The sequence below is a fragment of the Lactuca saligna genome, chromosome 5, assembly GCF_052625555.1.
Source record: "Lactuca saligna cultivar CGN05327 chromosome 5, ASM5262555v1, whole genome shotgun sequence".
Taxonomy (NCBI): Eukaryota; Viridiplantae; Streptophyta; class Magnoliopsida; order Asterales; family Asteraceae; genus Lactuca; species Lactuca saligna.
This window is the reverse complement of record NC_136421.1, coordinates 113,119,258-113,263,436: the sequence shown is the minus strand read 5'-3', so window position 1 is coordinate 113,263,436 and position 144,179 is coordinate 113,119,258. Positions and strand designations below refer to the sequence as shown.

Sequence of the window (144,179 nt, the reverse complement as noted above, 5' to 3'; positions counted from 1 at the left end):
TTGGGTCCCAAACAACCATAAAACCCCCAAATCTCATAACAAAAGTAGATCTAGATGCAAAGGAAGTAAGATAGCATCTTATTACCTCCAAGATGAACACCAACTGAAGTAGATCCCGGATCTTTACCTCCCCTTTGAAGCAACCTTGTTGATCTTCAAGTTCCTTTCCAAAGTTTCCTTCCTCCAAAGTTGTTTCTCTCAAATTATGGAAGCTCACATGAAATCTAGGGTTTACAGGTTCTCTAGGATGCTAAGGAGGCTGAGGGAGAGACATAACACCCATTATATAGGATATAATTCCTAGGATTAGGATTTTCGTTGTTCAGACCAGACTTGCCAAGTCCCTTTAGCCAACTCGCCGAGTCGGTCACTAATTCCTGAACCCGGATCCCGCTCGGACTCGCCAAGTTTCGCCTTGGACTCGGCAAGCTAACCCCTTTGACTTAGGGTTTTCTTTCCTTCTTGGCCTTCCTGACTTCGAGTGTTACGTTCACTATCGAGATGCGACTCTGATTCGTAGGTTTGACTTCCCAGTCCATGATTTCGATAGGTTCTTCCACAAAGTGCAGACCCTCGTCTAGATAAATCTCGTCGAGAGGGATCACAAGTGTCTCATCAGACAGCCACTTCTTTAGGTTTGACACGTGGAAGATAGAATGGATGTTGCTGAGTTCTAGTGGTAACTGGAGTTTGTATGCTACGGGACCGATCCTAGCAAGGATCTCAAATGGTCTAATGTACCTTAGGTTCAGCTTTCCACGTTTTCCAAAACATATCATGACTTTCCAGGGTGAGACCTTTAGGAGGATGTTGTCACCAACCTGGAATTCCAAGGGTTTTTGTCTCTTATCAGCGTAACTCTTTTATCTATCCCGCGAGGCTTTCAGTCGTTCTCGGATTTGTACGATCTTTTCGGCGGTTTCACGGATAATCTCTGGGCCTGTGAGATTACTACCGGGGACTTGACCCTTGGCTAGCTACACGTCCCCCACCTTAGCCCAGCACAGAGGGGATCTGCACTTGTGGCCATATAGGGCTTTAAACGGCGCAACCTTGATGCTGGTATGGTAGTTGTTATTGTAGGAAAATTCGACCAAAGGAAGATGAGTGTCCCATGGCGTGCCGAAGTCGATAACACAGGCTCTCAACATATCTTCCAATGTTTGAATTTTTCTCTCACTCTGTCCATCTGTCTGAGGATGATAAGTCAGGCTCATATCCAACTTAGTTCCAAGTTCCTTCTGTAGCGATTACCAAAATCTCGAGGTGAACCTGCTATCTCAGTCGGATATAATGGATACAGGTACCCCATGAAGGTGAACTATTTCTCAAATTTAGATCCGCGTGAGTCTCTCCATCTTAAAGTTTTCTTTGATTGGCAAGAAGTGGATGGATTTAGTCAACCGATCGACAATTACCCAGATGGCGTCGTGCCCACTCGGAGATCTGGGTAACTTGGTGATAAAATCCATGGTGATCATTTCCCACTTCCACTCAGGTATCTCTAGCTGTTGAAGCAAACTTGAGGGCTTCTTATATTCTACTTTCACCTTGGCACAAGTCAAGCACTTGCCCATGAAGGTAGCAATTTCTGCTTTCATGTTCGGCCACCAATAGATTTGTTTGAGATCCAGATACATTTTATTTGAACCTGGGTGTACGGAGTATCTTGTCTTGTGGGCTTCGTTCATGACAACTTCTCTGTAACCACCATACTTTGGGGTCCAAATACGGTCCATAAAATAGTAAAATATGTCTCCCTTGATTCTAAGTTCTTCTCCATTCCTCACAGGGCTTCATCTGACATGTTCTCTGGTTTTAAGGCTTCCAGTTGATCCTCTCATATTTGTGTGGATCATTGGGAATGGATGGTCATAGTCAATGCTTTCAACTTACGCCCTGAATACTCCTTTTGGCTGAGGGCATCTACTACCACATTGGCCTTGCCGGGATGGTAGCGTATTTCGCACTCGTAATCACTAAGTAGCTCTACCCATCATCGTTGTCTCATGTTTAACTCCTTCTGATCAAGTATATGTCGCAAGCTCTTATGATCGGTGAAAATGGTGCACTTGGTTCCATAGAGGCAGTGTCTCCAGTTTTTTAATGCGAAGACCACTGCTCCCAGCTCTAGATCGTGGGTTGTGTAGTTGACTTCGTGCGTTTTCAATTGTCTCGAAGCATAGGCGATAACCTTTCCTCGTTGCATGAGCACATAGCCTAAGCCCTGTTTGGATGCATCACAATAGATAACAAAGTCTTATGTCCCCTCGGGAAAGGACAAGACAGTTGTGCTGCATAGGGCCTGTTTCAATGTTTGAAATGCAGTGTCTTGCTTGACTCTGCAACTAAAGGTTACACCTTTCTGTGTCAGGGTGGTTAAAGGCTTGGCCATCCTGCAGAAATTCTGGATGAACCTGCGATAATAGCCAGCGAGAATTAATAGATTTATGTGGGTGTTTTCAGTGCTGACCAATTCTCAATCGCCTTTATTTTGGATGGGTCCACGTATATGCCTTCTTTACTAACAACGTGACCGAGGAACGTTACCTTCCTGATCCAAAATTCACTCTTGGAAAATTTTTCATATAGCTTCTCTGCCCTTAGTGTTTCCAGCACTAGTCTCAAGTGTTGTTTGTGATCTTCTTCACTCCATGAATAGACAAGTATGTCGTCAATGAACACAATCATGAACTTGTCTAGAAAAGGGCGGCACACCCAATTCATTGGGTCCATGAACACTATCAGCGCGTTGGTTAGACCAAAGGTCATTACTACAAACTCGTAGTGTCCGTAGCGAGTTCGGAATGTTGTTTTGGGCACATCATTCTCGTGAACCCGCAACTGATGGTACCCTGATCTTAAATCTATCTTTAAAAAGTTACTAGCTCCCTGAACTTGGTCGAAGAGATCATCGATTCTGGGTAAGGGATAACGGTTTTTGATGGTCAGCTTGTTCATCTCTCGGTAGTCAATGCACATCCGAAATGATCCATCTTTCTTCTTTACGAATAATATTGGAGCTCCCCAGGGTGAGGAACTCGGCCTTATGAATCCTTTGCTGATTAGCTCATTGAGCTGGCTAGATAACTCTTGCATTTCCGCCAGCGCTAAACAATAAGGGGATTTAGCTATAGGAGTAGCTCCAAAGATTAAGTCGATACGAAATTCGACTTGAAATTCGGGAGGGATTCATGGGAGGTCTTTGGGGAAAACATCAGGAAAATTGCAGACTTCGGGGAGATTCTCGAGGTTTTTAGCTTTTTGCATCTCATCAACAACGTGAGCTAGGAATGCATGGCATTCTGTCCGCATATAGTTCTGGGCCTTGATGCATGAAATGATACAAAGGTTTGAGCTAAGCTTATCTCCGTAAATCATGAGGGGTTCACCAGAGGGAAGATTGAGACAGATAGCTTTCTCATAGCAGAGGATATCTGCATGATTGGGGCTCAACCATTATGACATCATAGCTTTTTATGGAGACTGGCATAAGGTCGATGGGAAAGGAATGATTGTCTAGAGTAAGAGTGCAGCCGATAAATACGTCGTTAGTGCTCTCTTTCTTTCCATTATCCATCTCGATGGTGAATGTTTCGGTTAAAGGTTGAGATTTACATTTGATTAGGTGTTTGAATGCACGACTAACAAAACTTCTCTCCACATCCGAATTGAAAAGAATGCATGCATAAGATTTGTCAAGGAGGAACGTACCCGTAACAAAGGTAGGATCAGTGACCGCTTCCTCCTGGCTAATGACCAGCTCCCTTCCTGTATTTCCACCCATTTTTGCCTTGGGGCAGTTTATTTTGAAGTTCGCAACTTCCCCACATCCATAGCAGGCTTGGCCGGCACCCGCTGTAGGAGTCGTATTAGTTGGTTGGATTGGTGCCCTGCAGTATCGGGTCATGTATCCCTTCCTTCCACAGTTGTTGCAGTTCAAATCACGGTAGGGTCCGTGATGATGAAATGTACCCTTTTTGCACAGAGGTAGTTTCCCTGAATAACCACAAATAGGGGCTTGGGTGGTTGGAGCAACAGTAGGAGTAGTAGCAGCGTGGACTGCCACTGTTTGTTGCTTTTTTGAGGGATTTTGAGGAGACTGGCCCTTGTGTTTGTACCAAAATTTCTTCTTCTTCTCACCACTCTCCTTTTGTCGCTCGATGACCGTTGATGCCTCATCCAGATTGACTCCATGAGCGATCAGAGTCTACGCCAGATCCTTGGTGCTTTCAAATATAGCCAGTCTAGCAGCCAAGACATTTCCTTTGGTTGGTTGTGTCAGTCCCCAAATGTACCTATCGATTTTCTTGCTTTTCAGGGTGACCATTCCTGGACAGAGGAGAGCCAGATCACAATAATCTAGCGGTGTAGGCAGCGATGTCGGAACCATTCATCTTCAAATTCCAGAGTTCGTGCTCTAACTTTTGCACGTCGCCCCTCGGGCAGTATTCCGCAAACATGACTTCCTTCAGTCTTTCCCAACCCATGGCATTAGCCGCTGATAGGGTTAGGGTTTTTACTTGACCATTCCACCAGGTCAAAGCTCTATCGGTGAAGGTGCAGGCGGCAAACTTCACCTTGTTTGCTTCGGAACAGGCGCAAATTTTGAAGATGGATTCGATCTTCTCGAACCATCAACTTAGAGCAATAACGCCTCCATTTCCGTCGAAGGGCATGGGTTTTACGGTCATAAAGTCCTTGTACGAACACTCCTTTTGATGTCCCTGACTTTTGTCTTGCCGTTGCGGGTCAGTTCCACCTCCAGCCCTACCAGAGTTCACTTGTGCCATTGCAGTAGTCACGACGACAGTAACAACTGCTTGGAACATGATGGGATCGAATTGAGGAGGAGGTGGTGGTGGTAGCGGGATGTCGTTGTTCTTTCTGATGGGTCTTTTCGGGGAGGCATCTTGTTCTAGAAACAATCAGGAAGAAGAGGATGGTAAGTCCTCGAGATATACGAAACAAGATATATCTCATCCTGATAATAAAAATATTCTACCAAGCGATAAGCACAAAAAGGTTACTAACGCAAGTAAGTAATCTCTTAAGAAAGAAGAGGTAGAAACATTTGGAATGAATCTATATAATGAATTTGGCTCTAGCTAAAATAATCCTATAGTATTTTATGTTGGATGTTTTTGTCCTTGGAAAGTTTTAGGCTTGCTGTAACACCACAATCACTCCCAAGCACATGTTGGTCATGTCTCGAATGAATATAGTTGATCAGGCTATATTTACCCTAGACATGTTTACATAACTGCCTAGGTTTAACTGCAATGTCCCAACATCCAAACAATTTTGGTTTGTTCTTCCTATGACACAGACTCTGTTACGTATGCATACTAGTATACTCTTTACAAAATACTTTATATTTTGAAAATATACTTTTAGTTAAGAGCACTTAGTCCCCTTAGTGTTTATAGTTGCATACCATGTAAGGTTCGGTATACTTAGTTCGCTATAAACAAGCGCTCTGATACCAATCTGTCACACCCCGAAACCATGATAGCAGAAACGTTCCGAGGTGGAGGACGCCATGTTTAGCATCACATCACAACCATTGTACAATAGCAATCATAGTAACACAATGATTACAATGAATATATATATATATATATATATATATATATGAAAAGTGTTTACATCAGTCTGAAACTTGTTTTAATTACACCAATAGTATGTAGAATATAAAAAATGACTCTTATTGCTCTGGCTCCTCTAAATCCAAGGAGTACCTGTCTACCGATTCCCTGAGAATACAAGCGGTTTGAAAGAATATCAGCAAAAAGCTGGAGAGTTCATAAGCATTTAGTTTTAATGGAACAATGTTCTTTGATTCTTTTGAAATGAGTTCCTCCATAAAATCCTACATTTTCTTATGAAAAGTAGTGTTGAGAGAGTATCTATTAGTAGACGATACACCATTAGTTTTAGAAATGTTGGTGTTATCCTGGGAAAATCCCATATTTTCCCTAATAAAAACAGGTTAACCGTCCTAGAAGTAGAGATGCAAGTTTAGAAATCCCTGATGACTATCAGTGTATTTTTGAAAGTAGTTTTATTACTCAAAATACAACAAGAAGAGTTGAGTCTATAAACCAAAGTTAGTTTATACTTATTTGCGAGTTGTATAACCATACTTGATATGACCGAGAGACCTTTATAACGTTCTTCAGGCGTTAAGCTAAATGATATTTGTTAACCCCAAGCATGCCTGCCTAACTGTAGCTAGTAGTTTAGGTTTGGGATTGTCAGTCCTGAATATATCTATTCACAAATCTCACTCTCTCCCTCTAGGAGACTCTGGTTATACTAAAAGGATTTATCCTTGTACACCTAAGGGTACAGTATTGAATTAGCGCCTCGCCATTCGGTATAATCTAGTTCACTAGAGGGAAAGAGTATAAAACAGTAATTATTCTTGAATAATTGTACTTTATACTCCTGAGAAAGTATATAACATAAACAAAATCTGCCATAGTTTATACATATTCATTTATGAAGTTTGATTATGTAGAGACTGCCTAGAGTGTTATCCCAAACTATACCCATTATAGTTTACTAGAGTTGATATAGAAAATGCTTTGTAAAAACCTTTTTGAAAGCGATGAAGTTAGATTTCCAAATTAAGAGTTTCCCTTATGCCCAACATATTACAAAAATGGATAAAATATATGAATATGTTGTTAGACATGGAAATAATTAACTGTATTAATAAGTTTAAAACTTAATAAAATACTTTGAGTTTGGCTTGTATTCCCCCCTGAAAACATTAAAAACTTGGAAAAATGTAGGGGTATAAACTCACCTTGAGCGTGTGGTTTGTTTGAAGGATCGATACAGAAAGCTGGATGTTCAAGTGAAACCCTGAAGACAATTTGATCCTAAACAACACATAGTGACACATAAATGAGTCAAATGAGGGTATTTCACTACTAGATGTGATGGAGAACCACTCTAGGGGCTTGGAACTACTTGCATTAAGTGTTAGGACCTTGTAGGATTGCATGAGGGGAGTGTATGGCCATCTTGAAGGTGTGTGTGGACATGGGTGTGCAGCCCAATGGGTGTGCGGCCGCACACTCATGATGAGTGAGGCCTTTGTGGTGTTTTAAAGGTCCATACTGTTGGGTTATGGGCAATCTAACACTTCCTAAGTGTGCATGCAACCCTAATAAACCTTGGATCTATGTTTGTCTAAATACATGCAAAATAATAATTTTCCAAGGTTTATAACCTATCTAACATGGCATGGGGAACATTTCAACATAAAAGAGTTAGAAGAGATTACATACCTTTTGGTGAGTTTGGTTCTAAGGAGTTTGAGGGCCAAGCACCAATAGTGTGAATGCCTCAAATGGAATCACAAACACCACAAACTCTTAGAAAACTTTGAGAGAGTATACACCCTTGTATAAAATCGGCCACACACATGCACACACACACACACTAGTTCACTAGTTTTCTCTTAGGCTCCATTTCATGCTCCATAAGCATGCTTATATAGTGTGCATGGTTAGGGTGAAACCCTAATAACCCATGTCTTTTCCTTTCCAAGGATCCATGGGTTAAAAGCTCCATGGATCATCCATGGACTTCCACATAAGCCTAGCCCATTAACAAATGAGTATTAGCCCACACTATATAAAACAAATAGCCCATAATCTAATTAGTCTTCCTTTTAATCTCTAAATTAATTCATAATTAATTTAAGACTAAAACTAATTAAATAACGTAACCTCATATTAATATATTATAACTCATAATATATTAATAAACATATGTGTATAACTCTCATAAAATTATCCATAATAGTTTGGATGAGATGCAACCCAAATGGACCATGTCGGTCGGGTCAAGTATATACCAAATAAGTTATGGACTTAGACACCTTATCCAACAGACTGCCACTTAGATAAGTCTAATAACTGTATTTGCATATAACTTCAGGAACCAACCAGCAATCGTAGCTCTCGAAAACTCCCTCGAACTATGAAGCGCCATTTTAGATAAGTGATCACATAATCCTCAGTTCTCATGATATCAGCCGGACAAACACATGGAACTATGTATTGCTTATTGTCTAGCAGTTGTTTCTCATTTTTCCGATTTGTTTGACGAAGAACTTCACTGAACACATCGGTTTAGTTCTGAACAGGCCTGGTACATGGGTCAACACAAAATCATCGAGGGGCCCAGATATCGCTTCTATTTCTAGAAGGAACAGATAAACTTCGACTGATATGCTTGTTCTACTACTTATTGAATTGTACACAAAGGCACGTTTTATAACATCAAGTTACTGATGTGTTTACGTGCAATTAATGCACAACCAACTCATAGGTAACAACTCATATCTCTAGGTTTAAAGATTTATATGATGTTATCGTCTCACGATCACTCGAGATAAATTCCATGAAGTGATACAAGTGAGCGTGGGTTTATACCAATACTCATAACTTATGAGTACTCATGAATGTTGCAGCAACCATTGCCATGTCTAAACACCTTTAAGGCATCTACAAACCCAATTCATGACAATCTTGATTCATACCTACTTCCGACGTATGATCGATTGTGGAGGTTTGAATAAATTAATTATTCTGGAAGTCAAAACATGGAAAACTGAAACAATAGTAAATAATTGACAATGATAGTAACACTTTACTCATAAATAAATCACAAATTTTATTCATCATCAAACGTCGATTACATTTTACAAGTTTCAGGAAAACTATCTAATCTGTAAAACTAATATCATCCCTCAGCCCGATGCGTCTTGCATGCTGAAAATGCTTAACCCTTGTCAGTCCCTTCGTAAGGGGATTTGCAGGATTCTCATCCGACGATATCCTCCTTGTCACAAGGAGTCCTTCTTCAATCTTGTGTCTTATGAAGTGATATTTTCTATCAATATGTCGGGATCTGCCATGATCTCTTGGTTCCTTGGCTAAGATAACCGCACCATTGTTGTCACAGAAAATCTCTATAGGTTCCTTAATAGCTGGTACAACTCCAAGGTCTCTGATGAAGTTCTTTAGCCATATCGCCTCCTTCGCTGCTTCACTCGCTGCTATATACTCTGATTCACAAGTCGAATCAGCCACCATCTCCTGCTTGGAATTCTTCCAAGAAATTGCCCCTCCATTTAAGGTAAAGATCCAGCCCGACTGAGAGCGGAAATTATCCCTATCAGTCTGAAAACCAGCATCACTATACCCTAATACTTTCAAGTCATCACTGCCACCAAGGGTAAGGATCCAATCCTTAGTCCTCCGCGGGTACTTGAGAATGTTCTTTACCGCTGTCCAATGAGCCTTGCCAGGGTTCCCCTGATACCTGTTGACCATTCTCAAAGCAAATGCCACATCAGGACGGGTACAAGTCATAGCATACATGATCGAGCCAACTGCGGAAGCATACGGTAATTGGATCATCTCAGCTATCTTTGCCTCTGTACTCGGACTCTGAGTCTTACTTAGTTTGGTATTGCTTTGGATCGGTAAATCTCCTTTCTTGGAATTCTCCATGTTGAACCTTTTCAACACCTTATCCAAGTAGGTACCCTGACTAAGTCCAATTAGTCTTCTACTCCTTTCTCTTAATATCCTTATCCCTAGGATATAGGTAGCCTCCTCTAGGTCCTTCATAGCAAAGCACTTCCCAAGCCAGGACTTAACCTCCTGCAAGGTTGGGATGTCCTTTCCTATGAGTAGTATGCCATCCACATACAGTACCAAGAAGCTAATTATACTCCCACTAGCTCTGACATACACGCAAGACTCATCTTCGCTTCTCGAGAAGCCAAACTCTTTTACCTTCTCATCAAAACAAAGATTCCAGCTACGAGATGCTTGTTTTAATCCATAAATGGATTTCTCAAGCTTGCATACTCTATTAGGGTACTCTGCACTGACAAAACCCTCTGGTTGATTCATGTACACATCCTCAGCCAACTATCCATTAAGGAAAGCGGTTTTAACATCCATTTGCCATATTTCATAATCATGAAATGCTGCAATGGCTAACATAACCCTAATAGACTTAATCTTTGCTACCGGCGAGAAGGTTTCATCATAATCAATACCTTGAGTTTGAGTAAAACCCTTCGCAACCAGTCGAGCCTTATAAGTATGCACTTTTCCTTCCATGTCTGTCTTCTTCTTGAAGATCCATTTGCACCCGACTGTTTTACGGCCTGGTACATTGTTAACCAAGTTCCAAACTTGATTGTCATACATGGACTGTATCTCGCTGTCCATAGCCTCCTTCCATTTAGCAGACTCTGGGCCTATCATGGCTTCCTTAACACTGCTAGGTTCATCCAAATTTACCAGTGTACTATCACTGATGAACGTATCACCTTCCGTAGTAATATGAAAACCATAATAGAACGAAGGTGTGTTCCTAACCCGTGTGGAATGCCTCGGAGGTACAGACTCGTCAGCTGGATCAACAGGAGTTTCCTCCTCAGGTTGATTGCTAGTGTCTGAGGTTCCTTCACCAATTGATTCTTGAATTTTTTTCAAGATCAATCTGCCTCCCACTGTCTCCTTGGCTTATAAATTCTTTCTCGCGAAAGATCCCTCTTAGTGCTACAAAGACCACATTCTCACTGGGTCTGTATAAGAGGTAAACGAAGGATTTATGTGGGTAGCCGATGAAAATACACCTTTCACTTCGGGGTTCAAGCTTATCATGAGTTTCACGCCTCACGAAAGCTTCGCAACCCCAAATTTTGATGTGGTCCAAATTGGGAACCTTCCCAGTCCACATCTCATGAGGTGTTTTGGTAACCTTCTTTGTAGGGACTAGATTAAGGATATGGGCGGCAGTCTCTAAGGCATACCCCCAAAAAGAGATTGGTAACGAAACTCGACTCATCATAGAGCAAACCATGTCCAACAAGGTTTGATTACGCCTCTCAGCTACACCATTCAGCTGTGGTGTCCTGGGAGGAGTCAATTGTGAGACAATCCCACACTCCTTAAGATAGTCAAGGAACTCGGTGCTAAGATACTCACCACCTCGATCGGATCGAAGCATCTTAATGTTCCTGCCCAATTGATTTTCTACTTCCTGTTTGAATTCCTTAAACCTTTCAAAGGTTTCGGACTTATGTTTGATTAAGTAGACATACCCATATCTACTAAAATCATCAATAAAAGTCACATAATACCGATTAGCATCCCTTGTGGCAGTTTTGAATGGTCCACATACATCAGTATGTATTAGGTCCAACAAACCCTCACCCCTCTCACAAGTTCCAGTGAAGGGTGATTTTGTCATTTTTCCAAGTAGACAAGATTCACAACTATCATCCGATTTAAGGTCAAATGATTCCAAGACTCCCCTCTTTTGGAGTTGGCCTATGCGTTTCTTGTTTACATGTCCAAGACGACAATGCCACAATGATGCTTTATCTAGGCTAGTAGAAGAATCAATATACAACACATTATTTCCTAAGTTGTCTACAATCGACACAGTTTCATACACACCATCACAAGGTAATGTTTTAAAATAAAACACATTTTTAAAGAAAGCATTAATACCACCACATTCATTATCAAACGAAAAGGTAAAACCTTGTTTGTACAAAGCATGAAAAGAAATAATATTCCTCGCCATTTCAAACGAGTACACACATTTATTCAAATCTAATTTTAACCCATTATTAAGCAACAAAGTATAAACTCCAATCTTGGAAACAGGTGAAGCCTTCCTATTCCCCATGATTAAGTTTATCTTCCCATGCTCCACATCCTCACTTCTTCTTAGGCCCTGCAAATCAGAACATATGTGAATACCACATCCTGTATCAAGCACCCAAGAGTTAGAATATGTTGAGTAATTAGACAATATAGTGTAAATACCTGCATGGGTGGGTTTCACTTTCCCATCCTTTAGATCCTGCAAGTACTTAGGGCAGTTTCGCTTCCAGTGTGCCTTTTCATGGCAATAAAAGCATTCAGCATCCTTGGGAATGGCAGAAGGAGTGGCGGTTCTGCCACTCCTTCAAGAGACTTTCCCTTGGTACCCTTCGAAGGGTGCTTCCTCTTTTTCCCTTTGCCTTGCCCGATAGCTAAAACAGGGGTAAATGTTGGAGTAGGAGTAGTAGAGGTAACAACTGCCTTACCCTTAAGACCGGATTCCGCGGTCTTCAAGAGTCCTTGAAGCTTGTTGAGGGTAACTTCCTCCTTGTTCATATGATATGTCATTCGAAAATGATCATAACAAGAAGGCAAGGAGTGCAAAATGATGTCAATTGCCAACTCCTCGGGGATGTTAACATTCAGCTTCAGCAAACGGTCCACATACCTTTGCATCTTTTGCATGTGGCCCATGACGAATTCACCGTCCTTCATGCGGGTAGTTATTATGGAGGAGATTATTTCATACCGCTCCTGACGAGCACTCTGATGGTACCTTTCCATCAGGTCTTGGTGCATTTCAAAAGGGTAGAAATCTTCATACGACTTTTGGAGCTCGGCTGTCATCGTGACCATCATGATACATGCCACCTTAGTAGCATCTCTCTCATGAGTCCTGAATTCAGCGATCTCCTCAGGAGTAGCAGTAGACTCATCAAGTTCTTTTAACTCCTTATCGAGGACATATTCCTTGTCCTCGTAACGAGTAACCATCCTGATGTTCCTAATCCAATCCATGAAGTTGGAACCATCAAAGATGACCCTCCCACAAAGATTCATGAGAGAGAAAGAACCAGTTGGGTTAGAGCCTGAAGCATTAGTGTTGGAAGACATCTAAAAGAAGAGAGTAAGTTTAGGTTAGATATTTAGGATCCTTAATAAGACACCCAAATCTAATATTAAGGCTAGGATCCAATCACAATATATTACACTTAGAAGAGGGATGTCATAATCTAAGTAATAATATATTTGAAAGGTAGGTGAATGAAGATTCACCAATTTCCACCATGAAACGAAATGATTTATTAGGTTTAATTGGATTTGAAATTCCTAGATTCTTTTGAGATTCACTGAACTTTTCAATGGCATGTTTTAATCTCGATTGTGCCCTTCAAGTTTTGTGACTGGGATGCCGAGGATCACAAAACAAGGTGTGAATAACCATGCTAATTCACTTGGTACCCTTAATATTATCACCTAATCAATGTGTCGGTTAACCACACACGCTCCATTGATCTATGACAAACATTAAGTCACCCTTTGTGATCCTTACTAGTCCTAGTTAATGTGCCAGTTAACCACACACGCTCCACCAACGACTTGGTAAGGTACAAAGTGTGAATTCCATGGTCTAGCACCTTGTTCACATTTTCCTAAAATAACTAAGATTGGGAATTAAAAGAGTTTAGTTATTTTATAATATTCATTATACTTTTAATGAGGATTTAAAGTCATCGATCTACCCGTTCAGCTAATGACCCTCCACCAATCAAGCAAGCGGTGGGTGAGAGTATACACCCATTAAGTCACCATTTTATAGGCAACAACCTTATACCCATCTTATAGACCGACTTCGTGAATGAGGCCTACTAACGGTAAAACGACTTATTCTTATACATATATATATAATAATTAACCATTAATGTTATAAATAGTATAAGGGTTGAATTTTAACTATTAAAACTCTAAGGGTTGGAATTAAAGTTTATTAAAGTGTGTGAAACTTTACAAATTCCAAAACTTGAGGGCAAGTTTTGTAACTTTGCAAAACTCTTCATTTCATAACTTATGAATTAAAGGTTCATAAAAATGAAGACTCTTCATTTTCATGTAACTTATGTGTTTTAAGTGTGTGTTAAATAAGAGTGACCTTTGGAAATCCATAACTTGAGGAAAAATTATGGACTCCATTAAAACACATAAATGATCAAGAATTAATTCTAAACAATTCAGCAAATAATTCCTATCATTTTCTAAATTCATAAGAACATGAACATGATCATAAAAAATTCAAGAATTATATGAACACATAAAATCATGGAATTTTGATATATGTTATTGTAAATGGATTAGAACAACCATTACACCAACTAAAATAAGTTTTATAACACCAAAACAGTTTAGGGTAATATTTCTAGTCCATTTCCAGCAGCAAAAGTCGAAAAACTGCACTCTCTCAATACTACTCGTCGAGTGCATGAACTGACTCGTAGAGTAGGTTGAAGTTTGCCTTGGACTCGTCGAGTCCCCCCAATTGACTCGGCGAGTCCACCATGCAGATAGCAACGATTTCGACTTTTTTCACTATTTTGCATCAAGTATCAAACAAGCAAGCCTAGGCTCTGATACCACTGTTGGGTTATGGGCAATCTAACACTTCCTAAGTGTGCATGCAACCCTAATAAACCTTGGATCTATGTTTGTCTAAATACATGCAAAATAATAATTTTCCAAGGTTTATAACCTATCTAACATGGCATGGGGAACATTTCAACATAAAAGAGTTAGAAGAGATTACATACCTTTTGGTGAGTTTGGTTCTAAGGAGTTTGAGGGCCAAGCACCAATAGTGTGAATGCCTCAAATGGAATCACAAACACCACAAACTCTTGGAAAACTTTGAGAGAGTATACACCCTTGTATAAAATCGGCCACACACATGCACACACACACTAGTTCACTAGTTTTCTCTTAGGCTCCATTTCATGCTCCATAAGCATGCTTATATAGTGCGCATGGTTAGGGTGAAACCCTAATAACCCATGTCTTTTCCTTTCCAAGGATCCATGGGTTAAAAGCTCCATGGATCATCCATGGACTTCCACATAAGCCTAGCCCATTAACAAATGAGTATTAGCCCACACTATATAAAACAAATAGCCCATAATCTAATTAGTCTTCCTTTTAATCTCTAAATTAATTCATAATTAATTTAAGACTAAAACTAATTAAATAACGTAACTTCATATTAATATATTATAACTCATAATATATTAATAAACATATGTGTATAACTCTCATAAAATTATCCATAATAGTTTGGATGAGATGCAACCCAAATGGACCATGCCGGTCGGGTCAAGTATATACCAAATAAGTTATGGACTTAGACACCTTATCCAACACATACTTGCATCCATGATGTTTTCTAGGTCTATACTCGAATGTAGTGTAGGTTAAGGGCCCTAGAAGTGGGTTTGCGGCCCTAGGATGAGTGTGTGGTCGCACACAGGAGTGTGCTGCCGCACACTAGGAGTGGGAAGCTGCACAAGGGTGTGTGCAGCCATACACAGGTGTGTGCGGTCGTACACTCGACAAGATGATGTCCAAATTGTCCATTCCAAGGTGCAACAAGGATAGGGGCATGTCTATCTCAAGTATGGAATTCAAACTCTCACTTTGGACGATGTTTTAGGAGTGTGTGGTCATGCTAAAGAGGTGTGTGGCCGCACTTACTTGTAAACACAAAGAGCATGACGAATATTGCACACTTAAGGCTTAGATAGAGTGGTATTTCGTGGATATCAAGTTAGAGGATGAGTTACTCACGTTCTTGAAGCATTGGAAGGTTCGCAGTTGAAGAAACTTGAGAGATGTGTGTAGTGTGCGGCCAAGGAGTGAAAGGAATGAAAGGAAAGGGGTCTACCCTTTATATGGGGGAGAGAGTGTTGCCAAAAAGTGAGTGTGCGGCCAAGTGGTGAGTGTGCAGCCGCACACCCATGTGTACGGCCATACACTCCCCCTAAGGGTGTATATGGCCCTGTTTTCTCACTCTAAGGCTTGCTGACCCATTCCTAAACTCAACCTTGGTCATTCTCAAGCTTAGAACACTTGAATAAACTCTTAAACAGCGCTAGAAGTTAACAAAACAGGTTTAACATTGATTGGATTGACTAGGTGTACAAGATGAAAGTTTCGGGTTTTCACACCTACTTGCTATGAAGATATTCGAACGGTTAACGGGACCGTTTATGACTCTTATAAAGATGTTTGCTACGCTCTTTGTATATTAGACGATGATAGACAGTACATATCTTTTCTACAAGAAACACATCATTGGGCCACCTCTTCTTTTTGCAAGTCTTTATTCATTATGTTGATTACATCAGAGAGTCTATCAGAGCCTCATCATGTTTTTAAAGAGACATATAATTGTCTTTCTGTTGATGTCGTTCACATTCGTGAACAAGAAATATGCGTGAAAGGTACATTATTATATAAACTAATCATTTATATAAAAAAACGTTCCCACTTTAACTGATATTATAAATAAATTATTTCATAATTTTTTAATGTTTTCAGGCTTGAAGCTAAAACCGGAAGCAATTTACAACCTAACGTTGTCATACATTGAGAAATGTTTATTTAGTTGTGGACTGAGTCTTAAGCAAATACCCAATATGTCATTACCTAATCACAAATATATTCAAGATTCTTACAATATGTTAATTCAAGATGAGCTTAATTATGATCCGTCCAGTCTTGAATTTGAACATCAACAATTGCATTCAAAATTAAATGTCGAGCAAAAAAATGTTTTTGATATAATTATGAATGTAGTTAACAACAAAAAAAAAGGTGGTGTCTTTTTCCTCTGTGGTTACAGAGTAATAAGAAAAACATATGTTTGGAAGACATTGTTTGCTGCTATTAGATCTAAAGGTGAAGTAGTTATTAATGTTGCTTCAAGCAAAATTCTAGCACTCTTGCTTTCTGGTGGTAGGACTGCGCAATAAAGATTTCATATACCAAATAACTTGAATGAGAATTCATTTTGTTCTATTACACCAGGAAACAATGTAGCTGCCCTGTTGAACAAACCGAGCCTAATAATTTGGGAAGAAGCCCCAATGATGCATCATCATTGTTTTAAAGCAGTTGATAGGACACTTAGAGATATTATCCTTGCATCGGAAAATGATAAACCATTTGGAGGCAAGACCATTGTATTTGGAGGTGACTTTCGACAAATTCTTCCACTAATACAAGGAGGAAATCATTTAGATATTGTGCAGGCATCATTGCATTAATCAAGATTATGGCATGAATATACAGTTTTATGTTTGACTGTAAACATGAGGCTTCAGGTCGGTTGTCCAAAAAATGATTTCGAAGAGACAAAATCATTTGCTAATTGGATTCTTAAAATTGGTGAATATACATACTATTGGTGGTCCTAATGATAGTGAAGTTAAAGTTGAATTTCCAGAAGATGTGATCGCTCCCTCTACGGGTGACCATATTCATTCTTTCAGAACCATCTTGATGACCCATTATATTTTCAAGATAAAGCTATTTTGGTCCCAAGTAATGAAGAAGTTGATTCTATCAACGACTACATTTTTGAATTTATGAAAGATGAAGGGAAAACATATATGAGTTCAGATTCCTTATGTGAGACTGAGGCAGAAGATTCTTTTGAGCAATTAGTATACTCTTCAGATGTGTTGAATGCTTTTAAGGCCTCTAGAATTCCCTACCATAAACTTATACTAAAAAAAAAGTGTTCCGGTCATGTTGCTTCGTAATATCGACCAAACCAGATGCCTATGCAATGGTACTAGATTACAAATCGTAAGGCTTGGAAGACACCTCATTGAAGCACAAATCATATTTGGTAGATTTTTCAGTGAGACTACTTATATACCTCGCACGAAGTTGACCCCATCCGATAAAATATTTTCATTCCATTTTCAACGTAAGCAATTCCCCATAGCAGTTTGTTTCTCTATGACCATTAACAAAAGTTAAGGACATTCATTATCAAATGTTGGATTATACTTGTGTAAACTTGTATTTACCCACGGTCAGTTATATGTAGTTGTTTTTCGTGTACAAGCAAAAAAGGTTGGAAGGTGCTCATATCTGAAGAGGAAGGTCATTCAACTAATAAAAAAAACATTGTCTACAAAGAGGTCCTGCAACGTTTATAGATATTTATTGATTTCAGTGTTTCTTCTTCACATTTCAATAATAAAAATAGCCATAAACTTTCTTTTATAATTATTATGCAATATATAAATGTTTTTATATATTTTTTTAATATGTTCCCCCACATTGAATGTTGGTTATAATCTATTATAGAGACATTTTCGAGTATTTAAAGAGAAATTGGGTATTGATGTGGTTTAAAATGATAAGGGTTGTGGGTATTTATAGAATATAAAATTTAAAAAGATGAACATATGTAAGTAGCCATTTGAAAACAAAGGTGGACTAAATGAGGAGAAATACTCGGAAAAGATTAGCCAAGCTCGGCTCTACTACGATCGTAACTGCACACCAAGACTGGTGTGGGCCGTAGTCTAGCTGGCGAACCGTTGTTGTAAAAATGTTTCTAATTATAAAATGATTAAAGAGTTAATACCATAAAATAATTATAGTTACATCTTCATTTTAAATTAACCTAAAATTGTTTTTTTTTTTTGAAAGGGAACTTCCCTAATGAGGGTTTTCGGGCCCGCTTTCGCGCACCGACTAATCCCCCGCTGCAAACATAAAGCTTTGTCTTATGCCCTGGAGTCACTGCAGGCGAACCTCCATGGCCACAAGAGCTGAGTGGTGCTAGGATTTGAACATAGGTCATGACTTTGTTTTTTATTATGCAAAAATCATGACTTTTAAGAAGACCTTTTATTTTTGCATATTTAGTAGGTTAGGAGGTCAATAATGTCAATGTGGCGGTTTTTTCTTATATGTAATGCTCGCATGGATTAATTTCCTAATGTGGCATGGTGAATAGGCATGTCACATCAGCCACTAAATCCACATCATCATATTTTAATAAAAATAAAGACGGTGTGAAGTAAGTGGGTCTACTTGATTTGTCTCATGTCTTAATTGGTTGAGAGTTCGATTTGATTTTATTTATGTTACTAGGTGTAAGACTCGTGAGTAAACAATGGTTGTCAAAAAATTAATATTTTCAATCTGTCTCTACATTTAACTCTGGACAATGCAATATCCAACTGCTCATGAGTAAATAATGGTTGTTTAAAAAACAAACCAACATTTGATAACGATTGTCTTTAACTTTTTTTTTATTATACTACGTGGGATTATTTAAAAAAATATATAAGGTGTAACCTACATGGGTTCAAAATGTTTTTAAAACATATAAGTAAGATGCTATTATGAGATCACTTTCGTTTTTATAACATAATAGCATTATAAATTCATTTATGTTTGTTTATGAATATGTCAACATGACTAAGGGCTACATGTTGATATTTTTTATTGAAAGTATTTTTTAACATGCTAATTCATATGAACTTCCAGTAAATTAACAACAAAGAGATTAAACACAACAATTTTGTTTTATTAAAAATAAGGATACCAATAGGAAAGACGTATAAAAATGAAGGGAAAAAAAAAGACAAAAAAACCCTTTCTTTTATGTTTTTTTATGATAGAAAAATCAGGGATAATTTGAAAGTGTTAAGTATAGTCTCAAAGAACCAATTCATGTGCAAACTGGAAGTGTTAAAGCAATTCAACAGGCATATGAATTAAAAAACTAAAAAAAATTACATTGTTTCATAATAAAGGACCAAAATACCCCTTCCCATATTTCCCCTGTTCAATGTTCAACCCATATTTCCCCTGTTCAATGTTCAATATTACAGTTGCATGAAAGAGTGTACTCTAAATTGGGTTTCTTTGCTGGAGATTTTGTGCGAGTACTTAAACAATTGAAATAATTGTAGAAACTCTAGCACTAACATCCCATTTTTCAATTTCTTTTCTCGAAATAGCATTGTGCTTAGCAATGTACTTTTACACTTAATAAAAGGACCAAAATGCAATTTTCCTATATTTCCCATGTTCAAAATTATAATTGGCTGCCATTATTGGTTCAACATGTTTTTAAAACTTATAAGTACGATATCGGTACAATTTTAGCATCCTAATTTTATTTCTTTTAATACTTGTTTTAAATCATATAAGTAAGATGTGATGAGTACATAAATCTAAAAAAAATAAATAAAAATAAACAAAAAAGTTATAAAACATAAATGAGTTTTTTTCAATTTACCGATTTACCCTTGTGCATCCTGTGCCTACGCCCTACATATGAGGTGTACGCCCACCGTACTAGTGTCCGCCCTGATACGCTTCGTACGCTAAGGGCCAATCTTGCAATCTTTTCAACATCAGGGAGGTCGATACTCAATATTATTCAAATATAGGGTCAAAATTAGCAATACCTCATCATTGGGATGTTACAAATAACATGGTACTTATACTATCGGTATAAGTTCAATTTTAATAGAAAACCCTTTAACTCAATGGAAATGAAGGGTATTGTAGTTATTGCAGAGCCAATAATGAACCTCAATAACAACATTATGTCCAAAAAAAAAAAAAAACATGTCTGATATGTAATGATTCATGCTTTCAACATTGAATTATTGAGCAAACAAAATGATAAAATGTTAATATGATCGTAAAGCATAGAAAACGCTAAAATTCACTACCAAAACCCAAATTAAAAAATCTTCATATACATGGTTAAACACACCATTGAATGAAAAAGAAAACCTAATTATTGGATCGTTAGGTTGTAAATTGCCCTCTGACAGTTAATAATCAAATTTCTTTTTTACTTTCTACTTTACTCTTACATTCACTCTTCAGTCCACAAGCTCATCCTTCATTAACCAAAATTAGATATAATCAAACTTATAAAAATGTAAATGAAACACTATCTCATATAAAAATCTCAAATGCATGAGCATTTTAACACATGTCAATAAATAGCAATGTACTTTATATTCTTGTATTTTACAAAAATGACATAAATAACACTTTGGAAAAAATTGTGTTGAAAAATAACCTCAATTATAATAGGTTGACTAAGTTTGACCAAGACTCTTGAGTCAACTAACAGTAATGGTTTGTTGGCTCCCACAGACGGAGAATATGTAAAAATCTGCAAGAATTTATTAATAAGAAATGGTGAGTTTTATGCTTTATCACTACATTTTGAAGTTTTTTGAAGGAACAATGAACTTGCTTTTCTATTCCCAGAAATATATGTTGAATACTCTAATTCATTTAGCACCAAATTCATTTACCATCTAAATGAAATGAAGGTTATATAAGAAGAGAGTGTTACTGACAAAATTGTTGTAGGGCTCCAAGAATATAGATGGCGCTTATAAAAAGGCCATTTTGATCAAGAAACAAAATATGGTATGATCAAGATTTCAATTTTAGTATACCCAAATAAGAAAAAGAGTTTATATTGAATTCCTAATGTTTAATGGATCATTAAATGAAAGTTTTTGGATAATCACCTGGGATGGGTAGATGGTAAATCCAAGATTCGACTTTTTTCCATGGTCAACAAACAAGCTTCCATTAGGAATGATTCTGAGATAGAACCACTACCTCCACCAACAATATTTAGCAGACACAAGAAACCTCTAACTGAAACATCCCAAAATATGGTCCCAAAAAATTCATTTTTAAAATAGATAAAATAGTACTTCCAAACATCATTCATACATCTCAGAACAACCATTGTATCAAATGTCATAAAAATCAGAATAAAATATCATATGTGGAATCCCAATAGTGTGTGTGATGCACTTAACCCGAGCTCTTCCTTTTACAACCGGAATTATCTGAAACATAAACTGAAAACTGTAAGCACAAAGCTTAGTGAGTTCCCCAAACTATCCCATACCATACATAATAAATCACATAATGGGCCCCTGCCTAACATCGGGCCTCGCCCGTATCGAGCCCCACTTGGTTTACAGATCTGTTATTCTCAGGCCTCACCCGCTATACACATACAATCAATATCACATAATCATGTTAATATACATAATGATCATAAACACTGGCATATATTCCAATCCTCAGGCCTCGCCTGGCATCGAGCCACGCCCGGTATACATAACAGCACATAACACAGACAAGGGTCACGTAGACTCCTAACATCCTAACATAATCAATAAGGGCCATCATTGGTGCCTTAGACCCGCTAAAGCCCAATGTGGAAACCCACCTCAAATGCTAAATCTCACATAAATAAATCCCTAGCTACTGCCCCTAACGACTCCTCGAGCTATCAGTACAAAATAACACCCAATCAATACTTGGGTTTCAATTAATATCCAATAATCCATACTTGGGGTCAAATGACCATTTTACCACTAGCCTAATTTGATCCATGACTAAGGCCCAAATCCACCATATAAAAGGCCCAACACTGAATAATCTTCCAAGGCCCACTAGTGGGCCACTTATGGCCCAATTTTCCAAATTGGGCCTAAACCCCTCTAATGGGCCTTACCCTAAAGCCTAATCATATCCTTAGCCCAAAAAGTCTGATTTTAGATGGCCCACTAAGGCCAAAACAACCAAGATCCAAGAAATGGCCCAAACCGGGGGCAAACTATGTGAAGCCCACTTTGACTGGGTACGTAAGGCGTACTCAGTTGTACGCAGCGCGTGCTCGCTAGTTGGCTTGTGCGCCCAGCGTACTCCTCTATTAAGCCACTTTTTGACATTAAGCACTTAATGATTATCCCAAAGGTCCAAACCATAACTCTGAGTCCTAATCAACATCTAGATCCATAAAGTTACTGACTTAGTGACTTTGCATGCTCCAAATGAACCCAAACTCAAAATATAACATTCTACTTCGATGAAAATGGCCCTAACTCATGCATGGATGGATCTCAACCTCAAAAATGACAAATTTATGACTAAAGGACCTAAACAACACCAAGAGTGGCAACTCTAAGCTTCAAAAATGAAGTGGACTCATAAGATCTCATCAATGCGACCCAAAGGGTCCATAACCCCAAACCAAAAGAGATCTAAGCTAATAAGGATCAAGTTCAAGACTTTATACCTCAAATGAGTTCCATGAAATGATAAGGTTTTGGATCTATAAGCCTTCACTCCTTCAATGACGCTTCAAGAGTGGACACCTTCGATCAAAGCACCAAAATACTCTTCCAAATGGCATTTTAAGCTCCAAAATCATACAGATGGGATTAGGGTTCGAATGCAGGGTAAAGGGGAAAAAGAGGCTGGTGAAATGAGGGTATGAAGTCCATAAGGATGCTTATATAGTGGCCAACCCCTAAAATTAGGGTTTTCATTAATCATTGCGTATGCCCCGTGTATGAAGCTGCCCGCCCCGCGGATGTATCCGGGACCCCGATCACACCCTCGCATCAGTACGCTACGCATACCACTTAATACGCCCCATGTACTCGCTTCATCACTTGTACACTAAGCGTACTTCATTGTGCGCGTTGCATACAACTCAAGGGTCAAAATAGGGAAAATTAATAATGCAACGTTAAAGGAGGAACTTACTCAGATTCAAGCCTTACAATTCTTCCCCACTTGAATCAGACTTTGTCCTCGAAGTCCTCTGCCCCGAACAAATCTTGATAATGCTCTCTCATATTCTTCTCGGGCTCCCAAAATTTCGACCCCTTGCGGTGCTACCACTGCACCTTCACCAGTTCTACTACCTTATTCCTCAAGGTCTTCGTCTTCTGATCTAAAATTACCACCGGTCTCTCGATATAATTTAGGAGGTCATCCACCTAAAAATCTTCCAATGGAACAACTACATAATCATCCACTAAACACTTCCGTAGCTGAGAGACACGGAATGTACTGTGAATCTAACTAAGCTAGATTGGAAGATCAAGACAATAAGAAACTCAGCCCACCTAAGTTAAAACCCTGAAGGAACCAATATAACCAGGGCCGAGCTTGCCCCGCTTCCTGAACTGGATGACACCTTTACAAGGAGACACCTTCAGGAGAACCATAACTACCACCTAGAACTCCAAGTCTAACCGACACCTGTCAGCATAACTCATAACTCTTTTACTGACTCTGAGTTATCTAGAGCTTGCTTCGAACCTGCTAAATTAGCTCAGTGATCTTGAGCACCACCTCGATACTCCCCATGACTGGCTGACCGACCTCGCTCCAACAAATCGGGGTCCTGTACTTCCTCCCGTAGAGCATCTAGAAAGGAGGTCGATCGATGTTAGCGTGATAAATTTTGTTATATGAAAATTCCACTAACGGAAGATATGTATCCCAATTCCCACCAAAATCCAACTCGCAGGCACGTAGCATATCCTCAAGAGTCTGAATAGTCCGCTCACTCTGACCATCAGTTTGCGGATGAAATGTTGTATTGAAAAGGAGACGAGTGCCCATCTCGTCATGAAATCGCTTCCAAAATCTGGAAGTAAGACAAACATCCCTGTCCGAAACCACTGATACTGGTACCCTATGACGTGTCACTACCTCCCAAACATAAATTTCAGCCAATTTGTCTGCAGATGTGCTCTCTTGGATCGGAATGAAATGTGCGCACTTGGTCAAATAATCCATGATGACCCAAAGAAAATCCACTCCGCACGCGGTCCTGAGAAGCTTCGTGATGAAATCCATTGTGATGTCTTCCCACATCCATACAGTAATCTCCAACGTATGCATCTTACCGTGAGGTTGCTGATGTTTGGCCTTGACCTTCATGCAGGTGAAACACCGCTTCACATACCATGCCACATCCCACTGCATGTAGGGCCACCAATAATCAGGAAAAAAATCCCTATACATCTTTGTCGTCCTGGGATGGATGCAAAACCTCGACTTGTGGGCCTACTCCATCAGAATCGGGCATACACCGCCCCTATAAGGAACCCAGACCCGTCGATGCAGGGTCAACAATCCACGAATATCAAAATCGAAGGAATCCACCTGACCCACAATGCGCTGACTCTTCATGTGCTCTTCCTTCTTAGCCTCAACCTGAGTCTCGCGGATCCGATCCAATAATGGAGCAATAACTAACATCCTCAAGCATATATCTCTGATCAAAGCCACGACCACCTTGCGCCTAATAGCATCGGCTACCAAATTAGCCTTCTTTGGGTGATAATGGATCTCGCAATCATAATCCTTCACCACATCCAACCAACAACGTTGCCTCATATTCATGTTCGGCTGATCCATCAAATACCCTCTTGTGGTCCGTGTAGATAGTACAACGAACCCGATAGAGGTAATGCCGCTAAATCTCGAGGGAAAAAACAACGCCCCCAACTCCAAATTGTGTGGCGGGTAGTTCGCCTCATGAGACTTCAGCCACCTCGAAGCATAAGCGATCATGCAACCTCGCTGCATCAACATTACACCTAAACCTGTGATCGAGGCATCACAATAAACCACAAAATCATCAACACCCTCTGGGAGGGTCAGAATTGGCACCGCACACAACTGTTGTCTAAGAGTCTCAAAAGTTTCCTGCTGCTCAGGCCCCCGGAAAAATGTCACCGAATTCTTGGTTAGTCGCATCAATGGAACAACGATCATGGAAAAATCTTGGGTGAATCTCCAATAGTAACCCACCAGACCATGAATACTCCAAATGTCAGATGGAGACCTCGGAACCTCCCACTGCATCACGGCCTCAACCTTAGCCGGATCGAGTAGAATACCCTTCTGGTTGACAAGGTTCCCTGGAAACTGCACCTCGTGCAACCAGAACTCGCACTTGGATAACTTTGCAAACAACCTATCCCTCCTCAATGTCTCAAGCACTCCCCTCAAGCACTCTTCATGATGCTTCTGAGTCTTGGAATAGACTAAGATATCATCGAAAAAAACTATCACGAACCGATCTAACATCGATCTACACAAGTGGTTCATGAGATCCATGAACACGGAAAGAGCATTAGTGAGACCAAATGGCATCACCACGAACTCATAATGATCATATTGAGTCTAGAAAGCTGTCTTCTGCACATTCTCCTCCCGGACCCACATCTGATGATAACCCAATAGCAAATAAATCTTGGAGAACAAAGATGTACCCTAAATCTAGTCGAAAAGATCATCAATCCTCGAGAAGGGATAACAGATCTTCACCGTTACCTTATTCAACTCCCGATAGTCGATACACAAACGATGAGACCCGTCCTTCTTCTGCACAAATAGAATTGGGGCTCCCCAAGGCGAGCTACTCAGCCTAATGAATCCCTTTCCTAACAGCTCCTGTAGCTTTGTAGACAACTCCTGCATCTCGATAGGATCCAGCCGATACAGTACTTTGGCTATCGAAGTCGCACCCCGAACCAAATCAATCCTAAACTCCACCTACCACTCTGGAGGTACCTATGGAAAATCCTCCAGGAACACATCCGGATAATCCCATACGATCGGTACATCATCCACAGTCGCCTTACACTTATCCCGGGTATCCATGATATAGCCGACGAAACCCAAGAAACCCTGATGAAGATAGCGTTTGATCCTCGCTTCAGAACACATAACCGGCCCACGTAGCGGTCTCTCACCCTGAATCACCAACTCTCACCCACTTGGAGTCCGAACCCACACTAACTGTTGCTCACAGTCGATCACTACCCGATTAGGGCCTAACCAACCCATGCCCATGATGACCTTATTCCCATGCAAAAGAATGGGAACTAGATCAATCGGATAATGCTCGATGAACAACTGGAGAGTATAATCCCGATGAAATCTCGCACCCCTAACTGTCCTATCATCACCAATATCCACATCAAGAGGACGATCAAGCTCCCCCGGAGCTCCAGCAAAGCTCTTGCTAAGCGTAGGCGACACAAAAGATCGAGTAGCCCCGAATCAAACAATACCAGAGCAGAGATACCATTCACAAGGAACGATCCTAAAATAAAACACATAAACATAAGCAACAACTTAATATAAATAAAGAGAATATGAGAAGATACATACCCATCACAACATCGGGAGCTGCAGGCGCCTCCTCTGCTGTAAGTTGGAAAGCCTTGCTCTTTGCCGCAGGCTCATCTGCCCGGCCCTAACGGCCGTCAGTAATCCTCAAAGTTGCAAGAGCGGGTGCTGACACCAGTCTTGCTGCAGCCAAACTCGGATATTGGGCCTTCTTGTGGCCCCTCTAATTGCAATGAAAGCAAATCAGATCTGATCCCTAGGTAGTGGAAGCAGCACAATCCCTGCTGTAATGACCGGTCCGGCCGCACTCGAAGCAGCAAAAACCACCACCACTACCACTCCTACATGCACCCTCGTGCGTCTTGACGCACTTACCACAACGGCTACGGCCCTGATGGCCCCTCAATCTAGTATTCGATACCTTGGGCCTCTTGCCCGAATCCCTTGATGTTTAAACCTCATCTGGATTCCTCTTCCTCTCCATATCCATGTCAATCTCCTTTTCCCTGGCTCGAGCTATCTTATCCTCCAGTGTCTTGCAGCCGGATCGGCTCACAAACTGTCGGATGTTGCTCCTCAGCATCTCATGATATCGGACCTTCTTCATCTCCTCGTCCGCCACATACTGCAGAACCAGAAGTGCCCTCTTCATGAACATAGCGGTGATCTCAACCACCATCTCGGTAGTTTGGCAGAGATCCTGGAACTCTCGCACCAACTGCTGCACCTCAATAATCGATGCAAAATCAGCTCAAAACCTGGTTGAAAAATCATCCCGGGTCATCCCATCAACAACATCATCACCCACAACACTACCTACCTCCTCCTACCAGTCTCGAGCCCTATCCTTCAAAAGGTAGGAAGATGGTTTGACCTTGTACCCCTTGGGACAATGAATGGTGCCAAAAGCATTAGCAACATTTGCTAACCAACTTCTGCTCACAATGGGGACCTTCTCCCCATGATACTTTGGAGCTCTACAAGCCCAGAACTCCCTGGATGTCCAAAATTGAGCTCTTGTAATAGCCATCATCTAAGAAAGAAACAAGCTCAACCGCTCCTCCAAAACCTCCATGATACCCTCCTTAACCGAGCCGAAGATCATAGGAGTCTGATTGAGAATGAAACAAGTAATATTTGATGAGAGAAACTCCCTAGTCTACTCATCGAGCTGCCCGACTTTAGATCCTGAGCCTGAACCCTCCACGACACCAGAACTGCCGACTAGTTTGCCTCGCAATACCACCATACTGAAATAGACCACAGAAACTATCAGAATATGCATCAAGATATACCGGGACATCACAACCCTATAAGCTTCATGATTTTATTACGGACCTCCTTGAATCAAGTACGAATCCTCTGCTTCCAGTAGAATGTGCTCATACTACCTTCTACATCTATCTGTACTTTCCTCAAGAAGTGTTTTGACTCCACCAGGTCACTCTAAATCCATCTAACCATCCCTCACAGATAAGGCTCTCAACACTAGATCTTCTTCTAGGTTTTCATAGGGTAACTCCACACCAAACTCCATCATTAACTGTAGAAGGAATTTTTGCCATCTCCTTCTAACTAACTCGCGAATACTATCGCATATCACTAAAACTAGATAATTCCTCGAATGAGAGGTCTCACACTACAATTGTTAGACTCAAACAAGAGTTGCGCAATAGAGTTAAAACCTAAACTTCTAAAATTATTTATTTCCCATGATATGTAACTTAGAATATTTGTTTATTAGTTAGTTAAAGCTATTTGGAACTCCTAAAAGCACAAAGCAAGCAACATTAGAGCATCAAGTATCAGAATCAAGCATAACCTAATCAGGTCATCCTATCACTGACTGATCAGTATTAGCATACAAGTCTACAAGCTCATACAACAGGCATACAAAGGCATCTCTCCTAACGTCCTATCATGTAAAACTGAGTAGATCCTTAGCCCTAACTAGCATGCGATTCAAAGATTCACCCATTTAAGCATATCAAATAACATATATGGGTAATTTGGTAAAACTTACTTGAGCTCAGTCGATTGCATGCACCACACCCCTTCATCTCTTTTTAGAAATCCTTTTTATAAAATAAATTTCTTTTGAAAATTCTACCAAGTCCTTAGTTTGAGTTTAGGTACACCCGAGAGTGTTCCCGAAACCCTCAAACCAAGGCTCTTATACCAACTTGAAACATCCCAAAATATGGTCCCAAAACTTTCATTTTTAAAATAGATAAAATAGTATTTCCAAACATCATTCATACATCTCAAAATAACCAATATATCAAATGTCACAAAAATCGGAGTAAAATATCATATGTAGAATCCCAATGTTGTGTGTGATGCAGTCAACCCGAGCCCTTACCTTTTCAACTAAAAGTACCTGAAACATAAACTGAAAACTATAAGCACAAAGCCTAGTGAGTTCCTCAAACTACCCTATACCATACATAATAAATCACATATTGAGCCCCCACCCAACATTGGGCCTCGCCCGGCATTGAGACTCGTTCGGTTTACAAATCTGTTTATTCTTAGGCCTCACCTATCACTGGGCCTCGCCCGCTATACACATACACTCAATATCACATAATCATGCTAATACACATAATGATCATAAACACTAACATATGTTCTAGTCCTCAGACCTCGTCTGGCATCGAGTCACGCCCGATATACATAGTAGTACATAACACATGCAAGGGTCACGCAGACACCTATTATCCTAACATAATCAATAAGGGTCGGCGTTGGCGCCTTAGACCCGCTAAAGCCTAGTGAGGAAAGTCGCCTCAAATGCTGAATCTCACAGAAAGAAATCCCTAGCTGCTACCCTAACGACTCCTCGAGCTATCAGTATAAAATAATGCCCGATCAATACTTGGGTTTCAATTAATATCCAATAATCCATACTTGGGTCAAATGACCTTTTTACCCCTAGCCTAATTTGATCCATAACTAAGGCCCATGTCCACCATATAAAGGCCCAACACTAAATAATCTTCCAAGGCCAGCTAATGACCCACTTATGGCCCAATTTTCCAAATTGGGCCCAAACCCGTCTAATGGACCTCACCCTAAAGCTCAATCATTTCCTTAGCCCAAAAATTCTGATTTCTGATGGCCCGTTAAGGCCCAAACGAAGAAGATCCAAGAAATGGTCCAAATTAAGGCTCAACTATTCGAGACCCACTATGACTGGGTACGTAGGGCGTCCTTAGTTGTACGTAGCGCATACTTGCTTCCTGGCTTGTACGCCCAGCGTACTCTTCTATTAAGCCACTTTTTGACATTAAGCACTTAATGCTTATCCTAAAGGTCCAAACCAAATATTTTAGTCATAATCAATTTCTAGATCCATAAAGTCACTGACTTGGTGACTTTGCATGCCCGAAATGAACCCAAACTCAAAATATAACATTCTACTACGATGAAAATGGCCCTAAATCATGCATGGATAGATCTCAACCTCAAAAATGACAACTGAATGACTAAAGGACCCAATCAACACCAAGAGTGGCAACTCTAAGCTTCAACAATGATGTGGACTCATAAGATCTCATCAATGGGACCCAAAGGGTCCATGAACCCAAACCAAAAGAGATCTAAGCTAATAAGCATCAAGTTCAAGACTTTATACCTCAAATGAGTGCCAAGAGATGATAAGGTTTTGGATCTATAAGCCTTCACTCCTTCAATGATTCTTCAAGAGTGGACACCTTCCAAATGGCCTTTTAAGCTCCAAAATCACACAATATGGGATTAGTGTTCTAATGCAGGATATAATGGACAAGGAGGTTGGTGAAATGAGGGTATGAAGTCCATAAGGATGCTTATATATGGACAACCCCTAAAATTAGGGTTTTCATTAATCATTGCATATGCCCTGTGTACAAAACTGTTTGGCCCGTTAGGGATGGCAAAAGAAACCGAACCCGATGGTGAAAACCGAAAACCGACATATTAGGGTCGGGTTTGGGCTCGGTTAATTGGGGTCGGGATCGGGTTTGGTATACTTTTAGAAAATTTTCGTGGGTTTGGTTACGGAGACGGTAAACAAAATACCCGTCCCGATTGCCCGAACCCAAAACCAAAACCGAAATCCGTTACCTGAAACCGTTAATATGATTATATATATATATATATATATATATATATATATATATATATATATATATATATATATATATATATATATATATATTAATTTCTTTGAGTTATCTTCTTTGTTGTGAATGATTTAAAGATAATTTCTTGAGATAGCTTCGTGTTTATTTGTAATGCTAGTGTTTTGACATTTTTTTATTCATATTACTTAGAGTAATAGTGATATTATGGTTTATGAATGCTAGTGTCTTTATTGTTTTTGTTGTCACTAGTAACCACTTATGTATCAGAATAAATATGTATGCTCTTAGTAGTTTTGTAAATTATCAAAATTATTTTGGATATGAATTTATGTTTGCATCACTAAGTCTAATGGTTTGTATTCTCATTTCATCAAAATTATTTTTAATTTGAATGTTAAATGGGGATCCCCGTTACCCCGTTGGGATACCCGCAGACCCGATAGTGTTTGGTAAATGGATACCCGTTGGGAATTGAGCCGGTAATGGGATCGATTTTCATATTCGGGGATGGGGGCGGGATTACCAAAACCCGTCCCAAACCCGCCCCGTTGCCATCCCTAGGCCCGTATACGCATTCGTGACCCCGATCACACCCTCGCATGAGTATGATAAACGTACCACTTGGTACGCCCCGCGTACTCGCTTCATCACTTGTATGCTAAGCGTACTTCGTTGTATGCCTCGCGTACAACTCAATGGTTAAAATGGGACAAATTAATAATGCAAGGTTAAAAGAGGAACTTATCAAGATTCAAGTGTTACGCTAATCTACATGAGTTTATTACAAACATACACACCATGAACTTCATAATCAAATTGATTTTTAGAATTATCGTGCAAAATAAAATACTTTTTTTCAAAGAAAATCAAACATGAATGGAAAGTTGTAGTTTAAATTGTACTAACAAACGACATAGAGAGATGTCGACACAGAGAGATAGAATGGATTATAGGAATGATGTAGACGACAAAGTAGAATCGTATATGTTCGATGATTATAAACAGTAATAGATTTGTATTGTACATTTTCAATAGCAATTAAAACATCTAACCTTCATTAAGTGTTGCTATATGTGAGGAGGACTATCTCAAAATACGACATAGTAATCCCGATTATGAGAGGTAAAATGGATTGAACAGTTTAAAATATACATATCTTTGGAAATGATTACCATATATGAGAAAACTTGCTAAGATATCGAAATTATCATAGTTTTGGAAATAAATTATGAATGATTTGAAATTTGCATGTGATAGATTAAATTTAGTGCTTGATTCGCTATAGGAACCAAACTTATAGCTGACATTTATTAAGGTAATTATTCTAATTGATTTTAATATTTATTTTGAATAAAAAAAATTGGTGAGTTGTCAATTAAAATGAGCTGGAACCATTATGAAAAAACATATGGAAATACATTAAATAAAAAATAGTCAAATGGTTAGAAAATAACATGCATCCAAATCAATGAGAAGATGCTTAGAAAATAACGTGTATCCAAATCAATGAGAAGATGATGTGGCAATATTAGAAAATAACATGCATCCAAATCAATGAGAAGATGCTTAGAAAATAACGTGTATCCAAATCAATGAGAAGATGATGTGGCAATAAGTGCTTTATTTATTAGGGATAATAATATTATACTTAACCTCACCATAAACATGGAAACTAGGAAAAAATAAGTAAAGGGCAACACTCGAACACGAGGTGTCTATGACAAAAGACAAGCACTTAACTAAGTAGGCAAAGAACATAGTTGTTAATGGAATGCACTTTATTCTATCTAAATCTACGAACTTGTAGTTTTATGAATACATATGTATAAAAAATGTGTCAATATGTTAAAAAAAATTTAAGTATAAATATGTATAGATCGTAAAACAATGCGTCCAAATTATGTATTTATATGTATAAAAAATATAGAAAATTATGTTTTTTGTTTGTAAATAAATATTTCTATGTTATAAATATGTATTTTGTGTGTGTGTGTGATATATATATATATATATATATATATATATATATATATATATATATATATATATATATATATATATATATATACTAGGTTAAAACCCGTGGAAACCACGGGTAATAAAAAAAAAGTATTGATAATTAAAAATAATTATGAAACATTAAATTTTTATTAAAATTTTATTAAATTAAGTTAATGATTTTGATCGAAGGGATATAAATTTGAACAAAGTGTAAAAAAAGATAATCAATCATGCAAATGACATTGATATACGAAAATTTTAATATAATAAGCATGTAATAAAAATAGATTAACAAAAAACAATAAATTTAAAAAATTATGTACTGCTCTCATCTCATGTAAATGTAAACCCCTTATGTTTATTAATTTTAACTTTTATTGTTTTGAAATTATTTATTGCTCTCATGTAAATGTAAACCCCGTTTCTTTATCCATATTGGTCTTTCTTATATTTAACAAATATAATAAATTCTTACTAATTTAAATACAAAGCCTTTTACGCATACAAATTTTGTTAACCTTGTATCTTGTAATGTAGGGCCTCCAAAGTCAATTTTAAAACTTTCCCCTAAATTCCTATCAATTATCATATCCACACAACAAACCAAAAACAATATTGTGAAAATGTTCAATTTTGACATTGCAGTTTTAAACAAATACATTTCTTTCAAGAATAAACAACATAATTACTTTTATAATAAAAACTAAATAAGTTTTAAGAGTATTAATTATGAACCTTCACAGTCAAAACCAAATTTCCTAAAGCGATCTAAAAAATGCTATAATTTTCATACAAATGCTATAATCATCATATTAAGATGAAAGTAAATGTTATAACTGACACCAACTTGAAAGTTGAATGATATAATTGAAAAATATTGAAAGTCAAATGTTATAGTCGACATTACCATCACAGTTCAATGTGGTAATTGGAAAAATGAAAGTAAAGTGATATACATTAAAATAAATGTTTGAATTCTTGAATAGAAAAATAAAATTAAAATTTTGTAATTGACATTAGAATGAAAATAGTTTGTCGAAATTGAAGGATAAAATGTCAAAATCGAAATCGAAGGATAATAGGTTTATCCCTCATTAAACACGACCTTTTTTTTAATTACCTTGTCCATTCCAATCCTTCATAATTCCATTCCATCCAATCAAAGATTAACAAAAATTTCAATATGAAACCTCAAAGTGTAATAATTAATTATAGATTTGAAAATAAAGATTTATTTGTAAAATTAGATGTTTTGTCGGTAACGGGGAAGTGAATAATTTATTTTCGGTGAATGGATTATTTTATCGATTAGCTTCTTTTCGCAGACTATGAATAGTTTGCATTCGCTTATAAAGAAGATATAGGTAAAGTAAGATGCTAATTTGAGAAACAAACAAAAGTAGATTGCTATATTTTGCATTTACTCCTCTATTGGGATAAATGGAGTAAATAGGATCCAACTAAAATTAGGAATTAGTAGATAGTATAGTGGTAAATGTCAAATCGAGAAATAAGAAACCATTGTGGTTGGTGGTCATAAGGAAATTTCAATAAAAAATACATGGATTTCATTAATAAAATACATTCGTTAAACTATAAAATGTTAAAAATATGGTGAAATTTATGTATACTACTATAACTAAAAATATTTACATGTAGAGAAAACCCAAAAGTATTTAACTTTTATTATTAAATCTTTTTCCATCGCAAAAGCATTTTCAAAATGATACACCTGACTCATACAAAATTCATGTTAAATAACACTTCAGATTCCCATAAACAACTACCACAAACACCTTAACTTTTTAAAAAATCTGGACTTCATTGCAATGTCCTCTTCTCCGATAAAACCAAACAAACATACGAAGGTTTCTATCTACTTACCTATCCACTATATATTCTGTATTAGGATCAAAATTTTACAAATTTAATCTCACATGCATTTTTAACTTTATAGTAAAAAATATATCAAAATAATATTAAAATAGAAAAAGAAATGAAATATGTTGTATAAAAAATGAACCATAAGGGAATGTTTTAATACAATTCCATTTTGACTTCACGTACACAATTTCATAAACCATGTTCCAAGTATCATTATTAATGACCAAAATACCCTTCAAGTGTATTATGAGATAAAATCCAAGAAGTACCTTATGATCAATTTTCAATACATGTAAAACGCAGGTAGGGGCAATATGGCCAATTTTATAATATAATTGTTATTATGTATAAAAACTGCTAATCTAGTTTAAAATTAACAACACAATCGCTTATATAGAGATTTTAACATTGTTATGGCTGCAAAAAAAGGATCACAAACAAATTTAAACAAATGGTAACTCAAAATTCATTCCATAATGAAAAAATCCTACAAGAAATGTTAAATCAAACTCCATTTTCAATTTTGCATCAGTTTGGGAAAAAATATAGAATAGAAAAGTTGCAATCACTAAACATTGGTACAATTGCAAAAGATGAATCAAGGATGCACAATACTTTATCAACTCCTTACCATAAGGGCTGTAAAGCACATAAAACTCCATCAACAAATCCAAATTTACAATGATCGAGAATCTTAAAGTAGCTAATCATAATCACACTTTACAAAAGACATATACAAAGTTACACACAAATACACATAAAACCATATCTGCCAATTGATTACACATAGAACACAATGATTTCAAAAGAAAAATAAAAAAGCCTCGTATCTCATGGCGACTGTTTCCAAAAACAACATCTAAAAGCCACCTAATTCTAATTAATTTTACCCAAATAAAGAATCACAAACTTGCAGATATACCCACAAATCCATAAAACATATAGTCTAATATGAATTAAGAAACTTAATAAGAAGAATTCGCAAACCATAAATTCTCAAAGTGAATCCATCATCGTTAACATCCGTACCTGGTTAAACCGATTGATGAGACCAAAATCACACGAAGAAAATATAACCGAACCACCGCCAACCTCCTACAATAGAGGAACCTGGAGAAGAAATCGGAATTTGAGAATGAGGGAGATAGGGTTGCAATAAAGTAGCGAGAACGAAGGAAAAAATGTGACCGTGCAAATTGTTTGTTTTAACGACGATTCAAGGTAATCTGGACCAAAATTCTTCAGATTACTTAGACCTGCAACAATAAATCAAATCAAATTATGAGCAACAGAACACAGACAAGAACTCCCCATCCAGGTGTGAGAGAGAGAGAGAGAGAGAGAAAGGAAGAAGATATGTATGTGATTTCTTTCGATTTCGTCCCTGATTTTACAGGATCATGGTTTTGAAAAATTAAGAAGATATATTGGGATTAAGTTTCATCAGCAGAGAAAATTGATTTAAGCGTAAATAAAGGAGTTAATAGGTTAAACCGAGAATTAAATCGGGTATCTTCTTTATGCCGATGATAGTTAGTCAATCAATTTGTTGCAAATTCAACGGGATTGATTATGAACATTGTTGACTAATTTGAAGTTTAGAAGGGTAGTTTAGTAATTGCAGTCGAAGGGAAATGAGCGGGAAAATAAGTTCCGGAGGGGCTGAACAAATGCCACGTGGCGAAAATGCTTTTATTTATTAGATTAGGATATATATATATATATATATATATATATATATATATATATATATATATATATATATATATATATATATATATACACACACTAATCGTTTACCCATGCTAAGCGATGAGTGCGAATAGTTTTTTACGAAGATTATTTTCATTCGGAAACATGTTATATTTCAAGGAACATAAGTTACTGCTTTTGGTTACAGTTTCTGGTTTTAATTATAAGGTATGTTGCTTTAATGGGTTAAAAGTGAGAGTATGTTGTTATTTTGGTTGATATAAAGAAAGTTGTGAGTTAAAAACAATATTCAAAACTCTCTAACTACACAAATAAACATAATATGAACATAAGAACCCTTTTCTCACAATTTATAATAAAAAAATTATCTAATAAAGACATTCACATCTCTGTTTCAATAAGTCTTAAATAAATAAATAAAGATTTCGCACAAATAAAAAAAAAATCCAATTAACAGGCATCACGTTGGTCTTCCTATCCAATCCTATTACAACTCCATGCATCCAAAATCTATAAAATACAAAGTCTATTATAAATTATTTCATGTTTCTATAATCCATGAATTAAATGAAAAGAAAGAAGACACAAAATGATGGGGACTACATCCATATGGTTGTACAACAAATAAAGAAATAAGGAGACATACATCTTCGATTGTTCCATTAGAAGCTGAGAAATAAACAAAGTTTTTCAATCCATTTCCATTTATTTTTTAACTTTTTAAATTTGCATAAAAATAAAGATAGAAACCTTGTTTTTTCATTGTTTTCCTGTTTTGGCCGACACAATTTGCATATCATTTGTTTTATATATATATATATATATATATATATATATATATATATATATATATATATATATATATATATATATATATATATATAAAAGATTCTTGATTTTGCAAATCTTTAAACAATACCTAAAAGACACAATTACCATTATCTTTTCTATAGACCTCCAAATTAACCAATTCACTGGAAACATTGAGTATCAAAACTACCATCATTTTAAACCTAAGTGCAAAAGCATCATGCATTCTCAAGTTTCCTCATATCTACTATGACACCACACAATCCTACAGAAAAGATAATAATAACTTACGAATGGCAGAAAATAGCATAATAGCAACATACATACATTTCCTTAATAGCATCATACTTCCATTTCCTGACACATAATAGCAACATACTTTCCAACATACTTTTTTACTATGATATTCTATTTGTAACTGTTTCTTTTTTAATAAATTTGACAATAAACAGAAATAAATTGGCTCAATGGAATACCTAATTCCAACCGCTACTTTCAAAATCACATAATTTACTTTTGAATTTTGATTATAATAAATTTTATCCACAACATCACCATGTTTTCTAAGTACAGTGGTTTAATAAGAAAGAAATAAAGAATAAGAAATAAAAGTAAAATTATATATTACATTAGACACCACAATGAAAGAATATTGTTATTTCTTGTATTTGGCCCCTGATTGGGTTAAATGCAAGAAAACGCAATGTACTTTCATTTTGTTGTCTAATATAGCATATTAGTTTCATTTAATATGCTTTTTCAAATTTAGTTTAATGCTCTTTTTTCTTGAAATTTTTCATGGGGTAGAGTTGTAAAGCAAAATTTTGACCAAAAAATGAAAATAAAAAAAAAAAAAAAAAAAGTTATTTATTACAGTTACAAAGTGACTCGAGAAGCCTATTTCCATCAAACCCCATCTTAATCACTTTGTTAAGAATATCACCAAAAGGGTATATTTAGAATCGTTAGTGATTTTCATTATCAGTAAAGGGTATATTTGGAATTGTACCTTTTTTTTCATGGTGCGTAGAAAACCTCACTAAACCATATCTCTATTGAAACACTATATTTGAGTCTTGAGAAGGGTGCACAAATTAAGGTTATGCCAAATTGGGGTAGTTCATTGTCAACATATTTAATACATTTAATGATAGCTTTCATATTTTATTATAATTAACAAAGTATATCAAAATCATGTAGTGTATTTAAGCTAGTAACAATAAAATGATTATAAAGAATTCGATCAAAATCAAAAGCTAAAAGTCTAACAAAATTACTTGCATATCTTTCAATTTGTGCTAAAAATACAAATAATACCAAGAGTAAATTATACGAATCGTCACTCATACAGGTACCAAAATACACATTCAGTCTCTATTTTTAAAAATTAACTCATACCATCCCTTATTAGTTTAAGACTTACACGCTCCAGCCTTAGAGACATAAAAAGTCCCTTTTTCCCTTATTCATATATTTTTTAAAGATGCACCAAAGCACAAAACAAAAATTATGTCAAATTTCTTGAATTTATGGTAAAAATAATTAACTTTAATAAAGTTAATGACAACTTACACAAAACAATTTGCATTATGAGAAAACGACATAAATCAAATTCAAGTAATATATTAGAATAGTAAAACTTATCATCGTGCTAGGGATGCCATTGTTGTTGAGAATAAAAGTAGAATAATAAAACCTTCGGCATATAACAATTACTACAAACTGAAAAAAAAGTTTCATCTCAGTAACATATACAAATAGTTAAGGGATGGTGTAGATAACACAATTATTTTTTAAACCTTTGGCTTGTTTATGCATAGAAATGGAGAAATCAGTATTAAAATATCCAACTAGATGTCAAAAACAATGAAGAAAATAGAAGATTACCGAAAAAAAACTAACCTCTAGCCATGAATTCTCATCTGCCTTCATCTGATTGGTCCCTTATTTCACGGTTTCTTAGAGTGATGCAGGTAAAAAATTTGTGCCAAAGGGAATAAATGTTCATAAAATCATATAAGAACCTGTAAGAAGTTGGAGCTTTCTTTAGTGGTATATGCCAATGGATTTTGAGAAATCCAAATAAGCCACATCTACCTGAGAACAACAAATGTTGGACCAATTCCACAAAATCAAGATGCACATACCCACCTATTGAGATTCAAACCACACCTGCATGGGATTTAAAAATCAAACAAAAAATGGTCAAAACCCACAAAATGGTTCATTGGTGGCAACACTGCAATTGAACAAACACTAAATAAAGACAGCCATGAGTTAGAAAACAACTTTTCACACATACACAAAGGGTATACATAGATAAAGCATACATGATAAATTAGCATTTAGTATGTAAGATTTCCTTTCTGGATATACATGCAAAGTAATGAACCAAAATTTATTTAGAGACCTCGATGGTGTGACTATGGTGTAGAACCGGATCTACGACCAAAATCATTTAAAAAGAAATAAAAAAATCTTGATAAAAGATAGAGAGGGTTGAAGAGGAGAATGAGGTAGCAGCTTGAAAACAGATTATGAGGGCTTGAAAAGAAATAAAAAACTAACCGTTTAGTTTGAGATCGGATTGGCAAAATCAGAAGTAAAAAACCCTAGATTTGCTTCGTCTCGAGTTTTTTTAGCCATGTTCCTGTCCAGACAACATATGCAAACATCAAAAAGACCGTCGATTTGAGGGTCAGTGTTGGTGATGGAAAATGATGGTCATAGTGGGCAGATTAAGATGAGGGAAGAGAAGTCGATATAACATAAAGTGTTGAGGACGATGTAACGACTATTGCATCGAAGAGGTGCGATGGGTTGGAAAGGATGTATATATGGGGGAGATAAATGAGGGAAAACCACTAGTTAGAACCGACATAGTGGTGATGGATTTCAGGCCTATACAATTTTGAGAGATAGTGGCGACAATCGGCTTTAGGGTAGTGATGGCAGTGATAGAATGATTTATGGAGTGTAGATAATGGCAGTGGTTGAGGAAGTCTGTGAAAGTGGCTGTGAGTGGTGGCAGCAGAGTTTGATTTTTGGGTAGCATGTTCAAGGTTTCTTGGAGACCGGTGGTTTAGAGAGTGAGAGAGAAATAGAGTGGATATCCTCTATAAAATTAGTAGGTTATTAGACTGACCGATTCAATTGGCTATTTGGTTAAGAACACACCCTGGCTTGCTAGACCTCTTTAGACACCCAATTTAAAAATCAAATAACTTTTTGCATTGGAATTTCCGATTGCTTAACATTCAATAAAGATTTCAACAAAGTATATTTTAAAATTTTACAACATAGTCCCTTATAAAAAGCAAAATAACAATTTTAACTTTTAAATTAAACTCATTATACTTCAAATATTTTTCAAACTGCCACTTAAGATCCAATTTTTTTTTCTTTTAGAGTAATTTTTTTTTTTACAATCATAAATTTCAATTAAATAACCACTAACCATTTTTTTGAAGACTGTGTTTTTAATAAGAACTAAATTTGATTACATTGAAACTTGTTCAAAATCAACTACTAACCGATTGTTAAAAAAAAATTCTTAGTTTATAAGCTAATAACACAAATTAACAGTAAACAGATCAAAATCTAGGTAAATAATCTATTCTAAATCTTAAATATACTTTTGAAGTATTTATTGCAATGTTGTCATCTTCACCTTTACCGGTGGTCCGACAGTGGTATACCGAGTATACAGATGTGTATTGAGAAAGAGTGGAGAGTGGAGAGTTCTGTCAAAAATCGGATGCTACAATTGTCGCTCTGACGATGTCAATGCCATATGCGATGTCAGTAACCATGGTCGAATACCAGGATTCGGTATGAAGGAAGAATTGGAGAAGACGGCGGAGGTAAAGAGACGGCGACAATGGTCGACAGGAAAGAGACGACGACAATGGTGGTTCGTCGTTTCTGATGGTGGCGACGATCAATCCGATGAGAAAGGGTGGAGAGTAGTAGCTTTCAATGAGAGTGTAGAGCGTGGATTGACAAAGATACTATAGATTTTGGAGTGGAGGCTAACAAATTTTAGGGTTTTCTTTTGTATTTATGTGGACGGGTTAAACATTGGGCTAAAAAAAATGGGCTGAAAGTTACAACATGGGCTTCACGTTTTTTAGTTTACACTAATTTTTTTTTTTTTTTTTATAAAACATATTAGTTTTTAGATTAATAGTTTATATATAATTTTATTTTTTATAATTATTTTTTATTTTGCAGTGTTTAGCAAAAAATGTGGAGACCCAACGGAAATAATTTAAATGACGGCGTTGAGAACACGACGACGACATCATCGTTTTCTACCAAGCGGGTATAATTCAAATGTTGATTAACATTTTTTATCATTGTGTTACAATTTGTTAACAATTTTTTAAAAAAAAAAAAAAATAGGTGTTTACATCTCGTGATGAGTTGATGGAATGGGTGCAAAACATTGCATTCTCTCTTGGTTATGTCATCGTGATGAGAAGATCAAAGGCAAAAAATGGCGTGGTGTCTTATATAACCCTTATTTGTGACCGTGGCCGGGAATACGAAAGCAAAGCAACAATTAAAAATTCTAGAACCAAAACAATCAATTGTAACTTTCAATTGGTAGGTTCGTATATCAAACAATATGGCGGTTGGACCCTCAGGGTGATATGTGATCAATATAACCATTCACCTGCACAATATATGGAGAGACATGCTTTTGCTAGGCGGTTAAAAGAACACGAGAAACAAATGGTAGCTGACTTGACAAATCTGAATGTTACACCACATGACATACTCTCGATAATAAAGGAGCGCGACGAGAATAATGTTTCTACACTAAAAACCATATACAATGAGCGTCTCAAGCTTCGCTCGTCCCGGAATTACGGAAAAACTTCAATGCAGGTTAGTATATCCAACAAGTAGCATTTTAAAATTAATTTATATATTAAATTTTTTATTAATTAACAGTATATAAATGTAGGTTCTAATGGAAATTTTGAACGAGAAACATTTTGTTACGGATTTCTCGGTAAACAGTATATCAAATGAATTGGAGAATCTTTTCTTCATTCATCCACGATCGTTGAATATATGGAAGGCATTTCCACATGTTTTGATTATAGATGCAACATACAAGACCAACAAATATGGTATGCCTTTTGTTCAGATTGTTGGCACAACTTCAACCAACAAGACATTTAGCATAGCTTTTGCCTTTATCGTTAATGAAAAGGAGGATAACTATAATTGGGTGTTAACGTGTCTAAAGTCAACACTAGAGAAGTGCATGCACCCACGTGTTATAGTCACAGACAGGGAATTGGCACTGATGAACGCATGTCAACAAGTTTTCCCCGATGCCACTCGGTTACTTTGTAGATGGCACATTACTTAAAATATTAAAAAGCGTTGGAGGAGAACATTCAAGATAGACGATGAGTGGAAAGCCTTTCGTATAATGTGGACTGTACTTGTTGACTCTCCAACATGGATAGTGTACAATGAAAACTACAAAACACTCCAATCGATGTTGAGAAATTATCAAGGTACAAATCTTCTTATTTTCTAACTAGTTATTTATGATTTTAGATTATTTTTATAGATAAATAACATTTATATAATTGCAGATGTTTTAAATTATCTGGATGAAGTTTGGTTAAACAAATATAAGGAAATGTTTGTCTCAGTCTGGATCGATCAACATCTCAACTTTGGACAACGAACTACAAATAGAGTTGAGAGCGCACATTCAAATCTAAAGAAGTACTTGGATGGTACAAATTCTTCTCTTGATAAATTTATCGGTTGTCTTGATCAATTTGTGAGGTTTCAACTTCCATCGATACATGATAGTCTTGAAAATAGTAGAATTGTTCGTAAACGGGAGCACAACTTGCCATGTTTTACATTATTGGGGTTCAGTGTCACATGAAGCTCTCGATAAACTAGTTGGGGAACTTTATCGGTTGAATGAAAATCAAATTGACTCATCAAACTGTGGTTGTAAACTACAACATAGTTGTGGCTTACCATGTGCTTGCATGTTATTAGTTTACTTGAACTCGGGTGAGTATATTCAACAAGTGTTTTTTTTTTTAATTTAATTAATATATTGAATTTTTATATATTAATGGTATTTCAATACAGGTGAGTATATTCCATTAGAATCGATAGATATATTCTGGAGAAAGCTTGATTTATCAGAGTCAATTTATGTAGCTAATGAGGATATTCGTTGTGAGGATGATTTAGAAATGATTAAAGAAAACTTCTATCAACAGTCAAAAGCAGGAAAAAAAAGTATGATAAGGAGGCTAAGAGATCTTTTCCTACCAAGTAAAACACGCATTAAGGAACCCGCAATTCAAAAAAATACTCGTGGACGACCAAACTTGAAGAAACAACAACAAAAACGAGTTGATTCTACAAATCAAGCTCCCAGAAGACGTAGTTATTCAACCACATCAAAATATGATGGATTGAATTCAACATGGATGAACAAGGAACCGGCAAGACATAGTTCATATGTAACCGCAATTCCAGACATGAATGAAGCAATTCCAGACATGAATGAAGCAATTCCATACATGAATGAAGCAATTCCAGACTTGAATGAAGCAATTCCAGACTTAAATGAATTTATGGATTTGAACCAAGAGCCTGAGTCATGCTACATTCATCCATTAATGGATGACATTCCACCCGTGTTTCATCCATACGTCTCACATATACAAAATGTTGAGGGTGATGGACATTGTGGATTTCGAGCAATATCTGTTTGTCTCGGGTATGGCGAAGATCAATGGCTCTACGTTCGAAAACAACTAGTACACGAGTTAGAGAGTGCATTCGATGTATATGCTACGGTTTTCACAGATGGAATCCATGAATTGTGGAATTCATTGTATTTCTTCGGACCGAGTGCACCAACGGAACATTGGATGCTTATGCCTGAAACAGGTATCCTGATTGCTAACAGGTTTAGTGTGATCCTTACTTTCTTAACCAATCGTGGTTCCTTAACTTTCTTTCCTCTTTGGAAAGGCCCGGAAGAATTTTTGGACCATCGGATTATTACAATTTCACTCATACGTGGTCCTCATTATGTTATGGTACAATTAAAAGAAGATTGTCCGATGCCTACCATTTCGGCTTTATGGATCCGTCACAGAGCCCCGTGTGCAGTTGGATGGGAAAATATGTTTATGTCACGTCTACAAATTTATAGACAACTGAAACCTTGTAATCGTGATTTTATAACTATAGAGGATTGTTAAAGAATATTATTTATGTCTTGCAAATTTATAGACAACTGAAACCTTGTAATCGTGATTTTATAACTATAGAGGATTGTTAAAGAATATTATTTATTTCTTGTATTTGAAGAATTTTTAAATTAGCTGATTATTGAATGATTAAAGTTTGTCTCATAGTGTTTATTATTGTTTTAGTATAAAAAAAAGTAAAGCATACGTACATAAGTTAAAAAAATATGTTCGTTAGTATTTTGTTATAAAATATTATTTAAAATAAAAGTTAATAAAAATAGTTATTAGTGTTTATTATTGTTTTAGTATAAAAAAAACAAAAAGTAAAGCATACCATACATAAGTTAAAAAAAATATATATATGATAGTTAATATTTTGTTATAAAATATTATTATTGTTTTAGTATAAAAAAAATAAAAGTAAAGCATACGATACATAAGTTAAAAAAATATGTTAGTTAATATTTTGTTATAAAATATTATTTAAAATAAAAGTTAATAAAAATAATTATTTAGAAATAACAAATAATAATCATTGTTAAAAAGTCAAAAGTAGATAATTATTATATAATTATTATAGGTTGTCTATTTAGCCATATATGGTGTCTATTTAGCCAATCCCAACTTTTTCGGATGTTGATATTTTTTTGGATGTTGACCAAATTAAAATTTATGATTTAGTAATACATAAAATGATTGTAAACAATGCAATAAGGTTTGTACGATTTAAAATTCAGCATTTCATCAAATATGCTTTATATATATATACATATATATATATATATATATATATATATATATATATATATATATATATATATATATATATATATATATATAATAAACATTTTTCACATTTAAATACATGTTTTATACATATAAAACCTTGTTTTTATTTATATATACAAAAATGAATTTTGCGATGTTTTGAAGAAACAAACAATACATATTTTAGAATATTACAAATATATATACATTAAAATACGAATTTTTTACTATAAATCCTGGCACCACTCAGCCCTTGTGGCCATGGAGGTTCGCCTGCAGTGACTCCAGGGCATGAGGCAAAGCTTTATGTTTGCAGCGGGGGATTAGTCGGTGCGCGAAAGCTGGCCCGGAAACCCTCGTTAGGGAAGTTCCCTTTCCAAAAAAAAAAAAAAAAAAAAAAAAAAAAAAAAAATACGAATTTTTTTACTATAAATACATAAAATTACGATTTATATATTTTTCTATATATATATATATATATATATATATATATATATATATATATATATATATATATAACATATTTTATATAAAAAGAAAACATTATGAAAAACACTTAACAAATACATATAATACATATATTAATAATACTTAAAATATGTTTTTATACATATCAATAAGTAAATATACAATTTGTATATTTTAAATACATTAAAGGACAAGCATTATATGATAAATAGATGTAAAGTAGAAAATGTGGATGGATTTTTGAAGACCTTTATGGCACAAGTTCGATTCTTCCCTGCCTTCGAGCGTTAAAATCACTTTTTTATTTAAATAATTTGATATGGCAACTATTATCAGCATTCCTCATAAGCAACTAAGGGTTAGGCAATCCGATTGCTAAATCATAAATTTATTTTCATTTTATTTCATTCCAACCAAACGCTAAAGTACAATTTCTTGTTCCACTTTCATTACCTTTTTTTTCCCTAGGATGTGTTTTAGGTTAGGTATATTTCTTAGGTTTCAATTTGAGCATGGAATGATTTCACATTAAATATACTTCCTATTGTGTGTTTTAGTTAGTTAAAAATAAACTAAGTTTTATAAATTTAAAACTTAGATAAATATTTACTATAAAAATCACACATTATATATATATATATATATATATATATATATATATATATATATATATATATATATATATATATATATATATATATATATATATATATATAGGTTAAGATCAAATATGAATCATAAATTTTATATGAATATATGACAAATGAAATTCTGACCATTAAATTAAAAAGAATGAATGCATGTGATTTAGGGTACATATTATTAACATATACTATCATGTACTATATAATTACAATTGTTAATTATAATGGCATTTATTACATTTTATAAAGAGAAAGATATGATAAGTATCTAATATTTAGGCAATACCGTAAAATTAGTTGATAGAAATCAAGTCAAATCTCATATTTTATTAATTACATTTAGTTTAAATCGGATTTTTTGAGAATACGTCTTCATTGAACACATATTTTAATTCTTTCATTCTTGAAGAATATTATGTTATTTAATAGTTTTTTGATTCGTTCGATCTTACAGGATATAGTTTTTTGAGAAGTAATATTCTTAAAGAATACATCTCCTATATAAGACAATAACATATCATTCTTTGAGAAAAATATATTACAATACCATGGTTGCATAAATCGGGATTAATCAGCGATTAATCGTGGGTTAATCAGCGATTAATCGTGGATTAATCGCTTGGCGTTCTCCAACCGGCGAGGATTAGGGCATTAATCCGAAATTTACGATTAATCGGGTTGGGTGAGATTAATCGGTCAACAAAAGTCAACAAAAGTCAAAAAGGTCGAAAAAAGTCAAAAAAAGGTCAAAAAAAATTTGAAAAAAATTCAAAAAAAATTTAAAAAATTCAAAAAACCAACTTTTTTTTTTTACTCCAAAATTTTCAAAATTTCAAATATTATACTAAAATGTTAATATTTTCGTATTTCCAAATTTCCAAATTACAATTTTTCTTATTTTCTAGTTTTTAAGTACTAGTTTTTCTTAAGATATATTAATATTTAGTTTGTTTTAGTATTTTATTAATAATCTATGGTCTTCGATTAATCATCAATTAATCCCCACCAAGACCGATTAATCCTTTAACACCAGTCAGACCGTCGAGCTACCGTTAAACGATTTTTGCAACCTTGTACAATACAATAAAAGAATTTATAATAAGCAAATGAAAACCATTTTATAACATAAAATAAAATATATATACAACATTTTAAAAAATATCTACAAACTTTTTTACTATATTCTTTAAGAACATGTTCTCTTTTTTTTTAGAATATATAGAAAAGATTATAATATATAATACATTCTTTAAGAATATAATACATTATTGGTTATCGACAAAAACACTTGCACAAAAAATACACTGAGTTTGAATATTCTTTTAGAATGGACATATAATTAATTTATTTATAAAAAAACTTATAGAATGAATAAATATTAGAAAACGTCATCTCAAATTCATTAAAGGGATGAACAAATTATATTCTATAAGAATATGTATTTATGAGCAACATTCTAAAAAATAAATAGTTAAGTATACATTTTATTAATATAATTCTTGAAGAATAGTTGTTTCAAAAGTCTTACCTTTAAAAGAATGACAATAATTGATGAACAATTTAAAACTAATTATTTAAGAATAGTTAAACAAATATGTACATATTCAAAATTCTAAAAGAATTTCAATATGAAAAAAATGAGTTAAACAGTATAATATATGATTAATATATTCTTTAAGAATGAATAGGTAAAATTCACATATCATGAATAAATGATTTATCGCAATCATAACTTGAGTTCTGAAAATCGATTCTTATGAAGAATGAATATACTTCTTACCATGCAATTAAGATGTTAATCAAATAAGATGAATTGAAAAAAAAAACTGATTAAAAAATATAACGCATCTTTAGTTTCCTTATTGGTATTAGATACTTGTTAAATTGATTAAAAAAATTCTGAGTTTACCTTGGCAGATTGAATTTGATTGATGGCTCATATTAGATCATACATTCATACAGTATTTAAAGTTTTTATATGAACCTAATATATATATATATATATATATATATATATATATATATATATATATATATATATATATATATATATACGTTATAATGTGGATGGATAACTATTGTGTGGACGTGTGGATAATGCTATTTTTTGAAAATTAGTAAGAGAATATGTTGTTTAGTAATGTGAATACATTCAATCTCACATAACTATTGTTATTTTAATGGATTCTCACCAATTCTAATTCTAATTTGTTTTTATTCATCATTTTTTATTTATTTTAATTCTTACAGAATACGACTCAATAAACATCATGATAACATTCTGATAGAATGAGAATAATTAAAAAATATGTATAATAACCTTATAGACGATTTAATTAGTGAAAATGCTTAATAATTAAAATAATTATATAAGATTAAACGTATTCATATTATCAAACAACATATTTTCCTTGTAATTCTCACAAAATAGCATTATCCACATGTCCACACAATAGATGCCAATCCACATTTGAACCTATATATATATATATATATATATATATATATATATATATATATATATATATATATATATATATATATATATATATATATATATATATATATATATATATGAATAACTAAAATAGCATTAAACGTAGTCATTTGAGACCACCTATATTTTGTGAGACCGTGAGACGTATTTTTTTTTATTTTTTTTATTATTTTTATTATTTTTTTTAGTTAATTCATGTTCCAAAAATAATATTTAAAAAAAGAATTTTTTGATTTTTCCATTTATTTTGCATTTTAAAATTATTTTTAGAATATGTACAGTGTAATATTCTATTTAGAATATTTCACGTATTTTTCAAAAAAATAGAATTTTTTTTATTCTTTTTAGTTAATTCAAGTTTCGAAAATAATATTTAAAAAAAGAATTTTTAGATTTTTCCATTTATTTTACATTTTAAAATTATTTTTTAGAATATGTCAGTGTAATATTCTATTTAGAATATTTCACGTATTTTTCAAAAAAAAAAAACGGAATTTTTTTTATATATTTTTTTATATTTTTTTTATTTAATTCAAGTTCCGAAAATAATATTTAAAAAAAGAATTTTTGGATTTTTCCATTTATTTTGCATTTTAAAATTATTTTTAGATTTTGTCTCACAAAATTAGAATGGTTTCAAATGAACCTGAACATATATATATATATATATATATATATATATATATATATATATATATATATATATATATATATGTCTTATAAAAGAAATCATATTATTTTTAAAAATAGATTGAATATAATAATAATATTTTTTAAGACGTTCAAACCATTAAGCTATGAGTACAAGTAACCAATAATAAAATAATATTAAATTTTAAATTTAAACTTAGCCTTATGTAAATGAAATTGTACATAAACAAATGCAATATGTATAAGTATGCAATGCAATCCTAAAAGATTTTATATGATTTTAACCGGGTTTATCTTTCCATCTTATCTCTTGTTTACCTAGTCCTCCGCCTTCATTCGTGAAAATGAACCACAAATTCGATCTGATTCTCCCACATCCCTTCTGTCTTCATAACTGATAAATTCAAGGTATACATTTTCTTCACCATCTACTTTATTCACAGGCTTTCTTGATGTAAGGTTTCTACAAGGTACAAAAAACATCAATACCACCACTCATTGTCACACATAATCCTACGTGTATCACAATCATCTCTCCCTTTCTTTTGTATGAGACCCTTCATCCTAACTGATACTTGATTAACTCTCACTCTCCGATGCTTAGTTTTAATCCTAGTTCTCCGACTTTAATTTTAGCTAAAATCACAATCTTTTTCGGAGCTTATCCTTTTGTCGATCGGTTTCTCTTTAGTCTCCAGGTAAATTTTTCTCTTAGTATTGTTCAAATTTCAAACCTAAAATTTCTCATATCCCCTTTTTCATTCGATGATTTTTGGTTTGACTGCCTCTTGGTTATTTCATCACGTAGATCTGTTCGACATTTTGTAGATATAAATCACTTTAAGAACGATGAAGTTTTGGGAATGTGTGTCAAATTTCGAATAAAAACTCTATTATGAAGTTCACTGTAGCGGATTTGACATTTTGATATGATATTGGTTATTTGTACGTATTGATTCTTCCCCGACACGGAAAATCCTTGGAAAAAGATATGAAGTTTCCATTAAGAGCTTAAGGTATGTACTCTTATTTTTCTTAGTTTTCCCTAACATTATGATGTTGTTTTGTTTCTACTATAGTTGTACCTCAGGTCAGTGGTTTTATAGAAGCTTCTTACGTATTTATTCACTTTTATTTATGTCATATTTGTTTATTAAGTAATTTGTTCATCTCTTCCAGAGTTTTACTGTTAGTTTTAGTGAGACTAGACTTGGAGCTTGGGACTAAAGGTATGTAGGTTTGACTGACCATTTTCTAAATCAAATGTATTTATAGTTATGCAGTCTAAATATTGCATAACTAGAAAATGTAGTTTGAATACTTCTTGAAAGAATCAAAACCATAAGTAAAAAGTGTGATTGGTTGTTAATTTTGAATACCACCAAAACATAAATAATCCTATATTCCAAGGAGGGGTTGGCTAAAAAGATACCTCGTTTTACCATATAGACACCCTAATTTAATTTTGAAATGTTTTTATTGGTTGAAATTGCATTGTTTTCTGAAAAAGCTGATTAAAAGTAGTTAATTATAGGTTGAATTTAAAAAAAAAAAGTGGTCAATGGGGTGTCTTATTAGCAAACTCAAGAAGAAACACCCACCTTGTGAATTCTTGGTTTACGATCTCTTATACAAAAGATGAAAAGGGAATTTCTTTATGTCTGGAGAAAAAATGGTTAAAATCTTTACATGGAATGCTCTCTTACAATGGTAGTAGGCTTGTGTATGTGGAAAGATCGATAACCATAAAAGACATAAGATTATCATTTTGAATAATGGTTGTATTTTCTGTTTTTTAGTTGAATAATCTAAAGAATTATTTGAATTCAGGTAGCTTTTGTGATACTAAGCAATGTCACCAAGGAAGTATCGAAGAGGATGAACTTCAACATAGATAATGACTATGGATTTGTTTAATAATGGTGAGTTTTCATTACATTTGGTATTTTACTATTTTTATTTATTGGTACCAATTTATATGGTGTATCGATGAAATGAAGATGTAATCGTGTATTTGTCTTAAACAAACCCCAATCATATGTTGGTTTTAATGGTGGTTATTTTTTGCACATTTTAGAGGGAGAAAAGTCAAAGAATTAATGAGATATTCAATGGAATACGAGACAAATGGTGGTTACTCTTGAATAAATGGTAAGAATTAAGAAATATCAACTTAATCCTATTATAATGTTGTTTGTTGTTATGCCCGTTTTTCAGCAGTTCATGTGTTTTAAAACCAAAAACTGTGTTTCCACATGTATGATGTTTTCATTTGTTTGCTTAAAAACTGATAAATGTGCTTTATTTCCCTATAGCATGTCATTGGAGAGTGGTGTGGCTTTAAACTGTGGTGAGGTGAACGACTATGGGTTGAACAATCATATTAGCTTATAATGGGAACATTTTTATTTGTTACTGGAAAATTGTGTTAAAAGTTATCAAAACAGAGCAAGAATACTGAGAATTTGTTACTTCATTATTAACACATTAATTAAACTTGGGGTTAAAAGTTATCATTCTTATTTTTCGATGTAGGGACTAGGCCTTCAAAAGTTTTGTTTTAGTCTTGATTTGTAAATATTTGTTTTTATTTATATATAAATAATTTTAATATTCAAATACATTAAAACGGTAGATACCTTCCACTAACGTATTTCGACAAAGATAAATACAAACATTTAAACTTTATTAACTATTCATCAAAATAAAAATACTTCAATTTTTATATATTTCTTTGAACAACAGAAAAACACTTCAATTAATAGACAAAAAAAACCATGAATTTACCTCATCATAGTACATGCAAATTGCCACACACTCTATATCGCAGTAATTAAACTTGGGGTTAAATTTAATATATAACTTTTATGATGACATTTAAAGTCAAAATGTGGATTTTATTTAAACTTTCATTTTGGTGTTGAAGGTTATATATTATAAGCTTTTGAATTGAGTACTTTTTAAAATTATAGTTGCATTTTAAAGAATTTGTTATTTTAAAAAAGAGCAGGAAAGAAATGTCAAAATGATTTATACCAAAAAACGAAATTTGTTTTAGCATAAGATATATTTGAAAAAATTTTAAATAAAGATATACAAATTAAATAATATAAACAATTTAAAAATACAAATGATATACAATCAAATAATAAAGTGATAAGATAGATAATTTGCATTTCAAAAGAGACTTGCATGGATAGTATGATATATCCATGTAATTTGATTTTATTATTTATAATTAATGTTATTAATTTTAAAACCACTTGTTTTTATTAATAAGTGAAAGAAACTTTTAAAAAACATGTATTATTATAATTAAAATGTTAAACATATACTAAAATATAAAGTGATAAAACAGACAATTTGTAATTTTAAAAAAATTTACATGGATAATATGATATATCCATGATTTTTTGTTAATTATTGTTTTGAAGCAACATGAACATACAAACATGTATACAATAGTTAATTAAATATTATATATATCACATTCCATACATATGATCGATAACACGAATCTAATCTAATTTACATTAATATTTCAACCACAACATACAATGATATTCTTAAAAGAATACTTAAATCAAGAAAATACAAAAAATAATTAGTATATAACAAACTTAAAAATTAAAAACTTCAACATAATACCATGGCTCGAAAAATTGTTCAAAGCCCTCAAAACAAACACAAAAAACTTTAAACTTGTTTTCTTTGTGAATTTTGTAAGTCATTTGTATTTGTGTGTCTACTAAAAAAGGTTGACATTTTTATAGTAGAGTATTCATTAATTGTTTATTAAATATATTATATAAGTTATAAAACCTTTGAATTGTTAATCTTTATTAAGAGACTTTTGAGTGATATTCATTAAAATAGGAGGTTTCAAATACATAAGGTGTTTGCAAATCTTTATGGGGGTTTCAAATGCATGAGCTTCAAGGAAAAATGATAGCTTTATAATTATGTATGATAATTGATTCTCTATTTTAAATTTTAAATTTTAAATTTTCTCACTATAATTATATTAATTTAATAACATTAGATTAAAAAATAAAATAAAATTAATGCAGATTATAAGGTGAAATAACTTCACATATTATTTAAATCAACGATTATAATTTTATATAATTAAAAAACCTATCTCTTAAGTAATAATTTATTTAAAATAATTGATTAATAATTTTGATTTTTTAATATAAAATTTAATTAATTTTATAACTGTGGTTCTCACGTGTTATATATTCGATTTTAATTAAATATTACAATTTAATCAACTCAAAGCAGTTATCCTTATCCTTATCAGTAAGGAGGGTTACATAATCATTTTCGAAACCCCCCCCCCCCCTCCAAAACCGTCCACCATAGGGAGTTCCTAGAATTGCATTTGTTGCTCAGTAATTGAGAAATTGCGATTCAACCATTGCAATCAATAATTGAATAATTGCAATTTAACACTTCCGCAATAATTAAAAGTACGGTTCTATGGTTAGGCAAAATTTTCAATATACAAGGCCTTAATATATATATATATATATATATATATATATATATATATATATATATATATATATATATATATATATATATATATATATAAACCCTAAAACTAAGCTTAGAAAAAATGAAAGCACATGAATCGCAAATATAAAAAAAGTATATTTGTTAAGTTGCTACTTTTGGATTTAGCTTTATCTTTAAAGATTCCACATGTTTCAAACCAATTTGGTTTTCCATAAAAAAAGCCTAACACATTTATTAGATGTCACATGTCACTTAGTGGTTGGTGAGTTTGTTTATTTTCCAACAAAAGTTATGGATCCTAATATTTAGATCCTTATTTTCTCATAAAACTCTTTATTTATTAGCTTTTTTTTTGGTCAAAATCAGTTTTTTCAGATTTTATTTAATTACTTGGAAATTATACCACTTTTTTAAGTTCAGTCTTATTATCAAATATTATTGAATTACATGATTTTTTAAATTCAGTTTATTTTTCTTTTTTTAGTTCCACTTTTTTTAAAAAAATATATTATGTGATTGATAAATATATGGGCCCATCTTAATTTATATAAATTTATAAAGATGATTAATATCAAAATTTATTGTGAAATGTTTTCTCATAACTTGAAGTAAAATATAGTTTCTTGTGTTCTTATCCACCAACTCAACAATCCAACAGCTCGCCATCACAACACCTTCAATCTTGATATTTACAAATTCAGTTTAGCATTCTCTTGAAAAATGCATGCTCTTAATAGCTGATTAATTCTCAACTAATCCAACTATAACACATCTAATATAAAATCAAAACCATTTTAATGTAAACAAACAACAATAGCTTATGTTTTTAACTTAAGGTAAAAATCACCTCCACTAGCTTCTGTCATCTAATATAAAATCACCTCCGGCAACTTACCACCTCCACTAAACACCGTCGTCACCACCTCCGATCCGAACAGAAAATGAGATAGATAGATAGATAGATAGATAGAGAGAGAGAGAGAGAAAGAGAGGGGGGAGAGAAATTGATAGGTGGTGATTTGAATGTCAAAGTTTTTGAAAAAGAAAGAAACGAGGGAGACGGGTGTTGTTGCTGCCAACGTTTGGGTGCTGCCGACGATGTTGCTACCGACGATCGATGTTGCTGCCGGCGATGGATGTTGCTGGATGTTGCTCCTGTCGGCCGATGGAGCTCTTGTGCTTGGGTTGTGAGGAAGAGAGAATAGACGAGGGAGGGACATATGGGTGAAGGAATTGGATTAGGGTTTTAAATGAATTGGGTTGGGTTAAAAAAAATTGGGCTTTTTAAAAACGAAAATTTGATTTTTTTTTTCTTAAAAAACCAATCTTTTCTTATAAAATTTATTTAAATAAGTTTTTTAGTATTCAAATTTTATAAAATATTTTTTTATGTACTTTTCATTTTATATTTGTGTAATATTCTAATTATTTATCTGTTTTTTTAGAGATGTTTAAGTTTTTTGGAATCAACTTGTCCGCTAAAGATGAAGATTTTTCTAAAAAAGCTTCAGCATTTTCCACCGATCAGGTTATATAATTATATCAATTATAATGCTTTCAAATACAATATATATATATATATATATATATATATATATATATATATATATATATACACACACACACACTAAATCATTTGAAATTTGATTGCAGAAGTTCAAGTCTCGCGAGGAATTATTGGAATGGACACAAAATACCGCATGTTCTTTAGGATATGTCATTGTTACTAGAAGATCAAAGGCATATGGGAACGACTTCGTGCATACAATCATACTTATATGTGATCGTAGTAGAGAGTATAAACCTAAAGAGTATACAAGTAGAGCATCTGGAAGCAAAAGGTCTAATTGTCAATTTCAATTGGACGGAAAGTATTCAAAAGAACATGATAAATGGACACTAAGGGTAATATGTGATGAACATAATCATCCACCGGCACAACATATGTAGGGTCATCCATTTGCAAGACGGTTATCTGTCGATGAGACTCGTTTGGTGGCTAATTTAACAAGAAAGAACAAGGCGCCACGTGACATCCCGTCAACATTGAAGGTTAAAAACGAAAACCATGTGTCGACAATTAAAACAATATACAATGCACAACAAAAAATTCGATGCACGAGCAAGTAGAAGAACTCCAATGTAGGTTCTTATCTCCCTTTTACACACCAATGATTATGTCTATGAGTTTACTCCAGGTGATTGAAATGAGTTAGAAAATTTATTCTTCGTTCATCTAACATCTTGGAAGATATGCGTGCATTTCCACATGTGTTGATAATAGATACCACGTACAAAACCAACAAATATAATAAGTCGTTGGTTCAAATTGTTGGTGTTATATCAACTCAAAAGACATTCTCTGTAGGCTTTGCCTTTATACATAGAGAAAAGGAGACCAACTATACTTGGGTATTAAATTGTCTAAATTCGACACTTGATACGTGTATACACCCACGTGTAATAATCACAGACACAGAGTTGGCACTCATCAAGGCATATGAAACAATTTTTCCGGATGCTGCCCGATTACTTTGTAGATGGCATATTGAAGAAAACATTTTGAAGCATTGCAATAAAATTATCACGTTGGAAGATGATCGACGCTCTTTTAGATCATTATGGAACTTACTAATTGAGTCTCCAACATTGATGGATTACACGAAAAACTACATGCGGTTTCAAATAATGTTGATAAAATATCCATGTAAGATTGCTTTTTAGCTATATTTCTAAATCATAACCTTCATATTATTATTTATTTACGTATTTGTTAACTATATTTCTAAATCACAACCTTCAGGTGTTTTGAAATACATAGAAGATACTTGGTTGAACAAGTACAAAGAAATGTTTGTATCTGTTTGGATTGATCAACATCTTAATTTTGGAAACAACACAACCAATAGAGTCGAGAGTGCACATGCCAATTTAAATAGATTTTTAGACTCTGCAAGTTCTAATCTCGATAGATTTGTGCAACGAATTAATGAAATTGTGCAGTCACAACTCACTTCAATCAATGAAAGCTTTGAAAAAAGCTTAATTTTCCGATATAAGCATCACAATTTGTACTGCTTTGGGTTACTAAGAGGTTCTGTTTCGAACGAAGCTCTTGATATTGTAACACCCCCCTCTGGCACGTATCACAATATTGTCCGCTTTGGGCCACTCGACACGAGGACTTCCCAGGGGGTCACCCATCCCGGTACTACTCCCGCCCGAGCACGCTTAACTGCAGAGTTCTTATGGGATCTGCTGCCCTCACGGCTTTAAAACGCGTTGTGATAGGGAAGGTATCCACACCCCTTATAAGGAATGCTTAGTTCTCCTTCCCAGCCGATGTGGGATCAGATCTAACTCACTTTCACCCCCCATTATAGGGTTCGACGTCCCTGTCGAACACATCGACCCGTACCCTAGCTCTGATACCATTTGTAACACCCCCCTCTGGCACGTATCACAATATTGTCCGCTTTGGGCCACTCGGCACGAGGACTTCCCAAGGGGTCACCCATCCCGGTACTACTCCCGCCCGAGCACGCTTAACTGCAGAGTTCTTATGGGATCTGCTGCCCTCACGGCTTTAAAACGCGTTGTGATAGGGAAGGTATCCATACCCCTTATAAGGAATGCTTAGTTCTCCTTCCCAGCCGATGTGGGATCAGATCTAACCCACTTTACATCCCCCCTCTGGCACGTATCACAATATTGTCCGCTTTGGGCCACTCGGCACGAGGACTTCCCAAAGCGGACAATATTGTGATACGTGCCAGAGGGGGGATGTTAGAAATGGTATCAGAGCCCTGGTTTGAGGGATTCGGACACGCCTTCGGGAGTGTTTGGACTCAAATCGAGGGATTGAAAGATTTTTCCAAAAGAAATTGTTCTTTAAAACCCGGAGAAGAGTCACAAGAAAGAGTAAAGTGTGTGACGTGCGCGACCGGTCGAGCTCAAGTAAGTATTCCCCATAGTACCCATACAAGTTTATGTTATGTTTATCAGCTTTATGAATATTGCATGCTAGAATAGGCTAAGGATCTAGGAGTGATGCCTTATGCGCCTGTTTATTTGTTACAGCTTTATGAATATTGCATGCTAGAATTGAGTAGACAGCAGTAGGATAGCCTGTTTAGGTTATGCCTGATAGTATGAGCTTAGCATCCTATGTTAAGTGTCGTTTCTTGTTCTAAGAACAGTTTTGGCTTGAGTCTGTTTTTCGTTATCTGAATGCTGCTTGCTTCGTGCTTGGTGGGATTCTGAGTAATGGGAGTGAGCCACTAGGTAAACACGTCACACCACATGTAATCAGGGTTGAATAATTCCAAAGTGTTGGAACTAGCCCTATTGCGCAGCTCTTGTTTGAGTCCAACCGTTGTAGGGACGGATCTTTTACTTGAAGGATTATCTAATCCTCATTACATGTGATGGTGTTTAGGTGGTGGCTAACTGGCACTATGAGGAGACCTACAGCAGCTGAGGACTAGTCGTGTTGAACTTGGGTTTTCTCTAGGGCAAGCCTAGGATGAGAATAACAGAGAGTAGCAGTAGTAAAGGGGAGCTGGTGGAGTCGAGGAATTCCTCGGAGAAGGTACGGATAGATGTGGAAGGTAGTATGGGCCCGTACTACTGAAAGTAGAGGATCCGTACCCGAGCCGAGGAAGGCCAAGATGAGACCAAGGAACCTGTAAGTAGTTGAGATCCCTCAGAAGGTAGCAGTACCACTAATGATTATTATGATGTTTTGCAGAATGGTGGTACTTCGACCGAGACCGACAGATGGCGGGTCAGGAGAGGGGTCAGGTTCGGGATCTGGCACCGAGCCGATTGAGGAGAGGCTACGTGAGTTCATCACGTCGGAGATCACTAGGGGCATCCTTGAGTCGACCCCCATCATCTTTGGGTCGATCAAGGAAGGGATCGTGGAGTTGATGGAGGATCGCCTACGGGCATTCAGGAGCGACTTGGCCTCTAGCCAGTCAGGATCTCGCACACTGTCCTTCAAGGACTTCAGGGGCAGTGGTGCGCCGGATTTCCATGGGGTGAAGGACCCCATTGTCGCCAGGTGGTGGATTGCGGATATTGAGTCCGCCCAGTTGACCAGCTTCTGCCCCGAGGGGTCGAAGGTGAGGTACGCAGCAGGGTGTTTACGGGACCGGGCCCGAGATTGGTGGGAGTCAGTGGGTGACTCGTTGGGAGCCTCGGCTATCGAGGCAATGACCTGGTCGGACTTTGTGGCTAGGTTCAGGGCAGAGTTTGCGCCAGCGGTCGAGCTTCAGCAGCTGGCCAGGGAGTTTCTAGACATGAGGCAGACGACAGAGACCGTGGCGGAGATCACCGCCAAGTTTCGGAAGAGGGCTTTATTGGTGCCCCAGTATGCAGGTGACGAGGATATGAGGAGGACTCGTTACCATGATATGCTACGAGCTGACATTCGGGAGCATGTTAGCTTTTCGGCTTGCCCTACCCTGGACTCCATGATTGCCAGGGCTAGGGAGAGAGAGATAGATTTGGAGCACATCCGGAAACGGAAACTTGAGGATGGTCAGGCATCAGGGGCTTCGGGGAAGAAGCCCAAGGGATCAGATGGGAGGCCAAAAGGCCAGTCGGGACCGAGCCGCTGCAGGAGGTGCGGCAGGCCGCACGAGGGGGCGTGCAGGATGGGATCGTCAGGCTGCTACAAGTGCGGCAAGTTTGGGCATATCAGCAGGGATTGCACTGCTCCTGCGACAGTTATTCAGTCATCGGAGTTGCTGTGTTTCCACTGCAACCAGAGGGGCCACAAGAAGGCCAATTGCCCCATGTTGACAGTTTCAGCGCCAGTGAAGGCGCCAGCTCCAGCGACCCTGCGGATCACGGATGGCCGTCAGGGCAAGGCGGAGGCTCCAGTGGTGAGGAGTCGGGCATTTCAGTTGACTGCTGAGGAGGCACGCGCCGCGCCCGATGTGGTGACGGGTATGATTCCTTCCTTCTATCTTTTATTTTACGTTGTTATGATATTGATATGTGCTCCGTGTGTATACATGTGTATTAGGATCGTTCCATGTGAACGGCATCCCGGTTCAGGTATTGTTCGACTCGGGTGCATCCCGATCGTTCGTTTCTCTTGCTCTTAGCAAGAGATTTCATGAGACTTCAGGCGAGTTAGATTGCCCGTTAGAGGTAGAGATTGCTGACGATCGATCGGTGCGAGCGTCGATGGTGTTTCGAGATTGTGTCCTGCGACTGTTTGAGGAGCGTTACCTGGTAGACTTGGTTCCCATTCCATTGCGTGGGAACAAGGTGATTATTGGTATGGATTGGTTGAGCCCTAATGGGGCAGTGATAGATTGCGTACAGCAGCTAGTGCGAGTCAGGACCCCAAGCGGGGGAGAGTTAGTGATTCATGGAGAGCGGCCGCAGTGTGGACCCACTGTATGTTCAGCAGCGAGGGCTAGGCGCTACCTTCAGCAGGGATGCGCGGGTTATGTCGCGTATGTGATGGATACCCGGGAGGCGGGTAAGGCGACCGTGAGCGAGGTCCCGGTGGTTCGAGATTTTGCTGATGTTTTCCCGGAGGAACTACCTAGGATACCTCCGGAGCGACAGGTGGAGTTTAGGATTGACCTCATTCCCGGTGCGGCTCCGATAGCCAAAGCACCATATCGGTTGGCTCCTCCCGAGATGCAGGAGTTGTCTACGCAGCTGCAGGAGCTGCTGGACAAGGGATTTATTCGGCCGAGCAGTTCACCCTGGGGAGCCCCGATTTTGTTCGTAAGAAAGAAGGACGGGTCGCATCGGATGTGTATAGATTATCGGGAGCTGAACAAGGTAACGGTGAAGAACCGATACCCGCTTCCAAGGATTGACGACCTATTTGACCAGCTTCAGGGAGCATCTTGGTTCTCCAAGATTGACTTGCGTTCGGGGTATCATCAGATGAGGGTCAGGGAGGAGGATATGCAGAAGACTGCGTTTCGGACGCGCTATGGTCATTACGAGTTCGTGGTGATGCCGTTTGGGCTCACCAATGCTCCTGCCGCGTTCATGGACCTCATGAACCGCGTGTGTAGACCGATGCTGGATCGGTCTGTGATAGTCTTTATCGATGATATCTTGGTCTATTCCAAGACTCGGGAGGAACACGAGGAGCATCTGAGGGAGGTATTGGAGACCCTGAGGAGGGAGAGATTGTATGCCAAGTTCTCCAAGTGTGAGTTTTGGTTGCGCGAGGTGCAATTTCTTGGACACCTCGTCAACCAGAACGGGATTCTGGTTGATCCGGCCAAGGTCGAGGCCGTGATGAGATGGGAGGTCCCGAAGTCTCCATCCGAGATTCGGAGCTTCCTGGGATTGGCGGGCTACTATCGGAGATTTATCCAGGATTTCTCCAAGATAGCCGTACCCCTGACACGACTGACGAAGAAAGCCGTGGTCTTTCGGTGGGGACCCGAGCAGCAGGCTGCGTTTGAGATGCTGAGACGGAAATTGTGTGAGGCACCAATCCTAGCCCTGCCTGAGGGCGTTGAGGATTTTGTGGTTTACTGCGATGCGTCCATTTCGGGGTTGGGCGCAGTTCTGATGCAGAGGGGGCATGTCATTGCCTACGCTTCGCGGCAGCTCAAGCCTCACGAGGCAAATTACCCGACGCACGATTTGGAGTTGGGGGCGGTGGTCTTTGCCCTCAAGATTTGGCGGCATTACCTCTATGGGGTTCGGTGTACCATCTACACGGACCACAAGAGTTTGAGGTACCTCATGGACCAGCCGAATCTGAATATGAGGCAGCGGCGGTGGTTGGACGTGGTGAAGGATTATGATTGCGAGATCCTTTACCACTCGGGGAAGGCCAATGTGGTGGCCGATGCGCTTAGCCGCAAGACGGTGCCGATCAGGGACGTCTGTTTGAGGATAACTGTGGTGACTCCCCGTTGGAGCAGATTCGGGAGGCTCAACAGGAGGCTATCAAGGAAGAGCATCGGAAGAGCAAGCGTGTAGTGGGTCAGGTTTCCTCCTTTGATTATGATGGCAGAGGGCTTTTGACATTACACCGTAGGGTGTGGGTGCCATATCACGGTGGTGTGCGTCAGATTTTGATGGAGGAGGCGCACAAGTCCCGATTTTCTATTCATCCCGGGGCGACGAAGATGTATAGGGATCTTCGTCTGGATTATTGGTGGCCTTGCATGAAGCGGGATGTGGCATGGTACGTCGAGCGGTGCTTGACCTGCAGGAAGGTCAAGGCCGAACATCAGAGGCCGCATGGCAAGATGCAGCCGTTGGACATTCCACTGTGGAAATGGGAAGATATCACGATGAATTTTATCACAAAGCTTCCCAGGACCGCACGGGGAGTGGATTCGATTTGGGTCATCGTGGATAGATTGACCAAGAGTGCTCACTTTATTCCGATTCAGGAGAGCATATCGGCCGAAAAATTGGCCGGCATCTATATCAGGGAGATTGTGGCACGGCATGGGGTGCCAGTATCGGTAATCTCGGACAGGGATGTGCGTTTTACTTCCAGATTCTGGAAGAAATTTCATGACGAGTTGGGCACTCGTCTGCATTTCAGCACCGCCTTTCACCCGCAGACAGATGGTCAGAGTGAGCGGACCATCTAGACTTTGGAGGACATGTTGCGGGTGTGTGTTCTGGATTTCGGTGGTAGCTGGGATACCTATCTTCCTTTGGCTGAGTTCTCCTACAACAACAGCTATCACGCGAGTATTGACCGACCCCCGTTCGAGATGTTGTATGGGCGGAAGTGCAGAACCCCGATATGTTGGGGGGAGGTTGGCTAGAGAGTCATGGGAAGCACCGAGGTGGTGCTAGAGACGACCGAGAAAATCCAGCAGGTGCGGAGCAGACTTCAGACTGCACAGAGTCGGCAGAAAAGCTACGCCGATAGACGCCGATCCGACTTGGAGTTCCAAGTCGGGGATATGGTCCTCCTGAAAGTGTCGCCTTGGAAAGGTGTCATTCGATTCAGGAAGCGGGGCAAGTTGGGCCCAAGGTTCATCGGACCGTTCAGGGTTGCAGCCCGGGTGGGCAAGGTGGCGTATAGGCTGGATCTGCCAACCGAGCTCAGTCAGATCCACAACACCTTCCATGTTTCGCAGCTGCGGAAGTGTCTGGTGGACGATTCAGCAGTAGTACCGTTGGAGGATATTCAGGTTGATGACAGCTTGAATTACATTGAGCGCCCAGTCGCAATACTTGATAGAAAGACCAAGACGTTGAGAAACAAGTGGGTAGAGCTAGTAAAGGTGCAATGGCAGCACCGCAAGGGTTCGGAATGGACTTGGGAACCAATGGACGAGATGATGGAGCACTACCCCAAGCTGTTTCAGGACCAGGCAGCAGACTTCGAGGACGAAGTCTAAAATAAGTGGGGAAGATTTCTAGCACCTGGTTTCTGGTATGTGAATTTTATTTGAGCATTGCCCTAATTTAGCCTTGGACTCGGCGAGTCATGGGGTCCGACTCGCCGAGTAGGGACGAGACTCAAGACACGTTTTAAGTAGGCGACTCGACGAGTCCATATCCTGGACTCGGCGAGTCACCGCTGCTGGATGAAACCCTAAGTTTCAAGGGTTTGCACCCTATTTAAACTCTCATTCCGCCCCAACTCGTCCCCATTCACCCCCAGAACTCCCCCAACATCGTTTTCCCTTGTTTCCTTGAGAGTTTGAGGTGTTCTTGGTGTGTTCTTGAAGGTTTTGAGGAGTAAGAGGAGTAGATCAAGAAGAGGAGAAGGAGATCAACCATCTTTGTGTCATTTCAACATTTCCCTTGAGGTATATCTCGTTTTCCCCTGTTTCTATGCTTAGGATGTCATTTGGGACACTCTTGAGCAATTCTCCAAGCTTGTTTGTGCTTAAGGACTCGTAATAAGTGGATTAACCTTTAGATCTAGGCAATATTGAGCTCCAGGAGCTCAAATCTGTGAGCTTTATGGCCCCATGTGGCTTGTTCATCCTAGATTTACCCTTTTGAGGCATTTTGCACCCTAAAATCCACATTAGTGAATATCCACACGTAAAGTTGGAAACTTTACGTATGATTTGTGTCCTAGAAGTCCAGATCTATGAATGGCATGGACTGAAACCGAGTAAATCTGTGTATTTGGTGGATGCATGGCGACGACTCGGCGAGTCGCATAGGTGACTCGGCGAGTCTGGTCGCGAGTCACCGATTTGGTCCCTTCTTCATGTGTCGAGTTGAGCCATGAGTCACAGGGGGTGACTCGATGAGTTGGAAGCTGAACTCACCCATGTTAGGACTCGGCGAGTCAATGCCCTGACTCGGCGAGTCCAAGGCAATCTTCATAGATCAAGAACAGACTCGGCGAGTTGTTCATACAACTCGACGAGTCTTAGCATAAAGTGTGCATCGGATGAAGATGAACTCGACGAGTTGTTCATGCAACTCGGCGAGTGGGATGAAGGAGTTGAACGTCAGTTAGAAGGTGAACTCGTCGAGTCATAGCCCGACTCGACGAGTAGAACCAGGGACCCAGGACAATGGTTTGCTAGGGACTCGGCGAGTGGTGATCCACTCGGCGAGTCGGGTCAACTGAAAGTTGACTCTAGCTTTGGCTTAGAGCTAGACCGGGGGTAAAATGGTCATTTTACCTAAAGGTCAGTTAGCAGTGTTTGATTGAGTATGTTGTGGGAATTGCAGCCGGAGGACTCCCGGAGCAGCAGCAGTCAGTTAGTTCCCGATCAGTTCAGCAGCTACTTTGAGGTGAGTTACCTTCCAGTAGCAGTGGGTCTAAGGCCACAATGCCGACCCACCAGTAGGAGATGTATGATAGATGATTGTCTTTGTGATATCATCTAAGTTTGCTATTACCTGATATGTTATATGCTAGCATGATATGTTGTATGTGATAGTAGTAGAGTTTGGTTGTTAGGACCGAAGGGTAGTCAGACACCCCAGATACGTCTGACAGTATGTGATGATATGTTTGCATGCTGACTTGTTATGTTATATGTGATCGTAGTGGTAGGGGGTGAAATAGTCCCCGAGGATCGGTTGTTAGGACCGATGGGTAGTCAGCACCCCAGAATGGCTTGACATGGGTAGTCAGCACCCCAGAATGGCTTGACACGGGTCAGACGGCACCCCAGAATGGCCGTATGGGTAGGTCGGCACCCCAGAATGGCCGTACCGGGTAGTCAGGCACCCCAGAATAGCCTGGCAGTACGTATGTTATGTGTTTGTATGGTATGCGGTACGTTGGGGGAACTCACTAAGCTTTGTGCTTACGTTTACAGTTTTGTTTTCAGGTACCTCTGCATCGAAGGGGAAGGAGCCGGCGCGGTAGCGGCACGTCATACACACACTCTTCGGTTTCCGCATTTATGAGATTTACTGGGATTGTACTCTGATATTTTGATGGGATGTATGGTTTGACTTTTTAGGACATGGTTGCGATGTGTTATGGTGTGAACAAACAATGTTTTTATTTATTAATGTTTTCTAAAGTAATACCTTAAAAATGAAATTTTTCGGACGTAAAAATTGGGTCGTTACAGATATAATAGTAGGAGAGCTCCAAAGGTTAAATGCGTCAAAGTTAGACTCCTCAAATTGTGGTTGCAAACTCTGTACCAGTTGTGGGTTACCATGTGCTTGCATGCTTTCTGTTTACTTAAACTCAGGTTAGTATGTTCAGTTACAACATACATAAATTTTTAAATATTACAAAAATATTTATTTTTTATTTTAATACAGGCGAAGAAATACCCTTGGATTTAATAGATATCTTTTTGAGAAAGCTTAGTATTTCTGATACGAAGCCTGAAAAAAAGGCGATATTTGTTGCGACAATGAAGTTGAAAAGTATAAAGAAAATTTCAACAAGCAGACAGAAGCAGGAAAAAAATATATTTGAAAAAACTAAAAGAGATATACGATTTGCGCACAATTGATGTTGGAGAACCCACAGTTCAAAATAAGACCCGCGGACGACCGAGTATGAAGAAACAGCATAAAAAGAATGTCAACCCTCCAAATCAAGCTCCTCCTAGATGCAACGACTCTACCACATCAAAGTTGATTGGGTTGGATTTAAATAAAGAACCTGAAAGACATAATTATTCGTACGACATTAACTTAAATGAAGAACCACAGATGCATGATCCATTCCTAATGAAGAGTATTCCTAATGTATTTCATGATTACATCGACAAGATACAAGATGTACTCGGTGAAACTGTGGGTTTCGAGAGGTAGCTGTTAGTCTAGGGCACAGTGAAGACCAATGGCTATACATTAGGCAACAATTGCTTGAAGAGTTAGAAAGTCAATTTTATGCATACCAACACGTTTTTACTGATGGGTTCAATGCGGTATACGAGTCTTTGTGTTGGTTCGAATCACCTGCATATTGGCGACATTGGATGATTATGCCTTTGACTGGTTACTTGATTGCTAACAAGTTTGGTGTGATTGTTCATTGTCCAAGCCATGAATAATCTACAACCTGCTTCCCTCTTTGGAGAGGTCCTAAAGCGTTTCAATCTCACCAAACATTACAGTGGCACTTGTAGACAGACAATATATTTCGGTGTCTTTAAAAAGAAATTACTCAATGCCTCCGACCACAACATATTGGAATGCTCATAAAAGTTCGTCTCCATCTTTCTGGAAAACTATGTATTGGTCGCGTTTCGAATTATAAAATCAACATAGGCCTCGTAGTTCTGAAATACCTTGGATACATATCAAGGATTAAGTATGAATGTAATTGAACTCTTTTGATATGTATTGCTTTCAAAATTTTGTTTTATTATTAGTATGTCATATTTGTAGTCTTTTGTTATAATATTTTTAAATAAAACGATTTTAATAAATTACATACAAATAACCTAAAAAATATATAAAATATATATATATATATATATTTAACCTATTTTATTTTGCAAGTTTAATAACCTAAAAAATATATAAAAATTTATATTTTACCTATTTTATTTTGCAAGTTTAAAAAAAAAAAAAAAAAAAAATTATATTTAAGATCTTTTATTTTGCAAATTTAAAAAAGATTATTAAAATACTTTTACATAAAAAGGTATTATGATTAGTAAAAAATTCATCATTATTTATTAAGTATTTAATAATTATAAATAAAATACATAAAATTATTAGATAATGATGATTATTAAAAGGTAATTATTATTATAATGATTTGTTTATTTGAGGAAAAAAAGTAAGATAATAATGATGAGGGATCCTTTAAGACTATTAAAAGATATAATTAGATGAACTCAAAGTTATTTGGTTATAAACTAGATTTTACTTTTTATTAAAATACACAAACACACCAAATTTTTTTATAAATAGAGACCGATGTTTACATATTTTTGTATAAAACCTAAATTTATTTATGATTTCGATAAACATATGGTTGATGATGTTTACCTTATAATGATTCATAATATTTTTTTAGTGAATTACTATTGTAAGGCATGATTCTTTTAACTATTAGCATGATTTGACAACATAATGAATCATAACAAACCTTAATAAATTATGATATTCTTGGGAAAATATTATATGATATATTATGTTTTACAATATTTTCAGAATTAATGGTTCAATGACAATATTATATGATTCAACATGATTTTCATAGACAAAATTGTAAAAATGGTCCCTATAGTTTGTCAATTTCTTTAGGTAAAATCCAAATAAAGTTTATTAGCAAAAAAATGTTTCTATTTAATGGTTTTGTTGTGGTTTTGGTCTATAACTCTTTAAGTTTAACAACTATTAATTTTTAGCAAATAATGGATTTACCCCTAGGACCATTTATGTAGTTTTATCTTTTTCCCAAATTACAAGGACTAATTATGCAATTTTTATTTTTTCCTTTTATTGAATTATTATATATTAATTATTTTATAACTTTTTTCTTATTGTATTATTAAATATTAATAAATATTATTTTTAATATATTATATTTAAATATTAATAAATATTAATTTATTTGTTTATTAATTTTATTTAATTAATTTTCTTTATTTTATTTTTTATTGCGTTAATTGTTTTTTTATTATATTATGATATATTAATAAATATTATTTATAATATATAATATTTATGTATTAGTAAGTGTTACTTTATTGGATTATTAATTTCATTTAATTAATTTTTTTAATTTTTTTATTACGTTAATTCTTTAATTAGATTATTAATTTAAACTTATTATTTTTATTTATAGCAAATAATATTTTCTTAATTTTTTTTATTTTCTTTTAATTTCTTTCTTTATTGTTTTAAATAAAAATACCAAAAAATCTAACCAACCCTACCTTTCCTAATTTATTTTAAATATTTTGAAAATAGCATATTTTGGACAAAACTACCACTATCACTCAGTCACAACAAATCACTATCTAGCTATCTCCAAGAGATAAATATTATATGTATATAATTTCAGTAATTATTCACGAAGTGAGATCATCGTGTATATTTTAGTTTTTGTGTATTCACATGTATCAAAGTTTGTTATATATTTCAATAAACTTATTATTTGAACTTATAATTTTGACATATATAATTTCCCTAAAAATATTTTTACATGAATACCAAATCCGATTATATGCTACTCGGCGGTCGGCCGAACGAGTACCAAATAACGAGTTCTACAACCTTGTCAGCACTTGTAGTGGCTATGATGGTTTGAAAACCCTCGATCTAACATTGTCTTCATCGATGACAGTATCTGTAATGAATGGTCGGCTCAAGGATGTATGCTTTATGAGGTTTATTGCACATTGTGTGGGTAGTCGGCTGCTGTAGTTTTCGTCGAGAATGGTCGACTGTAGTCGATGATGGATGATTTCCAGCGAGATGATACGACGACTCAAGGTGGTAAAAAGCAACGAATGAGGAGCTGACCAGAAGTGTTTTAATTAATTAATTTTTATTTTATTTTTTTCTTTATTGGATTAATTCTTTTTCATTGGATTGTTATATATTAATAAATACTAATTTTATTATATTATATTTATATCTTAATAAATATTATTATATTATATTATATTATATCTGTCAAAATCCTCTATATCTGCCACTAAGCTGACCATATTCTGCTACAACCACCAGGAGGTCTGATCCAAACACTCATGCTCAGCTCCTCTATTCATTGCTTTTTACCACCTTGAGTCGTCGTATCATCTCGTTGGAAATCATCAATTATCGACTACAGTCAACCATTCTCGACGAAAACTATAACAGTCAACTACCCACACAATGTGCAATAAACAATAGAAAGCATACATCCTCCAACTGACCATTCAATACAGATACTGCCGTCGATGACGACAATGTTAGATCGAGGGTTTTCAAACCACCATAGCCACTACAGGTGGTGGCAAGGTTGTAGAACTCGTTATTCGATACTCATTCGGCCGACCGCTAAGTAGCGGATACTCAGTTTTGGTATTCATGTAGAAATATTTTTAGGGAAATTATATATGTCAAAATCATAAGTTAAAATAATAAGCTTATTGAAATATAAATTTGTATGTGCTGAGATGTCTTTTTATTATTTATTAAAATAAAAAGATTCTGCTCCGTTTGATTGTCCGCAGTCCTTTTTGAAAGATTATATGTATTCTCAAAAGATGATTGGATGCTCTTGCTCGTTGGCATGTAGACTTGACGTGGGGGAGCTTTTCCTCCTTGACCTTTTGAAGATTTTTTCCTATAGGCATTAGGGTTAGGAGTTGATGGCTGCTGGTTGTGCTTCTCTTTGTTGGCCGCATTAGTTGTACTTGACTTTTTCGAACGAAGTTTGAAGTTTTACCTTGAATAACCTTGTTTGGAACAAGACGTGCAATATCGTTCTGTGGGGTCTTTCTCATAGATGATTTTATGCCATCTTCCTTCGTTTTTCCCATGCCTAACCAGACCCTATTAGGTTAGGCTTTTTCTTCAGAAGATCCACCTTAATGTAAACCCTTGTGACACCGAGTCGAGATGGGGGTCGGACCATCCAATTAATAGCACTTTGCCTACTACGTTAGCAATAGTAGTAGTCTTGAAAAAAAAAGATCGGAAGATTCGGAAAACGGAATCCACATATTAACGAATCTGAAGAGCCAATCTTTGTGTACGTTGCATCTTTCAACCAAAGCTTAATGGTTTCTTTTAGAAATGTTGGAATAGATCTCAGAGTAAAAAAATTGTACATTCGAGTAATGCAAACAATCCTAACAAATTTTGATACATTTGAATACACAAAAACTAAAATACACACGATAATCTCACTTCGTGAATAATTACTGAAATTATATATATATATATATATATATATATATATATATATATATATATATATATATATATATATATATATATATATATATATATATATATATATATATATATATATATATATATATATATATATAATATTTATCTATTGGAGACAGCCCGATAGTGGTTTGTTGTGACTAAGTGATGGTAGTGGTGTTGTCTAAAATATGTTATCTTCAAAATATTTAAAATAAATTAGGAAAGGTGGGGTAGGTGAGACTTTTTGGTATTTTTATTTAAAACAATAAAGAAAGAAAATAAAAATAATTAAAAAAAATATTATTTATTATAAATAAAAATAATAAATTCAAATTAATAATCCAATCAAAAGAATTAAAGCAATAAAAAAATGTAAATAAATTAATTAAATGAAATTAAAAATCCAATAAAATAATAATTACTAATAAATAAATATTATATGTTAAAAATAATATTTATTAATATATAATAATCCAATAAAAAATAATGAATGCAATAAAAAAGAAATTCAAAAAAAATAATAATCAAATAAAGTTATATTTATTAATATATAAATATAATATATTAAAATAATATTTATCAATATATAATAATCCAAAAAAAAAATAATACAATAAGAAAAAAGTTTTAAAATAAAAGTAATTAAAAGAATTAAAATACAATAATTCATTAAAATGAAAATGAAAAATTACATAACTGGTCCTTGTAATTTGGAAAAAAAATATAACTGCAGAAATGGTCCCGGGGCTAAATCCATCATTTGCCAAAAGTTAACAGCCATTCTGTTAAACTTAGCGATGTTGGGACTAAAACCACAACAAAACCACCAAATAGGGACTTTTTTGCTAATAAACTTTTTCTTAGACCTTACCCAAAGAAATTGACAAACCACAAGGACCATTTTTGCAATTTTGTCATTTTCGTATAATGAGCCATAATAATACCTAATGAATCATATAAATTGTTTAATGACTCATAACACAACCAATGAATTATGAAAAACCTTCATGAATAATGCAATTTATAGTTATTTTATCTTATAAATCGCGATAAGATAAACATCTTCGAAGATAAGTGTTATTATATAAAAAATGAATCAAGAATTCTCATATAAATAACAATTCATCTTCTGCTTTAACCATAGCTATGTTATACATTATTGAAATTAAAACAAGAATGATAAACAAATTTTGATACTCTAAATGAAATGTCAATAGTGGTCTTTATTTGTAGAGAAAAAAAAAATCAACTTTTGTGCACTTTGTTTTTAATAGAAATAAAATCTAGTTTAAAACCACATAGTTTTTGATAGAAAAAAAAATATTAGCTCACCAACCACCATGTGACATACAAAAAACTGAAGGGTTTTGAGCATTCTAACACTCCTATGGTGTACATGCAACCCTAGATGCTTTGGATCTATGTTTTCTTTAATTATACATGCAATATTGTTTCCAAAGCATTAAGCCTACAACTAACATACAAACGACATAAACATCATAGAAATGAGTTACAAAATTACCTCTTAGTTGTAGCTTGTAGTTTTGGTGTTTAAGAACTTAGCACCAATAGTATGAATGCCTCAAATGGAATCAGAACACACCTTTGGACAGGATGACTTTTGAGAGAATATCCACACACCAAATCGGCTCAATGATCTTTCAAGAACTAGTACCCCATTTTGGAGGCTAAGGGGCTTCTTATATAGTGTGGCTTAATTAGGATTACACCATGCAAACCCTAATGTGCATGACTTTCCACATTCCTTAGACTCCATGGGTTTTAACCTCCATGGAGTATCCATGGTTCACCACATGGATTTAGCCCAACATAAAGAACTATAGATCATAAGCCCACCTTATAAGAATGAATGATTTACCAAATCAATCCCCCTTTATTTAATTAGTCTCTTTTGATCACAAAATTAATTCCAAACTAATTCTTGATTAATACTAATTAAATAATATGATTTCATATTAATACATTAGAACTTATAATATATTAACAAATCTTAAATAACCTCTTCTCAAAAGTCCATACTTTCAAATTTTCCTGGTGATATGCAACCCAAATGGACCATGCTACTCTCGGGTCAAGTATATACCAATTATAGTTATGGATTTAGAAACTAATCCAACAAAAACACCACCCCTACAAAATTAACAATCATGCACTTTCCTCTCAACAGATTTTCATTTCTCATTTGATCACATGTGTGTATCTATGTATGTATGTGTGCGACTAACTTACCTGCTGCAATTTGTCAAGAATTTTCTGGTGAATGTCTTTCAAATCAAGTAGATAGAGATCCTTCATATCTTCTATCTATAATAAGAATGAACATTATTTTAGGAGTTCAAGAAAACTATGTATCGGGAATTTCTACTGTTATTAAAAATAATTTAATTTCAGATACTATAGTATTTTAAAATTTTTAAACTCATCAACCAGGTGAACTATTCCAGTTTAATTACAAATTATTGTTGTTCATAGGCTTTAAATTTTAGAAATTAAGCATTGTATCTCAAGATTCTTACATTTTCAACTTCAAAATTGAAATGGAGTTAACAGGTCCAATAGAATTTGTTATATAAATTGTAAAATATATTAGTAACGATGTTGAATCTACAACAAGATCGTATCAATTTTGCAAACAAATAATACAATATTAGACATTAAAATAGAACTGCAAAGTACAATATATTCTTGGTTTGTTAGATTAACGTTATTGTATGATCGTGTAAAAGGACATTCAATAATCAAATAGGATACATACCAAACAGACGCCTAGTTATTATAGCTAGGGTTTTGGTACCAATCAATTGGACGTAGCAATTGGAGGTAATCTCTAAGCTCGGGTTTTAAAATACCTAAAATCCCATTTTAAGTACTCATGAGTATAGTAGCAATCTTCACACTATGTCCAATCACAATGGACAATCTACTAATACTCCATGACAGTCTTGTAACGCCTCAATTCTTAGGTATTGCTTAAATAAGATTTATTGGGTTAAGCTCTACTCGACGAGTTGGTTAACTTACTCGTTGAGTAGCAGTGAGATAGGATCGCGCGTTAAGTGACCTACTCGACGAGTCCATATTGGGACTCGACGAGTAGGAGCTGGCAGAGGAAACCCTAAATCCCAGGTTTGCACCCCTATTTAAAGGCACCTCGGCCTCCCTTGGGTCTCTTTATAGATCTAGAGAGTCCTTATACGTGTGTGAGTGCATTTATATGGCGTTTGAAGCTTAGAAAGAGAATCTTAGAGGAAGAAAGCTAGGAGTGCAAAGGAATTGAAGCAAGGAAGGCGTGGAAAGCAGGTTTTACCTCAGCTAGCATCCTTTGGAGGTATCAAAGTGCCCTACTTACTTCTTTTTTCCCTTTTGTTGAGTTTCTAGGGCTTTTTATGGATTTTCAAGTTGGTATGATGAGCTATGGGCTAGATCTGAAGTTGTAACTTTAGATCTGGACCCTCATTGGATTCTAGAGGCATAAAGTTACAGTTTTGGTCATGATTGAGGTCCCTCTTGGGCATGAAGCCCCATTAAGAGCTTAGATTTGGCATTAAGCGCCTTTAAAGCCATGTATGCACGTAAAGTTTGCAACTTTACCTGATAACCATGCCCTAGAAGCTTGGATATGTGATTTGGAGCCGCTGCATGGCTCAAAACAAGTCTGTATGGAAAGAGAACTGAATAGACTCGGCGAGTCGCAAGGTTGACTCGACGAGTCACATGAAGATGGCCGTGAACTCGATGAGTTGGATGAACAACTTGGCGAGTTCGATGAAGATTACCATAATACTTGACGAGTTGAAGAACAACTCGGCGAGTCGGATGAGTTTTCTCTTAGATATGTATGTGTGGGTATCCGTCGAGCTGCAAGGAGGGAACTCAACGGGTGGCCTTAAAGTTTAAACGAGAATCAAACGAACTCGACGAGTCACCGCGATGACTCGGCGAGTGGGATTGTACTTCAAGGAACTCGGCGAGTAGCCGAGGGTACTTGGCGAGTTGGGGTCAACATGGACTGTTGACCTTTACTGAGGATTTTGACTTTGACCAGGGGTTGACTAGTGGGTTATGGAGTACCTTATAAGGCTAAAGACTTATGAGTATATTGTACTATGATCATAGGTGGTGGAGCCTGTGTCGGGTGATCCGAGAGTTGGAGTGTATCTTTCGAGTCGACATTTGCAAGGTGAGTTATCCTTACTATATCGATAGGGTCTACGGCACCAAGGCCGACCTTTTAGTTGTTACTGTTATGGTATGCGATATGTGGTTATGATTTGTTAGATCGGAATCATGGTAGACTATATTCTATGCTATTATGATCCATAGGGATTGGTATGTTAGTGACCTGCTAGGTCGGTACTCTAGTTACGAGAGAATTCTATGATTGATGACTAGTGGTAAATATGCTTGATGTTTATATATGCCAATATATGATACTTATGTGCACATAGTATTTACTTGTTGGTTGGGTTGAGGCAGTCCTACTTTGTGCTGTAGGCAAACACACCCTATGAGCGGTCCGAGAAGACTGTAGGCCCACGTGGCAGACCAGTCATGTCGAAGGCTCGGGATAGATCCAGACAGACTGTAGGCCCAGTAGGGCGGTCCAGTCAGGCCGACGACCCAGTATGTGTAACACCCCGTTCTTCAAGTGTTTAATTATGAGTCCCTGAGGTTTTAGAGAAAGGTAATTCTGGTCCTTTTCGAGAAATGAGTTTCATCCGAGAAGGTTTCGGGCGAGTGTATGTGTTAGAAGTATTGGGCTTCTCGTCACCCTCATATGAATGTACGTTATTTGAGAGTGGGTTTAGATTAGATGAGTTGCGGTGCCTCGAAGTTGATCATTGTTTATAGTTCTATGTGGAATAAGAAGGAGATGGTCCCATGCATGCATGGCATGCATGCATGCTTTTGATTTTTGAAAGGTGGCTGGGTACGCCCAGTGTAAGCTGGACTTACGCCCAACGTAATGGGACGAAAGGTTGCGGGTGGCCGGGTGAGTACGCCCATCGTACCAGGGAGGTATGCCCAGCGTACTCTCAGAAACCCAAACCCTATTTTTAGGGTCAGCCACTATATAAGGAACATGTTGGTTCACCCCTCAGCCCCCTTATGCTCATCTTCAACCTCAGAGAAACCCTAGATCTCGTATTCTCTCATTTTTGGGTGTGTTTGGCCTTGGAAAGCTCTTGTTGGCAAAAGAAGGGCTTGAAGGAGAAAAGGGAAGTTGTCAAAGAAGAAGAAGAACGTGTGGAACTTGTGGATCTGAAGAAATACCACCCTTTGGAGCTGGTTTAAGGTATAAAGCTTCTTGCTTGACCTTCATATTGCTTAGATCTATGTATTTTGAAGCTTTGTTATCATTCTTGTCCCAAAAGTCCTCATCTTGTTGCATAGTTCGATTTGGTCAAGATTATCTGTCCTTTCAGACCTTTGGAGAGGTCTTGAGTGATAAAAATGAGGTCCCAAGGGCTGTAGTTTTTCCATGTATGAGTTATATAGGTCTTAATGGATTAAGACCTTGGATTTAGAGCTTAAGGACGTCCCAAGTGATAAAGTCAGAGACTTTATGATTTCTAATCATATTTGGCCTATGGATCTGAAGTTTGGGCTTAAGAGCTTAAGCCATTAAGATGTTAAAAGGACTTAATGGATCTCGCAGTTACGCCCCGCGTAACCTTCGAGTATGCCCCGCATAGCGGGCCAGTGTCCACTTTTCTTTTGAAGATCATTGAAGTACGCCCAGCGTACTCCTCCTGTGGACTTTCTTTTGGGCTTTTATGTTGGGCCATTTGTGGGTTGGTGGTGTTTGGGCCAAGTCTGGAAAGTATGAATAGAGTATTTTGGGCCCAATTAATATTATGGATATTGGATCTATGCCCATTTGGTGAGGTGGGCCCAATTTGGTAAATTGGGCCAATGTTGGACTTTGTGTGAGATTGGGACTTTGGTCTTGGCCCGATAAGTGGAAGTATGTTGACCTAATGCTTATGCTTGTTATGTTGGGTAGTTCGGGATTTGCGGTGAGTTGGTGGTTCGAGAGTCTGCTTCTTCCATTCAGAGTATCGGCATTCGCGAGGTGAGTTATCCTCACTATATCGACAGGGTCTAAGGCACCAAGGCCGACCCTTTATTGGATTGTGATTCGGATATGATTGTTATGTTATTGCTTAATATGTCTGCATCCTGGTAGCTAGGATGGTATGCTAGAGACCTTATTAAGGTCGGTTTCCCGATATGTAGAGTAATGCTATGCTAGTGACCGGTTAGGTTGGTAACCTGGTTAGGGTAATGATATGTTATGTGATCTGCTTGATCGGTTTGTTGACTATGACTGTTATATGATTGTATGCTATGTGCACATTGTTGTTTGGACTGGAGATGGGTTGAGGCGGGTCCTGCTTTGTGCTGTAGGCCAAGATACCCATGGCGGACTGGTTATTCCGAAGGCCCAACGAGCGGTCCGGATAGGCTGTAGGCCCCACGAGGGCGGACCAGACCTGCCGAGGCTCGGAGAGTGGACCAGGCCGACTGAAGGCCCGATGCGGGTGGACCAGTCATACTGTAGACTCAGAGAGTGGACCAGGTGGGTTGAAGGCTCGGTGCGGGCGGACCAACCACACTTTAGACTCGAAGGACATGACTAGACTCGGAGGGTGGATCCGGTGGACTGAAGGCTCGATACGGCGGACCAGTCACACAGTAAACCCGATATGCATGACTGTTCTATGTTCTGTTATGTTATGTATGCTTTTTATGCAATGGGCCGGAAGGCAATATGTTTTGGACCGGAAGGTCGTAGCTTGGAAGGGCGTATATGTGGTTGGTATTTTGGGGGTATCTCACTAAGATTTTGGGCTTACAGTTGTGGTTTAATGTTTTTCAGGTTCTTCAGGAGACTGTGGCAAGGCAAAGGCGTGATCGTACCGTTCCTCATGTTTATGTTTTATGAAATGGACCTAGGAATACTCTGATAATTAATGTATTGAAAACCTTTTTGTAATAAGGTTATTAAAATGGATTGTTTTGAAAAGTTTAAATTATGTTGAATTTTTTGGTCGTTACAAGTTGGTATCAAAGCCTTGGTTTGTGTGAATTGGAGGAACACTCATGTGACTCTAGTCTCAAATCGAGGAGGCTTTTAAAAAGAGAAATTAAAAATGGTTTTCAAAATTAAGTAAAAGGAGGACGCGGAGGTACGATCAGCCGGAGCCAGTAAGTAACCCCATAATACCATTCATGATATTTGTTTTATTGAGCTTGATAGAACAGCATGCTAGTGTTAGGCTAGGGATCTTCAGGATTTCATGATGATGTTGCCTGTTTTCTGATGCCTGCTAGCCTAGGGTTCCCTCTGTATGAGATTTTCAGTATTCCTCTAGGGGTGAGGATCGAGCGCTTGCTATGTATGTTTGTCACTAGGGTGTTGTGGTAGTACTTCATACAAATATGGGTAGGTGTGGAAGGTAGTATGGGCCCGTACTACTGAAAGCATAGGACCCATACGCGTATCAGGGAAACCATGACCTCTAGGGTTGGGTTGAGAGTTGGTTCCCGGGTTGGTGGGAAGTGTCTGAGGTTTCGTGGTTTATTTTCAGTATGGAGATTTCGAGGCATGCTGGGAGTGGATCCGGGTCAGGATCGGCTGCAGGAGAAGGAGTTGCGGACAGGTCAGTACCGCCCGAGATTATCGATCAGATGAGTACGCACATGTTGGATGCGAGGATTCATGAGATCCTGCATGATGAGGTTGCTGCTTTGTTCCGGGCTGAGCTACCGGAACTGTTTGGGTCGATCAAGACCACCATGGTGGAGTATTTTGATGAGCGCTATGCGGCTCTCACGGAGACGGCTGCCGCGGCGGCTACAGCAGCTGTAGCAGCAGAAGGGGGAGGAGCTAGTAGAGGTTTTCAGTATCGGGACTTCGATAATACAAATCCTCCCACCTTTGATGGAGTTCAGGATCCGATCGTTGCTATGAGATGGTTATCAGACGTGGAGGGGTGTTTCTTCACGTGTTCATGCCCTGCTGATCAGAGGGTGAGGTGTGCTCTGAACCTGTTAAGGCTCGGGGCAAAGGATTGGTGGAGATTGACCACGGGGTCATACTCGGATGCGCAGAGGGCTGCGATTTCATGGGATCAGTTCAGAGAGATGTTCAGCACTTGTTATGTTCCGCAGGTCGAGAGGGAGAGGATGGCTCAGGAGTTCCTTGAGCTGAAGCAGGATTCCGAGTCGGTGACAGAGATCACCTGGATGTTTACTGAGAGGGCGATGTTTTGCCCTGAGTTCGCTTCGGAGCAGGCTCAGATGTCCCGATATCTGAGTATGCTAAAGAGGGATATCAGACAGTTTGGGTCCGCACAGAGGTGCGAGACCTTGTTGGAGTTGCAGGAGGCCGCCAGGCGGCGTGAGTTAGAGATTGAGTTGCAGTTGCGTGAGTTGAGGCAAGCTCCGGTTCAGTCGTAGCCGGCGACGAAACGGTCTAAGACCGTTGATTCCAGGATGGGAGATCAGGGCAGCCACGTTTCTGGAAAGTGTGGGAGGGGTCACGACGGAGTTTGTTGGTCCGGTGGTGCATGCCGCAAGTGCGGAAAGGAGGGGCACTATGCGGGGGATTGTCGGCAGTCAGTGCCAGTTCGGGATGTGAGGATATGTTATCATTGTCATAAGGTTGGACACTTGAGGGTCAACCGTCCACAGCTTGCTGCAGGACCGGTGCAGGCTCCAGCATCGGCCACGTTGAGGATCACGGGTGGAGATCAGAGTGGAGCAGAGCCCCCAAGGGCTTAGGGTCGTGCTTTTCAGCTTGCAGCGGAGGAGGTTAGAGTAGTGCCGGATGCAGCTGCGGGTATGTTTCTTCCTTGTTGTCTTGTTTATTTATGATTATTGTGGAGTATCGTTTATCTGCTAGTCGCGTTGGGTGGTTTCCGTTTTGGTATTCGTTGTTCCTTGGGAGTTTGTGTGACAACCTGAAATTTTCCATTCTAATCAAACCATATCAAGCCAATAGATGTAGATCAGTTACAGTGAAAATTCAAACTTAGAATATAAGTTAGGCAGTTTCAGGGTTTTACACCAAAAAGGGTTATTCGGAGAGTGGTTGCACTAGGATTTTGTGCAACATTGTAAATTCCATTACCCTAGATCATTAGAATCCATTTCGAGAATAGAAATATTTTCTGTCAAAATATTTCAGGACTATAAATAGTTTTTTGAACCCAATTCATTCATTATTCACATTTCCAACTAGAGAAAAGCCATTTTCTCTCTGACGGATCTTCGGGTTTTTATCCCAAATTGTTAGTAACTCTTTCTAGTAGTGTTAGAAAGCTTTAAATGTGTTCATAACATAGATTACATAGCTAAATCATCCGATTTAGGAGTTTACTCCCCAAGGTGTTCTTGAGCGGTAAACTCCCGAAACCGAGCCTAGATTGTCCCCCGTGCTTAGTAACTACCTTGGACATATATAAGAGTGTCTTAGGTACAAGAAATCAGCCAAGAAACACCCAAAAGTTAGGAGTTTACGGCCCAAAATGTTCTATGGCCGTAAACTCCCTTAAAACATGCTCAAATGGTGTTTTTAAGGCACCTAAAGCTTGGACTTCATGTTAGACAAATACCCTAAAGTATCTAGGACCTAGAAAACATAAGGAAAGCACATGTGTTGAAGAGTTTACGGCCAAGAGTAATTCTTGGGCCGTAAACTCCTTTAAAGGGGTCAAAGGACACCCTAAACACTTCCTAAGGCCACGGGACAATTTTGACAAGTACCTAGATGAGTTATGGACTAGCTAAAACATTTAGAACCCCATGTTTGAGGGAGTTTACGGCCCAAGATGTTCTATGGCCGTAAACTCCAAGAAATGGTACCAAATGGTGCCATAAACTCTTCCAAAGCCAAGTACAAAAGCCTAGAATTGTTCCTAGTTATTATAGGGACTTGATAGCACCATAATCACCCTCCCAAGGGAGTTTACGGCCGTAAACTCCAAGGGAAAAGGGTCTTTGGGCCGTAAACTCCCCAAAGGAGTCAATATGGTGCCCAAACACTTGTATATGCCTTGAAACAATTCCCACTAAGGTTGTAGTAATTGAAAGTACAATCCCAAGCCTTGGTTGGGAGTTTACGGCCAGGAACTTACTTCCTTAGGCCGTAAACTCCAATGAATATGGTCTTTTGACCTTAAACTCACATTAGGGGCATTGCACTCCTTTGTTGCAACCCATTAGCCTCCTAGCACTTGACCAAAAGTGTTTTCCTCGCGCTTAAATGATATTACTTGTATGATTAGTGTTATAATCACTAATTATTTGTATACATATGTTTTCATATGTAATTAGGATCATTGTGTGTGTCTAAGTCTCCACTTAACACCAAGCACTTGTCTGATCCTTCCGTACGATAACAGTCCGTTCAATTCCAGTCACTTACTGCAGGTGAGTTCATACCCCTTAACTAATGTTTTAAACTCTTTTTAAATGTTTTATGGGGGGGGGGGATACAAGTAGAATCATGCTACTTATTATGTCAATCACATGTGATTAGCAAGTAGGATTATATTACTTATTACATCAATCACATGTGATTAATATACAGCATTCAAATGATTTGGCTACTCATTAGCCGTTTTACCAAACAGTTTCCTTCAAATGACTTTTTATAAACATTTTATATGTTTTAAACTCCTTTTTACACTGTACAGCTTACTCCGTACATTTCCTTTCAAACTTATTTACAACTGTGTTTCAAACAAATGTTTCCTTATACTTAAACTATTTTATTAAACTTATGCCTTCAAATTGTTTTATAGATTGACATCAAGTCGATCTTTTCTTAAAATAATACTTATATTTCAAATGTCTTACAAAACTTATTTATGCTTTTATATTATAAATTGCATGCCTCTATATGTATAGTTATATAAGAAATGTTTAAAAGACTTAGGAAGGCTATCCACCCTATTTCCTTTTCGCGCCTTGAGATGTGGTCTGGTGGGATATTGGGTATTCGTCCGAAGGTCGTTTAAATATTAGTTATATATCATGTGTACATATATAGTCATAAAAGGTCCTTCCAGTTCAACATATGCCCTTGGGTAGCAAGGGTATACATCCATGTCTATACGTACCACTTAGATTACTAGAAAGCTACCATATGGGTAGTTCAGGAAGATACTAGAACCATTACTAGAACGCGATATCATACAATGAATCAGTTCATTCATGAGTCAATACTTTCTAGAACATTTCAATACAGTACATATATAACTATACTAGGACGAGAACATATACAACTATACTAGAACGATTACATTACAATACTTGCTAGATAGAGAGAACACACATTATAGCTAGCACACGTAGAACATTATAGTACACTACTGTACTATTACATGATCGCTCTTACTTGAGTACAATTACATGATCACACTTACATGAATACACTTACATATACATAGAACAGACATCACTAGGTGCTATAGCACGGAACCAATTCAGGATCTAACTATACTGATGAATCACACCACAATTGTGATAGTTATATCGAGTATACATGATCATTCGGTAATGTGGATGCTCACGGCTTGCGTTCATGCAGGGGTCGTGGGTAGGTCCCAAAATCCCTTTGATAGGGGAGCGTATAGTCTGGGATCTACACATCACATTATACCTTATCCCTCAAATAAGGCAGTTGAGTACCGATGTAGTTATTTTTATTAAATACTACAGTACTTGGAAGTATTACCCTAGATTTAAGGTAATAGGTACGGTTGTAGTTCGACACTACACCATAGTACTACATTGATTTTCCATTACATATTTTTAGTGATAACCTCACTTAAACATTATTGTACAAACTATATTTTTGAATAATGATAGTTATACTTTGGAAAATACATCCTCTTACAAGAGACACACATACATTTAGAACAGTTGGGTCTTGGTAGAAGACTACATTCAGAACAGTTAGGTCTTGGTAGAAGACTACATTCAGAATAGTTAGGTCTTGGTAGAAGACTCCTTTTGTTACTAATAGGAATCATAGGGATTCTAGGGTTTTTCAAACACTTACAGTTCATATACACTTTCAATACTTTCAATACATATACTTACATATTCTTACATACAAATTAAGACACTAAATACTTATGATCTCACCAACTTTAAAGCTGATACTCGCTTTCAAAATTACTTGTATCCTCAGGTTATCATAGACAGGTACCGATGCAAGGAGAAAGGAAGATGGAGCTTGTTCAAGACTTATCTTTCATTTTGATTTATGCTTTAGTGTTTATCAAAATTTGACAGAACTCATTTGTATAATAATTATATTATTAATGCAATGGATGATGTTGTTGCTTGTTTACTACTTTACATTGTTGTTGATATTATACATGACGTCCTCCACCCCAGAACGTTTCCGCCGTTCCTAGGTTTTGGGGTGTGACAGATTGGTATCAGAGCATTGTTTATAGTGAATTAAGTATATCAACCCATAAAAGATATACTAACTATAAATACATAAGGGATTAAAAATACTCTGACCAAGAGTTTATACTTTAAATAGTAAAATATTTAAGTAAGTATACGTGCTGCATTCATGCTAAAATCAGTGTCACTAGGACAGTACAAAAGAATTACGATTGTTGGGCAACACAAGTGGGCTTAGAGACATATGGTCAAAACTGGGAAGATATAGCCTGATCACCTATATTATCCGAGGGTTGACTAGCATCTGCCTAAGTTTAAGTGTGTGGTTGCAACAATGCAAAAATCTTACCAACCCTACCACAATGAGAACAATAGAACATACCATTAAAATTTAAAATACTATATGAGTATTTGTTGTTACTATAAGTACTTTATACTTGAGAATTAAAACGGGATCTTCGTTACTAAGTTGATAGTTGCTAAGTGGATACACTAAGGCTACATGTAATTAGGATGTTATAGACTTAGAATCTGTGATAATTTTTCCTTACCCCTATTCTGTGTGAATTTGGAATTAAGGTCACTTATTCGAAGGTCTATCCTGTTTAGATTACGCATAGCTGGTATACACTTCACAAATAGCGATGTAACTGATGAAGATTTTCTAAATAATTATCTAGATAGTTCGTCTAATAATTATTATCTTACCCTAAATTCTTGCATAGAAAACATGACTGGACTCCATCCCCTCGAAAAACCAGTATCTTCCTAAAGAAGTCATAGCTAGTTGGTTTGGAGAATAACCAGAAAAATGATCATCATTCTCCCCTTGAATGATCACCATGACGAAGACCTTTCGTATGATGCTAACTCCGAACCAGAGTTTGAAAACCTACCCCGAGCAACTCCTTTCGAATTCCTAACCCTCGTCCGGCTTTTCATGGCCCGACCCCCCCCTGAGTGAGGGGAATGCTTGGAAACAAGGAGCCAAGGATAAGATCAGTCTATGCTATTTGATGGCGACCGAAGCTTTTACGACTGGAGCAATGAGGGCTTAGCAGATATAGTCTTGCCAATCTTGGTCCGCAGAGTGGCCCGAAATGAGATTCAAGGCAGGACAGCCCTACATCAGATTACAGAAGTAGTCGCCTATGCTAAAATGCATACCCTCCACACCATTCGTCTAGAAGATGCACACGAGAGATCAGAGAGAAACCAGGAAACCCTGCTGCAAGCACTAGCCGAATCACGAGCCGAAGTCATAGAGCTCCGGGTACGCCAGATGGTATGCGAAAGACACCTACTTGACATGGAACGTCAATTGGTTGAACTACGAGTTCACCAGAGGGATGACCGTCGCCAGTAGTAGACGCCTTACTTTATTTTCCTTATAAAAAGGAATCGTGTTTTTCTGTCTATGCCGGATGTGGCATTTTCTATGAAATTATCTTATTCCGTAAGTACTTTAGCTAGGTCTTTATGCTGTCAGGAACTATCTTCTCCGGATATGATGTGAGACCTTTACAAGGTCATTTTACGGAATCTTTACATCGTGAATATCAAAGATATTGACAACCGGCTAACTTCTGTGTCATTCTTCATTCAAGTACTCTTATCATACTTTCATTGGAGTCTATATGAAACATACATTAGTCAAGTCATTGGACTATAGCGATTTATCTCCGGAGACATTTCCAAGTCTCTTTCAGTGGTTGGATCTTGTTATTCACCAACCCACAATACCTCAACTTGAACACCAAACGTCTTGAGACTATTCTACGAACATACTATCATTCCGTACTAGGACCGCATCATAGGGATGTAGGTTGTACTCTTTACATGAACACTCTAAGTACATCAGGGTCAACCAGAATCACTCACAAATTCCTTATTTTCGTATTACAGAATCATGTCGTCATCCAAAAACGATCAGCCGAACACCAAAATCCCTACCCTCCATATCGACACCGCTACATTACAAGCTGCAGTAGCAGCTGCTGTGACAACTTTCCTTACACACATCAACTCCAGCAACACCAATAAGACTGAAGAAGGACTCAAGAGTTTAGATGGTAATACCAAACCGGGAAACCAACAAACAGTAACAGTTACTGGCTCACAAAGCCGAAAGACAGAGAACAAGAAATGAAAGCGTCAAGCCCAGAAAGAACGCAAGAAATCCCGTAAGCTGGCTATACAACCGCAACAAGTGGAAACCCCTGCCATCCCAGTGTCGAGCAGGCCATACGAGGGAAAACTCCCGAAGTGTGATACTTGTGGTTTCCATCATCATGGGAATTGCCATGAGATGCAATGTTGCAATTGCCTAAGTATAGGGCATCATGCTCGTGACTGTGGAGCACCGAAACGACCCATCACTCAAGTCCCTTTCATCGGGACTAACCCTACACACAAGATGAGTTATGCGTAGAACGATTTAAGAAACAATTTCCAAGGTGGAGTAACGAGGAAGGCACTCGTGTCCACATAACTTTGGCTAAACACCGCAATCCCGTCGCCAAAGCTAGTACTACCCAGGCATGCCACCAATGCGGGGAAATAGGGCACTTCAAGAAAGATTGCCCGATAGCAAAGAACTCTGGCGAAGATGGGAGAATTCTCAGGATCACAGCTGCAGGAGAGCCTGCTCCGGAACCACGTTATATATGAATTAGGCGTTTCGTTGTAACAAACTTATAAATTATCTAGAACTAGTGCAACCAGAGTCTTACCTTTTGCGAGATCCTATCTGTATAAGGACTCTCGTGCTGCGTATACCTGTCTTTTGTAGTATACCTTATTCACAGCAATAGTCTTGTGATAAACCTAAAGTACTGTAACTCTGTTCATGGTTGCACGGTTATGTTTTGTCTGTAAACATCTTATGTTCAAATCTAATGTCTTTAAGTTTCGGTATGATTTCGACATTATAATACGACTCGATTCAATTTGATCATCACGAAAACAGCTTCATACGTACATCTCTTTCTTCTAGATCACTTTTCCAGCAAAACCGTCACATCAGAACACCGAAGTACTCATGCCAGGAGTACCTATTAGTTATTTTCTTTCCGAAGAAATCCCCGAAGTACCACTCGTGCTGTATGTCAAGTTTAATCCACAGATTCATGCAGTTGATCTACACTGAAGAATGTATGCATAAGAGTGATATATAATCAAGGTTCTACAGGTTTAGAATTGATGATTCCACTTTAAATTCTTTTTCCCCGATGGGATATGAGCTTAAAGAAGAATCAATTATTCGACTACCTTTTCAACCTTAATTATATATGACTCGTATACACGAAATGGTGATTGTGAACCAAGTATGAATTCTAATATGAACTTCAGGACGTAGAACTGCTTAAGCCTACGGGTAATCGCCTCGTCATGCGAACAAACTTAGAACCCAATACGAATCCAGTAAACAGATCACCTTATAGTTTAAACACCCACGGAGATACAAGAATAGTTTGGACAACTTAGCGAACTACACATAAATAGAATTAGAAGACTAGGTTTCTCACCCTAGAGAACCTCGGTCATATTCTTCCAGAGATCGACGGATCGCATTGCATGTACCTCGGTTATCGAGGACTCCGTCGAGATTTTTCATTAGAAATCATTATCTCTGCCACGCATCGACAAAATGGTTGAGCAAATGCAAAGAAAGAAACTACTTCCAGGAATGGATCCGGGATCCGAATATCACCAGTTCGAGTGTTAGGGAAGGATGTCCAGAAAACTATCTCCTGAACTCGATACGGACACTTCGAGTCTGTAGTGATACCTTTCGGATAGGACCAACACGCCCATAGCTTTTATGAGCTAAAACGAGTAGGGTACGTCTTTCTTACCTGGATCAGTTCGTCATTTCTCCATGTAATGACTTACTTATCTACCCTCGTAGTAAGAAGGAGCCAATGGGAAAACATCTCCTTCAGAGGAACATTTAACGATGTTCTCAAAGCACGAGTTTTGAAATTGAAGAGTCAAATTTCTAAGACCCACTATTAGTAGTGTGGGAAATTTTGAGTACTCTTTCGATTTGTCAAAACCGTTGAGCATTTATCGAAACCAGAGACGCCGACATTCCTTCGCCAAATTCTAGGTCTTACCGACCTACCACCTTAGTTCATTCAGAACTCCTCGCAAGCTACAGAAACTCGTACGACTTTGACCCAGCAAGGAGTGGCCTTTGACTGGGAAGTTACGCAAGAAAAGGAACTTTTGAGATTCCAAGTGAGTGACCAAGTTCTTTAGAATAACTCACTCTGGGAATGGCTTAATACGCTTCGTAAAGCGTGGAAAGCTAAATTCAAGTTAGACAGGACCTCCGGAATTCTTATGAGACTCGGTCCTGTGCCTCGCATAAACTAGATCAACTCCATGAACTCAGTAACATACTTTCTACTCTTCACATCTCGATCGTGAAACTATTCCCTTCTGTTAGGACTCTTGCAAGTTCACTCGTCGAGATCCTCGCCTTCGTATTAGAACCGTAGTGACCCTCGACCGAGAGGTCAAGCGGACGAAGCAACATCGTCGCCAGTTAGTGAAGGTTCGTTGGAATGCCAACCAGGAGCCCGATTTCACTTAAGTGCGCTAGAACCAATCGATTAGGAAGTTTTCTTCTCACGACTCGATCATTCGTGCATACTTCCTTGCCTAAATTCTAATTTCGGGATGAAATTCCCTTTAACAGGGGGATGATGTGACAACCTGAAATTTTCCATTCTAATCAAACCATATCAAGCCAATAGATGTAGATCAGTTACAGTGAAAATTCAAACTTAGAATATAAGTTTGGCAGTTTCAGGGTTTTACACCAAAAAGGGTTATTCGGAGAGTGGTTGCACTAGGATTTTGTGCAACACTGTAAATTCCATTACCCTAGATCATTAGAATCCATTCCGAGAATAGAAATTCCATTACCCTAGGTCATTGAGCAGCGAGATTTCGGCAGTGGTATGGAGCACATCCGGGTGGGATGGTTGCTGAGGCTTGTCAGGAATGCATGGATGGAAATTTCGGAATTCCAGATAGATTTGTTTATGTGGTGGAAATGCATCCGAAAGGGTGTTCGGAGGTGTCATCAGGGTACCGGGGTTTTCCTAACCCAAGGACACTAGAGCCAGTTGGTGCGGTTATGAGATTACGATGGAGAACTCGTGGGAGTGCTCTAGGGCTAAAGCTTGTTTCATTTTGTCGGCATGAAAGGTAAAGTTGGGTTTCGGACTTCATTGGTCGAGTCTTGGGTAGCCTGGTCCGGTGGGTGCCAGGTGGAGCATTGCATGGATGGTTTCGGAGTAGAGTTGTCGCAGGCTTCGAGGGCGAAGCCTAATTTAATTGGGGGAGAATTGTAACACCCCGTTCTTCAAGTGTTTAATTATGAGTCCCTGAGGTTTAAGAGAAAGGTAATTATGGTCCTTTTCGAGAAATGAGTTTCATCCGAGAAGGTTTCGGGCGAGTGTATGTGTTAGAAGTATTGGGCTTCTCGTCACCCTCGTATGAATGTAAGTTATTTGAGAGTGGGTTTAGATTAGAGGAGTTGTGGTGCCTCGAAGTTGATCATTGTTTATAGTTCTTTGTGGAATAAGAAGGAGATGGTCCCATGCATGCATGCTTTTGATTTTTGAAAGGTGGCTGGGTACGCCCAGCGTAAGCTGGACGTACGCCCAGCGTAATGGGACGAAAGGTTGCGGGTGGCCGGGTGAGTACGCCCAGCGTACTCTCAGAAACCCCAAACCCTATTTTTAGGGTCAGCCACTATATAAGGAACATGTTGGTTCACCCCTCAGCCCCCTTATGCTCATCTTCAACCTCAGAGAAACCCTAGATCTCGTATTCTCTCATTTTTTGGTGTGTTTGGCCTTGGAAAGCTCTTGTTGGAAAAAGAAGGGCTTGAAGGAGAAAAGGGAAGTTGTCAAAGAAGAAGAAGAACGTGTGGAACTTGTGGATCTGAAGAAATACCACCCTTTGGAGCTAGTTTAAGGTATAAAGCTTCTTGCTTGACCTTCATATTGCATAGATCTATGTATTTTGAAGCTTTGTTATCATTCTTGTCCCAAAAGTCCTCATCTTGTTGCATAGTTCGATTTGGTCAAGATTATCTGTCCTTATAGACCTTTGGAGAGGTCTTGAGTGATAAAAATGAGGTCCCAAGGGCTGTCGTTGTTCCATGTATGAGTTATATAGGTCTTAATGGATTAAGACCTTGGATTAAGAGCTTAAGGACGTCCCAAGTGATAAAGTCAGAGACTTTATGATTTCTAATCATATTTGGCCTATGGATCTGAAGTTTGGGCTTAAGATCTTAAGCCATTAAGATGTTAAAAGGACTTAATGGATCCCGCAGTTACGCCCCACGTAACCTTCGAGTACGCCCTGCGTAGCGGGCCAGTGTCCCGTTTTCTTTTGGCGATCATTGAAGTACACCCAGCGTACCAAGGAGAGTACGCCCGACGTACTCCTCCTGTGGACTTTCTTTTGGGCTTTTGTGTTGGGCCATTTGTGGGTTGTTGGTGTTTGGGCCAAGTCTGGAAAGTATGAATAGAGTATTTTGGGCCCAATTAATATTATGGATATTGGATCTAGGCCCATTTGGTGAGGTCGGCCCAATTTGGTAAATTGGGCTAATGTTGGACTTTGTGTGAGATTGGGACTTTGGTCTTGGCCCAATAAGTGGAAGTATGTTGACCTAATGCTTATGCTTGTTATGTTGGGTACTTCGGGATTTGCGGTGAGTTGGTGGTTCGAGAGTCTGCTTCTTCCATTCAGAGTATCGGCATTTGCGAGGTGAGTTATCCTCACTATATCGATAGGGTCTAAGGCACCAAGGCCGGCCCTTTATTGGATTGTGATTCGTATATGGTTGTTATGTTATTGCTTGATATGTCTGCATCCTGGTAGCTAGGATGGTATGCTAGAGACCTGATTAAGGTCGGTTTCCCGATATGTAGTGTAATGCTATGCTAGTGACCGGTTAGGTCGGTAACCTGGTTAGGGTAATGATATGTTATGTGATCTGCTTGATCGGTTTGTTGACTATGACTGTTATATGATTGTATGTTATGTGCACATGGTTGTTTGGACTGGAGATGGGTTGAGGCGGGTCCTGCTTTCTGTTGTAGGCCAAGATACCCAGGGCGGACCGGTTATTCCGAAGGCCTAGCGAGCGGTCCGGATAGGCTGTAGGCCCCACGAGGGCGGATCAGACGTGCCGAGGCTCGGAGAGTGGACCAGGCCGACTGAAGGCCCGATGCGGGTGGACCAGTCATACTGCAGACTTAGAGAGTGGACCAGGTGGGTTGAAGGCCCGGTGCAGGCGGACTAACCACACTGTAGACTCGAAGGACATGACTAGACTCGGAGGGTGGATTCGGTGGACTGAAGCCCCGATACGGCGGACCAGTCACACAGTAAACCCGATATGCATGATTGTTCTATGTTCTGTTATGTTATGCATGCTTTTTATGCAATGGGCCGGAAGGCAATATGTTTTGGACCGGAAGGTCGTAGCCTGGAAGGGCGTACATGTGGTTGGTATTTTGGGGGTATCTCACTAAGCTTTTGGGCTTACAGTTATGGTTTAATGTTTTTCAGATTCTTCAGGAGACCGTGGCAAGGCAAAGGCATGATCGTACCATTCCTCGCGTTTATGTTTTATGAAATGGACCTGGGAATACTCTGATAATTAATGTATTGAAAACCTTTTTGTAATAAGGTTATTAAAATGGATTGTTTTGAAAAGTTTAAATTATGTTGAATTTTTTGGTCGTTACAGTATGCATGATTGATTGACTGATTATTATTATGGTATTGTCAATGTGGTATTGGTAATTTGTGTGTATATCACTAAGCCCTCGGGCTTACAGTTTTCAGTTTATTTTTTCAGGTACTTCAGGAGATCATGGCAAGGTGAATGCGTGACCGTACCGCTCCTCATCCTTATGTTATGATTTTGGGACACTCTGATGGATATTGATTTGAAAACATTTTTGTAAACAAACGCTATTTGATTTTATTTATGATTGAAAAACTTTAAATTTGGCGTAAAATTTATGGATGTTACAAGTTGGTATAAGAGCCTTGGTTTGAGTGAATTGGAGGAACACTCGTGTGAACCGATCTCAAATCAAGGAGATTTTCGAAAAGTAAGTTTTTAAAATGGTTTTCAAAATAAATGATGGAGGATGCAGAGGGTACGATCAGTCAGAGCCTGTATGTAAACCCCAAAATACCATACAGTTATTTGATATTCTGATATGTTAGAACAACATGTTAGTACTAGGCTAGGGATCTTCAGGAATTGCATGATAGATTTTCCTGATTATATGATGTCTATTAGCCTAGGTTTTGTTGTATGTGGAATTGAAATCATAACTATAGATGTTTAGTGTATGCATCACGGCTGTGCATAATAAAGACCTTATAGCGGGAGAATGTTGATTTGGCCTTCGGATAGGATTGGATATTCGAAAGTCTATTGGGTCCAGCATTATGTGCAGCTAACATGCACTAGTGCTGCAGGGGATAATGGAAGTTTCATGAATGTATGAGTCACGAGAAGTGGTGAGACTAGATGCGAGATAGTTGATATTACTCTAGAAGTGAGGGTTGGGTGCATTTCTATGTTGATGATATTTTTAGGGCATTGTGGTGATACTTGAGAAAAAAATGGGTAGGTGTGGAAGGTAGTATGGGCCCGTACTACTGAAAGCACAAGACCCATACGCGTAGCAAGGAAATCACAACCCCTAGGGTTTTGGGTTTTTGTCTCCCGACATTATGTTATTTATCTGATGACCTATATATATATATATATCAGTATGGTGGTGACGAGACATGTTTCTTCGGGATCCGGATCAGGTTCGGGGTCGGGAGACGGAGGGTTGGAGGTACTGATAGCACTTGAGCCCGTGGTTCAGATAGGGACCGTGGAGTTGGATGCCAGGATCCGGAAATCATGCACGACGAGATTGCTGCTGCGTTCCGAGCGCAGCTGCCAGAGATGTTTGGGTCGATTAAGACCGCGATGGTGGAGTACTTTAATGAGCGATATGCAACTCTAGCAAAGATAGTTGCCGCTGCAGCCACTTCGGCTGTAACTGCGGCAGGGGTTGGAGGAGGAGCCGGCAGGGCTTTCCAGTACCTAGATTTTGATAATACGAAGCGCTCGACATTTGATGGTACACAAGATGCGATCAGGGCTATGCGGTGGTTGTCTCACATAGAGGGTTGTTTCTTCACGTGCTCATGTCCTGCTGACCAGAAGGCTAGGTGTGCTCTGAACCTGCTTAGGCTCGGGGCAAAGGACTGATGGAGATTGACGATAGGTTCATATTCTGATGATCTGCGGGCTGCTATTACTTGGGAGCAGTTCCGGGATATGTTTCACACCCGTTACCTTCCGTGTGTGGAACAGGAGCAGCTTGCTCAAGAGTTTTTGACATTGAGACAGGATGGGGAGTCTGTTATGGAGATCACCCGGATGTTTACTTAGTGGGCTATGTTTTTTCGGGAGTTTGCGATAGAGCAGTCTCAGATGACTCATTATCTGAGTATGCTCAAGACAGATATACGACATTTTGTGGCTACACAGCATTGTGATACCCTCCTGGACCTTCAGGAAGCCGCGAGGTGGCATGAGTTGGGGATAGAGCTGCAGCTGAAGGATTAGCGTCAGGCACCGACACAGTCTCAGTAGGTGTCTAAGCGGTCTAAGACCGTTGATACACAGTCTGGGGGCCATCAGCGCCGCACTTGTGGAAAGTGTGGCAAGGCTCATTCGGGGGTTTGTCAAGCAGGAGGAGGGTGCCAAAAATGTGGCAAGGAGGGGCACTATGCCAGCGACTGCTGTCAGTCCACCCCTCCAGCAGATATGAGGATTAGTTACCAATGTCATCAGGTTGGTCATGTGAAGACCAACCTTCTGCAGCTCGCCGCCAAGTCGGCGCAGGGTTCCATGCCAGCTACTGTGAGGATTGGAGATGGGAGGCCAGTCAGGGTGGAGCCTCTAAAGGCTCAGGGTCGCGCCTTCCAGCTTACGGCCGAGGTGGCCAAGTCAGCACCGGATGTGGTTGCTGGTACGTTTCTATTCTCTATATCAGTTATTGTATTTGTGTTATGCTTATTGATGGTACCTGTGATTAGGTATGTTTTTCATGAAATCTTTGACCGCTTTGGTTTTATTTGACTTGGGGGCGAGTTGATCGTTTGTATCTAAGACCTTCTCTAGAGGGTTTAGTGTGCCGATGGATGTTCTTGAGTGCCCGTTGCGAGTTTCGATCGCCAACGAGCTCGGGGTTTCTGCTTCTTCAGACTACCGGGGATGCGAGTTGGAGATGTAGGATTTTGAGCATTCTAACACTCCTAAGAGTACATGCAACCCTAAAAACCTTGGATCTACGTTTTCTCTATTATACATGCAATTATGAATATCCAACGTATTATCCTAATCTAGCATACAAAATAATGAATATAACAAGATAGAATACATACCTCTTTGATGTAAAATGTCTTCATGAAGCTTGAGTGCCCAGTGCCTCAAGTGTGACACCTCAAATGGTTCACACAACACCAAATACATTTGGAATAACTTGAGAGAATTCTACAACTCATGGAATCGGCTAGCCCTTCTTTTACGAACACTAGTGCCAATTTTTGTGAATAATATGATGCTTATATAGTGTGTTACAATTAGGGTAAACCCTAATTGTCATGGCCTTCCATTTCCTTGGATCCATAGGTTCAAATACACCATGGAGCATCCATGGACCATCCTATGGGTTTTAGCCCAACTTGATTATCCATGGAGCATTAGCCTACTAAACAAGTATGGATGATTTACACAATCAACCCATATATTTAATTAGTCTTCTTTTGATCACTTAATTAATTCTAGATTAATTCTTGATCAATACTAATTAAATAATCCTATTAATATATTAGAACTTATAATATATTAATCAACCCTAAGTGTTATTTCTCTCATTATAGTCTATCAAAGTGCATGATGCCATGCAACCCAAATGGACCATGCCGGGTCGGGTCAAGTCTTACCAATTATAGTTATGGACTTAGACATTAATCCAAAATTCTCCCACTTGGATAAGTCTAAAACTATTATTGCGAATGACTTCAAGAACCGACCGACAATCGTAGCTCTCAAAAGCTTATGTCGAACTTTAACCTTGCCGATGATCTCTGACCTTTGTCAATGACTTGTCCATTAGATAAGTGATCATACATTCCTCCATTATAGATATCATATGGATTGAGACATGGATTTTAAAACATTCTCTCTATCCATCTGATGTTTCCCGATTTCTGATTCATGATGACTGACTAATTGAACAAATCAAATCAGTCCTGGCCTGGCCGAGCACTTCCATTTGTCATCATCAAATCATCGAGGGGCCCACCGATATTGCTTTTATCCCGAAGTTAAAAGGAATGGATAAACTTTGACTCATATGGCTTGTTCTGCTACTTGTTGAATCATACACAAAGGCACGTTTTATAACATCGAGTTACCAATGCGTTTTCGTGCAATCAATGTACTATCAACTCATAGTAACAACTCATATATCTAGGTTTGAAGAATATAAGATATTATTGTCTCATGATCACTTGTGATAAAATCCATGAAGTGATTCAAATGAGTGCGGGTTGAATCCAATACTCAGAACTTATGAGCACTCAGAGTGTTGTAGCACAACTTTGTCCACCAACCTGGACCTCTATAAGCCAACCCATGACAGTCTTGATTCATATGTACTTCCAACATATGACCGACTGTGGATGGTTTGAATAACTTAGTCATTCCGGAAGAATAACCTAGTTATTATGGAAGTCAAAACATGAAAAGTGAAACACAAGAATAAATGAATCTAATATGGTCTCAGAACTTATGAATATAAATAAAACACCTTTTATTTATCACCAAATGATTGCACATTATTCATTGTATACTGTTTCAGCTATCAACTTTATTCTTGAATTTAAAACAATAGTTGTCCCATGCTCCAAGCATGTATACTAAGTTTTTTAAAAACTAGTCATGCCATACACCAAGTATGCATACTATGTTTGTCTATGACCCTTACTTTGTGAAATAAACCAATTGTCCAAACTTTCAATGATTCTAATTTCACACTCCCGAATTCTTATGGCAAATGCAGGAATTCCAAATTCATGCCATTTTAACTAAATCTATTAGATTCTCAACTTATATGTAATGATTCTCTTGTAATGATTATGCACAAAGTCACAAAGATTTGACAACAAACATTACAGAGCATTCCAAAGGAGACCAACTCCTTGGAAACATCCTTCTTGCATTAAGTTTCCTAATCTTATACAGACTTAATGAACAACTTCCACCAATGGGATCATATCCACATTCCCTTTTTGACTATCACTTCTGAACAACAGTTGCCTCTTTTTAGAATATGTCAGTATGGTCCTTCCAACAATTAACTCTATACTTCCAACTGTCCCTGAGCAACCAATCTTTGGTAAACCTTAGATTGTCCTCGATAATTGCTTAATCCTTTTAGTCATATCCAATTCTAGACCTTTTCCCTTCTTAATGCCCCAGGCATTTGGAAAATTTTGGAAAGGATGAATATAGCACATGTAATCGATCCTATATCCGAAGCATATGGGACACGATTCAAGATGTCTCACATAAAGACTAAACCAGTCTTTTGCTATAATATTTCCATTTCAATTTGCCAAGTTCTCATAATTCAGATTATGAAAAGGGATGCCGTAATCATGATTGAATTTTAGAACTCAAATAATGGACCCATATACAGAATTTCCTTATGTTGAGCCATTCCAACATGAAATTCATATATATATATATATATATATATATATATATATATATATATATATATATATCCTTGACTAAATGATTAAAACCTCACGATCTAAGCTTATAGATTTGAGATGAAGTATAATTTCCTCTCCCTTAATTCTAGCAAAACAACTTTTTCCCAATTCAAACCTTTTGTTTTCTATAATTAACATTGCTAACTTGCAATACTTATCATAATTATCATGCTCCCACTAACATGATGATTATTAGCATCACACTTATGCTCCCACTAGCTTTGACACGTATTCAGAAATCAGCTATACTTCTAGAAATCAATAGTTTATTGACTTTCTTACCAAAGTTTAGATTTCTGATACTAGATTGCTTTGATAAAACTTTATCAATATCATACACCTTATCTTAGATAGCTCACAGGTGTGTCTAAACAATTTCAAGAACTATGAAAAGGGATGTCATAATCATAGTGTTGATTGTTTAGACCTTTGCCACTTCTCACAAGTCTATGTTAGTGTGCCGGTAAACCACACAAGCTCCACTAACAACTTTGAGAATGCAAATATCACAATTGCTATCTAGCTAAAATCTACTTAGTGAAAGTGTTTCCTCACCACCATTTTCATGAATCGGAGAGAAACCTTATGACACTTAGATTTAATGGTGTATGTGTTCTTATCCATGTGAGTTGTCAAACCATAGTCACAAGACAAGGATAATGACAAATCCAAGCTCATATAGACTGAACTCAATCTTAATTTCTTGCCACCTGACAGCTCAAGGGCCTACCATTGCTTCCAAGTTGTTGTGCAACTAATTGAGGACTCTAAGAACTCATATGCAAAGCAAAATTTAACTAGAATGGGCATAGAATATGTTAACATGATAGGTTGTAAACCTCAAGTCGTGTGCTAGTGAAGAACTTTAAGTTTTATTCTTGATTAGTTCTTGAGACTTTCAAGACCTTCAAGACTCCCACTGTCCTCTTGACATATAAGACTTCCTTGTCAGATATTCAAGAGATAGTGTGGATTCTATTCAAGATAAACACTGCACACAATAGGCCTTAGTTGGTCTTTGTTTTATCCAAAACATCACACCTTACCAATTTCAAATGTACAAGAGAAGAAGACTTTTACTCTTACATTTGATAAGTGTGTTAAACCTTCTTTAAGACATGTCACTCAAGTTATAATTTTAGAGTATAACTCTAAGAATTGTTTTTTTGGAACGAAGTATGAATCATCTTCTTGATTTAACCACTTCAACAATTCATAACTCCTCTTCTTAACTATCAGAATCCACTTAGAGGATGAATTGTGATAAGGTCTCTTAATCATCAAGATGATCATATAACATGATACTAAAGTACTCTCCCATCTTTTCAGATTTGAGAAACTTTTATCCTTCTGCCTAAGTTGATTCTTCGTATTCGCTCTACCATACATTGGAACCTTTTCCGATGTCTCAGAATTACACTTAAGCTTGTAAGTATACCCGTATTTACTGAGCTTTAGTAAATTATGATGAATAATCTTATCGATCTTTTGTGGTGGACTTGACCAGTGCACAAGAATGTGTGCTCGATCCCTTAGTCCTTTCCTTATTCACATAAGGAATTAGTCTTAATTTTCCAAGCTGAAAGTTCTCATTCATCATACTATACAACTTGCAAGATTCCAAGTTTCGATCCAATTGAACCTTGGGTGATGAGAATCTTTCCTTATTTGGTAATATTAGACACTACCACAACCGAAAGAATCACATCCATTTTTCCAATATTTCTATTAATGGAATCTTATAAGCAACAACTTTTCACAAATGCTATTGTAAGGATACTTAGAATAAATAAAATCAAAACCTTTTTCTTTTATTTTAATAACTTTGAGGAAAAACTTATCCTTACAATCCATATGAAAACCTTGTTGTTATCTATTCCTAAGCAATATAAATATCATAACTCTTAAGTAATAGCCCAAAATTGTATAAGTGGGATTGAAAGGACTTAGGACTGCTAGTCTACCCTGCTTCCTGTTCTTGTTTGATGTGGTCTTAGGGTATCAAGGTTAGTTTTCCGAAGGTCGTTTGAATCCTAGTTATATATTATGTATATGTATATAGATATAAAAGGATATTTCTTTCATCCAATTCCATGCCCTTGGGTAGCAAGGGCTTACAAACATGTTCGTACTTTACTGGTAAGCTACCATAGGGGTAGTTTAGGAAGATACTATTACTAGAACAATGAAACATTCAATGAGTCAGTTCATACATGAGTCAATACATACTATGATGAGAATCAAACATGAAACAGAGTGAGGAGAAACAAACAATAGACACTATGACGAGAAACAAACATACAGGCTAGACAGAGAAAGAACGCACAATACAGCTAACACACATATACATTACATATACATTACATATACATTAACGCAGTTATGTGAGCCATTAAACAGGGCATGGCACTACCTGCATGACTTTTTTTTGTATCAGAATCTCCTTAATTGGAGAGCGTATGAGTTTGTGTATAGATCTATACTGGATTGACTATCCTACACCTAGCTGCTCGCTACAGTGGGACTTGCAAGTCTACGGGTGCCAAACGTCATTTTTACGGCATCTTACATTGTCGTTTTACTATTGAGTCGGTAGGAAGATACAGGCCGATCACATGTTACCATAAAAATTACAATTGCTTAAGGTATTTAGTACAACAGTAGTTACTTAATACAATACTACAGTACTATAATATTTCCCCATTATATTCACTTCGTGATCATGTACACGATGCACGGTGATGTAAAAACTATATTTTTGGTTAATGATACTCAGAGTTGGGAAAAGACACACTCTTACATGAGACACACATAAAGATACTAGATGCCTGGGTAGAAGGCTACTTTTAGTAGAAAACATAGTGTTTTCTAGGAGAGTTCAAACAAATACAAACAATACAAAACTTAACAGAACTTATATACTACAAAACATCTTACAAATGATTTCATACAAATTCAGACACTAATATACTTATGATCTTACCAGCTTTAAAGCTGATACTCGCTTTCAAAATAACTTGTATTATCAGGTCACCAGTAGACAGATACATGTGCCAAATTTTGAGAAGAAGGAGCTTGTTCAAGACTCCTCTTTTATTTTGATGTATATAATTTTTGGTGTCTATATAACTTGATAGAACACTTGTATGAAATTATACTATTAATGCAATGGATGATGTTGTTGCTTGTTTACTACTTTACATTGTTGTGATACTGTACATGACATCCTCCACCCCAAAACGTTTCTGCCGTTCACTGGTTTTGGGGGTGTGACAAAATTCAGGTAGCTTTTGTGATACTAAGCAATGCCACCAAGGAAGTATCGAAGAGGATGAACTTCAACATAGATAATGACTATGGATTTGTTTAATAATGGTGGGTTTTCATTACATTTGGTATTTTACTATTTTTATTTATTGGTGCCAATTTATATGGTGTATCGATGAAATGAACATTTAATCGTGTATATGTATTAAACAAACCCCAATCATATGTTGGTTTTAATGGTGGTTATTTTTTGCACATTTTAGAGGGAGAAAAGTCAAAGAATTGATGAGATATTCAATGGAATACGAGACAAATGGTGGTTACTCTTGAATAAATGGTAAGAATTAAGAAATATCAACTTAATCCTATTATAATGTTGTTTGTTGTTATGCCCGTTTTTCAGCAGTTCATGTGTTTTAAAACCAAAAACTGTGTTTCCACATGTATGATGTTTTCATTTGTTTGCTTAAAAATTGATAAATGAGCTTTATTTCCCTCTGATAGCATGTCATTGGAGAGTGGTGTGCCTTTAAACTGTGGTGAAGTGAACGGCTGTGCGTTGAACAATCATATTAGCTTATAATGGGAACATTTTTATTTGTTACTGGAAATTTGTGTTAAAAGTTATCAAAACAGAGCAAGAATACTGAGAATTTGTTACTTCATTATTAACACATTAATTAAACTTGGGGTTAAAAGTTATCATTCTTATTTTTCGATGTAGGGACTAAGCCTTCAAAAGTTTTGTTTTAGTCTTGATTTGTAAATATTTGTTTTTATTTATATAGAAATAATTTTAATATTCAAATACATTAAAACGGTAGATACCTTCCACTAACGTATTTCGACAAAGATAAATACAAACATTTAAACTTTATTAACTATTCATCAAAATAAAAATACTTCAATTTTTATATATTTCTTTGAACAACAGAAAAACACTTCAATTAATAGACAAAAAAACCATGAATTTACCTCATCATAGTACATGCAAATTGCCACACACTCTATATCGCAGTAATTAAACTTGGGGTTAAATTTAATATATAACTTTTATGATGACATTTAAAGTCAAAATGTGGATTTTATTTAAACTTTCATTTTGGTGTTGAAGGTTATATATTATAAGCTTTTGAATCGAGTACTTTTTAAAATTATAGTTGCATTTTAAAGAATTTGTTATTTTAAAAAAGAACAGGAAAGAAATGTCAAAATGATTTATTCCAAAAAACGAAATTTGTTTTAGCATAAGATATATTTGAAATTTTTTTAAACAAAGTTATACAAATTAAATAATATAAACAATTTAAAAATACAAATGATATACAGTCAAATAATAAAGTGATAAGATATACAATTTGCATTTCAAAAGAGACTTGCACGGATAATATGATATATCCATGTAATTTGATTTTATTATTTATAATTAATGTTATTAATTTTAAAACCACTCGTTTTTATTAATAAGTGAAAGAAACTTTTAAAAAACATGTATTATTATAATTAAAATGTTAAACATATACTAAAATATAAAGTGATAAGATAGACAATGTGTAATTTAAAAAAAGCTTACATGGATAATATAGATAATATGATATATCCATGATTTTTTGTTAATTATTGTTCTGAAGCAACATGAACATACAAACATGTATACAATAGTTAATTAAATATTATATATATCACATTCCATACATATGATCGATAACACGAATCTAATCTAATTTACATTAATATTTCAACCACAACATACAATGATATTCTTAAAAGAATACTTAAATCAAGAAAATACAAAAAAGAATTAGTATATAACAAACTTACAAATTAAAAACTTCAACATAATACCATGGCTCGAAAAATTGTTCAAAGCCCTCAAAACAAACACAAAAAACTTTAAACTTGTTTTCTTTGTGAATTTTGTAAGTCATTTGTATTTGTGTGTCTACTAAAAAAGGTTGACATTTTTTATAGTAAAGTATTCATTAATTGTTTATTAAATATATTATATAAGTTATAAAATCTTTGAATTGTTAATCTTTATTAAGAGACTTTTGAGTGATATTCATTAAAATAGGAGGTTTCAAATACATGAGGTGTTTGCAAATCTTTATGGGGGTTTCAAATACATGAGCTTCAAGGAAAAATGTTAGTTTTATAATTATGTATGATAATTGATTCTCTATTTTAAATTTTAAATTTTCCACTATAATTATATTAAATTAATAACATTAGATTAAAAAATAAAATAAAATTAATGCAGATTATAAGGTGAAATAACTTCACATATTATTTAAATCAACGATTATAATTTCATATAACTAAAAAACCTATCTCTTAAGTAATAATTTATTTAAAATAATTGATTAATAATTTTGATTTTTTAATATAAAATTTAATTAATTTTATAACTGTGGTTGTCACGTGTTATATATTCGATTATAATTAAATATTACAATTTAATCAACTCAAAGCAGTTATCCTTATCCTTATCAGTAAGGAGGGTCACATAATCATTTTCGAAACCCCCCCCCCCCCTCTAAAACCGTCCACCATAGGGAGTTCTTAGAATTGCATCTGTTGCTCAGTAATTGAGAAATTGCAATTCAACCATTGCAATCAATAATTGAATAATTGCAATTTAACACTTCCGCAATAATTAAAAGTACAGTTCTATGGTTAGGTAAAATTTTCAATATACAAGGCCTTAATATATATATATATATATATATATATATATATATATATATATATATAAACCCTAAAACTACGCTTAGAAAAAATGAAAGCAGATGAATCGCAAATATAAAAAAAGTATATTTGTTAAGTTGCTATTTTTGGATTTAGCTTTATCTTTAAAGATTCCACATGTTTCAAAGCAGATGAATCGCAAATATAAAAAAAAGTATATTTGTTAAGTTGCTACTTTTGGATTTAGCTTTATCTTTAAAGATTCCACATATTTCAAACCAATTTGGTTTTCCATAAAAGAGCCTAACTAACACATTTTTTAGATGTCACATGTCACTTAGTGGTAGGTGAGTTTGTTTATTTTCCAACAAAAGTTATGGGTCCTACTATTTGGATCCCTATTTTCTCATAAAACCCTTTATTTATTAGTTTTTTTTGGTCAAAATCAGTTTTTTCAGATTTTATTTAATTACTTGGAAATTGTACCACTTTTTTAAGTTTAGTTTTATTATCAAATATTATTGAATTACATGATTTTTTAAATTTAGTTTATTTTTCTTTTTTTAGTTCCACTTTTTTTTAAAAAAAAATATTATGTGATTGATAAATATATGGACCCATCTTAATTTATATAAATTTATAAAGATTATTAATATCAAAATTTATTGCGAAATGTTTTCTCATAACTTGAAGTAAAATATAGTTTCTTGTGTTGTTATCCACCAGCTCGACAATCCAACAGCTCACCATCACAACACCTTCAATCTTGATATTTACAAATTCAGTTTAGCATGCTCTTGAAAAATGCATGCTCTTAATAGCTGCTTAATTCTCAACTAATCCAACTATAACACATCTAATATAAAATCAAAACCATTTTAATGTAAACAAACAACAATAGCTTATGTTTTTAACTTAGGTAAAAATCACGTCCACTAGCTTCTGTCATCTAAATCACCTCCGACAACTTACCACCTCCACTAAACACCGTCGTCACCACCTCCGATCCGAACAGAAAATAAGAGAGAGATAGATAGATAGATAGATAGATAGATAGAGAGAGAGAGAGAGAGAAAGAGAGGGGGAGAGAAATTGATAGGTGGTGATTTGAATGTTAAAGATTTTGAAAAAGAAAGAAACGAGGGAGACGGGTGTTGCTGCTGCCAACGTTTGGGTGCTGCCGACGATGTTGTTGCCGACGACGATGCTGCTACCGGCGATGGATGTTGCTGGATGTTGCTCCTGTCGGTCGATGGAGCTCTTGTGCTTGGGTTGTGAGGAAGAGAGAATAGACGAGGGAGGGACATATGGGTGAAGGAATTGGATTAGGGTTTTAAATGAATTGGGTTGGGTTAAAAAAAACTGGGCTCGCGAGGAATATATATATATATATATATATATATATATATATATATATATATATATATATACATACGAATTGGGACATATGGGTAAAGGAATTGGATTAGGGTTTTAAATGAATTGGGTTTTAAGTGTGTGTATATATATATATATATATATATATATATATATATATATATATATATATATATATATATATATATATATATACACACACACTAAATCATTTGAAATTTGATTGTAGAAGTTCAAGTCTCGCGAGGAATTATTGGAATGGACACAAAATACCGCATGTTCTTTAGGATATGTCATTGTTACTAGAAGATCAAAGGCATATGGGAACGGCTTCGTGCATACGATCATACTTATATGTGATCATAGTAGAGAGTATAAACGTAAAGAGTATACAAGTAGAGCATCTGGAAGCAAAAGGACTAATTGTCAATTTCAATTGGACGGAAAGTATTTAAAAGAACATGATAAATGGACACTAAGGGTAATATGTGATGAACATAATCATCCACCGGCACAACATATGGAGGGTCATCCATTTGCAAGACGGTTATCTGTCGATGAGACTCGTTTGGTGGCTAATTTAACAAGAAAGAACGTGGCGCCACGTGACATCCTGTTAACATTGAAGGTTAAAAACGAAAACAATGTATCGACAATTGAAACAATATACAATGCACAACAAAAAATTCGGATGCACGAGCAAGCAGAAGAACTCCAATGTAGGTTCTTATGTCCCTTTTACACACCAATGATTATGTCTATGACTTTACTCCAGGTGATTGAAATGAGTTAGAAAATTTATTCTTCGTTCATCTAACGTCTTGGAAAATATGCGTGCATTTCCACATGTGTTGATAATAGATACCACGTACAAAACCATCAAATATAATAAGCCGTTGGTTCAAATTGTTGGTGTTATATCAACTCAAAAGACATTCTCTGTAGGCTTTGCCTTTATACATAGAGAAAAGGAGGCCAACTATACTTGGGTATTAAATTGTCTAAATTCGACGCTTGATACGTGTATACACCCACGTGTAAGACACAGAGTTGGCACTCATCAAGGCATATGAAACAATTTTTCCGGATGCTGCCCGATTACTTTGTAGATGGCATATTGAAGAAAACATTTCGAACGAAGCTCTTGATATAATAGTAGGAGAGCTCCAAAGGTTAAATGCGTGAAAGTTAGACTCCTCAAATTGTGGTTGCAAACTCTGTACCAGCTGTGGGTTACCATGTGCTTGCATGCTTTCTGTTTACTTAAACTCAGGTTAGTATGTTCAGTTACAACATACATAAATTTTTAAATATTACAAAAATATTTATTTTTTATTTTAATACAGGTGAAGAAATACCCTTGGATTTAATAGATATCTTTTTGAGAAAGCTTAGTATTTCTGATACGAAGCCTGAAAAAAAAAGGCGATATTTTTTGCGACAATGAAGTTGAAAAGTATAAAGAAAATTTCAACAAGTAGACAGAAGCAGGAAAAAAAATATATTTGAAAAAACTAAAAGAGATATACGATTTGCGCACAATTGATGTTGGAGAACCCATAGTTCAAAATAAGACCCGCGGACGACCGAGTATGAAGAAACAACATAAAAAGAATGTCAACCCTCCAAATCAAGCTCCTCCTAGATGCAACGACTCTACCACATCAAAGTTGATTGGGTTGGATTTAAATAAAGAACCTGAAAGACATAATTATTCGTACGACATTAACTTAAATGAAGAACCATAGATGCATGATCCATTCCTAATGAAGAGTATTCCTAATGTATTTCATGATTACATCGACAAGATACAAGATGTACTCGGTGAAACTGTGGGTTTCGAGCGGTACCTGTTAGTCTAGGGCACACTGAAGACCAATGGCTATACATTAGGAAAGAATTGCTTGAAGAGTTAGAAAGTCAATTTTATGCATACCAACACGTTTTTAATGATGGGTTCAATGAGGTATACGAGTCTTTGTGTTGGTTCGAATCACCTGCATATTTGCGACATTGGATGATTATGCCTTTGACTGGTTACTTGATTGCTAACAACTTTGGTGTGATTGTTCATTGTCCAAGCCATGAATAATCTACAACCTGCTTCCCTCTTTGGAGAGGTCCTAAAGTGTTTCAATCTCACCAAAACATTACAGTGGCACTTGTAGACAGACAATATATTTCGGTGTCTTTAAAAAGAAATTACCCAATGCCACCGACCACAACATATTGGAATGCTCATAAAAGTTCGTCTCCATCTTTCTGGAAAACTATGTATCGGTCGCATTTCGAATTATAAAATCAACATAGGCCTCGTAGTTCTGAAATACCTTGGATACATATCAAGGATTAAGTATGAATGTAATTGAACTCTTTTGATATGTATTGCTTTCAAAATTTTGTTTTATTATTAGTATGTCATATTTGTAGTCTTTTGTTATAATATTTTTAAATAAAACGATTTTAATAAATTACATACAAATAACCTAAAAAATATATAAAAAAATATATATTTAGCCTATTTTATTTTGCAAGTTTAATAACCTAAAAAATATATAAAAATTTATATTTTACCTATTTTATTTTGCAAGTTTAAAAAAATAAAAATTTAAGATCTTTTATTTTGCAAATTTAAAAAAGATTATTAAAATACTTTTACATAAAAAGGTATTATGATTAGTAAAAAATTCATCATTATTTATTAAGTATTTAATAATTATAAATAAAATACATAAAATTATTAGATAATGATGATTATTAAAAGGTAATTATTATTATAATGATTTGTTTATTTGAGGAAAAAAAGTAAGATAATAATGATGAGGGATCCTTTAAGACTATTAAAAGATATAATTAGATGAACTCAAAGTTATTTGGTTATAAACTAGATTTTACTTTTTATTAAAATACACAAACACACCAAATTTTTTTATAAATAGAGACCGATGTTTACATATTTTTGTATAAAACCTAAATTTATTTATGATTTCGATAAACATATGGTTGATGATGTTTACCTTATAATGATTCATAATATTTTTTTAGTGAATTACTATTGTAAGGCACGATTCTTTTAACTATTAGCATGATTTGACAACATAATGAATCATAACAAACCTTAATAAATCATGACATTCTTGGAAAAATATTATATGATATATTATGTTTTACAATATTTTCAGAATTAATGGTTCAATGACAATATTATATGATTCAAATTAATAATCCAATAAAAAGAATTAAAGCAATAAAAAAATGTAAATAAATTAATTAAATGAAATTAAAAATCCAATAAAATAACAATTACTAATAAATAAATATTATATGTTAAAATTAATATTTATTAATATATAATAATCCAATAAAAATAATGAATGCAATAAAAAAGAAATTCAAAAAAAATAATAATCAAATAAAGTTATATTTATTAATATATAAATACAATATATTAAAATAATATTTATCAATATATAATAATCCAAAAAAAAAGATAATACAATAAGAAAAAAGTTTTAAAATAAAAGTAATTAAAAGAATTAAAATACAATAATTCATTAAAATGAAAATGAAAAATTACATAACTGGTCCTTGTAATTTGGAAAAAAATATAACTGCAGAAATGGTCCCGGGGGTAAATCCATCATTTGCCAAAAGTTAACAGCCATTCTGTTAAACTTAGCGATGTTGGGACTAAAACCACAACAAAACCACCAAATAAGGACTTTTTTGCTAATAAACTTTTTCTTAGACCTTACCCAAAGAAATTGACAAACCACAAGGACCATTTTTGCAATTTTGTCATTTTCGTATAATGAGCCATAATAATACCTAATGAATCATATAAATTGTTTAATGACTCATAACACAACCAATGAATTATGAAAAACCTTCATGAATAATGCAATTTATAGTTATTTTATCTTATAAATCGCGATAAGATAAACATCTTCGAAGATAAGTGTTATTATATAAAAAATGAATCAAGAATTCTCATATAAATAACAATTCATCTTCTGCTTTAACCATAGCTATGTTATACATTATTGAAATTAAAACAAGAATGATAAACAAATTTTGATACTCTAAATGAAATGTCAATAGTGGTCTTTATTTGTAGAGAAAAAAAAAATCAACTTTTGTGCACTTTGTTTTTAATAGAAATAAAATCTAGTTTAAAACCACATAGTTTTTGATAGAAAAAAAAATATTAGCTCACCAACCACCATGTGACATACAAAAAACTGAAGGGTTTTGAGCATTCTAACACTCCTATGGTGTACATGCAACCCTAGATGCTTTGGATCTATGTTTTCTTTAATTATACATGCAATATTGTTTTCAAAGCATTAAGCCTACAACTAACATACAAACGACATAAACATCATAGAAATGAGTTACAAAATTACCTCTTAGTTGTAGCTTGTAGTTTTGGTGTTTAAGAACTTAGCACCAATAGTATGAATGCCTCAAATGGAATCAGAACACACCTTTGGACAGGATGACTTTTGAGAGAATATCCACACACCAAATCGGCTCAATGATCTTTCAAGAACTAGTACCCCATTTTGGAGGCTAAGGGGCTTCTTATATAGTGTGGCTTAATTAGGATTACACCATGCAAACCCTAATGTGCATGACTTTCCACATTCCTTAGACTCCATGGGTTTTAACCTCCATGGAGTATCCATGGTTCACCACATGGATTTAGCCCAACATAAAGAACTATAGATCATAAGCCCACCTTATAAGAATGAATGATTTACCAAATCAATCCCCCTTTATTTAATTAGTCTCTTTTGATCACAAAATTAATTCCAAACTAATTCTTGATTAATACTAATTAAATAATATGATTTCATATTAATACATTAGAACTTATAATATATTAACAAATCTTAAATAACCTCTTCTCAAAAGTCCATACTTTCAAATTTTCCTGGTGATATGCAACCCAAATGGACCATGCTACTCTCGGGTCAAGTATATACCAATTATAGTTATGGATTTAGAAACTAATCCAACAAAAACACCACCCCTACAAAATTGACAATCATGCCCTTTCCTCTCAACAGATTTTCATTTCTCATTTGATCACATGTGTGTATCTATGTATGTATGTGTGCGACTAACTTACCTGCTGCAATTTGTCAAGAATTTTCTGGTGAATGTCTTTCAAATCAAGTAGATAGAGATCCTTCATATCTTCTATCTATAATAAGAATGAACATTATTTTAGGAGTTCAAGAAAACTATGTATCGGGAATTTCTACTGTTATTAAAAATAATTTAATTTCAAATACTATAGTATTTTAAAATTTTTAAACTCATCAACCAGGTGAACTATTCCAGTTTAATTACAAATTATTGTTGTTCATAGGCTTTAAATTTTAGAAATTAAGCATTGTATCTCAAGATTCTTACATTTTCAACTTCAAAATTGAAATGGAGTTAACAGGTCCAATAGAATTTGTTATATAAATTGTAAAATATATTAGTAACGATGTTGAATCTACAACAAGATCGTATCAATTTTGCAAACAAATAATACAATATTAGACATTAAAATAGAACTGCAAAGTACAATATATTCTTGGTTTGTTAGATTAACGTTATTGTATGATCGTGTAGAAGGACATTCAATAATCAAATAGGATACATACCAAACAGACGCCTAGTTATTATAGCTAGGGTTTTGGTACCAATCAATTGGACATAGCAATTGGAGGTAATCTCTAAGCTCGGGTTTTAAAATACCTAAAATCCCATTTTAAGTACTCATGAGTATAGTAGCAATCTTCACACTATGTCCAATCACAATGGACAATCTACTAATACTCCATGACAGTCTTGTAACGCCTCAATTCTCAGGTATTTCTTAAATAAAATTTATTGGGTTAAGCTCTACTCGACGAGTTGGTTGACTTACTCGTTGAGTAGCAGTGAGATGGGATCACGTGTTAAGTGACCTACTCAACGAGTCCATATTGGGACTCGACGAGTAGGAGCTGGCAGAGGAAACCCTAAATCCCATGGTTTGCACCCCTATTTAAAGGCACCTCGGCCTCCCTTGGGTCTCTTTATAGATCTAGAAAGTCCTTATACATGTGTGAGTGCCTTTATGTGGCGTTTGAAGCTTAGAAAGAGAATCTTAGAGGAAGAAAGATAGGAGTGCAAAGGAATTGAAGCAAGGAAGGCGTGGAAAGCAGGTGTTACCTCAGCTAGCATCCTTTGGAGGTATCAAAGTGCCCTACTTACTTCTTTTTTCCCTTTTGTTGAGTTTCTAGGGCTTTTTATGGATTTTCAAGTTGGTATGATGAGCTATGGGCTAGATATGAAGTTGTAACTTCAGATCTGGACCGTCATTGGATTCTAGAGGCATAAAGTTATAGTTTTGGTCGTGATTGAGGTCCCTCTTGGGCATGAAGCCCCATTAAGAGATTAGATTTGGCATTAAGCGCCTTTAAAGCCATGCATGCATGTAAAGATTGCAACTTTACCTGATAACCATGCCCTAGAAGCTTGGATATGTGATTTGGAGTCGCTGCATGACTCAAAACAAGTCTGTATGGAAAGAGAACTGAATAGACTCGGCGAGTCGCAAGGTTGACTCGGCGAGTCACATGAAGATGGCCGTAAAATCGATGAGTAGGATGAACAACTCGGCGAGTTCGATGAAGATTACCATAATACTCGACGAGTTGAAGAACAACTCGGCGAGTCGGATGAGTTTTCTCTTGGATATGTATGCGTGGGTATCCGTCGAGCTGCAAGGAGGGAACTCGACGGGTGGCCTTAAAGTTTAAACGAGAATCAAACGAACTCGACGAGTCACCGCGATGACTCGGCGAGTGGGATTGTACTTCAAGGAACTCGGCGAGTAGTCGAGGGTACTTGGCGAGTTGGGGTCAACATGGATTGTTGACCTTTACTGAGGATTTTGACTTTGACCAGGGGTTGACTAGTGGGTTATAGAGTACCTTATAAGGCTAAAGACTTATGAGTATATTGTACTATGATCATAGGTGGTGGAGCCTGTGTCGGGTGATCCGAGAGTTGGAGTGTATCTTCCGAGTCGACATTTGCAAGGTGAGTTATCCTCACTATATCGATAGGGTCTACGGCACCAAGGCCGACCCTTTAGTTGTTACTGTTATGGTATGCGATATGTGGTTATGATTTGTTAGATCGGAATCATGGTAGACTGTATGCTATGCTCTTATGATCCATATGGATTGGTATGTTAGTGATCTACCAGGTCGGTACTCTAGTTACGAGAGAATTCTATGATTGATGACCAGTGGTAAATATGCTTGATGTTTATATATGCCAATATATGATACTTATGTGCACATAGTATTTACTTGTTGGTTAGGTTGAGGCAGTCCTACTTTGTGTTGTAGGCCAACGGACCCTATGAGCGGTCCGAGAAGACTGTAGGCCCACGTGGCAGACCAGTCATGCCGAAGGCTCGGGATAGATCCAGACAGACTGTAGGCCCAGTAGGGCGGTCTAGTCAGGCCGACGACCCAGTATGTGTAACACCCCGTTCTTCAAGTGTTTAATTATGAGTCCCTGAGGTTTTAGAGAAAGGTAATTCTGGTCCTTTTCGAGAAATGAGTTTCATCCGAGAAGGTTTCGGGCGAGTGTATGTGTTAGAAGTATTGGGCTTCTCGTCACCCTCGTATGAATGTACATTATTTGAGAGTGGGTTTAGATTAGAGGAGTTGCGGTGCCTCGAAGTTGATCATTGTTTATAGTTCTTTGTGGAATAAGAAGGAGATGGTCCCATGCGTGGATGCTTTTGATTTTTGAAAGGTGGCTGGGTACGCCCAACGTAAGCTGGACGTACGCCCAGCGTAATGGGACGAAAGGTTGCGGGTGGCCGGGGGAGTATGCCCAGCGTACTCTCAGAAACCCCAAACCCTATTTTTAGGGTCAGCCACTATATAAGGAACATGTTGGTTCACCCCTCACCTCCCTTATGCTCATCTTCAACCTCAGAGAAACCCTAGATCTCGTATTCTCTCATTTTTGGGTGTGTTTGGCCTTGGAAAGCTCTTGTTTGCAAAAGAAGGGCTTGAAGGAGAAAAAGGAAGTTGTCAAAGAAGAAGAAGAGCGTGTGGAACTTGTGGATCTGATGAAATACCACCCTTTGGAGCTGGTTTAAGGTATAAAGCTTCTTGCTTGACCTTCATATTACATAGATCTATGTATTTTGAAGCTTTGTTATCATTCTTGTCCCAAAAGTCCTCATCTTGTTGCATAGTTCGATTTGGTCAAGATTATCTGTCCTTTCAGACCTTTGGAGAGGTCTTGAGTGATAAAAATGAGGTCCCAAGGGCTGTAGTTGTTCCATGTATGAGTTATATAGGTCTTAATGGATTAAGAGCTTAAGGACGTCCCAAGTGATAAAGTCTGAGACTTTATGATTTCTAATCATATTTGGCCTATGGATCTGAATTTTGGGCTTAAGAGCTTCAGCCATTAAGATGTTAAAAGGACTTAATGGATCTCGCAGTTACGCCCCGCGTAGCGGGCCAGTGTCCCGTTTTCTTTTAACGATCATTGAAGTACGCCCAGCGTACTCCTCCTGTGGACTTTCTTTTGGGCTTTTGTGTTGGGCCGTTTTTGGGTTGTTGGTGTTTGGGCCAAGTCTGGAAAGTATGAATAGAGTATTTTGGGCCCAATTAGTATTATGGATATTGGATCTAGGCCCATTTGGTGAGGTGGGCCCAATTTGGTAAATTGGGCCAATGTTGGACTTTGTGTGAGATTGGGACTTTGGTCTTGGCCCGATAAGTGGAAGCATGTTGACCTAATGCTTATGCTTGTTATATTGGGTAGTTTGGGATTTGCGGTGAGTTGGTGGTTCGAGAGTCTGCTTCTTCTGTTCAGAGTATCGGCATTCTCGAGGTGAGTTATCCTCACTATATCGACAGGGTCTAAGGCACAAAGGCTGGCCCTTTATTGGATTGTGATTCGGATATGGTTGTTACGTTATTGCTTGATATGTCTGCATCCTGGTAGCTAGGATGGTATGCTATAGACCTGATTAAGGTCGGTTTCCCGATATGTAGAGTAATGCTATGCTAGTGACCGATTAGGTTGGTAACCTGGTTAGGGTAATGATATGTTATGTGATCTGCTTGATCGGTTTGTTGACTATGACTGTTATATGATTGTATGTTATGTGCACATGGTTGTTTGGACTGGAGATGGGTTGAGGCGGGTCCTGCTTTGTGCTGTAGGCCAAGATACCCAGGGCGGACCGGTTATTCCGAAGGCCTAGCGAGCGGTCCGGATAGACTGTAGGCCCCACGAGGGCGGACCAGACGTGCCGAGGCTTGGAGAGTGGACCAGGCCGATTGAAGGCTCGATGCGGGCAGACCAGTCATACTGTAGACTCAGAGAGTGGACCAGGTGAGTTGAAGGCCCGGTGCAGGCGGACCAACCACACTGTAGACTCGAAGGACATGACTAGACTCGGAGGGTGGATCCGGTGGACTGAAGGTCCGATACGGGCGGACCAGTCACACAGTAAACCCAATATGCATGACTGTTCTATGTTCTGTTATGTTATGTATGCTTTTTATGCAATGGTCCGGAAGGCAATATGTTTTGGACCGGAAGGTCGTAGCCTGGATGGGCATATATGTGGTTGGTATTTTGGGGGAATCTCACTAAGCTTTCGGGCTTACAGTTGTGGTTTAATGTTTTTCAGGTTCTTCAGGAGACTGTGGCAAGGCAAAGGCGTGATCGTACCGTTCCTCGCGTTTATGTTTTATGAAATGGACCTGGGAATACTCTGATAATTAATGTATTGAAAACCTTTTTGTAATAAGGTTATTAAAATGGACTGTTTTGAAAAGTTTAAATTATATTGAATTTTTTGGTCGTTACAAGTTGGTATCAGAGCCTTGGTTTGAGTAAATTGGAGGAACACTCATGTGACTCCAGTCTCAAATCGAGGAGGGTTTTAAAAAGAGAAATTACAAATGGTTTTCAAAATTAAGTAAAAGGAGGACGCGGAGGTAGAATCAGCCGGAGCCAGTAAGTAACCCCATAATACCATTCATGATATTTGTTTTACTGAGCTTGATAGAACAGCATGCTAGTGTTAGGCTAGGGATCTTCAGGATTTCATGATGATGTTGCCTGTTTTCTGATGCCTGCTAGCCTAGGGTTCCCTCTGTATGAGATTTTCAGTATTCCTCTAGGGGTGAGGATCGAGCGCTTACTATGTATGTTTGTCACTAGGGTGTTGTGGTAGTACTTCATACAAATATGGGTAGGTGTCGAAGGTAGTATGGGCCCGTACTACTGAAAGCATAGGACCCATACGCGTATCAGGGAAACCATGACCTCTAGGGTTGGGTTGAGAGTTGGTTCCCGGGTTGGTGGGAAGTGTCTGAGGTTTCGTGGTTTATTTTCAGTATGGAGATTTCGAGGCATGCTGGGAGTGGATCCAGGTCAGGATCGGCTGCAGGAGAAGGAGTTGCGGACGGGTCAGTACCGCCTGAGGTTATCGGTCAGATAAGTACGCACATGTTGATGCGAGGATTCATGAGATCCTGCATGATGAGGTTGCTGCTTTGTTCCGGGCCGAGCTGCCAGAACTGTTTGGGTCGATTAAGACCGCCATGGTGGAGTATTTTGATGAGCGTTATGCGGCTCTCATGGAGACGGCTTCCGCGGCGGCTACAACAGCTGTAGCAGCGGTAGGGGGAGGAGCTAGTAGAGGTTTTCAGTAACGGGACTTCGATAATACGTAGCCTCCCACCTTTGATGGAGTTTAGGATCCGATCGTTGCTATGAGAAGGTTATCAGACGTGGAGGGGTGTTTCTTCACGTGTTCATGCCCTGCTGCTCAGAGGGTGAGGTGTGCTCTGAACCTGATAAGGCTCGGGGCAAAGGATTGATGGAGATTGACCATGGGGTCATACTCGGATGCGCAGAGGGCTGAGATTTCATGGGATCAGTTCAGAGAGATGTTCAGCACTCGTTATGTTCCGCAGGTCGAGAGGGAGAGGTTGGCTCAGGAGTTCCTTGAGCTGAAGCAGGATTCGGAGTCGGTGATGGAAATCACTAGGATGTTTACTGAGAGGGCGATGTTTTGCTCTGAGTTCGCTTCAGAGCAGGCTCAGATGTCCCGATATCTGAGTTTGCTAAAGAGGGACATCAGACAGTTTGTGTCCGCGCAGAGGTGCGAGACCTTGTTGGAGTTGCAGGAGGCCACCAGGCGGCGTGAGTTAGAGATTGAGTTGCAGTTGCATGAGCTGAGGCAAGCTCCGGTTCAGTCGCAGCCAGCGACGAAACGGTCTAACCGGTCCGCCCTGGGTAGCCACGTTTGTGGAAAGTGTGGGAGGGGTCACGCCGGAGTTTGTCGGTCCGGTGGTGCATGCCACAAGTGTGGAAATGAGGGGCACTATGCGAGGGATTGTCGGCAGTCAGTGCCAGTTCGGGATGTGAGGATATGTTATCATTGTCATCAGGTTGGACACTTGAGGGTCAACTGTCCACAGCTTGCTGCAGGACCGGTGCAGGCTCCAACACCGGCCACGTTGAGGATCACGGGTGGAGGTCAGAGTGGAGCAGAGCCCCCAAGGGCTTAGGGTCGTGCTTTTCAGCTTGCAGCGGAGGAAGTTAGAGTAGTGCCAGATGCAACTGCGGGTATGTTTCTTCCTTGTTGTCTTGTTTATTTATGATTATTGTGGAGTATCGTTTATCTGCTAGTCGCGTTTGGTGGTTTTCGTTTTGGTATTCGTTGTTCCTTGGGAGTTTGGCATTGTTATGGGTTAGTGTTTCGAGTTTTCGTTTTGGTATCCATTGTTCCTTGAAGGTTTAGTATGGTTATGGATTGGTGTTTCGGGCTATCGTTGGTTATCATCCGTGAGGGTTATTAGTGGAGATGCGACGTTGGTTTGAATGTCGGGTAGCATCTGCAGTCTGAGGAGTGGATAATTGTAGATTGGGTTCCTTTCGAGCGGGATGATCGGTGTGGAAATGTGTTTTTGCGAAGGTTGCTAGTGCTAGTGGGAATCAGTCTGCGTGTAAGCATTGGGTTTTGTGCAAGGTTATTTTGGGAGGTCGGTGATAGCGACCGGTGGTTGATAGTCAGTGCCCTAAGTGGGGGAGAATTGGAAATTCTTCGGATGATCGATAGACTTGAGAGGTTGTTTAGCTGCTTGGGTTTCGGCTGGTATGGGTGAGTAGCAGGTGTGCGGGGCGGAATACAGACCTATGGCAGTGATTGTGTAGGGCCTGGGATCAGGCTGGGATCGAGTATGTATGGTGGAGATAGAGTTCAGAACCCCTAGGGGGCTAGAACTGTATGCACGGGAGGATTTCCCAGAAAGATAACTCGGATTGAGGAATGCTAGTTGAGCGGTCCGGATAGACTGAAGGCCGGAAGGCGTACCAATCAGACCGAAGGCTCGGGGGACGGTCCAGCTAGACTGAAGGCACTGGAGGGCGGCCCAGATTGGCTGAAGGTTTTGAGAGTGGTCCAGATTGACGGAAGACCTGGTGAGGTGTCCCGGTCATGCTGAAGACTCTGCATGTATTATCGGATCAGTTCGAGGAAATGGGTTGGGTGTGTTGTAATGTGTTAGCATTAGAAGGTCTGGCCCCGGGTATTGATTGTGAGTAGCAGAGGTGGTGCATGGACTCGAGAGTCCTTGCGAGCAGGTTCAGGACATGTATGTCTCATGGTTAGCGGTCATGCTAAGGGAATGTGAATCCATGGAAGTGGAAGTAGCAGCGCAGGTTTGTGATGGGAGTGGTCCAATTATGGTCATTGAGCAGCTAGATTTCGGCAGTGGTATGGGGCACATCCGGGTGGGATGGTTGCCGAGGCTTGTCAGGAATGCATGGATGGAAATTTCAGAATTCCAGATAGATTTGTTTATGTGGTGGAAATGCATCTAAAAGGGTGTTTGGAAGTGTCATCAGGGTATCGGGGTTTTCCTAACCCAAGGTCACTAGAGCCAGTTGGTGCGGTTATGAGATTGCGATGGAGAACTCGTAGGAGTGCTCTAGGCCTGAAGCTCGTTTCAGCCTGTCGGCATGAAAGGTAAAGTTCGGTTTCGGACTTCATTGTTCGAGTCTTGGGTAGCCTGGTCCGGTGGGTGGCAGGCGGAGCATTGCAGGGATGGTTTCGGAGTAGAGTTGTCGCACGCTTCGAGGGCGAAGATTAATTTAAGTGGGGGAGAATTGTAACACCCCGTTCTTCAAGTGTTTAATTATGAGTCCCTGAGGTTTAAGAGAAAGGTAATTCTGGTCCTTTTCGAGAAATGAGTTTCATCCGAGAAGGTTTCGGGCGAGTGTATGTGTTAGAAGTATTGGGCTTCTCGTCACCCTCGTATGAATGTAAGTTATTTGAGAGTGGGTTTAGATTAGAGGAGTTGTGGTGCCTCGAAGTTGATCATTGTTTATAGTTCTTTGTGGAATAAGAAGGAGATGGTCCCATGCATGCATGCTTTTGATTTTTGAAAGGTGGCTGGGTACGCCCAACGTAAGCTGGACGTACGCCTAGCGTAATGGGACGAAAGGTTGCGGGTGGCCGGGTGAGTACGCCCAGCGTACCAGGGAGGTACGCCCAACGTACTCTCAGAAACCCCAAACCCTATTTTTAGGGTCAGTCACTATATAAGGAAGATGTTGGTTCACCCCTCAGCCCCCTTATGCTCATCTTTAACCTCAGAGAAAACCCTAGATCTCTTATTCTCTCATTTTTTGGTGTGTTTGGTCTTGGAAAGCTCTTGTTGGCAAAAGAAAGGCTTGAAGGAGAAAAGGGAAGTTGTTAAAGAAGAAGAAGAACGTGTGGAACTTGTGGATCTGATGAAATACCACCCTTTGGAGCTGGTTTAAGGTATAAAGCTTCTTGCTTGACCTTCATATTGCATAGATCTATGTATTTTGAAGCTTTGTTATCATTCTTGTCCCAAAAGTCCTCATCTTGTTGCATAGTTCGATTTGGTCAAGATTATCTGTCCTTACAAACCTTTGGAGAGGTCTTGAGTGATAAAAATGAGGTCCCAAGGGCTGTAGTTGTTCCATGTATGTGTTATATAGGTCTTAATGGATTAAGACCTTGGATTTAGAGCTTAAGGACGTCCCAAGTGATAAAGTCTGAGACTTTATGATTTCTAATCATATTTGGGATTAAGAGCTTAAGCCATTAAGATGTTAAAAGGACTTAATGGATCTCGTAGTTACGCCCCGCGTAGCGGGCCAGTGTCCCGTTTTCTTTTGGCGATCATTGAAGTACGCCCAACATACCAAGGAGAGTACGCCCAGCGTACTCCTCCTGTGGACTTTCTTTTGGGCTTTTGTGTTGGGCCATTTGTAGGTTGTTGGTGTTTGGGCCAAGTCTGGAAAGTATGAATAGAGTATTTTGGGCCCAATTAATATTATGGATATTGGATCTATGCCCATTTGGTGAGGTGGGCCCAATTTGGTAAATTGGGCCAATGTTGGACTTTGTGTGAGATTGGGACATTGGTCTTGGCCCGATACGTGGAAGTATGTTGACCTAATGCTTATGCTTGTTATGTTGGGTTGTTCGGGATTTGCGGTGAGTTGGTGGTTCGAGAGTCTGCTTCTTCCGTTCAGAGTATTGGCATTCGCGAGGTGAGTTATCCTCACTATATCAACAGGGTCTAAGGCACCAAGGCCGACCCTTTATTGGATTGTGATTCGGATATGGTTGTTATGTTATTGCTTGATATGTCTGCATCCTGGTAGCTAGGATGGTATGCTAGAGACCTGATTAAGGTCAGTTTCCCGATATGTAGAGTAATGCTATGCTAGTGACCGGTTAGGTCGGTAACCTGGTTAGGGTAATGATATGTTATGTGATCTGCTTGATCGGTTTGTTGACTATGATTGTTATATGATTGTATGTTATGTGCACATGGTTGTTTGGACTGGAGATGGATTGAGGCGGGTCCTGCTTTGTGCTGTAGGCCAAGATACCCAGGGCGGACCGGTTATTCCGAAGGCCTAGCGAGCGGTCCGGATAGACTGTAGGCCCCACGAGGGCGGACCAGACGTGTCGAGGCTTGGAGAGTGGACCAGACCGATTGAAGGCTCGATGCGGGCAGACCAGTCATACTGTAGACTCAGAGAGTGGACCAGGTGAGTTGAAGGCCCGGTGCAGGCGGACCAACCACACTGTAGACTCGAAGGACATGACTAGACTCGGAGGGTGGATCCGGTGGACTGAAGGCCCGATACGGGCGGACCAGTCACATAGTAAACCCAATATGCATGACTGTTCTATGTTCTGTTATGTTATGTATGCTTTTTATGCAATGGTCCGGAAGGCAATATGTTTTGGACCGGAAGGTCGTAGCCTGGAAGGGCATATATGTGGTTGGTATTTTGGGGGTATCTCACTAAGCTTTTGGGCTTACAGTTGTGGTTTAATGTTTTTCAGGTTCTTTAGGAGACTGTGGCAAGGCAAAGGCGTGATCGTATCATTCCTCGCGTTTATGTTTTATGAAATGGACCTGGGAATACTCTGATAATTAATGTATTGAAAACCTTTTTGTAATAAGGTTATTAAAATGGATTGTTTTGAAAAGTTTAAATTATGTTGAATTTTTTGGTCGTTACATTATGCATGATTGATTTACTGATTATTATTGATATGGTATTGTCAGTGTGGTATTGGTATTTTGCGGGTAGCTCACTAAGCCCTCGGGCTTACAGTTTTCAGTTTATTTTTTCAGGTACTTCAGGAGATCATGGCAAGTTGAATGCGTGACCGTACCTCTCCTCATCCTTATGTTATTATTTTGGGACACTCTGATGGATATTGATTTGAAAACATTTTTGTAAACAAACGCTATTTGATTTTATTTATGATTGAAAAACTTTAAATTTGGCGTAAAATTTATGGATGTTACAAGTTGGTATAAGAGCCTTGGTTTGAGTGAATTGGAGGAACACTCGTGTGAACCGATCTCAAATCAAGGAGATTTTCGAAAAGTAAGTTTTTAAAATGGTTTTCAAAATAAATGATGGAGGATGCAGAGGGTACGATCAGCCGGAGCCTGTAAGTAAACCCCAAAATACCATACAGTTATTTGATATTCTGATATGTTAGAACACAATTTTAGTGCTAGGCTAGGGATCTTCGGGAATCGCATGATAGATTTTCCTGATTATATGATGTCTATTAGCCTAGGTTTTCTTATATGTGGAATTGAAATCATAACTATAGATGTTTAGTGTATGCATCACGGCTGTGCATAATAAAGACCTTATAGCGGGAGAATGTTGATTTGGCCTTCAGGTAGGATTGGATATTCGAAAGTCTATTGGGTCCAGCGTTATGTGCAGCTAGCATGCACTAGTGCTGCAGGGGATAATGGAAGTTTCATGGATGTATGAGTCATGAGAAGTGGTGAGACTAGATGCTAGATAGTTGATATTACTCTAGAAGTGAGGGTTGGGTGCATTTCTATGTTGATGATATTGTTAGGGCGTTGTGGTGATACTTGAGAAAAATATGGGTAGGTGTGGAAGGTAGTATGGGCCCGTACTACTGAAAGCACAAGAACCATACGCGTAGCAAGGAAATCACAACCCCTAGGGTTTTGGGTTTTGGTCTCCCGACATTATGTTATTTATCTGATGACCTATATATATATGTATGTATGTATGTATGTATGTGTGTATATATATATATATATATATATATATATATATATATATATATATATATATCAGTATGGTGGTGACCAGACGTGTTTCTTCGGGATCTGGATCAGGATCGGGGTCGGGAGACGGAGGGTTGGAGGTACTGATAGCACCTGAGCCCGTGGTTCAGATAGGGACCGTGGAGTTGGATGCCAGGATTTGGAGGAGGAGCCGGCAGGGCTTTCGAGTGCCTAGATTTTGATAATACGAAGCCCTCGACATTTGATGGTACACAAGATGCGATTAGGGCTATGCGGTAGTTGTCTCACATAGAGGGTTGTTTCTTCATGTGCTCATGTCCTGCTGACCAGAAGGCTAGGTGTGCTCTGAACCTGCTTAGGCTCGGGGCAAAGGACTGGTGGAGATTGACGATAGGTTCATATTCTGATATGTTTCACACCCGTTACGTTCCGCGTGTGGAACAGGAGCACCTTGCTCAAGAGTTTTTGACATTGAGACAGGATGGGGAGTCTGTGATGGAGATCACCTGGATGTTTACTTAGTGGGGTATGTTTTGCCGGGAGTTTGCGTCAGATCAGTCTCAGATGACTCGTTATCTGAGTATGCTCAAGATAGATATACGACATTTTGTGGCTACACAGCGTTGTGATACCCTCCTGGACCTTCAGGAAGCCGCGAGGTGGCATGAGTTGGAGATAGAGCTGCAGCTGAAGGATTAGCGTCAGGCACCGACACAGTCTCAGTAGGTGTGTAAGCGGTCTAAGACCGTTGATACATAGTCTGGGGGCCATCAGCGCCGCACTTGTGGAAAGTGTGGCAAGGCTCATTCGGGGGTTTGTCGAGCAGGAGGTGGGTGCCAAAAATGTGCCAAGGAGGGGCACTATGCCAGGGACTGCCGTCAGTCTGCCCCTCCAGCAGATATGAGGATTAGTTACCGGTGTCATCAGGTTGGTCATGTGAAGACCAACATTCCGCAGCTCGCCGCCAAGTCTGCGCAGGGTTCCATGCCAGCTACTGTGAGGATTGGAGATGGGAGGCCAGTCAGGGTGGAGCCTCCGAAGGCTCAGGGTCGCGCCTTCCAGCTTACGGCTGAGGAGGCCAAGTCAGCACCGGATGTGGTTGCTGGTACGTTTCTATTCTCTGTATCAGTTATTGTATTTGTGTTATGCTTATTGATGGTACCCGTGATTAGGTACGTTTTTCGTGAAATCTTTGACCGCTTTGGTTGTATTTGACTTGGGGGCGAGTTGATCGTTTGTATCTAAGACCTTCTCTAGAGGGTTTAGTGTGCCGATGGATGATCTTGAGTGCCCGTTGCGAGTTTCGATCGCCAACGAGCTCGGGGTTTCTGCTTCTTCAGTCTACCGGGGATGCGAGTTGGAGATGTAGTATTTTGAGCATTCTAACACTCCTAAGAGTACATGCAACCCTAAAAACCTTGGATCTACGTTTTCTCTATTATACATGCAATTATGAATATCCAATGTATTATCCTAATCTAGCATACAAAATAATGAATATAACAAGATAGAATAGATACCTCTTTGATGTAAAATGTCTTCATGAAGCTTGAGTGCCCAGTGCCTCAAGTGTGACACCTCAAATGGTTCACACAACACCAAATACATTTGGAATAACTTGAGAGAATTCTACAACTCATGGAATCGGCTAGCCCTTCTTTTACACACACTAGTGCCGATTTTAATAATATGATGCTTATATAGTGTGTTACAATTAGGGTTAACCCTAATTGTCATGGCCTTCCATTTCCTTGGATCCATAGGTTCAAATACACCATGGAGCATCCATGGACCATCCTATGGGTTTTAGCCCAACTTGATTATCCATGGAGCATTAGCCTACTAAACAAGTATGGATGATTTACACAATCAACCCATTTATTTAATTAGTCTTCTTTTGATCACTTAATTAATTCTAGATTAATTCTTGATCAATACTAATTAAATAATCCTATTTATATATTAGAACTTATAATATATTAATCAACCTTAAGTGTTATTTCTCTCATTATAGTCTATCCAAGTGCATGATGCCATGCAACCCAAATGGACCATGCCGGGTTGAGTCATGTCTTACCAATTATAGTTATGGACTTAGACATTAATCCAAAATTCTCCCACTTGGATAAGTCTAAAACTATTATTGCGAATGACTTCAAGAACCGACCGACAATCGTAGCTCTCAAAAGCTTATGTCGAACTTTAACCTTGCCGATGATCTCTGACCTTTGCCAATGACTTGTCCATTAGATAAGTGATCATACATTCCTCCATTATAGATATCATATGGATTGAGACATGGATTTTAAAACATTCTCTCTATCCATCTGATGTTTCCCGATTTCCGATTCATGATGACCGACTAATTGAACAAATCAAATCAGTCCTGGCCCGGCCGAGCACTTCCATTTTTCATCATCAAATCATCGAGGGGCCCACCGATATCGCTTTTATCCCGAAGGTAAAAGGAATGGATAAACTTTGACTCATATGGCTTGTTCTGCTACTTGTTGAATCATACACAAAGGCACGTTTTATAACATCGAGTTACCAATGCGTTTTCGTGCAATCAATGTACTATCAACTCATAGTAACAACTCATATATCTAGGTTTGAAGAATATAAGATATTATTGTCTCATGATCACTTGTGATAAAATCCATGAAGTGATTCAAATGAGTGCGGGTTGAATCCAATACTCAGAACTTATGAGCACTCAGAGTGTTGTAGCACAACTTTGACCACCAACCTGGACCTCTATAAGCCAACCCATGACAGTCTTGATTCATATGTACTTCCAACATATGACCGACTGTGGATGGTTTGAATAACTTAGTCATTCCGGAAGAATAACCTAGTTATTATGGAAGTCAAAACATGAAAAGTGAAACACAAGAATAAATGAATCTAATATGGTCTCAGAACTTATGAATATAAGTAAAACACCTTTTATTTATCACCAAATGATTGCACATTATTCATTGTATACTGTTTCAGCTATCAACTTTATTCTTGAATTTAAAACAATAGTTGTCCCATGCTCCAAGCATGTATACTAAGTTTTTTAAAAACTAGTCATGCCATACACCAAGTATGCATACTATGTTTGTCTATGACCCTTACTTTGTGAAATAAACCAATTGTCCAAACTTTCAATGATTCTAATTTCACACTCCCGAATTCTTATGGCAAATGCAGGAATTCCAAATTCATGCCATTTTAACTAAATCTATTAGATTCTCAACTTATATGCAATGATTATCTTGTAATGATTATGCACAAAGTCACAAAGATTTGACAACAAACATTACAGAGCATTCCAAAGGAGACCAACTCCTTGGAAACATCCTTCTTGCATTAAGTTTCCTAATCTTATACAGACTTAATGAACAACTTCCACCAATGGGATCATTTCCACATTCCCTTTTTGACTATCACTTCTGAACAACAGTTGCCTCTTTTCAGAATATGTCAGTATGGTCCTTCCAACAATTAACTCTATACATCCAACTGTCCCTGAGCAACCAATCTTTGGTAAACCTTAGATTGTCCTCGACAATTGCTTAATCATTTTAGTCATATCCAATTCTTGACCTTTTCCCTTCTTAATGCCCCAGGCATTTGGAAAATTTTGGAAAGGATGAATATAGCACATGTAATCGATCCTATATCCGAAACATATGGGACACGATTCATGATGTGTCACATAAAGACTAAACTAGTCTTTTTCTATAACATTTCCATTTCAATTTGCCAAGTTCTCATAATTCAGATTATGAAAAGGGATGCCGTAATCATGATTGAATTTTAGAATGCAAATAATGGACCCATATACAGAATTTCCGTATGTTGAGCCATTCCAACATGAAATTCATATATATATATATATATATATATATATATATATATATATATATATATATATATATATATATATATATATATCCTTGACTAAATGATTAAAACCTCACGATCTAAGCTTATAGATTTGAGATGAAGTATAATTTCCTCTCCCTTAATTATAGCAAAACAACTTTTTCCCAATTCAAACCTTTTTTTCTATAATTAACATTGCTAACTTGCAATACTTATCATAATTATCATGCTCCCACTAACATGATGATTATTAGCATCACACTTATGCTCCCACTAGCTTTGACACGTACTAAGAAATCAGTTGGACTTCTAGAAATCAATAGTTTATTGACTTTCTTACCAAAGTTTAGATTTCTGATACTAGATTTCTTTGATAAAACTTTATCAATATCATACGCCTTATCCTAGATAGCTCACAGATGTGTCTAAACAATTTCAAGAACTATGAAAAGGGATGTCGTAATCATTGTCTTGATTGTTTAGACCTTTGCCACTTCTCACAAGTCCATGTTAGTGTGCCGGTAAACCACACACGCTCCACTAACAACGTTGAGAATGCAAATATCACAATTGCTATCTAGATAAAATCTACTTAGTGAAAGTGTTTCCTCACCATCATTTTCATGAATCGGAGAGAAACCTTATGACACTTGATTTAATGGTGTATGTGTTCTTATCCATGTGAGTTGTCAAACCATAGTCACAAGACAAGGATAATGACAAATCCAAGCTCATATAGACTGAACTCAATCTTAATTTCTTGCCACCTGACAGCTCAAGGGCCTACCATTGCTTCCAAGTTGTTGTGCAACCAATTGAGAACTCTAAGAACTCATATGCAAAGCAAACTTTAACTAGAATGGGCACAGAATATGTTAACACGATAGGTTGTAAACCTCAAGTCGTGTGCTAGTGAAGAACTTCAAGTTTTATTCTTGATTAGTTCTTGAGACTTTCAGGACCTTCAAGACTCCCACTGTCCTCTTGACATATAAGACTTCCTTGTCAGATATTCAAGGGATAGTGTGGATTCTATTCAAGATAAACACTGCACACAATAGGCCTTAGTTGGTCTTTGTTTTATCCAAAACATCACATCTTACCAATTTCAAATGTACAAGAGAAAACGACTTTTACTCTTACATTTGATAAGTGTGTTAAACTTTCTTTAAGACATGTCACTCAAGTTATAATTTTAGAGTATAAATCTAAGAATTGTTTTTTGGAACGAAGTATGAATCTTCTTCTTGATTTAACCACTTCAACAATTCATAACTCCTCTTCTTAACTATCAGAATCCACTTAGAGGATGAATTGTGATAAGGTCTCTTAATCATTAAGATGATCATATAAGATGATACTAAAGTACTCTCCCATCTTTTCAGATTTGAGAAACTTTTATCCTTCTGCCTAAGTTGATTCTTCGTATTCGCTCTACCATACATTGGAACCTTTTCCGATGTCTCAGAATTACACTTAAGCTTGTAAGTATAACCATATTTACTGAGCTTTAGTAAATTATGATGAATAATCTTATCGATCTTTTGTGGTGCACTTGACCAGTGCACAAGAATGTGTGCTCGATCCCTTAGTCCTTTCCTTATTCACATAAAGAATTAGTCTTAATTTTCCAAGCTGAAAGTTCTCATTCATCATACTATACAACTTGCATGATTCCAAGTTTCGGTCCAATTGAACCTTGGGTGATGAGAATCTTTCCTTATTTGGTAATATTAGACACTACCACAACCGAAAGAATCAAATCCATTTTCCAATATTTCTGTTAATGGAATCTTATAAGCAACAACTTTTCACAAATGCTATTGTAAGGATACTTAAAATAAATAAAATCAAAACCTTTTTCTTTTATTTTAAAACTTTGAGGAAAAACTTATCCTTACAATCCATATGAAAACCTTGTTGTTATCCATTCCTAAGCAATATAAATATCATAACTCTTAAGTAATAGCCCAAAATTATGATCACCGAACCATGCGATTGAAATCCATCTTCGCGATCAAAATTATCATGTACTTAAAAGAGTTAGACAATGGACTTTACCTGAAGTATCAAACATCCTTAGGTAAAATTAGGCAGCTTCGCAAGTAATGCTCCTTCCTTTGGCAATTTAACATATGGACACTTTGGTAATGGTACTATCTCAGACTTAGCTTTTCTTTTTACCATTTGGTCAACCAAGTTGACTATGGTCGATCCCTTTCCACTGGGAAGAGAGAGCTTTACTAGATATCCAATGTAATCATTGTTAATGTCCATAAAGTTTTAGGAAGTTGATCTTAAAAAATGGATAAGATCATTAAGGGTCTTGTCTTAGTCTGTTTCATAGGAGTCCCAAAGGAACTCACTATGTGACTTGGAAAGTGATTGAGCCACCAACTTTCTCAAGAATTTGACACCCAACTCTTTTGGCTTGTCAATATGTGACTACATCTCCAAGATGTGATCACACATAGAACTTTACTTGTCAATAGGGCTTGAGTGACCTTAAAATTTTCAAGAACTTTTGGGTTAGGGGGAATAATTGGAGGAGGTGAAAGAAGTATGATTTCCATGGGACATCATCTTCATTTAGGAAAGGTAGTTTCAAGAGATTTGGGAAGATCATAGATGTCTAAACCAGACATCTTTTGGGAGATATTCAAGATAGTTGATCTAAAGTCCTCAATATGACACCCAATATGAAATATTAAGGCTAGGACCCTACAAACTATTTTATAAATTAGAAGAGGGATGTTGTAATCCAAGCTATAAAGTATTTGAAGGTAGGTGAATGACGATTCACCAATTTCCACCAAGATAAACGAAATGTACTATTAGGTTTTAATTGGATTTGAAACTCCTATATCTTTTGAGATTCATTGAACTGTTTAATGGCATGTTTCAATCTCGAGTGCGCCCTTTAGGTTTTTGTGACTGGGATACCGAGGATCACAAAACAAGGTCTGAAGTAACCATGCAAATTACTTGGTACCCTTAAGTGTTTATCCCTCAATCGATGTGCCGGTTAACCACACACGCTCCATCGATACTATGATAAACATTAAGTTACCCTTTGTCTACCTTGTTAAATATGAGTTAGTGTGCCGGTTAACCACACACGCTCCACCAACTGACTTAAACAAAGTGCAAAGTGTAATTTCTTGGATTAGCACCTTATTCATATTTTCCTAAGTAACTAAGATTGGGTATTTATAAAAGGTTTAGTTACTTAGTATTTGTCATTAATACTTTTAATGAAGGGAGAATTATAGTCCTTGTCCTACTCGTTCGGCTAACGACCCTCCACCAGTCAAGGAAGTGGTGGGTGAGAGTGGACACGCATTAAACTGTCATTTTATAAGCAGTAACCTTATACCCCCTTATAGACCGGCTTCGTGAATGAGGCCTACTAACGGTAAGACTGACTTTACTCTTATACATACATACATATATATATATATATATATATATATATATATATATATAAATATTATTAATTTATAATATTATAAAGTATAAGGGTTGAATTTTAACTCTTTAAAATTCTAAGGGCTTAACTTGGAATTAAAGTATTCATAAGAGAAAACTTTTCAAATTCTAAAACTTGAGGGCAAGTTTTAAACTATTCAAAACTAATTAATTCCATAACTTATGAGTTTAAAGTAGTTTTAATTAAAAACTCTCCAAGTTCCATAACTTGAGGGCAAGTTATGGAAGACTTTAAATTAATTAAATAATAACTTTTTTTTTAATTGTAACTTATGGAGCTAATTAAGGTTACATTTTTTTTATTATTTAATGAAGAGACTCTTGAACCTCCATAACTTGAGGACAAGTTATGGAGTCATAAACCATTTAATTAGAACTAGACTCTTCATTTTGTAACCTTTGCCAAGTTTTATGAGTTTTATGATTCTTAAATGTGACTATTCATATAACTTGAGGACAAGTTACAAAACACAATTTGGAATCAACTCTTAGATTAAAATGGATTGAAATCAACTATTTCACACAACTTTTCTATTAATCTAAGAACAAGATAATTCAAATCATCAATCTTCAAGAAATTAGCATGAACATACAAACTAATACAAATCTTGAAATTATGACAATTATCTTAGAAATTAGATTAGCATGAACATTACCACATCAAAAACAAGTTTATAAGTCCAAAAACATCTTAGGGTAATGTTCCTCGTCCAATTCCAGCCAAAACAATCGAACATATGCTGTTAGGGGGTCCAACTCGTCGAGTGCACGAACCCACTCGGCGAGTTGGATGCATTTTGCCTTGGACTCGGCGAGTCTGCTGTGCAGACAACATCAAAACTTGATTTTTTTCAGCTACTTTTGCAAGTATAACAAGAAAACAAGCCTAGGCTCTGATACCACTGTAGGATTTTGTGCATTCTAACACTCCTAAGTGTACATGCAACCCTAAAAACCTTGGATCTATGTTTTCTCTATTATACATGCAATTATGAACATCCAAGGTATTATCCGAATCCAGCATACAAGATAATGAAAATAACAAGATAGAATACACACCTCTTGAGTGCCTAGTGCCTCAAGTGTGACACCTCAAATGGTTCACACAACACCAAATACACTTGGAATAACTTGAGAGAATTCTACAACTCATGAAATCAGCTAGCCCTTCTTTTACACACACTAGTGCCGATTTTGGTGAATAATATGATGCTTATATAGTGTGTTACAATTAGGGCAAACCTTAATTGCCATGGCCTTCCATATCCTTGGATCCATGGGTTCAAATACACCACGGAGCATCCATGCACCATCCTATGTGTTTTAGCCGAACTTGATTATCCATGGAGCATTAGCCGACTATACAAGTATGGATGATTTACACAATAAACCCATATATTTAATTAGTCTTCTTTTGATCACTTAATTAATTCTAGATTAATTCTTGATCAATACTAATTAAATAATCCTATTAATATATTAGAACTTCTAATATATTAATCAACCTTAACTGTTATTTCTCTCATTATAGTCTATCCAAGTGCATGATGCCATGCAACCCAAATGGACCATGCCGGGTCAGGTCAAGTCTTACCAATTACAGTTATGGACTTAGACATTAATCCAACAGGAGATTTTTGGGGTGTCCTTCCCGATAGATTTGATTCCTATCCCTATGGGGGATGTATGCGTTATTGTAGGGATGGATTGGCTTAGCCGTTTTAGCGCCATGATCGATTGTGAAGGGCAGCGGGTGGTGGTTCGAACCCCAAGTGGGGGAAAACTTATAGTATATGGTGAGGGCGCCAGGTTGGGATCAGGGTTTTGTTCGGCAGCCAGGGCTCGACTGTATATTTAGCACGGGTGTGTCGGTTATTTGGCATATGTGGTAGATACACGGGTTAGAGGGCAACTCTCAATTTCTAAGGTCACAGTGGTTAGAGTGTTTGCTGATGTATTTCTGGAGGAGTTACCCGCAGTGCCTCTGATGAGGCAAGTTGAGTTCAGGATTGATCTAGTGCCAGGTGCAGCCCCTATCGCCAAGGCGTCATACCGTTTGGCACCTCCTGAGATGCAGGAGCTATCATCTCAATTGCAGGAGCTACTGGTTAAGCAGTTTATTCATCCGAGTAGTTCACCCTAGGGAGCACTGATCCTTTCCATCAGGAAGAAGGAAGGTTCGCACAGGATGTAAATTGACTACATGGAGCTGAACAAATTAACGGTGAAGAACCGTTATCCGCTCCCGAGGATAGACGATCTTTTCGACCAGCTGTAAGGTGCATCTTCGTTTTCCAAGATTGATTTGAGACCAGGATATCACCAGGTAAGGGTGAGGGAGGAAGACGTGAAAAAGACCGCGTTTCAGACTCGTTATGGTCATTACGAGATTCGTGGTGATGCCGTTTGGGCTCACCAACGTGTCGGCAGTGTTCTTTGATCTGATGAACCGAGTCTGCAAACCGATACTCGATCGCTCGATCCTTGTGTTTATAGATGATATCTTGGTGTATTCCAAGACCCGAGAGCAGCATGAGGAGCATCTCAGGGAGCTGTTGGAGGTTCTGCGATGAGAACGACTGTATGCCAAGTTCTCGAAGTGTGAGTTTTGGTTGCGAGAGGTCCAGTTCCTCGAACATGTCGTTTACCAGGAGGGGATTTTGGTCGATCTGGCCAAGGTGAAGGTAGTTATGCAGCGGGAGACTCCGAAATCTCCCTCAGACATCAGGAGTTTCTTGGGTTTAGCAAGGTATTATCAGAGATTCATTCGTGATTTCTCCAAGATTGTCTTACCCCTCACTCGTCTAACAAGGGAGTAGATTTCCGGTGGGGTCCTGAGCAGCAGAGGGCATTTAAGACCATGCGGCGATGTTTATGCAAAGCGCCGGTGTTGATACTCCCCGAGGGAGTTGAGGATTTTGTGGTGTTTTGTGATGCGTCCATCACATGTTTGGGGGCAGTCCTCATGCAGAGGGGGACAAGTGATAGCTTATGCATCGAGGCAGCTGAAGCCACACGAGACGAGATACTGCACACATGATCTTGAGCTGGGAGCGGTGGTCTTCGCTCTCAAGATTTGGAGGCACTATTTGTACGGGGTCTGTTGTACTATATACACCGATCACAAGAGTTTGAGACATATCATGGATCAGCCGAACCTGAACATGAGGTAGCGCAAGTGGCCGGATGTGGTCAAGGACTAAGATTGTGAGATCCTTTACCATCCTAGTAAAGCGAACGTGGTTGCGGATGCTCTGAGCTGCAAGTCAGTTGGGTCCTCTACCCCAGCCAAGTGTATGAGGATAGCGGTGGATTCCCCACTGGTGGATTTGATCAGGGATGCTCAGATTGAGGGTATGAGGCCGGAGAACTGGAAGTTGGAAAGGATTAAGGGTGAAAGCGTCTGGTTTGTTCAAGAGAGTCGCGGATTGTTGACCCGTTACGGTCGGGTTTGGGTTCCGATGACCGAAGGGGTCTGGTAGACAGTGATGGGGGAGGCTCATAAGTCTCGGTTTTCTATTCACCCGGGAGCCACCAAGATGTATCGTGATTTGAGTTCCAATTATTGTGGCTTGGTATGAAGTGAGATATCGTTTGGTTTGTTGAGAGGTACTTGACCTGTAGGATGGTCAACACCAAACATCAGAGACCGCACAGTAAGCTGCAGCCTCTGGAGATTCCCATGTGGAAATGGAAGGATCTCGATGGATTTCATCATGAAGTTGCCAAAGACGGCAAAGGGGTTCGATGCTATATGGGTCATCGTGGATTGATTGACCAAGAGTGCCCATTTCCTAGCCATATCGGAGAGTTCGTCGGCAGAGAAGTTGGCCGACCTGTACATCTACGAGATTGTCTCTCGCCATGGGGTCCCGGTTTCCATTGTGTTCGATCAGGATGTCAGATTTACTTCCCGTTTTTGGCAGAATTTCCACATGGAACTAGGTACGAGACTGCATTTTAGCACGACGTTCCATCCGCAGACTAATGGGCAGAGTGAGCGGACCATTCAAACCCTCGAGGATATGTTGAGGGCGTGTGTCATTGATTTCAGTGGGAGTTGGGATTCCCACCTACCGCTTGCAGAGTTCGCCTACAACAACTATCATTCCAGTATTGGCTCCCCGCCTTTCGAGCTATTGTTTGGGCGGAAGTGTAGGACCCCAGTGTCACACCCCGCTAAAGCGGAAACGCAAGGTATGACAGCGATAACGGTTTCATTGCAAAAGATAAAGATACATCACCATAGCAGTATTTAAAAGTTTACAACCCATAGCTTAAAAACAAACAAAGTACAAGTTTTTTCAAAATAACATTGTTCAAAGATAACTTCATAATTAACTTCAACACGATGCAGCATGATCTATGATGATGAATCTTTATATCCACTTACTAATTATTTCCTGAAAAAGCATGTAAAACGAGCGTCAACTATGAAAACAGTTGGTGAGTTCACATGTTTATAAATCGAGCCTAAAATAAGGTTTTTCATGAATACAAGTACATTGCTTTAATGAGAAACAAAGTTGATTGCTATTAATGAATACAAGTTTATTGCTATAACGAGAAACGAGTTTGCATGTGTATGAGCAAACAACGAGTCTCAACCAAACCTATGACTGAAGCCCTATCGAGATCTATGCTTATCGTTCCATAGATGAATATGGTATCATGCACTCCAGCAATAGGGCAAGTGACGAGTTGTCAATTCCTAATAGCGCTATCCATAATGACCATTGGCTCAAAGAGTTAATGGTTAGAAATAAGGTAAGGGCCTTAGTACGATAAGTTCTCATGTTCCGTGTTGCATAGACATACATAGAGAAACATAGCAATACAATAGCAATCATGTTTTGATACAATTCAATTTAAATACAACATGCAAATAATAGTTTTTCTGGACATGCTTTTCCACCCCAAAACATAAAAAACTGAAAATAGAGGAGTGCATGAATACTCACAATGTTTCGTGTAGGTACAAGTAGTGCCTCGGGATGCACCAACGTCTTACTACCGGGATCCTACGACATCAAACACACACTAGTGAGTTTCCATGTCGAAATCTAATGCTAATATACTAAACTCTACATATAGTGAAGTGCCAATTTATGTTTTAGTATTGAATTTTATATAAATTGGTTACACTGTTTCTGAAATAATGAAATTCTACAAGTCGTGCGATTAATTACAACTTTGAAATATTAATTTTCCAGATTTAGTAATATAAATTAAAGGCATTTCTACACATTTAAAAGTGTTTTATATTCCTAAAAATGTAAAATATTATCAAACAGTTTCCAAAAATTGTCAAACCTTGTATTTTAATTGTAAATACAATACAGGTTTTCCAGAAAATTTTCCTTGAATTTTTAATATGGTTAACTATTTTTCAAATTTTTAAGTCTTCTTAACAACATAAATTCACGAAAAACAACATTCAAAGGATAAAAATTCTCAAACTTTTTATTTTACTGTTATTGCACAATAATAAGTTGGGAAAAATATAAAAATGGATTTCCAAGCTGTTTAATTATATTTTATGATTTTTGAACATTTATTCCAATAAAAATTGAAATAAATAGAAAACAGTTTCCAAAATTAGCCAAACTTTTTATTTAACTGTTATTATACATAGCTAGGCTGGGAAAAATATAAAAGATATTTTTCAGTGGATATTTCTATTTTTCTATGTTTTATTCCTTTAAATAATCATTAATTAAAGAATAAATATTAAACAGTTAAAATAAATTATCAAAAATTTTTGTAACATCATTTATAGTGTAATTAATCTGGTAAAAATACCAAAAGTGGTTTTGATATTGTATAATCCGGTTTTGGGTTTTTATGTGTATTTAGTTGTATTTAAGTGTATTTAACTTTAGAAAATAAGAGAAAAATAGTGTACAGTAGATAAAAATCACCAAAATTTTAATGTAACCTTCTACTGTAAAACATGAGGTTCTGGTAAATTTTTATGAATTTTGGATAATCAGAACTATTTTTCCTATTTTTAGCCCATTATAATTACTAAAAATTGGGAAAAATAGTAAGGCATGAAGAAAAATTCTGAAATTATTTTTTTGAGTTACCCACCACAGTTAAGGGCTGTGAAAATTGTTAGATATAATTTTCACACTCTCTAAAGTGGTTTTGTGATTTATTATATCCAAACGAAAAGAACATCGGAAATCATACCAAACAGCAACAAAAATTGATGAAATTTAGTGAGGGGTCATTATTCACCATAAGGGTCATCCATGAATTTATTCTGGATTTATAGAGCTCTGGAAGTATTTTATGTGATTTATGCCCTTGGTTTCTAACAATAATTTTAATAAATCAAAGAAATAATAAAAGCTCTTGGTATTTTACAGATTACATATCCATGTGAGGGCTTTCAAAAGGAAAAATGTTCAAAATTTACTCAGAAGGGAAATAGGGGTATTGAACCCAAACAAGTTAAGAAATGATGTATATAATGGTGCATGAGATGTAAATGTGGCTGGAGTTCATGAATTTGAGTAGCCCATTCAGTGAGGTTTTAAGCCACGAAATTTCAGCCATCATTCACTGGATATGTTAAGTTTCTAAATTATTTTTTCCCAGATTTATGGTTGGGTTTAAGGCCATTGATCACGCAAGGAAAAAATGGTGATCACAGAAAAAGAGCTGTTTGCTCAACCATTTTGTAAAAATTGCCAAAAATCCGATATTTAATATTTTACAGTGAGACCAGTTGGGTTTGAAAGTTAACTCGTGGAGCTATCCAATACAAAAAGAGTATCAGGATTTGGTTAAGTAATGACCGAGTTATGGCCGTTCAAAACTGAACAATGTAATCTGGCAGATTGCATGTTTGCTTTGAGTGCATTCTTAGGGCATTTTGACAAGAACAACATGCATGCTTCTGTTAAGGTCCGATTTCTAGCACATGCATGGAGTGAATGAGCATCCAAGATGTACTAGAAATGGTTTAAATGCTTTTGGTCATGCAAGAACACAAAAGAAATGGAGAAGAAGATGTAATACTCGGTTTTGAAGTCACATGAACACATGTGCATCTTTTTCACTCCTTGCATAGGTTTGATCCCGGATTTTCACCATCTCAAACACATGCATTGTGTTATGGTGAGAATCTACAAACCACAAGGGAAAAAGTAAGGATTTCTAGCCATGGAAGGGCATAGAATCCGAAGAGTAGAGAAAACCATGAAGAAGAGGAAGTAAAATCATGAAACCATGAGGGAGGATTGTGTTGTTTACCTTGGTTTTTGTCACACCCCTAAACCAGAACGGCAGAAACATTCGGGGGCAGAGGACATCATATTCAGTATCATAACAGTTCATAGAAAGGAAATTACACACCACCATACATATATAAAGGTTTTAAAAATGTTTACATAATTGTATTCATTACATGTTCAAAAGATAAATACATAAACATCTTTCAAAAAGAAGTAATTAACGCCAGCGCGTCAATCCCAAAAGTTGATTTCCAAACCTGCTTAGCGGTTCCTTGAGAATACAAGTTATTTCAAGGAGAAAGTGTCAACAATTAAGTTGGTGAGTTCATGAGTAGTGTTTTGAGAAAATGTATGCCATTCGAAAGTTCGTGTATGTTTTCCAGAAAACGCGGTATTTCAAATGTAAAGAGTTATGGTTTGTTGTGTTGTTAATGAATGTATTAGATCCAGAAAATCCCATATTTTCCCTAATGGTTGAGATATGAATTGTTGTGTTTTCCATGAAAATCCCTTATTTTCTTATAAAAGTATGAAATGCATATGAATGTTCGTGTTATAAGTTGTAAATAATTGCACCAGGAAAATCCCTTATTTTCCTATTAGTTGTTTGGTTTGTATACAGGAAAAACCCTTATTTTCCTAACATAACTGGTAGTCTCTAAGACCGAAAATTGCAAGTAACCGACGTTCTTAAAAGTGGTGTCATAGTTTTATATAATAAAGCTATACGAAGATCACATTTGTTAGATGAAGAATAGTGTTAATAGCTACTCGTTCATAAAAGCATAATACCATAATAATTGTATATCCGATGAGTTTTATAACCATACTAAACATAATATGCCTGTAACGACTTTCTTCAAGCATCGCAACGTTATGACAACTGTCACCCCAAAGGACGGACTGTAGCTAACAGTCAGGGCGCGGGATCATGAGTTCCCGTATAGATCTATACACATTTGACACGTTCTCCTAACGGGAGACTCTGGTTATAGACAGGACTTGCGACATTACTTTCTAATAAGAAAGTAGTGTTTGAAGATATACACGTCTCATGGATTCTCAACTAAGTCTGTATTAAAGTGATAGTTTTGTATGCAAAGTTTATCCCTTTTCACAATGTTTGACAAAGCATAAATCATAAGTTTTTAGAATGTATAAAACGACTTAGCAACGAAAGGTACTTTGAAATCACTATATACTTTGTATAAGTCTAATTCACGCAAAGTATGACAAGAGTTTTCCATAGTAGTAAGGAATTACAAGTGATTTATTCGATAAAAACAAGTGAAGTGAAACTTTATAAAATACACGATAATAACCGTATGTTTACTTGTACCCCCCCCCCCCCCTTATAGAGTATAAAAGCATTTAAAATGTATTTAAAGTGTGTTTGAAAGGGGTATGAACTCACTTGATTGATTAAAGAAGGTGTGACGAAAATCGAGCAGAACTTTGGCTTGAAAAGGAGGATTTTCTTGGGATTTCTCGGGAGTAAAATCGACCTTCGGGACTTGCACAAAATGACCAGGGCTTCGGGGTTATGCGAGCACAGAAAACGAGGCAAAACGCAAGAAAAGTGAGAGAGAATGAGCAATTTTTCCGGGAACCCTCGCATAAGGGCGACATGGACAATCCGAGGCTAAGGCCTTGAGTACGCTGGGCGTACTCGTGTACGCGGGGCGTACTTGTGTGACTCAGACTTCGGATAATATTGAAGTTTTGAATAAAAATATATATTAATTATTTATCAAACTTCAAAAATTCATATCTCCTTCATACGAACTCCGTTTTCGACGTTCTTTATATCCACGTGTAGGTGAGACTAAGATATACAACTTTCGTTTAGATTCCGTCGGCAAATTCCGAAATTATTTTTATTATTTATTTATTAAAATGACGTGATTAAGGAATTTCTTTAAAAAATCATAACTTTTTCATACGATGTCCGATTTGAGCGTTCTTTTTATGCACGTTTGTAGTTTAACGCTATCTATGACTTTCATGTAGACACCTAAGGTCAGAAAGTGTTTTATTGAAACTTTGCGTTTTTATGTAACCTCGTATCGCCGATTTTTGTCGGAAAAACTTAGAATGGTCATAACTTCTTCGTTATAACTCGGATTTTTGTGTTATTTATATGTTTGGAAACCTTAAGACGATATTTACTACATAGCGTACTCCAAATAGACTTTTTGAATACTTCATTTTTGATGATATTCTAATCCCTTTTTCAAAGAGGTTACAAGACTCGATCTTTGATGACTTGAAATGACGGATTGTTACAGTTTTGATCTTGAGAGAAGCAAGAACACTTCAAGGCCTCCTTAACCTCAAAATTTTGGTAGAGAATGGAGGATTTTCATGAGTTAGAGAGAGAGAGGAAGAGAGTTTGTGTGTTAGGAGGGTGGAGTGTGAGAGAGAGTGAAGAGAGAAGTGGAAGAGTGAAAGTTTAAGTTTAATGATTGAGTTTTGGGAAGAGAGAGGACATGGGGAGAGGGGATGGCCGGATTTTTGAGGCATTAAAGCCTCCTCTCTCCTCAATTCAAATTTTATAAAAAATCCCTCCTTAATTTTTATAAAAATCTAATTTTTATAAAAGTGATTCTTTAAGCAATTTTTGATTTATTTAAAAATCTTGTTTTTAACTAATAAATTATGATTAATGCATGATAATTTATATTTCTATTTCATTGGTATAATCCATAATTTGATTAATAAAAATTTGATATTAGGAAGTTTATAGCCAAATTTTATAAAGTTTTTAAGCTTTAAGGTTTATAAATTTGGATTTTTAGCTCTTTAGGGTTTTTGGATATTGTTTGATGTTCACCATCACATTGAAGCATAATTAGAATACTTTAATTTATTTTAGGGTTTTATACCCTTTTTCAATTGTAACAAAGTTTGAAGTTTCATTCTAATTATAGCATTGGCATTTCCTATTGTAGTTAAGCAACTTACTAGAATCGTAAGTGTCAAGTATATTAGTCCTAGATCTTAGTTGGATCCTAGTTTATGCAAGATTTTGACCTAATTTATACTACTAGGGCATGGCATGTTGTGCATGAATGGTTTTTATAAAGATGCATGAGTCCGAGAATGACCTGAATTGATAGTTGTCACACCCAGTCCGCTGGGGCGAGGTTGGGCATAGAGTAATGGGTTGGATAGAGGTAGTTCTGCAAACTACCGAGATGATGCAACAGATTAGACAGTGACTGCAGACCGCTCAGAGTCAGCAGAAAAGTTATGCCGATTTGAGCTGGAATTTCAGGTGGGTGACAAGGTCCTCCTGAAGGTCTGACGCTGGAAGGGTGTGATCCTCTTCATGAAGAAGGGAAAATTGGGTCCCCGTTACATTGGGTCATTCAGGATCGTTGCCAGGGTTGGCAGGGTGGCTTATGGGCTAGAGCTTCCGTAGGAGCTTAGCCGGATCCACAGCACGTTTCACGTTTCGCAATTGCGAAAATGAATTATGGATCAGCAGGTAGTGGTATCGTTGGATGACATTCAGGTCGATGAGCGTCTGAAATATGTGGAGACTCCTGTGGCTATTTTGGAAAGGAAGAAGAAGCTTCTGCGGAACAAGGAAATACCTTTGGTAAAGGTATAGTAGGAGCATCGGAAGGGATCCCAGTGGACATGAGAGCCAGAGGCGGAGATGCGCGAGCATTACCCAACATTGTTTATTCCAACGGACTTCGAGGGCAAAGTCTAGTTCAAGTGGGGGAGAGTTGTAACGCCCCGATTCTCAGGTATTACTCAAATAAGATTTATTGGGTTAAGCTCTACTTGACCAGTTGGTTGACCTACTCGTCGAGTAGCAGTGGGATGGGATCGCGTGTTAAGTGACCTACTCGACGAGTCCGTATTGGGACTCGGCGAGTAGGATCTGGAAGAGGAAACCCTAAATCCCAGGATTTGCACCCTTATTTAAAGGGAACTTAGCCTCCCTTGGGTCTCTATACATATCTAGAGAGTCCTGAGAGTCCTTATACATGTGTGAGTGCCTTTGTGTGGTGTTTGAAGCTTAGAAAGAGAATCTTGGAGGAAGAAAGCTAGGAGTGCAACGGAATTGAAGAAAGCAAGGCGTGGGAAGAAGGATTTACCTCAACTAGAATCCTTTGGAGGTATCAAAGTGCCATCCTTACTTCCCTTTTTCCTTTTTCTTGAGTTTCTAGGGCTTTTTATGGATTTTCAAGTTGGTATGATAAGCTATGGGCTAGATCTGAAGTTGTAACTTCAGATCTGGACCGTCATTGGATTCTAGAGGCATAAAGTTACAGTTTTGTTTGTGATTGAGGTCCCTCTTGGGCATGAAGCCCCATTAAGAGATTAAATTTGGCATTAAGCGCCTTTAAAGCCATGCATACACGTAAAGTTTGCAACTTTACGTGATAAGCATGCCCTAGAAGCTTGGATCTGTGATTTGGAGTGGCTGCATGGCTCAAAACAAGTCTGTATGGAAAGAGAACTGAATGGACTCGGCGAGTCGCAAGGTTGACTCGGCGAGTCACATGAAGATGGCCGTGAAGATTACCATAATACTCGATGAGTTGAAGAACAACTCGGTGAGTCCGATGAAGATTACCATAATACTCGACGAGTTGAAGAACAACTCAGCAAGTCGGATGAGTTTTTTCTTGGATATGTATGCGTGGGTATCCGTTAAGCTGCAAGGAGGGAACTCGACGGGTGGCCTTAAAGTTTAAACGAGAATCAAAGGAACTCAACGAGTCACCGCGATGACTCGGCAAGTTGGATTGTACTTCAAAGAACTCGGCAAGTTGCCGAGGGTACTCAACAAGTTGGGGTCAACATGGACTGTTGACCTTGACTGAGGATTTTGACTTTGACCAGGGGTTGACTGGTGGGTAATGGAGTACCTTATAAGGCTAAGAACTAATGAGTATAATGTACTATGATCATAGGTGATGGAGCCTGTGTCGGGTGATCCGAGAGTTGGAGTGTATCTTCCGAGTCGACATTTGCAAGGTGAGTTATCCTCACTATATCGATAGGGTCTACGACACCAAGGCCGACCCTTTAGTTGTTATTGTTATGGTATGATATATGTGGTTTTGATTTGTTAGATCGAAATCATGGTAGCCAGTATGCTATGTTCTTATGATCCATATGGATTGGTATGTTAGTGACCTGCTAGGTCAGTACTCTAGTTACGAGAGAATTCTATGATTGATGACCAGTGGTAAATATGCTAGTATATGATAGTTATGCGCACATAGTATTTGCTTTTTGGTTGGGTTGAGGTAGTCCTGCTTTTTGTTGTAGGCCAACACACCCTATGGCGGTTCGGGAAGACTGTAGGCCCACGTGGCAGACCAGTAATGTCAAAGGCTCTCGATAGATCCAGACAGACTGTAGGCCCAGTAGGGCGGTCCAGTCAGGCTGAAGGCCCAATATGTATGATTGATTGATTGATTATTACTGATATGGTATTGTTAGTGTGGTATTTTAGGGGTAGCTCACTAAGCCCTCGGGCTTATAGTTTTCAGTTTATTTTTTCAGGTACTTCAGGAGATCATGGCAAGGTGAATGGGTGACCGTACCGCTCCTCATCCTTATGTTATGATTTTTGGACACTCTGATGGATATTGATTTGAAAACATTTTTGTAAACGACCATTGTTTGATTTTATTTATGATTGAAAAAGTTTAAATTTGGTGTAAAATTTATGGATGTTACAAGTCTTAAATCATTACTTACAAAATGAAACACAAGAATAATAATTTAAGAAGTTAGTTAACAAAACTATAAATAAGTCTCTATTATATAATCACCAAAACAATTACATTTTATCTTGTTACATTGTTTCAAACTATAAACTAAACACTAAAACTACATATCATCTCTTAATCCAATGCTCATACCATGCTTGACGTGCTTGCTCTTGCATAATTCCGTTGTAAAAGGATCAGCAGATAATCAATTCACCACATGGTCACCATCTTCAAATCTATGTCAGATATAATGATAGTTTCTTAAAATGTGCCTTGACCTCCTATGATCCTTTGGTTATTTTGTTAAAGTAAATGCACCTTTATTTTCTCAAAAAATCTCAATGGGTTCTAAGATTGATGGAACAACTCCAAGATCATTAATGAAACTATGTAGTCAACTCACTTCATTTGTTGCTGTAGAAACCCATTTTTTATACAAACGGTGGATGCAAAAGAATAATCTTGAGATTTATTGTGTATCAAAATATAAGAATATGAAGAACATGATGAAAATTCTTAGAAGATGAGAAAGAAAAGAGAGATAATAATAATATTCATGAAGAACAATGGTGGGAGAGAAAACTCTTCCTAGGTGGGAGAGATCCCACCACTTTCTCTCTCTATAGATTACATTTTAAAAAAGGTGCATAATAAGAAAATAACCATCACTCCTTCTATATAGGAGGGAGAGATAAAATACACCAACAATACAATAAAGGGAAAAATACAACCTAACTATCACTCATTATTTGTAGAGCATTTCCATGCTCCAACATTCTCTCCCTAAATGCTTACAAATGATGAGAGATACAACAAGTGACGCAAGGCTATAATATAGTAATCCGACTAGCAAGTGTGGTGATAAAATGAAACATAATGAGAACCAAATGCTGAAATGTCTCTGAAACTCTGAAGTGTCTGTGAAGTCTGAAACTGGCCATGAATCTCTAAACAATGAAGGTCTTCGACTTCAAAGCACAACCAATGAAGCAGAAAAAATAAGATCCAAATCTTCAAACGAGTCATAATCACCGGAAGAAGAAGGTCACCATTAGCAAGTAGAAGATCCGATAAAAGAAGCACTTCGGCTTCAAAAAGTCTGAAAAACATCTCGCGTTCTCGAATCATAATACATCAAGATTCTTCAAAGAATAACCTGCTAAAAATGTGAAGCATACATAAAATAAAGTCCGGATAAAAATAATGTGAGTCCAAAGACATGGTCCAGTAATGCCAAAAACATGATCCAAGGATCAAAAATAAGTTCCATGTCACATCGCCAAAATAATCTTTGTCTTCAACATATCACAAATCCAAACTCGAAAAATCATAAGATCTGAACCGGATGCGAACACAAAATCATCTTGTGGTAGAGTCCGAATAATAAATAATCTGAATCGGAAAACATCGAGCAATGCCAAAATTTTGATCCGTAAAGACCAAAAATAAGTGCCACATCACATCACTAAATAAATAACCGTCTTCAGAAGTCTTCAAAAATTCAAACTCAAACAATCATAATAACCAAATCTGGATGATATTCTCTCCCTATTTTTGATAACCAATGATCGGATATCAAAAATCAACAAATCATCGGATGGAGAGTGTCAGATACCAAGAGCTAAGAGAGCTCTCCCTAGATGTATGAAGGGTCTCGATAAGACATGAAAAATAGAGTAATAAAGATACTATGTGGTCATGAGAAGGAGGGTGATATAGTTGCTGAAGCTACATGAGCAAATACCATAGAACGAAGAATCACTTCATGAAAAATATCTACTGTGCCAAACAAATATCAATATACCCAAATTGTGGTGCCAAAACTCTCGAAGTGGTCTCCAATAGAGAATAAAGTCCACATGCTCAAGATACATGATTCGTCAACCAAAAATCAAGAGCGGCAAGTCATAAAATTCCATAAAGTGAAGAATGCGAAAAACCTTTGTTGATCGGTCGCCGTTGCGGTGCAAGCAACATAAAGAATGATATGAAGTCCGACTGCGGTATGAAGTATTCCTCCAAATAACCGACATGAAATGAACCAATGTGACAATCCATGAGTTTGGTTGTGGCAAAAATTGGTGTAAAAAATGGTTTTAATAAAAATAAAATTGCCTAAATAAAAGATTGTGTAAAAAAATGGTTTAAAAAAAAAATTGGCTAAATAAAATAATTGGTGTAAAAAAAATTGGTTTTAATAAAAAAATGGCTAAATAAAAGATTGTGTAAAAAAAATAATTGGCTAAATAAAAATAAATGTTGTTAAAAAAATTAACTGAAAAAAATATAATAATAAAAAAATGGTTGAATAAAAAAAATGAAGTTTAAAAAAAATAAGAAGGCTTTAAAAAAAAAAGGGGGGGGGGGGGGGGGGGGGAGGGGCGGTGATGACAAGGGAGGAAAAAAAGGAGGAGGGGAGGGGGGAGGAGGAGGAAGGAAGAAGAAGGTAGGGGAAGGAGGGAGGTTGGAAGGAAGGAGGAGGAGGAGAGCTGAAGGAAGAGGGTGGAGGTGGGAGGTTGCTGATGGCGGGCTGAGTGCGGACGAAGCAAGGAACCGAAGTGGGAGGTGGGGTTGCGGTCTACGAAGGTATAAGGGTGGCTGCGGTAGCTGCTGAATGAGTGGCGGTGCGAGGTCAAGGAAGGAGATGCCTGTGGTCCGAGGCAAGAAGTGCAGATCCGAAGTTACGATAGAGCTAAAGGACTTTGGTCAGTAAGGAAGGCTTTTGGTAAGCAGGGAAGAGTAGGCTTCGGATCCTTCGGTTTGGACTAAGGGGCTACGGTACTTAGGCCTGAGAAGGGTTGCAGTACCAAGGCTAATAAGGGTTGTAGGGAGGCTTCAGAGGAGACTCTGGTAGGTAGTTTTTGGCTGCGGTTCGGGGCTCCGAGAAGGGCTGAATATATGACGAAAAATGCTATTTTTTCATGAAAAATGGTACCGCAAAGGCCATTTATTCATATTTTATTGAAGCAAATCTTTTTTTAAGCATTTTGGGTCAAAAAGTGGTCTTGGGAAGGCAAAAAGAAGAGTGTGCAGGGGGTTTTTAGGAACAAAAGGTGATGAGATTTGTCATAGTCACATGTTTTTTACTTGGAAAGGAAAAAGTAAATGGAGTACGTTTTACCCAAAAGAGTAACAAGGACAATATGCTTTATGAAAACACAATATTACATCCAAACACTTCAAATTAAAGATTCACGGCAACTAAAGTGTGAAGAATAGGTGCTTCATACCTCAAGATGATGAAAGTTGCTGGAAAAAAAATCTTCAATAAAGAAATGCTTTTCTCCACCTTCTTCAAGAAAATAAGCCCATTATTTTGTGTCTTCTCATCCAAAAATAAAAGAACTCCCTGAACAATTTCTTCAAAAATTTGAGACCACAGAAATAATTTCTTCTCCCATTTTTCTTCATTTCTTCAACAACAAGATAATAATAACTTCAAGAACATAAATTTCAGCAGTGAATTTGAGTGAGCAGTAGCAACATAATTATTTTACTAAGAAAGAATCACCCCCGAAAAATAGAAAATTCATCAAAAATTTCCGGTTTGAACCCGAAAATTCTTTGCAAAAACACGAAAAAACTTCAAGATAATCACCGAACGGGAGTCGTTCCCTTGAACTAGTCGATTAAAACTTCAAGGTACAACTCTGATACCAATTGTAGAAACCCATTTTTATACGAACGGTGGATGCGGAAGAATAATCTTGAGATTTATCGTGTATCAAAATATAAAAATATGAAGAACATGATGAGAATTCTTAGAAGATGAGAAAGAAAAGAGAGATAAAAATAATATTCACGAAGAACAATAATAGGAGAGAAAACTCTCCCTAGGTGGGAGAGATCCCACCACTTTATCTCTTTATAGATTACATTTTAGAAAAGGTGCATAATAAGAAAATGACCATCTCTCCCTTTATATAGGAGGGAGAGATAATACACCAACAATACAATAAAGGGAAAAATACAACTTAACTATCAGTCATTATTTGTAGAGCATTTCCATGCTCCAACAGTTGCCTCACTTGCTGCGATGTACTCTGACTCACAACTAAATCAGCCACCATTTTTCACTTGGAACTGTTCCAAGTCACCGCTCCCCCATTCAGCAGGAATACCCACCTGGATTACGAAAAATT

At 37.3% G+C, this 144,179-nt stretch overlaps 1 protein-coding gene, 1 long non-coding RNA gene and 1 pseudogene across 3 annotated transcripts; 1 reads left to right on the top strand and 2 right to left on the bottom strand.

Annotated features, from left to right (window-relative positions):
• Positions 1-35,286: 35,286 nt before the first annotated feature.
• LOC145048921 (uncharacterized) lies at positions 35,287-40,384 on the bottom strand. Of its 2 annotated transcripts, XR_013683111.1 has the most exons (5): positions 39,773-40,383; positions 39,302-39,376; positions 39,107-39,228; positions 35,870-35,937; positions 35,287-35,791 (listed from the first exon to the last, which is right to left on the bottom strand). It is a non-coding gene; the product is annotated as an uncharacterized LOC145048921 (long non-coding RNA). The 2 variants fall into 2 exon arrangements; XR_013683110.1 differs by having other exon boundaries at positions 39,107-39,376; positions 39,773-40,384.
• A 653-nt stretch (positions 40,385-41,037) lies between these two features.
• LOC145045610 (protein FAR1-RELATED SEQUENCE 5-like) lies at positions 41,038-99,514 on the top strand. Its single transcript, XM_078993935.1, has 10 exons — positions 41,038-41,169; positions 41,445-41,528; positions 41,609-42,097; positions 42,177-42,542; positions 42,603-42,741; positions 42,823-43,071; positions 43,343-44,155; positions 55,458-55,540; positions 99,195-99,268; positions 99,436-99,514. Exons 1-10 carry the CDS (start codon positions 41,038-41,040, stop codon positions 99,512-99,514), a joined length of 2,508 nt encoding a protein of 835 aa, XP_078850061.1.
• Positions 57,180-57,297, bottom strand: LOC144999370 (5S ribosomal RNA; annotated as a pseudogene).
• Positions 99,515-144,179: the final 44,665 nt, after the last annotated feature.

Coding starts and splice junctions, on each gene's coding strand:
- LOC145045610 (XM_078993935.1), top strand. CDS start 41,038: ATGAAGGAAGAATTGGAGAAGACGGCGGAGGTAAAGAGACGGCGACAA. Junction 42,742..42,822: donor GATGTTGAGAAATTATCAAG/GTACAAATCTTC, acceptor ATATAATTGCAG/ATGTTTTAAATTATCTGGAT. Junction 55,541..99,194: donor CAGCATTTTCCACCGATCAG/GTTATATAATTA, acceptor TGCACATTTTAG/AGGGAGAAAAGTCAAAGAAT.